The following is a 144179-nucleotide window of genomic DNA, read 5'->3' on the forward strand; positions in this document are numbered from 1 at the left end:
ACAGATTAAAGCTGAATGATAGGACATTACTGCCATCATGAAGGAAATATTCTGCATGTCATTTAGAATATCATTAAATGAGGATTACTGTTGTCATAATAATAGTGTGTTTTTCTTCTATCACCACGCAAAACACTGGAAGAGCTCCAAGCAAAATAATACCTCCGTCTGTGGTCACACCATAAAAATGGAAAACAAAGCATTCCCCCAATACCACTCATTCTGATTGCGCTATACACATCAGTATGCATACTGATTACACCCATATATTAACTGTTTTCTGCTGATGGGGGCAGATTTTTCTCATATGAGTATCAGCACTGAGGAGCAGCGGTTTATTGTCGTGGTTAAAGTGTAGCCTGGTGTGTGAATTTGAATAGGACTCCCCCTGTGTGTGACCGTGGCTCAAAAACAGGCAGAGCTTTGTTTTTCAGCCTTGGTTAGTGTGTGTGAAACAAGGACACACAACACACAGGTAGCAGTGTCCATGCTATGGCCCTGGACTAAAGGTTTCTTTATCAACCTGAATTGAAGCTTCTGCATGGAAATATCTGACATAATGCCTCTTAGACCAGGTTGCACCAACAAAGATTAATTTAATCTAAGGTTCGTTCTGGTCAGTGTTTTCTGGTTCAGTTAATCCAGATTTAAAATTAAGTAGTGCTCTGTTGCACAATTGAAAGCTAATCTCTGTTCAGTAAATACAAATGAACTTAAACTGAAATTAAATAGAGTTTAATCAATATGGAGATGCTTTCTTGCCAAAATGAAAATAAATGAAAAATAAATTTGCATGTTGTTGGGACCTAGCAAGTAGCATATAAAAGAAGGGGGAAAGCCACTAACTTATGGCTGCTCTGTATTCCTTAACCAAACATTAGCATAAACTATTTGCTAGCTAACTAAATAGTTAAGAAATTATATACTATACTCTATTATATAGTTTGCTAGCTAGCTAAAAAGTTTAAATGTTGCATTATATGCTAGCTAGCTAAACAGTTAACAAAACACTGCATTGTTTGGTAGGAATCAAACAACAGCACAGTACGAGAATATGTAGCAATTGTATGCCAATAATGCAGTCCAAAGTGTGTGCAGTGTATATTTAATAGGTTGAATCCCTATTAAACATACAATCTACGGTTATAGTGAGTTGTTTCCCCGTCCTCTCCAGCTGTTAAGAAACTCAGTCATGCTGCAAGTTTGCTGCAGGAACACAAGATGAGTACAACACTGTAAACTGTAACATGCAACGACGAGTCCTGAGTTGATCTTGAACTATCATTTGTCTGTCAATGTAAAGTTAAGCCTGTTATCCTGAAAACAAAAGCCCACTGCTATGAAAACACAAACTCTTAACTCTCTTAATATATTGCTTGATTTAATCATTCTACTCTTTCTAAAAGATTATTACTGATACAGCAGACACTTACTCATTCAGCACACATTCTGCATCAAATGAACTCTAATCAATGTGAAATAGGCAAAGGAAAACAGTTATTCATTCATTCAAAAGAAGGATGATTCCTTAATCTCTGATAATGTATCATGGTCACTTTATGATAAGCTACAGTGAATAGCCTGTTTTACAGATTTCTCCTTTAATCTAGGTTGAGAGTTAAAACTAAACTGAGGTTTCAATGCGGGTTTAAATTTAATCTTTTTTCATTTTAAGATACTTTAAAGTTTGGTGCAACATAATTTATAGTTAAACCATGATTTAATCAGGTTTAAAAATTAATCCTCATCAGTGCAGCCCAGCCTTAAACTTAACTTTATAGGCTCTGTATCTGAAGTTAAAGACTTCACTGGAGCCATTAAGAGATCATCTTTTTCTCTACCGAGTTACAATAACATCTATTGAAACAAGGGTGTTCGGTATTAAGGATTTAAGCAGTAAAGGACAGTTCACCCGCTGCTTTTTCTCATATAACCCTCCAGCTCCAGCTCCCATCCAGATCTAACAGTGCTTTCATGTTTGACCCACTTTTACAAGACAGAGACAATGGCAAAGAGAAGCAGAGGCAGAAGGAAAATGATGAAAAAGACACCAGTGGCAGAGAGTGGTTGAGTTGAGGAGGAGAGACAGATTAACAGGGAAGATGCAGAAAGTGCAAAGAGGCAGGGAGAGTGAGTGAAAGAGGGACAGCAGCAAAGAGAATGACAAAGGTATAGAGAGAAAGAAAGGAATAGAAAGGGGTAAACAGAAGGCGCCTGGGAAGGAGGGGAGTGGGCTGAGCAGGAGGGAGGAGGGACGCTCTTGCTTCTCCTAATAAAGCGAGTGTATGTGAAAGGAGGTGCTGAAATACGTTAGACTTAGCAGAGAGAGCTGTGTTACCAGAGAGGAAGAGAGAGAGAGAGGGCTAGAGAGAAAGAGAAAGGGAGAGGGGCAAAGAATAGAAAGAGCATTGTGTTGCTGCTGAGAGAGAACCCATGTCTGCACAAAGAGGTAGGTGTACTGCTATGACTGGCACACAAACACAAATACACACACATGCACACACACACACACACACACACACACACACACAGGAGTAGGAAATCCTCATGACCCAGTGTTTCCAGCAGTAGGATGGACCAGAAGTATGTACAGTAAATGTTAAGTATCAGGTGAGTGTGTGTTCCTGTCCAACTGTGTGATCTGTTTCACCGCATGTAGCAGCTGTCTAGCAGTGTGGGGCAGGTGTGTGACTTTTCCATATCATGTGTGGAACGTGCATACGGGCGGCATAAGCAGGTGCCTCTGTGCGTGCTTGTGTGAGGGAGTGTGTTTGCATGTGGGATTCAGTAGGGGGTTTACAGTCTGTGTGATTGAGCTGCTGTGGATAAAAACACTGGCACACTTACACAGAAGCACGCTTAAGATCATGTGATGTTTATGGCAGTTTAAAGTGCATGTGACTGAGGGTAATTATGCAGCCATATCTGACTAACTGAACGCATTTGATAGGGGTTGGTTAAAGTTTCGTTCAATATATCTTACGTATGATCCAATATTTTTTATTGATGTACAGATGAGTCAACAGAGCAGTAAGCTAATTACTCTTTCAGCAATCATGTTTCATCCTCAATGTGAACCTGAAAGGGCATTAAAGTATTTGTTGAGTAAAATGTAGAACTGAGGCAAATATTACTGGCATCAGTATGGTTTGTTTTATGCTACCAAGTCATTAATAATTCAAAAATGTTTAAACAATCTCAAAATTGTATACAAAAGTCACATTTGCTTATGTTTGGTGACTGATTTTCTGATGTTTCACAATGAGACACTTGGCTCCTTCATGTGGATTAAAGTCAGTTCAGCCAAATTACAGATTTATCATATGCCATGCTTGTACTTTTGAGGTTATATACTGAATAATGAGTTGGTTTGCAACTTCTGATCATTTTTATTATTGTCTAGTCTATAAAATATAAGAAAAAAAGTGAAAAATGCTCATCACAATTTCCCAGAGCCCAAACTGATGTCTTCAGATTGCTCATGTTGTCCAACCAACAGTCTAAAACCCAAAGACTCTTCACTTACCATCATAAATGACAAATAAAACAGGAAATCCTGACATTTAAGAAGCAGGAACCAGCGACTGTTTGACATTTTTGCTTGACAGATGACTGAAACTATTAATCCATTATCAAAATAGTTTGCAATTAATTTTCTATTGATTGATCACTTAATGAACTAATCACTGCAGATCTAACCCTAACCCTCTAGCCCATCTCAACCAGTACAATGCATTTCATTTGTGGTGCTTACTTTAAACTATATCTCAAAAAGTCAAAAACAATGTGTACTTCCAGAAACAATTTCCCAGATACTCTGAATATCTCTTTTACTCATCAACATAATTGAAATTCCAGTCACCTCCATAAATTGTTGTGGAAGCAGAAATCTCAGAGAAACCATGAGTAAAACAATGTTTTAGTTTGTAATTTGGGTGACTTGAACCTGTAACATCAACAGAGCCCAATATAGTTCGTACCAAAACGGATTGTTTAATGCTGTTTAGGTATTCATGATAGGTAATTCATGAGTGAATGCATACAAGTTACTTAAAGTGGGTGACACCTTATCTAAACTGTAAAGTTAATGCACATGGCTCTTATATGTGGATCATGTAGGTTAAAGGGACAGTTCAGCCAAATAACAAAAAGAACGTTTGCTATGTAAATGGTTTTAGATGGTCTTATTTCAAGGTTTTAAGATATATACTGTAGTATATCTAATTTGGGTGACTTGACCCTTCAGTATTACAAAGGGTTTGTTTTAAGCGAACTAGGTATCAAGAATGTTTGGAAAATCCCAAAAACGTGTACAAAAGCCAATTTTTCTTATGTCCAGTGACTGATACCTTTTCTGGAGGGTCAAGTGAAAGTTCACACCAAATCACCACTGTGTGCATAATATTAGCTTAGCAGCTATTATTTCGCTGAAATGAGGGATGTTTTGCAAGACCTTTTAGAATGAAACCGCAATGGCCATATTTTTCTCTGCTGAAGGTTGGGGTAGACAGCCCAGCCCAGGGTTAGTGTCAGCCCGTCCTATCGGCGAGGTCAGACTAGACACCATAGAGGACAGATCACTTCCCTGTAGCAAGCAGAGATGCTTGCTCTCATTTCCCATCATATGACGCTGCCAGAGGTTCCCTTTTTACAGGATATAGGGGTTTCACAATAGCTCGAGTGAGAATATTTATAGAGCTGCTTAGTGACTGCTGTGTCTTTCAAACATTTAAGGCAAACAAAAGTTTGGCTGATTAATTGGAAAAAGCTGAAGCGAGAAGCCCAGTGACAAGTCAAGGGCAGCGACACAATGGTGTGTGTGACGTGTGTGGAACGATGGATGTGTTTATCCACCAGCAGGAGAGGCCCTATGTTGATTTTTGTGGGTGTATGTGTATGGGTGTTAAACTAAGGACTAAAATAACATGGTCTATTTGCTATGATCTACATAATTATGTTACACTTCATATCCATCATAAATGCCTTCTATTCAAATTATTGTTACTATTTCTCCAGCTTTTTCAAAGAATAGCTCTTGTGCATTAGAGCATCTCTCCAGGTGTGCTCAGAAATGTCTAAGTTGTTCAATTCTGAGCTGCTGGTTCTCTGATAAAGTATTTTGTATTGAGACTACTGACATTTCATTGCACTGACAGCTGTAGTTCGTATTAATTTGCTGTTTCAGGAACCACATTTGAAATAGTGGCTCACAAAATATCACCATCTCTGCTCACTAAGCTTCCTTTTACCCATTACTTTCTTGCCTAATTTTTCATCAATTACTTCTTTCTTAAAATCTGCTTTTAAAAAAATCCACTTTTTACCCAGCTGGCGGAGCTGGGGGGCAGGGGAAATACCATAAACTGAATCCTGCACGTACTCCATGTACTGGGCTCCATCCAGCTTCAGCTCTTGAACTAAACAATGGCACTCACTGGGATGTTTCCTTACCCACTATATCTCATGAACACACACTGAGCAGAGGGTTCATGGGCCAGAGGAAGCAGTCCACCTTGTGCCACCATTTTTCTATTCAGAATTTGTTGATTACACAAAATGTCTGTGACATCTGGTACTTGTAACATATAAATTAACCACTACCTCCATGGATATTCTGTATCATAGCAACCAAACCATCTCAGCTGAAAAAACGCTGCACTTCTAAAGCACTCCCAGCGGAGCGTTTTCAGAATAGTGTCTTTGTTTCAGCTGGGAAAAATGCTTTGATGGACGCAGCCTCTAACTTTGGAGACTTCGGCTGATACTTGTTTACATGTATTTACTAAAAACGTAATGCATGACTTTACCTTGTAATTCAGTAATTTTCCAATGTGGTGCTGCTAATTGAAGGATTGAAACACATGTTTAACCACTGTTTTCAGGTGAGTTGCGGTGACTGCGGCTATGTAACACATGAATTACCTCTACAATGGTCATGTGCATGCGTCCATGCACAGACCTATGACTCGCTAGAGCCTAACCACCAGAGCTGCACAACAAATTTAAGACCTGCCTTAGAAGGACATTGCTGTCTTGTCTTCCCGTCATTAGGAAATCACACAGTTGATCTCCAAATGTGTCACCTTTGACTCATCGCTGAGTGTATAGAAACAACTCTCTCAGTATCCGCCAATTCAAAAACCCTTCTTCCTCTTTCTCTTCCTCTCTTTTGCTTCATATCTCTTTGTCTCAAGAGAGGATAGTTTTAGATCAACAAGGGTGGAGACTCTGTTATGTCATATGTAATAAAAAATTTCAAACAAGGACCTGCCAATATAAACGCCATAGATGTGTACTTCTTTGTGTGAGGATGGCAAATTAGGCCAACCTATGAACTGTGTGTCTGGGCATTTATATATATGTGTGCAGGCCTATGTTTATTTGTATGAGTACTTATAAATGCTGTACTTTTAAACTTGTAAAAGCAGTTTGGACTTCAGACTCAATTTTGTCTGGACTTGTTAGCTTAGAATCAGGAATAGGGCTGCAACTAGGAATTATTTTCATGGCTGATTATTTTCTTGATTAACTGACTAGCTGTTTGGTCTATAACATGTCCGAAAATGGTGAAAAATGTTGAGCAGTGTTTCCCAATGCTCGAGATGACATCCTAAAATTTCTTGTTTTATCCACAACCCTAACATACACCATTTAATGTCACAGGAGTAAAGAAACCAGAAAATATTAGGGGTGTGAGGGAAAAAAAGGATTCTTTACGTATCATGATTTGTTTTTTCAGGGTTTGGAATTTATTTTTATGACCGTTTTTTAATTTTTAATTTATGTATAAATTACTAGCACTTAGTCCTTTAGCTTGATGCTAACATATAATGGGAATTCCCATTACCGAGACAGAACCGAACAGAAATTAGCATCCAACTGTAGTAATATTCTCTCAACAAACGGATCCATTTTACTTCACATGCTTAACATAAAACAGTATGTGAGCTCAAACTTTAAAGGCATAAATTCCCTCTGCTTTGCGCAAACTAATTGTTACTGACTTCACATTGCTAACTCAATCTATTACTCTGGCTTCAACACTCCACACTGACCTCAACAGGTCAAAACTCAAAATTCACAGTTTTGAAGTTCAATTTCATATGTGAGGGATGTTACTTGTAAGGCTCTTTGTGCTGTGTGCAGTTTTCAGGGGATCAATTTGGTGTAACATCTTTTATTTATTATTTTTTGACAGCTCTAGCCTGAGGAGCATAAATATTATTATTATTTCAAAATATGGAAATATGACTCATGATCAGGGGTGGAAAGTAACGAATTACATTTACTCACGTTACTGTAATTGAGTACTTTTTATGAGTAATTTGTAATTTTCTAAGTAGTTTTTGAAATATGTAATTTTTACTTTAACTCGAGTACATTTTGACCCAAGTATTTTACTTCGCTACATTTGAACCCCCTCACGTTACTGAGTACAATATTGATAGTGAAAAAATTAAATGCGGGCGGAAAACCCCTGTGTCCCGGAAGTGAAAGTCAATTGCGTGGCCTTGCCTTGCGCGCGCCCTGTCTCATAATTGGATCTACGCGTTGGAAGATGGCTGTTGCTGACCAAGATATGGAGATCATGGAGGAGGAAGGGCCCAACGAAGATATAAATTCTGAAGAGGAAAGCCACAAAAACCCTTGGCCAAACTTGGAAGACTTATTTGCGTTCAAACGCACAAAAGGCAACAACATTATCATGCAGTGTAAAATGTGCCTGCCCGGCAGAACGGAGCTTTCAGCATTCAAGACATCAACATCTAATTTACGAAAGCATGTGGTGGTAAGTTAGCGCATGTGTTTTTGTCTCTTACATCCCAAACAGTTTATTTGTTGTTTGGTTTAAAAATCCCAGATAACACAGTGCTGCCAACTTTCCCAGAAACGTAGAAGTGAGATTTTGCAGGGCCGGGGGGGCGGTGTAGTACGGATCGCGGACGTATGGGGACAGTGGGCGGGGGATTCTTAGTAGAATTTCTCTATTTAATTTAAGGATTTAATAATTTAATGAATTTAATGCCTAGCTAACTGCAGCAATCCTACAGTAGGCCTATTAAATTCTGCATTTTTTTAATATAACAGTGACAGTACAACACATTTTTTTCATAAGGATGAGATTGTTCTAGCTTAATAAATGTTCTAGTTCTTAAATAGTATTTTCTAAATATGAGTGTGCCTACAAATACATAACTACTCTGTACCCTCTTGTATTGTGTGTATTCACAGAGAAAGCATCCATCAAAGCTTGCTGCTTTTAGTGCATGTTCACAGAAGTCACCACAGGAACAAGAAGGCAAAAGTAAGCAGAGCAAGCTCCCAGACAACCAGGCCAAACTTGCGGTGGGTGGTGCCATCCGCGTGTCTCAAGGGACAGTTGACCGGTTCCTCATCAGGCTAATTTGCGAAGGTCACCACCCCTTCTCTTTAGTGGAACAGCCAGCATTCAAAGACTTTGCTGCTGCTCAATCCTCAATACAAAATGCTCTCCAGGCCCACAGTTAAGAGCAGAATCGCAGAAGCTGCTGCTGAAATGAAGACAAAGTTGATATCACACCTTAGTAACATCAATCATGTCGCTACTACCACAGATTGTTGGTCTGCACACCAAAAAAGCTACATAGGTGTCACGTGCCATTGGATTGATAGGGAGACTTTCGAGAGAAGATCTGTCGTGTTGGCATGCAAGAGGTTAAAAGGGTCACACACCTTTGATGTGCTTGCAGGTGTCCTGGATGATATCAACTGCCAATACAGATGCAGACCAAGAAGGTTCAGAATCGGATGATGATGTTGAGTTCCAAGACACATTCAGCATCCTAGAGCAAGACAACGGCCTGGAGTACCAGCTCCCCAAACACCAGAGCATGCCACCTACCGAACTTAGTTGCCACAACAGATGCTGACCTTGCTGAAAAGAACGAAACCTACAAGAGGCTTTCACGTTCAGCCTTTGGCAAATGCCAAGCTCTGTGGAATAAGTCAGGTCGCTCGCACACTGCAGCAGAAGCTGTGGAAGACAAATGTGGTCTTCAATTCATTCGACCCAACAAAACAAGGTGGAATTCAACATACATGGCTGTGGAGAGAATCCTACGCATCATAAAAGAACAAGGGGAGGATGCCATCAGGCATGTCTGCGAAGAACTGAAACTGAAAATGTGAGTTTTTGTTTTTACATTTTAAAATATTTAATTAGCATATATAACTTTTATAAACATTTGTCCTAATTCATGATGAATAAACAGTGCTGATTCAAGAGTATAAAATACACAATATATAATACAATACAATATTATATGATGTAAATGTTATTTTGTTGTTTATGGTTACAAAGTCCAAATCCTTCTATGTTAACCCGTTTGTGCCCAATTTTTTTTCAGAGTTGTAAGGCATATCATTTTATCAGTTGAGTCCCTCTGAATCATGTTATGTATTTATTTTTTCCATTTTGTTCTTTGTTTTGGAGAAAATAGCATTTTTGTGACTGGCAACAATTGTTGTATGGGCATTGGTTATGGTAAGTACTTGTGTGTTAGCTAGGAAGAGTATTCTAAAAAGACTAAAATTAGCCATTGTACATCATTCTAAAATTTTAATTAAGTCAATTAGGAGCAATCCTGCAGACAGTGTTTTCCTTTAGTTAGCGACACCCTATGTGCCCAATGGCAACTTTTGTTGCCACTTGCAGAAATAAGCCCATGAACAAAAAAATATTTATCCTAGGTACAATTTTGGGGGGGAGGGTTACTAAATAATTATAAATATGTTTGGGGGGAAAATCAGAAGAAATTTATGAAAATGGCTTCTTTTCAGGAAGATTTGCATCCACCATGTCCTCAGCCAGAAGGAGCAGGAAGCAGATGATGTCATGCAATAGGACACACTTGGAAATTATTTTTTAAAAATCAAAACCTTTTTGTTTAAGTTGTCTACTAGCATATAAGTGGAAAAAGTTGCATTAGTACCCTTAAGATTTTTCATTGTGAGTCGAAAATGACAGTGATACACTTTGGCAACAATTGTTGCCAATGGGGCTAAATGGGTTAATAAACAAAACTTAATTATTGTTTTTTTATTTATTTATCTTGTGCAGGTTGAGTCAGGCAGAAATTGCCTTTCTGGATGAGTTCTGCTGTGTGATGAGACCAGTGGTAAAGGCCTTGAATATTCTTCAGTCAGAGAGCAACACACACCTTGGGTGGCTGCTCCCAGTGATCTCCGAATTACAGTCCAAACTGAGAAGGCAGGAAGCGTCGGTCAAGATGTGCCTCCCACTCATCTCGGCACTACAGCAAGGGGTCCAGAGGCGCTTCAGAGTCATGATGGAGGACCGAGAGCTTATCTCAGCAGCAATCCTCCTACCCAAATTTAAGACGGGCTGGACTGACAAAGCTGAAGTCATTGAAGCAGGTATGACTCCATTGTTCAATATCTCAGCAATCAGTAATTTATTTTAGTCTTGTTCATTTGTTTTCTATCAACAAATACATATTAACAACATTTCAATACAGAATACAAGGAGTTTTATTTGCCACATGCATAGAAATGCTAAAAAAGCATAACATGAGGTGAAATTACAGTTAACCATCTGTACTGTGCAGGCGTGTTTGTTAGTGGGAGCTGGGGTATTAAAGTGCAATAGTGCCAAAGTGCATACTGCAATATGTCATCTGACTTAAATATAATAGCTCAGTACTTAATTTCCCTACGCTGTCTGTCATTAAACAGGACTACTGTATGTGAGGCATCACCTTGACCAGATGGCTGAGGCTGAGGTGGAGCAAGGCGCGCTCAAGCAGCATTCGTCGGGTTGCTCTTCACAGCAAAGAGAGCAAGACTTGCAGCAAAAAACTTTGAAAATCAGCTGCTGCTGAAATTAAACAAGAGCTTTTCCAGTCTAAAGTTGTAGATTGTGGGCAGAATTGTGGGATCCTGTGGGCATTTTATTTTGTGTGCATTTTGTGTTTTGAATACTTCGATTCTGGTTTAATTTTCTTTATTCTTATTGTAGTGTTGTCGGTTGGACAATATGCCTGAAAATAGTTTGCACTTTACAGTACAGGTTGTGACTGTCCTTGTTGTCCTTGTAATGTGAGGAAGTAAGAGGATCATGTTACTGAGCTCAGCTGAGCTTTTACAAGTGTGGATGTGTACTTTAATATGCCTCGAAGTTGATTAAAACAACTTGTGCTGGATTTGATTCATGACTCATCCTTTTTTTTGTATTAAATAACTGAAAGTAACTAAGTAACTTTTACTCAAATTACATTTTAAATGAAGTACTTTTGTACTTTTACTCGAGTAAATTTTTAGATGGGTACTTTTACTTTTACTTTGAGTAGGATTTAAGCAAAGTAAAGATACTTTTACTCAATTACAATTTTTCAGTACTTTTTCCACCTCTGCTCATGATATACAGTCTCTAGAAGTGTATGATTCAACTTTTTCCCATAGTCTAGTGTTAAAAAAGGACAAAAATTGCAATAAATTGTAATATCGAATCACAATACTTATGCTTTTATTAACAGGTCAGGTTGAGATTTAAGTTAAGTACATAAAGTAAAACTTAAGCACTGGGTATCAGCATTACTTTAAAGGTGCTGGTATCAGAATTTTTTAAAACAATACCCAGCCCTGGTGAGGATTAAATCAAAATTTAGGGATTAGGGAATGAATATAGACACAAGAAGAATGTGTTTGTGTTGTGAATGTTATTTTATGTATCACAGTTGTTGAACATTGTTTTTAATAAGTGAAAGATCTGATTGCCGTTTCTCTAAACACCATTTCTGCTGCATGTAACAGAAGTTGTTAAATCTCAAGTCTCCCTACACATTTTTTTTTTAATTTCCTGCCTACTGACAAGACAGTTAGTTCAAAAATACTTTTTATTTACTCAACTTGCTAGAAAATCTCTTAAAATTCTTAAAGTATTTGTATTAAAGTCATAAAAAGTACTCAGGCACACTGTGTTTTCCAGTTGTATCTCCCCATGTACTCCCCCTTTCGTCATGTCGAAGTCTGAACCATCCTGGCCTCACCTTAACAATACAGTTGTGTTTACAGAGGGTTTGGAAGTAGAAACACTGCGTTGTCTGCGATCATGGCCATGTCTGTGTGTCTATCTGCAAATTTGTATCACTGTAGATCAGAGACTGTGTGTGTGCGCGCCTAAAGTTACAACATTTTGGTAACCCTCAAACAACTATGTAAAGTAGTGAGGGTCTAAGACTTCAGATTGAAGACTGGCTTAGGTTTGGTATAGTTCAAGGGTTGGGGTTAGGCATGCTGTAGTGATCAAATCAGGAATGTATGATGTCAATAAAATTCCTGAAAGGAAGTAAGAATGTCCAAACCTGTGTGTGTTTGTGTGGCCTAAAGCCTGTGTTTCATCTGTTTTGATGTCCCAAGAGAATTCCCTTCCCTTTATGATCTCATGCTCTTAAATTGCTTCTCAGGTAAGCCCCGTTCCTGTCTCAACATGTGTTTGTGACTCTGATTAGTCTGCTGCCAACAGCATCATCATCACGAACGGATTACACATAGAGTTGCATTCTTTCTCGACTTTGATCTAACAGTAAATTCAAGGATTTTTACTGGAAACATGCTCGATTTCTTGCTAAACATTTTTTAAACTCACAGTAACTGAAAGGAAGGGTGAGGTTCAGGTCAGTCCAGGACACCAGTACAGCTATACTGTAACCACTTCCCTCTTTGTCCTATAACAATGCAAGAGTTTTGTAATTGGTGCCAGCTGTCATTAATGGAGACATTCATTAATGTCAGGGCTGGTTGTTAACTTCACTAGCAGACAAACCACAGATGTTCTCATACATTTTAAATGTGCTAAACAAACAGCCACAGTAATGACAGTATAAATCAAGGCATGTGAAGACACTGTAAAACAAGTAAACATGTGGAAATCACATGTGGTTTTATTCTTGCTTCATTTTGGCTGAACGCCGTCGGGGAAAGACTAAATGAAACCCATAATCCCACTGTGACAAGATGCTGGTCTTGTATGAAGCAACTCAGACAGTAATCAGGGTCAGGGTTAGCGGTTAGACCCCCAACAAGACTGGCATTGTATGAGCCTTTGATGGCTGACACCAATGAGGCTGCTGCGATGTAGATGCTGTCTGCATCTTGTAATTTGTGTTGACTGTTAATATCTTTTGAATTTTCATTTACATGTTGCAAATGTTTTCATTACACACTTAAGACAACTTCATTTGATGAATTTTAGCTAAATGTTAAATGATTTGAGCTCAGTTTGGAGCAAAAGTTTAAAAGGAAAAGGTTGAGCAAACTAATAGCCTATTGTTTTGTTTAAGCTTTTTTATAGGGCAGTATTAGAAATGCCTCTGATACTATCTAAAATACTTGATAGGATAGTTTAAAGTCTGAGCTACACCAACAGTTCAGTACTGTACATTGCCAAAAGATGAACAATTCTACGTTCCTTTCATGAGTTTACTCACTGAGCATAAAGGTAAATAAATTGTTTTTGCAACTCAGTATTTTGCAAAGAAGAAAAAAGTGAATTATCGGAACAAAGGATTTTTAGGTAGCAAAATGTTTCTGTTCGACAAAATAATTTCAATTAAAGGTCCACTTTTTTGGCTCTTTCAGTCACATCTCACAGTCTTCATTCAGCCAATGAAACCCTTCCAGTGATACGTAAAACTTGAGGGTTTAAATTATTAAAGTATGGGGCAGGATTTTTATTAGTAAAGAAGTTTTTGAAACATTTATATGATCTGATACAATGTGCCCCATCTACACAGTAAACAAACAACTTAGTTAAACTTCTCTTTATTTCAAGTTTTGCCTTTTTTATAGCTGATATTTTCTGTAAAGAGGTAACAAAATCTGGAGCCAACGTGGACATGTCTTAACAAGCCATTGAGACAACAATGTTTTGGAGCATTTCTGATTGCTTTTCAGGTGTCTCAGCCTAACAGTAAACCCTTGTAGTCTTGTTCTTATCTTAGCAGAGCTCCACCCAATTTTCCTTGGCTTTGCCCAGATTTGGTTTCATTAGCTGGCAAAGTTAATGACAAAGCTGTAAACCAGAATCCATAAAAGATATTCGGAAACCTAAGGGTGACATCACAACTTTTTGTTTTTTTTCTACATCCATCTATCCAAGTTTTTAGGTGGAAGCTTGAAATAAACTTTGTGGTTAACACAAGCAAGAGATTTTCACATTTTCTTCTATGACTAAAATTCATCAGTAAAAATCCCTTCCATGAATCTTGAAGCTTTTGTGTGTCTTAAAAAACAAAGATAACAAGTGGCTAAGAGGGACTGAAGAAGTTGTTGAGGACAAGACTAGTCACTTAGTGGAGGTGACAAAGTTATGCAACTGTAGTGTAGTTTGCTTATAGCCTAACATTATCTTTTAACTTGTCTTGAACTAAACATGTAATTACCATTATCTTTCCTTTGCCACAGAGCTTTTTTCCAGCAGTAGTCTAAAACCCAGTGTAATAATCCCATTGGCTTTTTGTGGAGGGAACCAGAACAGTGCTAATTTCTGGGTTGGGCTGCAAAAATATGTAATTTCTATAGCACTCTATTTATGCATTTTAACTCTGGTGATATTCAAAATATTTTATTATTGCTTTAATTAGCACAAAACAGCATTGGGATGCAAAGTCCAACTGTAATTTATGCTTTTCCACTTCAGCTGTGAGACAAAATTAATGATTAATTTCTAGAAAACAATACACAGTGAATAAATAAACTACTGCCAGACCATATCTGGTTTAGACAGCCAGTGTCACGTTTTTAAAAGAGGAAAAGTGGACATGAACTTTGGCTGTTTGCTCAGAGCTGACATGGTCAAACAATTACAGGATACTTTATCTCAGCTTTGTGTGTGCATAAGAGTGTTTCTTTAATGATAAGAGACATTTAGTCATACAGCTCTCTCCAGGGAGAGAGGATAGTTAGGGAATGAGTAGTGACATAAATAAGTTGATAGTAATTATATTCTGTATGTTGGTTGTGTATCTGCATGTGTGGTAGCAGGAGAGTGTGAAATAGCAGAATGGATAAACAGATTTGCAGGCAAGTCAGGTTTTGGGCCTGCACACACACAGACACACAAGCTCTGCAGCAACCCCTATTCTTCTAACATTCACACATACGGACGCACACACTGCCTTGGAGAAAAGCAGGGGATTCCAATCCGTCACACAGATGACATCACAGCCTGCCAGTAAGAAGAAAAAAAAAAAAAAAAAAAAGGCAGCTAAACAAGGGAGTCCCCACTTCCCCTCCGTTCGACACATCCCACAGAATGAAGTGGAAGTCAGAGAGGAGTGAGAGGAGGAGAAAGAGAGTCCCTTTTAAGGGGTTCACATGCACACAAGAGCGCACTCACACACGCACAAACACGCTTTAGCTGTGTCTCCATAGTGACCAGCTTCGCTGCCCCGGCTTGGGGAGGAAATGCCAAACTCAGTGCTTCAGAGAACTACACAAACACACACACACACACACACACACACACACACACACACACATACAGCTCTATTCTAATCCCCTGTCCGGCTACGACAGAACGGAAAAAAACCTCTCCTCATCTTATCACCCTGCTACCTCCCTCTGTCCATTCTCTCTTCTTCCTCTCCACCCCATATTTTCCTCTCCCGTCCACTTGCGCTCTCTTTTTTCCTCTCCCTCCTCCCCCTCTCACTATCTCTGTCTGTCCCTCTCCCTCCCTGCCCCGTCAGTGGTAAGTTCATTGAAGTAGACAACAGAGGTAAGTACTCTCTTCCGCTCTCCGTTCGCCGTTGGCTCACTGCTTTAATGTGCTGTAAGTTGCACGTTTTTGTGTGTTTTCCCACAGCAGACAAAGGTCAGGTTTACTATCACTGCTCCAGGTCCTGCTGATGCAAAAGCAGTTGTGTGTGTATGCGTGTGTGTGGGTGCCTTTGTACTATATGTCCTTATGAAATGTGTGCTGTACAGTCAGACCTGTTTTGATAATGTGTGTGCACTTTGTCAGCTGTTATGTCTACCTAGATAGAGCCTGCCAGTTTACTTAACTCAGTAATAATCAAACAACCGTGTGTGCATGTGTGTGTCTGTGCCTTCGTGTGTGTAGACTTAACAATTCAGGCTAGTATATTGTTCATCACTCTTCTCTATGACAATAGTCTTGTGAATACAGCCAGCCTGGTTTTGTCCTCGTATAAACTGTGAATATATTAGCTCATATTATTGACAATAGAATTAATGTATGCGTGTGGGTGTTTGTGTGTATGTGTGTGTGTGTCCCATTGGTAAACAGTGGAAACTCAATGAGTTCTTTGGAAGGAATATGGGAGCCAAACAAAGCAGCACCAGACCATATACACTCAAGATAAAATAATACTTTATAATAAGTAATACAAAAATACAAAAATAAAAAATACATTTGATTGCTGCAATATTATCTTTAGTGACACTATCAAGTCTCAAAAACACGGTATCGTGCAACATGCAAAGATGTGTGGCAGTGGTTCATTTTGTGTTGTTTAAACCCCTAGTCACTAGATGGCAGTGCTCTTATATGTATTCACTGTTCTAACTCCATAAAAAACTTTAAAAAATTAAATAAGATTGCATACGATTTTATGCATATGGTGGAGTGTTCTTTACACTATGGCAGATTTCATGAAATTCAATTTAAAACTTAGCATTATATTACCTCTCTTGCAGTAGCGCAGTATATCACAATATACTGTAGCACCTGTATTGCAATACATCATCATATTCATATTGCCAGACACTTGCTGATATATTGCAGATTGTTTTTATTTGTAGGTTATATATATATATATATATATATATATATATATATACATATATATATATGTATGTGTGTATATGTATGTATAATGTTAATGCAAAGTTGACACTGTTTAAAATGACTTTGTTATGACAATCTGACATTATCAAACTTAAAGAAACTGTTTAGCTTCATGTTTTAACTTTACATTAAACTGTCACAGGAGGTGGTTTTGACACTGGTCTTCATGAGACCATTATAAGTGTGTCATCAATATTGCCCTTGACCTCAAGTAAAGTACTACATTTTGGACTTGTTATCAAGTTTTATTACACTGATAACCGTCATGAATAATTTCCTAGTTTTCAACTTACGTGGTACAATTTGGACATGTCATAAAGATGTCATTAAATTTTACAAAGTTTGCCAGAGAACATAAGGTGATTTAGCTGACAGAGCTGGCTGATGGACAAATAGCGATTAGCTAGCTATTACTCATTGCCAAAGTAAGCTAACGCTGTTTGCTGTTATCTAGAGATGATGTTGACTAGCTCGGTCAGCTGTAAAGCTAGCCGCCTTATGAGCCAATTCTTACCTAGGGTGCCAGGAGCCAAACACAGCAAGAAAATCACATTAATACTAGATTCCCTGGGGCTACTGTCTCGGACACTGAAACATTCATAAGACTTCTTCATGTTTATTACAGTCTTACGCACACCCCATTAAATAAAGTGTTACCAAGTGTGTGTTTATATTTTGTCTATTATAATCTGTACAAAGAATATTGGCCGATATATCGATATAGGAATTTCTTTACCTTTTTTTTTTTAAGATTATTTATTAGGGCTTTTACCTTTATTTGGACAGCTGAAGATATGACAGGAAGGGGGGTAGAGAGAGGGGGAATGACACGCAGCAAATGGGTCACAGGCGGGAAGCGAACCAGTGACCGCTGCACAGCCTCGGTACATGGGGCGATCGCTCTACCAGCTGAGCTATGGGAGCACCCCTCTCTTTATAATATCGGTATCCATAGAAACAAACAAAAAAACAAAGCCAAAATCCAGTATCAGTCAGGTCATTGTTGAAATTAAATAATAATTGTTTGCCACCACTGACTCACTGTTATAACTTTAATCATCAACATTCCCATAATATACGGGTTATCTTTGTCTGTTGTCTTGTTTCACGCAAAACATTTCAGCCATTTCCACAATAATGAGTGTGAAACTGGTTTCCCTTTAATCATTACCAATGGAGGAAATCTTGTTGATCTTACAGCATTAGCTAAGTACTTTGGTGGAATACCCTTTCAAACGTGCTGTGGCTGAAATAACAATCCCCCCCAGAATCAATGAACAGCCTGGCGTGAGTTCAGACACAACAAATCAGAAATCCATCTGTAGTCCTTGGTTACAAAACAACACAATTAAACACTCTCCGCCAACCCCCGGACAGACAGGCTCATTCTCACACATACAAACACACACATGCTGTGACATCACCACTCACATCTGGATGCAAGACTGGCTAACACACCCCTCTTCCTCTTTCCAATGCGTCCCCATCTTCCCCCTCTCTACCTCCGGCAACCCCTCTCGTTTCTCCTTCCTGTCTGTCTGTCTCTCCGCCCCCGCTCTCAGAGATGAAAGAGAAGAACCCCTGGCACACGCCTGTGACCATCATCATCACTGTGATTGGTGTCATAGCGATTGTTGCCTTGGTGACGGTAGCAGTTTTGCAGAACAGACCCCTCCCCCAAAAGTACAAGGTATGGAAGAGGAAAATACTAAAATGTTGTAGCCTGTTCCCTGTGTGGGAGTCCTCTGTGTTACAGGAGGATCTCTGTCCAAAGTCAACAAGCCAAATATGGTCTCTTGTCAATATGACCTCAACCTGCACTACTGGCTCTAGAAATCCATGTCCAAATAAGGCCAGTGGATGTTGATAAGAATATAAAGTCAACACTTCCTTTTGTCACAAATGCAGGCCCATTTAGAGCCTCACAGGTATTACTCGTTACAGTGTCAAGGACTTTAACTCAAAAGTTTCAGCACTAAGCTAGTATTATCTTTGTATGATAAAAGTGCTGCTGATATAGTTCTGGGAAGTTTGTTTGTGGGCTATTCAACAGAATCATTGCACTGAATGTTTAAACAGTACATGTGGATGGAACTCATCCAGAGTTAATGTCACTGAGCTCTGAAGTGGAATTCCTCCTTCTGTCTCCACTCCAGTATGGGATTGTGCTGGATGCTGGTTCCTCCCACACAGCTCTGTATATCTATGAGTGGCCGGCAGAGAAGGATAACAACACTGGAAGAGTTGAACAGACGCACTCCTGCAAAGTCAAAGGTATGCTGCGCAAACTCACGGCCACGGCTCACATTCACGTGTCTCATATTCAACGCATGTTGGTGCAAATATTTAGCAAAGCACAATCACAAGCCTATATAAATGTGCATATCATAGACACCTAATTTAGTACACTTAAATACACTCATTTTGCAATACTAGAACATTATATTTATACATATTTTCTAAGAAGACATACTTCATGATGGGCTAATAAATTGTAAATAATGGATTAAGTAGAGGTCAAAACCTCATTCATACTTCATAGATCATTAATTTGTACAATTTAGAAAGGCCCTGAGGATGGAGCTGTGACAGTATTTTTTTTATGTGACAGCTGTGAAAATCCTACACATTCCCCCAACTTGGGTTGAGTCTTTCGACCAATCAGAGGTTATGTTGATGACTTATCAACCAATCAGAGGCTGTATTCCTGACTTCTTGTGTGTGGCAGCGCTGATCCTTAGGTGTATTAATATATCCATGCGCTGATCTAAAACCCGTTGTGAGACTGGCCCCTCAAAATTAAATTTGCAGTAATGACAGTAATTGGCTCAACCCTGTGGTAGGAATCATGTGACCACAGAAGGGCTGCACCAATTATATTTTAAATGATTAATCTATTAATTATTTTTTCGACTAATCTATCCATTAATTTATCGATTAATCTGACAATTCTTTTAATATTCAATTAAATAACAATTAATTTACGTAAAATTCATATGAAAAACGTGTCTCATCAATATTTCAATATTTTATTCAATCATAATCCTGAAAAACAGACACATAAAGCACCTTAAAAGAATGATTACAGTGGCATATTTTAAAGCTAATCTAATTTCCACCCTACTTAATAGACTCCATGTAAAATGCCTGATCAGAAAATACAGGACCTCAAATCAAACGGAGCTGTGATGCATATTAATTTAATAACTAATTAATGTCAACCCTTCACTGAACTGAAAAATCAGTATTTTGACTCAAAACTTAATATTGGTTATAACATGGACTTATTTCATCACTTTTTCTGTCAGTTTTTCTGCCAACTGAAATAAATTACAAACACTCTAACATTATTTTTGGCCATTTCTGTCTCATATGTGGCTGATAAATTGAACAGAAAGTACAAAAAGGCTGAATAACACCATCAGATGACACCTGGTGTAAAGATAACATCTGCGGTGCAGACATCACTTTTGATCAAGATGAAGAAATTTCCAGAAAATCTATTTAAAGTGATTTCTGCTAACAGAAACGTGTTCCACGTGTTGATAATCCTCATATATCATGCTTGGGTGCTGACACAAAGTAAAGGCCGATACTGCTGCTGCTGCTGCTGCATGTCCAGTTTGTGGAGCTTAGGAGAGCCAAACTATTGTGTTTCTGTCTAAAATACTCCCACACATAAGCTGATCGTGGCGAGGCTCTCTGCAGCTAATTCTCCATGTGAAACAATGCTCCGACCAGGCACAGCAGTTCACAGTGACGCATCAACGCATAATATGCAAATCGATATATTTTCGTAATCGATGACATTGATAATGTCAAAGAACCGCCCCAGCCCTAGACCACAGTATTGCAGTAATTCTCCTACCTGATGACACCAGAAACTGTTGCCAGGTGACTTTAAAAAGTCATGAACATGCCCATACAGGGCTGGGACACGCTTGTTGACCCAGTGCAAAAATGTCAGTTTTTTCCAACACACTTGTAGACAACTGATTGCATTAACTTCATGAGTCTCAAATCATGGCAACAGGCAAGACCAGGCATGACCCAGCTAGGTTCATCATGACTTACTGTCCCCTGGAAACTGTCTGCTGTCATCTGTGCTACATGCAGGATTTCTATATTTGGTTGTGTTTTGTTACTTTGCAGCATTTTTTCTAAATGTTGCACATGTGTTTTGAAAATGGTATTAACTCAATTTGCTTGTGGTTTGTCTGCATGTGTTTTGTTAAGCTGCAGTCTGTGAGTTCCCAGGGTTAACATAAATTAGCAATTAAGCCTAATACTGTATGAACAACTTTTGGGTCACTACAGATTGTGAAAAATCCCTTTAGTTGGTGTTTATTTGCCTCCAGCATTATTTGCTTTGTATTGCAATCAAGCCCTTTCATTAATCAAGAGGCCCATTTTAATCTAACAGTTCGAATGAATATTTTCTGGACTGTAAAATGCAAGAAAACTGCCAGTAACATCTTTAAATATCTTTGTTTAGGCAGAAACAGTCCTAAACCCAAAGAGATTAAATTTATGATCATATAAAACAAAGAAAAACAAGAAATACCCACACTGCAGAAGTCAGGACCAAATAATGACTTGTATTTTAACTTGAAAAAAACATGACAATTAAAAAATTCAATTCAGAACATTTAATCAGCTAACCCTTTCAGCTCTAAAATGCTAACCTTCCGCAAAGAGGTTTTTGGCAAAGGGCCAAAATGATTAAAAACTCATTACCATTTACAACTTACTCCACACTTGATGGATTACTGTATCAGAACAACCTTTTATTAATGATTTACTTTCATTTATGGCCTGCAAGTCTTGATGCCTCATTAGACTCGGTCACTGTGTGATAAGCCTGACAAAATGACACTGGGTTTTGCTTTCTAATCACTGAGTCTGTGTCAGGTTGTAAATGTTAATAAGTTCTTAGTGCATGGATCATAGTCCATACAGTGTATGTTCCAAAATGCCTAACTATTCCTTCAACAAATTATATATTAATTATTAATAAACCCATAAGTTACAACATACCCATTCATAGAAAGTGGCACTTACTGTGCCCGTGCTGTGTGTATAGGTGAATAACGTAAAGTCAAGTTACATTTTGTCCTGAAACTATTATTGAAAACCTGATGTCTCTGTCCAGAGTGTCTCAGCCTCAGGGCAACTTTCTTATGCAATGTATTGTTCTTGCTGGACTATGAAAGCCCTTTTGAATACACACCATACTGTATAACAGACACAGGTCTGTCAAACTGACTCCTGCTGCTAGCTCATCTTCTGTAGGTTGATTTAACAACTGCTTTTATCTATCAAAGCACCGCTGGTGTGTGCTGGCCTCCCTCGTCTTGTAATTTACATTGGTTATCAAAGCTTTAAGTAGAGGGCTTTCATAGGCACCAGACCGCGGATTCCTGCAGACAATAGGATCAACACACTTCTCAGAGTGAGGTTTGCTTAAAACTACAACGCTTTTTTTTTTAAGGAGAAATCTGTAATATATTTACTGTAATTTATCATAAAACTATTGTAATATGTCATAAAGGAAAAATGCTAAATTGAAATACTTGCCTGCTTCATAACAAACAATACAGCCGCAGTGCTCTCCTCTTTCAATTTCAGGCTGGAATAGCTAAATGTTATTGTTTGCCGTATCACATTAATTAGAGTTCAAAATAATGGAGAATGTTTGCTGAATGAGTAAGTGTCTGTTTAGGTATCATAGAAGATCATTTATAATTTTTTAGAAGGAGTAGATGTTTATAATGGTTAACTTGAGCAATATGTTAATGGAGGCAGTCACTGAACAAAGTGAGTGTTTTCAGAGCAGTGGGTTTTTGTTTTCAGAGCAACAGGCTGAGCTTTACATTGACAAGCCTAAACAGCTGATCAACTTACAGTTTATGACTATTCATCACTTGTTATTGTTAGATTATGATGTTGCACTTGTCTTGTGCTCTTGTGCAAACACTTGAACCTAGTCTCAAGGAAGGATGTGCAGATTCATGCTGGATATCTAATCAGGGACACTCCTGGCTGTAATTGTGCCCTGTGGGAAACTTAAGGGTTGAATACTTCCTTAAGGGAGAGTATGTCAGGCATCTTTACAGGAAGCAAACATCTTGGTAATGTCTTCTCCAAGCTTTGTTTTCCAGGACAAATTTCCTTCCCAGTTCATGAACTTGTAAAGATGACCTTTAATCCCGAAGCAGTATAGCATCTCTAACCTCAAGCCTCTTATTATGTTTTATGGCCACTAAATTTAGACTGAATGACGTCACGCTCCTCTTGACATTTTGCTAAATTTGCAGGTCCAGGTATCTCAAGCTATGCGTCCACTCCATGGAAGGCAGCGGAGTCTCTGAGGGCGTGCATGCAGGACGCAGAGCAGAAGGTCCCCTCGAGTAGACACCATGAGACTCCTCTTTATCTGGGGGCTACGGCAGGAATGAGACTGCTGAAGTATGGCACCCCTACACACATGCATCCCCATAGTCAAACATAAAACACACATCTATAACAGCATGCCTTTTCATACTGACACCGAGGTGACTGTATCCCGAGCCTTAACTCTGTAATTGTGTTCACAATGGCAGCTGAAGTGCTGCTAACCGTAGCCTTTTTCCCTCCGCCTGTTGTGTGATTTATCGCCACTTGAACTTTACTGCTAGAGAAGCGAATATGTTACTGTCAAATCCATTATATACGACACAGTCTATTTATTATTTATGGGCTGCTGTATTGATTTGAATTATGGATGTGAGTCATTCTAATGAATTTGTGTTGCATGTGCGTGCAGTATGGAGAACAGCTCAGCATCAGACGAGGTCTTTCGTGCTGTGGAGAAAGCCCTGCAAAAGTTCCCCTTCTCCTTCCAGGGGGCAAGAATACTCAGCGGCCAGGAAGAGGGCGCCTTCGGCTGGGTCACCGTCAACTACTTGGATGACCGCCTCAAACAGGTCAGTAAGTATATGTATGCACACATATCCATGCATGTTTGTCCCCTTTTAGATGTGTTTTTGATGTGTCAGTCAGGAATGTGTATCAGCCAATTGCTACGTTTCCATTAACATATTTTAAAGTGTCACATTGGAAAAAGGTCATGGTAACATAGCGAACATCTGACCACTTTCTGTCTAGTATAAACAAAGTAATTTTGGTAGATTCTGTCAGAAAGAAAGTAGTTCCTACATGAAAGTGATCGCAACAAGATCTGTGGATTGCCATGATTACTGGAAAAAGACATTGCTGTTGAGTTTTTCAATTTTTTTATTTATTTATTTATTTATTTATTTTTGATGCTTTGTGCACTACAAGTCAAGTGCCATCTAGTTCCATCATATTCAAGAGAAGGCAGACATCTCTACAGCTAATATCTTCAAAAGTCTACAACTCAAACCAAAACAATATACATAAAATACAATAAAATACAAAAATAATGATGATGTGATTTTGCTAGTGACTGCACCAAACATGCTCCCTTGCATCTGGGACTACAGATTAAAGTTATTTTATAGCTTACTCTGGTACAGCTAAGTAACTGTGCACTGCCCCTGTTAAATAAACAAATGAATAAACATCTGGAGAATACTATTTGCAGGCCAGGATACCTCTGTAGCACCACAGTGCTTCATCTATAATAGTATGTATAATATAACTGCAGCTACTGTGATTTGAATATTGCACTGCTAAATAGCAATTTTGATCATACTTTGATTAATTTTCAGCCTTTACACACCCTCTTCTTCTGCAATGGTATAATGGTTTACTGACTGGAGAACTTCCACCACCTACTGCCATCTCAATGAACCAACTAATAATTGCATAGGCTAACAGTCATTGATGGAAACAAGCACACTCTTCCCTTGTCTTTTGCCAATTCACTCAATATTTTGTCAGAATTTCCAATATATTTGGATTGAAACATGGCTAACATGGTTCTGCTGCAGACTATATAGACTTCAGTGCCTTTTTATCTGTGCTGCAGGGCTTGGAAACCACTGGCGCTCTTGACCTTGGTGGGGCCTCCACTCAGATCAGCTTTGTATCCGATAATTATGATGGCTCAGAGTCGCCAAGCAACTCTGTGACCTTCCGACTCTATGGAAACGATTACAACCTGTACACTCACAGCTTCCTGTGTTACGGGAAAGACCAAGCATTACGTTTGACGCTGGCACAGCAGACTCAGGTAGATGTCTGATTTTTGTTCTCTGTTAAGATTGATGAACTGTTCAAAACAAATCTACTGTAATTTGAGATATTTTGAGACCGAATAATCTTTGAGAGTTGTGATATGCTGAAATTTGCAATGATGCTGACTTTGAATTTAATTAGTTTCCTGTCTCTGTCTCTTACACCTCTCTCTCTCGCTCTCTCTCCTAGTCAGGTCCTGCAGAAATATTAGATCCTTGTTTCAACCCGGGCTACTCTGCAACAAAAAACTACTCAGTCCTCTTTGACAGCCCCTGCGTGTCGGACAGAAAACCCCAGAAAGCTCCTGCAACTTTCAATCTCAAAGGGACAGGGAACTTCCAGCAATGCCAGGAAGCTGTCAAAAGTGTCTTCAACTTCACTTCCTGCAAATACAGCCAGTGTTCTTTCAATGGGGTCTTCCAGCCACTTTTGCAGGGACCATTTGGGGTAATGTATCACAATGTTTGTTTACCAGCTCATTTATCAGTGGCCAATGAGATGTGATGTGTTGCTTGGAGGGTTGAACAAACAGGGGTTACATAACATCAGTTATCTATTAGTTGTAAACTTTATTTGTCACAGTTCACTGAGCAACCTCTGCTTTTGGCACGACTTATCTTTCTAATAAACAATGATTGGAGCTTCAAGTGCTGCTTGTCAATTCAAATGTTCCTGTGCTCCCTAACAATTCACATAATGTCAATGAACTCACCCTTTAAAGGACCAGTGTGTAGGATTTAGTGGCATCTAGCGGTGAATTTGCAGATGCAGCAAAACTCACACAAGACATTGTAGAAGAAAACGTTTAGTTTCTTTCTAGTTTCATTCTTTTCTTTGTAAGGTTTTTGTATATTCTTATTTGACTGTCTCTGCTGACAGTCAACCATTTTACATTGATTAACATACTGTGAATGAGACCTTTGTTGTATTGTGAGGGGAGCCCAGTTATCCCCAGAAATCACACTAAATCCAGCAGCTCTTCCTTTTAATCTCATGTAATTACAATGGCGATCAACTGCTGTTGATCAAGGAGAAATCCAATTTGTATTGTAAAGTCACTCAGACAGACTTGTAGATTGAGTTTCCCCAGATAACCTCCATCTGGGCTCCCCTAGTACATATCTTTGGGTTCCTGTAAAAACCGTATATACAGTAAACCTGGCAGAAACTCACCCTAGTCAGACAGAACCATGCCACTGTTTTGTGAGGTTGTATCTGCCACACAGTGGATAAAACTAATCTTGAACCAGCCAAAGCTTTTGGACTTGAGATAATCTTTCTGATTTTTTTAACATATCGTGCAGCCCTAGCTAGGAGCAACAAAAGCTTGTCTTATTCAATTACAGCCACAAAGCATCTGTCATTTGATCTCAACAAGCTGCAAATGTGTGTTTATGGTTGTAACACACATTTGCACCAAGTGGGAAAAATAACTCCAAACTATATTATTGATGTGGCTGCTGAAGAACAGACACTGTTTCTGAAATGCTGATGTCACAAAGAGCCTTGACATTAGAGTAAAATACAGACTTCACTTATCCCATGAGAGTATGCCTCATAAAACATAGACATGAGAGGGTAATTTTCAAATTCTACACAACATCCCATGGCAATACTAGTCCCACACTAATAGGGCTCAGTAAGTCAAGAAGAGAACCTTGTGTAAAATAAATACAATTAAGTATTTATAAAATTATTACTTCATTTCCTAAGATACCAAGTTCTTTTTGCCTCATCTCTTCCTCTCCCTCTCTGAAGGCTTTCTCTGCATACTACTTTGTGATGAACTTCCTCAATCTGACTGATACATCCATCCCTCTGGAGGTTGTCAAAGAAAAGCTAACAAGCTACTGCGCTACCCCATGGAATCAGGTCAGGGGCAAATTTAGAACACACGCACGGAAAAATATGCTGCCATTTTTATCTACTTTCCTGTCTTATCTGTGTCCTCCAACCTGCCTATACCGTACATTGATGATATCATTTCTCGAACAGATAAAGCAGCAGCACTCAGGCATACCAATAAAGTATCTGGCTGAGTACTGTTTTTCTGGTACATACATCCTCACCCTGCTAACAGAAGGATACAACTTCACCTCAGAGAGCTACTCCAACATAAAATTCATCAAAAAGGTCAGTAGATCACAGTCCACTCCTTTCCTGTCTTACAAAACCATGCCCCCCACTGATTTAAGCCATATCCTACTGTACTGGCCATCGCCCTGTATATCTGTGCAAGTGTGCCACTGTACTTATATATTTGTGAGGACATTTCTGAAAAATTGAGGACTTTGGCTGGTCTTCTCTTCTTTAAAATAGTTGATTCAGGGGACTTATGTTTAGATTTGGCTGTCCCCGATTCCTGTGACTCCTTGTCTAACCACCTCTCTCCTGGGCACTTAATATCCCACTTTTACACATTGCTTTTAATAGCATTAGAGGGTAAAAAGATTTTACTCGATTGCTCAATGGTGGAGAACAAACTAAGTTAGAACTAGCTCAGAAACCTCAGTGACACCTGATATGCATTTCCTTTCCAGTTTAGTAAAGAGATACTTAAAGCATGTCAAGCCTTTGACCAGTAGTCAGAGTAAATGGTTATAGCATTACATTTGCAGTTTGAGGGAGCTCTCAAGGAATCCAAACAGCAATGAGGGTAACAGTAGGAGAGCTAAAAAAAAGAAAGAAAAAAAAAGAAAAGATTGTTCTCTGCTAAAAAAAAACAAAAATAACAACAGAAGTGAACAGAGACAATGCCATCCTCCATCATAAATTGATCCAACCAGCATACAGCAATTTAGTTTTAGTGTCAGCTATTGAAATGATCACCAACTATTTTGTTAACTGCTCAGTTGTTTGAGTCATTTTTTAACAATAAATGTCCAAATTCTCTGAATGCATCTTGTTGTTGTTTGTTATGGACAAAACAAGACACTACAACAAGATGTTACCTTGGGCTTTGGGAAACAGTGGTCTAAATTTTTCACCATTTTCTGACATTTTATAAACCAACTAATCAATTAATCCAGAAAATTATTTTTGTCTTACAACAGATGAAGTAAACATAATTTAAAGACAAAAAATATATAAGTAGTGATTGAAAATGTTCAGGTATCTTACCAGAATTAATGCCATTTGAAACTGAAAAACTCATTTCATTAGTTTGTTTTTCCTGGACATTAGCAGGTAACATTGTACCTTTGTGGAACAGCTTATAGGAATGAATGTTACTTTAATTAATTACCTAATTATCAAATAAAGAACATTAAAAATTAAACTTAATCATCTATTAATGGGAACTGTCCAGATTGTAAAATGACAGAAAAATACATTTTCAGACCATTTTTGTGGTGACAGATGATAGACCTGAATCATGTAAGGAATGCTGCAATAAGGGGATTCAACATGACCTCCAGGGAGTCATTTTAATAGTCACTATTTTAAACTACTGCAACATAATGCGGTGAGGGTAAAACCCTTCTTCATCTGAATTAAAGCACACAGACAACCTTGTGGCTAGCCTTGGATGAGCAAGATATTCAGATTATCTACTAACAGAGCATACAAACAAAATATTACACACTGAATGTACCTAACCTATGTGAAGCAACAAGCATGTTGCAATTCCTTTGAAGGCTGACAAAGCCTCTCTCACATGAAATGTAGCTCAGACTATATGCCTTAGATGAGCATTTGGCAAGTTACTAACAGTATTTTATTCTGAGGGTTATTGTATTATGAATGTAGCTAACCTATGTGGAGCAAAGGTCATATTTCACTCTCCTTTCAATGGAAGCAAAGCCCTTCTCGCCTGAGATGTAACTCAATAAGTTTACTGAATAAAATGGACTCACTGACTGTATACTGGGCTTTTTTACCTTGGTAGACAAAGTGCTTTGCAATTTGCCCCTTATTCACCCATTCACACACAGAGACTCGCATTCAGTGTTGCAGAATGAGGATCCAGGAACTAAACAGCTACCAATGCTATTAAATGGACAGCCTGTACTATGGTATAAACTACAGCTAACCTTGATAGTACCTTTACAATCGTGAAATGTATGAATAAGGAAAACAATGCAAAGCAAGCCGAGCCATTTCCCTTCCCTTAAAGCTAGCCAAATTAGCAGTGAGCTGGGGAAATGGGATTTAAATATAGTATAAAGATAAGTAAAGCCTTAACATAAACTGTTTAAACATTTTAAGTAGCGAGATACCATATAATAAGAAATTATGAATGTGACTACGTTTCCTTCCATGAGGCAATATTACATGGAAATAATAAATGCAAAACAACCAGTATACAGTATCACCCTCTATAGGACCCTGTAAGATATCGATATTATATCATGATATGAGACATAAAATGTTATCTTAAATCATCATAACGTGATATAGCATAGGTGTTGTCTTTTTCTGGTCTTAAGGCAAAAGTACTAATAGTCATCCCTAAAATACTGTCACAACATCATAAGTATTAACGTATATGGTCAAAAATATGATATTTGACTTCGTCCATATCGCCCAGCCCTACATCTGCTAGAGACTTAATTGTAGTGAGCCAGTAGGAAACACTCAACAATATCAAAACTATTAGGAGAAAAATATCACCAAAACCAGTTCAGCCAGACCAGAAGAGGAGTAGTAGCGTTCACTACCTGGTCATCAAAGCAAGTAATGTAGCTTAACCCACATGCCAAATTACAACTGAACAGCAGGGAATTAGCTCATTTGCTATATAAGGTTTCACATCAGTCCAAATAACGCCACGTTATTAGCAGCATATAGTGTAACAAGACTGCAGCACAACACCAGCAAGGAACAGGCAGAGGCAATAAATGCTCATGTCAAGCTAAAACAAGCTAAAACAGCAGCACAGCTACCTAACCGCTAGCTAGCTTGCAGGCATTAAGGAGCAAAGCAGCCCGCTGAGCCAGAAAACATAAAGTAAAAACACATGCGGCACTTCAAGAGGTACTTACCTCTGGCTCAGGCGTAATGGCGACTGGAAAACAGGTGAGTAGCCCCGTGGCTACCCCCAGGTGGCAGGAGCCAGACGGCAAACACTGAGAAACTTTACTTTACGGTCTCGGTTGTTATGGCAACCAGTCAACCCACAGAGTCATTAGACCAAACAGCCACCAGCAACGTGATAAACGATGTCAGCTGCGTCAAAAGATGGTTGTAGTGGCCGCGCTGTACACCTGCATGAATATGATTGGTCAGCTGGTTGCTAAGCAGCAGAGAATGGGCCAATGATGGTGACTCCATGGAGGATCACGAGTGTCATGCAAATGGTTGTAGGGAATAAAAAAATAGAATCATAAATAAGCTAAATTGCTAAACGTTTGTTTAAAGTGACAATAAAAACAACTATAAAAATAATTTTCAAAATAAGATTTTAATCCTTTACTATAAAATGCAGGTTAAAAAAGGGTTTTATTGTAGAAAAAACAATATATATGACTTTAAAATGGAGTAATTGATAGGCTAATATATGGCAAATAATTATTAATGACTTAATAACATGACTTAACAACCTAATATGGTCATGCTTCTTTTTATTTATCTATTTTAGATATAATGTATGTACTGGTGTTCCTTTTTATTATTGTCATCAGTAGTTTTATTGGTGTTGCTTCAATGTCTTTTGTTGTTTTTGTTGTTGTTTGTCCTGGATTTTTAATTGCTGTATATTACCATAATGTAATGTTTGTTTGTGTGGACCTGCTGCAGACTCCTTTGTTTTGTGTATGTAAATTTATATACATTTCCTGCAGCTATAGTACATAAATCATTCAGTCAAATGAATTTGACATATTCCAGGGAGAAATAAATTAAATTCTCTATTCAAAATTCCACTTCAACAAAAGTATCAATATTTATAGTGTGTACGCAGAAATGTGTCTCACATTAAATCTGCATAAGTCAGTGCTATTTGCTCAAATATTATGTCAGATTATAGCTAAAAAAGAGTGTGACATTTCTGAAATACTGTTCAAGTGAAAACGTCTTTACATTACTCCAACAGCGTTTCATAAATGTCAAATTAATAAGGAAAAAACAATGTAAAGCATGTTAGTAAGCCTTCGCCACGGCTTCATCACTTCTTGACATAGATCCACCAAGTCTCTTAAGTCTAAATGAGGGATGACCACTATTCTTCCAAAATATGTTCCCTTATTTGATGTTTTAATGGTGATGGAGAGCGCTGTCTGACATGTTGGTCCAAAATCTCCCGTAGTTTTTATTTGGGTTGAGATCTGATGATTGTGATTGATGATTCACATGATTTTCTACTCACTGTACTCAACATTCAGTGACCTATTGTGCACATGGAAACATCTGAAATCTTTATTTTACTTTGTCTTTTTCATTTAAATATGTATTTAAGTACAGTATGAATACTTCCAAACTGTACTGGTCTATGAGTGACAATGTTCCTGTGTTTGTGTCCAGATAAAAGGCAGCGACGCAGGTTGGACACTGGGCTACATGTTGAATCTGACCAACATGATTCCTGCCGAGGCTCCTGACTCTCCCCCTCTGCCCCACGCCGGCTACGTCTCCATAGTCACTGTCATGGCAATACTGCTTTTCATCCTCCTCATCCTCAGCCTGCGCCCTCTTTGGCCCCGCTGCACCAAACAGCCTCAGATTATATAAACACACACAGAAGGATGTATGTATGAGTGACAGTGATGGAGGGAATATATGTCAGGGCTCGTAAGTGTGGGCTATTCTACCAATATGTAGAAAACTTTACACTTTCCAGCCTTTGTGGGGAGGTCATAGGTCAACAGTCCTGCAGCTCACGTGTATTCGAAGACATTTCAGAAGGACAAATACTTTCTCTCACTGGAGAGTGAGTTCTGAAGGACAGTTTCTGTGTTTGTGTGTGTGGTTGAGTCTGAATGTGTGAATCTGAATGCGTGCACCCACATCAGTCTGCATGTATGCGTCTTGAATTATGATGTGACTATAATAATGTATAAATAAAATAACCCAAGTTTATATAAGATTTTTTTATTTGCTTGTCATTTGTGGATTTGTAAAGATATAGCCAGTTATAAAATGTTTAATGTTGCTTGATTTATTTAAATGCACTTTATCCAGAAAGCTTATTGAATTTTATAAAAACTACCATTACAAAGTTCTGCTCATAATTAAAACCAATAAACCAGCAAAACTACAATGAAAATAGCAGCAAAATTATTTATAGAGGACATTTTTATGATTTGAAGCCATTTTTCAGCTATTGCACTAGCTAATAATGAATTTAAAAAAAAAAAACTTTCAGACATAAAGCATCCACCATATACTGCACATTTAGTTTAGCACTCCTGTAAACTGGAACAGCTGTGACAAATTATATATATGGATGTTTCCTCACCCTCAGTTGTAACAATGACATCTTCTTGCAGCAGTTACATTTTGTAAGAAACCCTCTCTAAGCAGCATGAAAGATAAATGCCCAGCAACACTGAACCTCATGTAGAGCTAGCTTTTGTATATAAAATGAAAGTGCTGCCCCCTAGTGGTAAAAGGGCCCACATTACAGTATGATTACTTCAATGCAATACATTCAACTGAATGGTCATTAAACAGGCTTTTAGGTCTATGTACTTGTATTGTATTGTAATGACAGGTTTCTATCAATTGATGAGGGTATGTTAAATGAACACAAACACCTCTCTGTATGATGCAATACAGTTAGGGTGTCTACATGCATCAGCAAGTTAATAAATTAATTTTAATACCAACATTTAATTAAATTTAAGACCAATTTTGAAATAACACTCAACATCAAATGTGAAGGCACACTCTTCTGAGTAAATACAAATATCAGCAGTTCAAATTATAGAGGATAGATGGCAATAACTGGTTGAGTTAGGGAACATTTGTCCAAATGCGATCATGTTTTTTTTGTTTTTTTTTAAGTATGTATAGATAGATGCTATCGGTCTGGTGTCATGATTAATCTGGCAAACTTCCTCGTGTGGGTTTTACTGATGACTGCCCTGCCTTTTACTGCTCATCTTCTGCTGATTTCACCAAAGATGAAATGTGCAGATATTTTTGGCTTGGAGTGAATTTTAGACCATTCTTGCAGCAATCAATAAATAAATATTTCAAATCTTCCCAAACACAATTGAAAACTTTTTAAGGACCTGTAACCACCCTGTACAGATCAGCAGCGCCACAAACTGCAGCCTCCAAAATGATCATACAGTTGAATCAACACCTCTTTAAAGCATTTTAACAAAAACTGAACATTCTGATAGTCAGGAATAGTTCGGATTATTTGAAGTGGGGTTGTATGAGGTACTTATCAATAGTCTGTAGAAAGCAGTTGACATACCCCCAGTTTGAAAAAGCAAACAGACTCATCAGCAAAATTCTGGTCACTTAAAAACAGACCAACCCAAAAAGAAAACAAAAAAACAAAAAACAGTATCAGTTTAAATTTTTGGTATATTTAGAATATTTTCTCCACTTTATCTTGCTGTCAAACAGCCATTTCTAACAGAAGGCAGCATTAAATAAGCCAAATATAACTCTCTCTCTCTCGCTCAACAAGACTCCATTGGCAAAATCGGTCATTTAACCTCCTAGAACACAGGGGTTGCTGGTCTACCGCTGCTTTGATCGGTCAGTTTGTTTGTGTTATTGTGTGACTTTAGTGAATCCAAACTAACCTTTAAAAACACTAAAATCAAACAATAACACAAGCAAACAAACAGATTGGGTTAGCGGTGGACCAGCAACTCAAGTGTTATGTGAGGTAAAATTACTGATTTTTGCCTGTGGAGTTTGGTTGGTTTGGAGAGAACAATATTTGGATTATTATCAGGCAGGCTTTTTTTAAATGTATAAAATACCTTTTGCTGCTGACCCTGTCCACAGCAGTACATTGCGTAACTTCAGTGCTAGTATTCCTCTCTGTTTCTCCACACTGAGGGTGTGCTGCACACCATCTACTCTAGGCAACATACTATGTGTAAGTACCTCATAAAAGCCCACTTCAAATAATCCAAACTATCCCTTTACCCTTAATAAAGGGAGGATTTATAGCTGGATTTCTGTTTTAACTACAGAAGATGTACCTAATAAACTGAGTGTATTTCAACATGCCATCAGGACCTGGCAACCTTAAATTACCTTTAAGGAACCAGGAAGAAACATTTGTTTATTTGTTACCATCACTTGATCTTCTTCTTTAAATTCTTGCACACAGTGTACAAAAGGTCAACAGATGGTTTGCATGATTGTCCTGGTACAACTTTACTGCCTCCAAGAAGGCAAATTTCCTATGCAAATACCATCATAGATTATATGAAGAGCCCAAGAGAGCAGGAATGAAATCATCTAGAGTAAACTGTGCTGCTTTGGAATGACTGTACAGCCTTGAGACCTTGGCAGGAAGTGGAACTTAGTGGGGTTTCCCTCTGTTTGGGGACCCAGCCCTTCCTCTGTGTCAGAGATCTAGTTCTTATCTGCAGGAGATGGCGTAACCAGGGAAAACAAGGAAACAATACCATCCTGATAGTCTGTGGGTGGTTCCTGCTTTTACGCCACAAATGTCTGTTGGTGTTGGCAGTGGCAGAAAGTAATCCCTTTTATAAGTGATTAAGTGTTTGATACGTGTTGCTACGGCCCCTTTTAAACTCATACATACACATTTAGGTTAAAGAGGTCAAAGTGTTCTGAGCAGTCATGGAGCAAAGTTTATAGACCAGTCCCTTAAAAACTACACGTCTAGAATTAAAAGTGCTAAGTGAAAGTTTCCACCCAGAACCCCTATGGGTGTACTACAGAGAAGCCCTCTATGGTGTAATGGGCCCACCCAGAACCCTCTCTGGGGGTTCCATCCAGAACCTTCCCACCTTCTGAGTGTGCTAACAAGAACCCACTCAGCCCTTTTCCACCAAATTAGATCTGGTTCCATTCTAGGCCCTGTTCCGGTTCAAGCACCAAATTTTGAACCATTCTACCAAATCCATTCCTACCAAAAATAAACTGGTTCAGAAAAGTTGGCTCCCTGCTGGAAGCAACCAAGACTCCAAGGATCTTGAACGGAAGAACTGAATCTTACTTGGCGGAAAGGGGCCCATCTGGGATTCTTTGAACCTTGTAGGCCTTTTCATCCAACACAGAAATGGCCCCGTACTTAAGCACTCAATTTTGAACAGTTATGAGCTTTTCCACCAAAATAAACTGGCTCGTATCCTGAAAAGCTGGTTCCCAGCTAGAACCAAAAAAATATGCGGTTTTACCTGGGAACCAAAGTAAGTGTGCCATATTATACAGGTTGTTGTGCACTGTAGTGTGGATGACATCCTTGGTTACAATGAAGCCACTCAAACCTGATGAAAAAGTGGGCTGGTTCATGGTTCCAAGGAATAAGAAAAAGGGCTCGACCATGGTGGTATCTAGAGAACAAGCTTGTGTTTACACCAGTTTTGAGGAGAACCATTGTAATCAAGGATACCATCACCAGAGGGCGCTGCACAAAGCACAACAACCTGTATAATTTTACATGCCTACTTTGGTTTTTGGTTGCAGTTAGGAACTGATTTTTCCATTTATTTTTGGTGGGACTGTCCAGAATGGTTCAAAACTAGGTGCAGGAACCGGCACGGGACCATTTCACGTTGGTGAAAATGGCCTGTCACAGTGTTCTACGGCAAACCAAGAGTTTCATGTGAATATTTGATATTTTTTTAGATTAGCACCCATCATATCCAAAAGACACTCATGGCATGACATGGCAGGTTTTGTTTTTTTGTTTTTTTGTCTGTTTGTTTTTCATGTAGAACCCACCCAGAGGGTTCCGCTGAGAACCCTTTTATATTCCAAAGGTTTCACCCAGGGGATGTAAAAATATATTTAATATGACTTTTTCAGCTATAACCCTATTATCTTCCAATGGTTCCATAGATTGTCTATATTATTGTCATCCATCATTTTAACAAACCATGTTACAATTACTATTGTTTAAATCCAGTTAATATCCGTGCTTTCAACAATCCATGAAGGAATCTCTCTTCCAAGATGTAAATGTTTCTGGGTAGAACCTCAGCCCTTCCGGAAGAACTTTTTGGAACCCTTATTTTTAAGAGCATGTGTGTCTGTCATCTCAGCTTTCTATTGACTGCAGATTCTGATGCTGGTTTATAAGGCACTGACTTGCTGTCCCGCTGTAGGGACGCAGCCTGCTCTGACACAGAAGTGATGACCGGTGCATGGTTATCTGTCACGCGATCCGAGGAGTCGGTCAGCTGGTCGCTCATGTGATCCCGGTCGATGATGTTGGTGGTCTCAGAGTCCAGCTCCCGAACCTTTTCTCGGTAGAACCTATGTCTGAGGCGTGTCACCTGGGGCAGCTCCCAACATGTCTCTAGTGCAACCAGGACACACACCAAGCCCAGCAGCAAGTAGACTGGAAGAGCAAACACACACACATACACACATAATGGCAGCGTGAGGAAACAAAGACCAGAGCAGTATGACTAATAAGATTAAAAATCAGGGTTTGGTGAACAAATGAAGGGTGTAGCAGCTAACAGTCATGGCTTTGTTTAACCTTGTCAATTAGAAAAGATAATTATGTTCCAATAACAGTTAAGCAAACTTTGTAACTTGGACAACTTCCCTCTTTCCTATACTTAGATATGCTATGTGCTAGACTCATATATGTTGAAAATTTTGAAGATGGTTGAAAGATGTTACTGGTGGACCTGTAAAAAACCAACATATAATCACATCTCATGTTAGCTAATCTTAATTAGCTAACATTTTTATAACATAAATTGGCTAGTTAGCTAGTGTTTTCTAACATTCTGACTTTAGATGTGACCTATATGTCATGCACACGCGCTGCTTGGCTTGATTTGGTGTGACTCAGTGCATCAGCCCAACACAGCGGAAATAAAGCAGAGACCTGAAAAGTATAAACAGGTACTGCTGTCCTGCACAGACATGAGGCTTTGGGGTGCACATCACTAAAAAAGACAGAAAGGCTAGTGGTCTGCTGGCAATGTGGAAGGAGTCAAGTACCTATTTTTAGCCGCGTTTAAAAAACCTACATATGGTCACTAGTCTAATATTGGACTTTTGGGTTTGTTTCTTTTTCTCTGTGAAATACTGGATATGGTTGACATTCCAAGACCTCTACAATCCTTCAGTAGAAATATGACATGGGACAATCACTCTTCACTATGTTAACTGAGACAGTGAGGCGCAGGTAAACAATGCTTTGTTTTCACAAGGCTGGAAACCACTCCTCTACAGGATGATAGGGATGTAAAGATCCTTTGATGGATGTGTAATGATCCATGATCAAATGTCATCTATGCAAAGTGAAAACATCTATCCATATCATCATCACGTCTGTGCCACCACTTCCGTAAATTCAGAAATAAAATACTTGAAAAATACTTGAACCTGGATGGGCATCTCACTCTGAAGTCTGCTACATAGGTTAGTTTGTTTCTCTCACTGCGGTAATATTAGCTGCTCTGTTTAATCTATGTTAGGCTGAAAAAATGTGTATGCAGGCTGGACTTAACTATTGTTTTCTGTCAGGAGATACAGAGACTTAAACTAGTGAGCAAGAAAAAGAATAGATAATAAAGTATAAATAAACATGCACTGACCATGATGGCCCACTTCATGTTGGAACAGCTCATGTGATTTGGGGTTGCACAGCTCAAAAATTGTCAATAGACTACCTAAACTGTAAGGCAGGCGCAAGAACAGGTACCATCACCTCCTCCTCTACTTGAGGGGGATTCGTCAATCCATGTTAGTGGATAATAAGAAATAATCAATTAAATCAAGACAGAAAGAGCAGCGTGCTACTAAAAAATACAAATGAAATGGATTAAGAACCAAAAAAATAAAAAGGTACGGTGAAAGACGCAAAGAGTAGTGAGTTTAGTAGTGAGACAACAATTGTTTATTAAAAAATAAACTGAGGACTGATATGATGCGGAAACACCTGAATTACAGCACCTCTTCCAACAACAAAAAAATCCAGCATCCTTGAATAATTGTAATTTGTTAAGCTATAAGTAAAGGAAGCATCTGCTAGCCAGTAGGGTAATTTATGCAATGTAAAAATACTATAGGCTTTAGCTAAAACCAAACAGATGCGAATTTTGTACTTCAGTTAAATGTTCTTGCCATTAAGAAATGTTTTATGTCTGTTTGTGGAGGGACTTCATTGCACTTAATCGGTTTCAATTAATTAAAAATATTTATGTTATTGTTTTGTTTTATGGCCAAAAGCAGAAAAGAAATGGATGTGAGCTTCTTTTGTAACTGACTGTCAACATATCGTCTCATATGGATTACAGGCCCCCATTTGAATTAAAGTGAAATTGTATTGTGGCAGACTTTGTGATATCAGCAAATGCCACTTCATTGTCCAAAAAAATCAATACAATATTGTATCATGATGAAACTTGTGATTTATGCCCCTACAGGACGGGAAAATTCACTAATGCTTGAGTTCGTTAAACCCTTTCTAAGCCAATGACTGCAACAAAAGGTGCAACAAGTACCTTTCCAATCCAAGAGTTTTTTTTAGGGATAAAATGTTTCCACATGACAGCATTGGCAGTATGTTCAGCCAACTGCTCACCTGTAATACCCAGCCTGTACAGCTGTGGGTGAGGGTTGTCCTCTTGACTCTTCGACTCTCCAGGGACGTAATCCCCGAGGCCAATGGTTGTTAGAGAGATGAAACAGAAATACAAAGACTCCAGAAAGTCCCAGTCACTCTCCAGGCTGGTAAAGATCCACGCAGGGATGATGAGGAGGAGCAGGGCCATGATGACAGCCAGGCAGACGGCATGAACGGCAGCTAGCTTCGATTTAGGTATGGCCCATCGACGGTGGAAGTAGGAAATTGGACGTCGAGTCACCAGAAGCAGAATCCTCTGCACCACAACCGAGAAGAAGAAGAGGGTGACAGGGATGCCAAACAGGGCGTAGAAGATACAGAAGGCCTTCCCTTCATCTGAGAGAGGAACAGTGTGGCCATAACCTGAAAACACAACCAGACATGCAGCAGAGTCTTAATTACAGGGTCATAATTAGAGATGGGAGTCTTCTCCAGGAGTCACCTGGCTCCTGTGAAGCTCAACACACATAACAATTACATAGAAGGAAAGAAAAACAAAGGCTCATTCAGTCTTCTTATGAAAGACAAGTTTGATCCAAGAATGATTGAATTTTAAATCTATAAATAATAACCTAATCAAATAAATCAATTATTCATTTATACCTTTACCCTGTGATGGAGCTTTGGGGGCGTCAGTTCTCATTAAAACCCACAGTAAATCCCCACCAACACCTTTAAACCTGTTTCTGCTTACTAAAGGAACAGGTAAAGCCTGACAGGATGTTAGTACAGTCAATACAAAGGTTACCAGACCATATACATTTTGTCCTTGTGACGATTCCAGATAACCTTGACTGCTTTTCATGATGAAAAAATACATGTTCAGTAACATGATTTTACCATTTTTCAAAAACTCACTCAGTATAAAAGTATATGAATCATTTACTGTTTTTATATGTTTGAAGTGACATTTCTTTGCAAAAGTCAACCTACCACAAGGAGACAAAAGACAAGTACAAGGAGACAAAGAAGCACCACAAAGAAACACTAAACTACCACAAGGAGACAAAATAATTATGAGGAGACACAAATGTACCACAAGGAGACATAAACCCAGCACAAAGAGACACAAAATGACTACAGAGACACACAAGTACCTCAAAGAGACGCACAAGTATTACAAAGTGACACAAAACAAATACACAGAGACACTGTCCCCTTCAGTCTGTGTGGCCTTGTCATGATCTGTCCATGCCAATAACAGCTTATTAACATGTACAACTCTAGACTTGATGGTTTACTAGACAGTGTGAAACCTGCAAGTAGTTATTGAAGGATTGACGTTTATAACTGCATTATTACCAAATAGATGAGTAAAATGTGTTTTACAAATTGTTACTTCACTTTGCTGTTTGACCTCTACTGTGCAGAAAATGTATGTGAAGAGTTTGACCTCACGTTCCTATGCTGAAGTGGAAAAGTTTCGCTGTGCTCAACTTAAATCTCAGTTTCAGACGTGCATGTACAAGGATGATTTTATTTGGGTGTTAATTACACAAATGTGGTTTGGAAATTTGAAACTTCCAGCACACATAGGCCTGCACAGACTGAGACAGTCTTTTTAGCAGCCTCCATCTGAATGCACTTTATGTGTGTTACTGCACCATATTTGTGTGTTTTCTTTTTGTTTTTTTATGTGGCAGCCTTTATGTCCAAGGAAATTTCCTTCAGAACAAATAAAGTCATCTTAAATCTTGAGGGAGGAGACATTTTTTTGTCCAGTAGTTAGACCTGAAAAATGAAAAATATGCATATCAATGGATTATGGAGGACAGCTGCAACAAGTCTTAGCTAAGCAGCCATGACCAAACAAATCACAACAGCATTTTTTTACATAAACTTGTCATTGTTGCCGTTTTGGACAATAAACAGGCTACATATTTTATAAAAGTTTGTTACATTTAATGAATTCATAAAGCTGCTCTGTACTTAATTTCATTTGACTGTGGCTAAGATGTGCTGTTTTTTTGTTTGGGGTTTCGCTTTTTTCTTTGTTTTTTGTTTTGTCCTTTCTTCCTTCATTTGTTGTTAACATGTTTTTGCTAAGCAAGCTAATAAGAATGTCTCAAAAAATTGTAAAATTTGTACAATGATATATACAAAGATTGGTTAGTATCTTTAAGTTTGCACATGGATTCAAGGTAGGCCTACGTTCTTCATATGAACAATCAAAAGTAATTAAACAGTAATTATTATTTCAGAAATTTACAAAAATAAAACAAATCATACCAAAATATTGTAAAACAAAGCATATTTTCACAATGCTATGCTTATTGAGACAAATAACAAAAGTTAATTGGGGAAATTTACTGTATTTTTAACTTGTTGCAACCATTACTTGATTGTGTTGCAACTGTCCCCAGGGCTGGGGTCAGCTGCAACATCTAAATTCTTTCGTTCAAATAAAAATTGAGAAAGATACATCATCTGTAATCATCTCCAAGTTCAACATGTGATTGTATATTCCATTTGTACTGGAAACTTGGACATTCCAAGTTCCCAGTCAGAAATTTCAACTGGAACACCCCGTGAAACTGGATTTCTGACTCGAAAGTCGGACGAACCTCACCAACCCTGACCTCAAAATACAAGATGGCTGCCCTCAACAGTGAGTCAAAGTTGTACTATACTGTTTATTTGCATTTCTGTCTTTATTTGTTTATCATTAAATCAGTTGTACACACAGCACAGTGCAAGTTCCATCTGTGGACATATTGCAACACCGTTTGTATCTACAAAATACTGTGAATGCATTGTTGTCAAAAGGTATTGCTAACTATGGCTAATCTGGCTAGCTTGTTTACTTTTTTGGACTTTCTGACTTATTTACTGAGTGTGCTGTAATTCCCAGATCTGACTTCTGATTTAGGAGATTAATGGAGCACAGCATAAGTTCAATATATAAAGATTTGGTCGATCTTGTCCAAATAGTCTCTGGGTGACAGAGAAATGCAACAAGTGTTGCAACCGTCCCCAGTCTCCCCTACATGTAATTTTAAGAAAGCTATTGCATTTTTTTTGGTCATATTAGACGCAAATTATAATTCAGAGCGGAGTATTTCCTTGCAGTATCTTTTAAAACAAGTCTGGAGCCATAAAGCCATTTGTGACAACAACAAAAACTCTTAATAAAGTGTGACTTCTCACAAAGTGCCACTAAATGAAATGTACACCCACAGGAGTGACCACAGATTACTGCTCTCACTGTGATTATTAAACACCTGAGTCTCCAGCCGGGTCTCACCTGTGGTGGTCAGCACGGTGCTGGTGAAGAAAAGGGAGGACACAAAGTCCCAGTTCTGGCTGGTGTTGTTCCCCAGTACGGACACTCCGTAATTGCTGGCCTCCAGTGCCCGGGCCAGCAGCACCTCCAGGTGTGCGTCGGACACGCAGGTGTGGTTGCTCAGGAAGTCCCGCCGGGTCTCCAGCAGCTCCTGCCGGAGCTCCTGCTCGTACGGCAGCTCGATGGCGGAGAAGATCCCGGCTCCGATGACCAGGTAGAGGACGTAACAAACGACCAGCAGCGCGAAGTTCAGCGCCGACTGGTGTCGCTCCACAAACCGGGAGCACCAGCCTCCAGTACAGCCGCGCACCATCACTCCAGTTTACACAAGCTGATCACACTTTATTTATCACCAGTTACACTAAATACGCTTCACTTAACGAGACAGGAAACCATTTTTTTATAGTAATGATTTGTATCCTCTGCTGTTAGACGCGTCTTCCTCATTCTTCACATCTCCGGGTACTGATGACGTCGATCCCTCACCGCACCAGGTAGAGTGTGTGTGTGTGTGTGTGTGTGTGTGTGTGTGTGTGTGTGTGTGTGTGTGTGTGTGTGTGTGTAGTTTCGTTCCTGCACTCTCCTCTCCAACCGGTTTAACAGGTTTAGTGTTTTCAGTCATCGCAAAGGATTTGTTTTTTTAAACTCGATACTCCAGGTCATGTTTCTTTTCTTTGGAGACTCAGATTTATTACAGAGAAAACTTTTTGGTTTTAAAAGTAAAATGCGATGCGGTTCTGAAGGAATGTTGGCAACATATTACTCTCGAATATAAAGTGGTTATTCTTAGCCAATAATTTTGCAAGCAAAGGCACTGGTTGTTTTCTGTGTTGATGTGTTCTTGTTTGCCACTTTGGTTATATGGACACTGGTTGTCTTTTGTGTGCGTTGTTGTTTAATTTAAGAGGTTAACACTGTTATATTTAATTTGTTAACTTCATTTTGCACTTTATTTGATAATTTAAAAAAGAATCTTTGTTTACACCTTTGCCTCAGTTTACCCTAAATCCTTTTTCACCCAGTTAAATTTATTGTTACACCCCTCACCCCCTAACCCAACTTAGGGGTTGTAACATCCAAGAAAAGAAAGCTGAATAAGAAAATGTATATAATTCATAGAAATTTCATTAACTCGTTAAATGAAAACAAATAAAACATCAGAATATTTTTTCAAAGCTGCTATCGGATATATCTGAATTTCTTAATAATTTTATATATTTTTAATTCGATTATTTTATTCTCCTTTATTTCTTCATTTGTTTATCATTCTAATTTATTCTTTTTCACTTGTAAATCTTTTCTTTTCATATTTTAGCTGACTAATAACTCGAACATCTTCACGATTAACAACTGCAAAATAATAGCTAATTATTTCCATCTTTTCCCAATTGCTTTGGCTCTTTTTTTTTTTTTTTTTTTTTTTTTTTTTTGAAATAGTCTTAATATCCTGTAAACCAGGGATTCGAGCTGCTCCAGGACTTCAAACAGGCAGGTTTAACTTGTGCTCACTGCTGTTTGAAATATGTAAGTCAGGGGTGGATAAACTTTTTCCCTTCAAGAGCCAAAACTGAAACTTAATGTTGGGTCATGAGCCAAAAGCACAAACCTAATGTACTGTATAGTTAAGATGTAAAATGATATTAAAATCCAAAGTTCTTTTAATTTCCTAGGCAAAGAGTCGCACTACCCATCTGCTCAGATTATGGAAAAATAATTAATAATTAGGGATCCTATTTAAAGACTTTTTCAGATTATTTATAATACATACAATGTATAGACAAAATTCATGTTTACAAACATTACAGGGTGCACACACACTCAGGGGGCAACACAGTACTGATAAATTATTGACTGATATTGGCCTATCACAGCATATAAGTCTACATCAGTATTGGCAAATATTAGCCGATAAAATACTGGCTCTGATAATGTCTGATTTGACAGATGATGTCAAAGGTTTCATTTGAATTCTTCAGCAAAAAGTTCTATAAAAGTAAAGGTGTGTTTGTTAAGTTTTTGGGTGAAAAAGTAACTGAACATTTGAAGAGTCAGAGTTTTTTTTTTTTTTTGTTGAAATAGCGATATCAGTCACATTTTGTCTGATCAGAACTGTGGAGTACTACATTTTAAGTTTTTAAATAAAATAAACTAAAATAAATTATATAAAAGTAAACAGTACAGGTTATATGAACTTTTAATGATACAAACATGTAAAATCATCTGTTATCTTATTGGTATCAGCCATGTGAAGCAGGTAATTATGGCATCGGCTGAAAAAAATTTAACATGAGTATTTCCATTATCCAGCCAACATTATTTGATCTTTACACTTTTTACTCCACTCTATTTATCTGGATGCCACTTTTAAGCCTGTGATTTCACAAAGAAAATAGTCTTGATGATGTACTTAAATTACAGATTCATTGATAATGCTGTACTTTAACCTATCAGATTTTTAATGCATGACCTTTTTGTGTAATTCACTTTTTATTTTCTTTCAAATATGTAACATCCCACAGAACAAGAACCTCAGGTGAGGCAAAAACACCAAACAAACAGGTAAAACAGCAGGAAAAAAAGAAAGAAAAGAAAAAGTAAAGTCATACAAAAAATATTTTCGGGGTAAACACTGGCATTAGTATAATTATCACTCTTATATCAAAATGGTCGGAACAACCAGGACAAGTATCAGTGAACATACAGCTGCTATTCACGTATGAAACTATAATTGCACATATGGAAAACACCACAATATATAATTACCACCCACATCTGAGAACCTCCATCCCTCACATATACTGATAACACCAAAACATAATCATATGGTTATCATTCATGTCATAGTGTAATGCATATCTTTTAAATTTAATGGAGTACTTTACTGCTGTCACTGTGTTTACTTAATTAAATGATTTACTCCCTATAATTCCTTGACTTTTTCAACCTCAACTAACCTTTGCCAGCTTTTTTTTTCCACTCCCACACATCATTTGTAATAATGGTGTTCACCACTAAAAGGTGCTAGAGACCACATTTCCACAATTGTAGGCCATGTGTACTGTACTGGCGTCATAAGAAATGAAAAGGAAAAAAAGAAACAATTGGAAAAAAAAAAAGAAACAAGTATTTTATTGATAAGTTACCAGCAGACATCTGCACAGTGCTCTCCTGACTCCATTATGAATTTATCCTCCCGTCTCTCCCCTTCATATCTGACATCTGGCAATAAATAATTATTTACAACCATTAGCAAAAAGCAAATGAGAAGCAACAAGAGGCTACTGTCGCTAAAAAAAAAAATGCTGTGTGAGTGTTACAGTAATATACAGCGAATGAGACAGCCTGAAATCAATACCGCCGCATTAAAAAGCTGATAGATAGATGATGGTCACTAATTGATAGTCTTGGCAGGATAAAGGTCTGGTGCATCCTCTCTCTGTCTCTCCCAGTTGTATTCAGATTTTCTGAAATGAACGTGGATCTCTGGTGGGTTGTTCAGTTATCTGAGGAGGGAAACAGTTCACAGATAATAAACGGTCATTGGAGACATTTGTAAATGCTGGACGTGATGAGTAACAGTGGTGGAAAGTAACTATTTACTCAAGTATTGTGCTTGTACTTGAGTATGTCCATCCTATGCTACTCTGTACTTCCCCTACAAGATTTGATTTGATATAATTTATATTACTGTGTCATGCACAAACAATGTGCCAGCCCACACAGACTTACAAGACACCATTATGTAGAGGAACAGACCAGAAACCAGAGTAGCAGCATAAATTACATGTAATACTAAACGAATGAGCCATCCCGATGTTTTTTCCAAGCTTTAGAAAGAAAGGCAGCCAACTTATAAACATTAAAATGAAACAGCGATTCCATTCTGTCATCATCGGTGCTGCAGAACATTTCTGGACTTTGAACAGACATTTCATTGATTATAACAAGGACAACACAGAAGAAAATGAGATTTATTCTCAACGTCTCCTAGTTGACATAACTTGTCGTCCTCTTCAAGGTCCAGATGAAGTATTCCTGTTCTCAGCTGTGCAACTAAAGACCTCTGACTCCTTGATAAATTCGCTGTAACATAAGATTCAGGGCCATAATTGTGCTTGACTTGAATATATGTTCATAATTTTGGTTTTAACAAAACATTTTGCCATTTTGCCCCAAATCTAGCAACTCACTGTGTCTGTGCTGCATGATAAATTAGTGCTATACATATATTGTAAATCAGCGTCTTCAGCAATATAATAAATCTTTTTTGTCCATGGAGAATTGTGCAATTTACTCCAAAGAAAAATCTTCGCATTCTGACATATTAAGCATGGTCTTATTATTTCACATTTTTGCCTTACTGAACCAGGAATCCTACCAATATCACCCTGCACACCCAAAACAGGAGCAAACTTATGAACACCTGAAGCATAATTTAATGTGGGGAGACACATGCATCATAAAGTTGTGAATAAGTAGAATTATCTGAGATTTACGTATTTTAAAGTTGTTGGCTGCAGACCCTACAATTCATACAGAAATAAAACACTTTTTACTCCACTACATGAATTTGAAAGGTTTAGTTTTAGCTACAGATTAAGATTTTAGAATGAAAAATGGGATTGAAAAAAATTTGTTGTACAGTAGTTATCAAAAGATGACACAGAATGACCTAAATGTGTGTGGCTTGGTTGTGAATTTCACTGTTTTTCCCCTCTTTCCCACAATCAGAAACAAATAAAAGTATTAAGACAGACCCTTTTTATGTATTTGGTGTTGTCAGAAGTTATGTAAGGCGCCAAGAATTGAGAATCAGATTGTTTGTCTAAGCTTTGTCCTCAGTCTTAGACTTTGAAACTCCGTGGGATAGAAGTTTATAAAATACAAATGCTGTCAAAGATTAAAAGTGTGGTTCCCAACCTTTCTGGCTGGTGGTTGTTTTCATTTAAATAACTTTTTGAGGCCCAAAGAGGTCAAGTCCAAGAATCCAATATTTCACAAAAAGGTACAGATTAAAGAAAAGTCCAAAACTTAACTATAAATCTGTGTAGCAATATTTTTTTTTTTCCTTTCCCATGAATCATCTCACGTCCACTCGGACTTAGCTTGTGACCCTTTGAAAGGGTCTGACCCTGAGATTGAGAACCACTGGATTTAAACACTTAAATGTATATACAGTAGTTAAAAATAGCTCCACCATCACAAGCTACAGCAGTAATACACTGCACACACACTGATGCATCAACATTAACTATCTAAAGATGCTATATATGACTAGAGGGGCACTTGGAGGGCAGAGACGTCCACCAAGGCCAATAAACCAGTCTTCTATGATGTGCAAATCTGCAAGTCCTGCAACCGCTATATATGTATGGATATATTTCTAGAACTATTAGAATTATGTCAAAATAGATTGTGCCAAGCTGAAGCCTCACCATCTCTGCTGTGCATTGATTGTAAGGTGTTATAAACTGGAAATATTTCACGGAAATACAAGAAAACACTTTATTGTCATGTGCATATACAAATAGCACATGCTCAGACTGAAATAATGTCATGAACATGGCAGCTTGTTATCAAAAAGAGCTGTTAGTAAAATCTCAGGCCTGCTTTAATCATGACGGGTTCAGTCCATTTTTGTCAAAGACACTGGTGTTACGATTGATCCACCTCACAATGTTAATGAAAGTGAAAAGTGATTTGTGGCATCGATCATGACAATGTCAGCTCTACAGGCTGTGGTGACAAATGTCCTCTATCAGAGGACAATTTTTTTTTTTTATCTATCTGGCCCTGTGATTTGGATCTACTACAACTTGCCCAAAATTTAATGTTTTCTTCTTTGGCTACATGTTATGTTCTTCTGTCAGGTTCCTGCACACAAACCAACAAACAAACCAAACTGAAAACATAGCCTCCTTTACAAAGGTAATAATAATAATAGTACAGAGTATTATAGCAGTCACAGGGGGCATTTTTCTGTGGATCAAGTGCTTTTACTTTTGATGCTTTACATAGATTTAAGTAGCTTAAGCACTTTTACCTTGAATGCACGACTTTTACTTGTAACAAAGTATGTTTTTATTGTTGTATTGGTGTTTCTACTTCAGTTAAGTATCTGTGTACTTTTTCCTCCATTGATGAATAGTCAGGACAAAATATCTTACCTCTGCACTCATATCTGAGGTCTGAGAAAAGGACGTGTTCCTGAGAGAAGACAAACAGTCCCAGTCTGCCTCCAGCCAGGGTGTGGTCGTACACCGCCCCCGAGTCGGATAAAATCTCCCTGCCCTCATACACCACCACCCTGCAACGGGAACATAAATCATCATACAGAGCATTTATCATGTGTTTTTCCAAAGAAAAAAACTTTTTAAATCAATATTCTTAGTTTAAATTCATGATAAAATCAGTGGTGTAATGTAACAAAGTACATTTACTCAAATACCAAGTACAGTCCTGAGGTACTTTGTAGTTTTATTCCACATTTCGGAGGAAAATATTGTAATTTTTACTTCATCACATTTATCTGATAGATAGAATTTTACTGCAGGTTAAGATTTGAGAACTCTACATAGTTTAATGTAATCTTATAAAATATGGTGCATTGTTGTACAGTAAATTAAACCACCCAACAGTACATAAAATAGCTGAAATCAGCTCAACCTCAGCCAACTACAACATTAAAATTCTGCTTACACATTCATTTATTACTACAATAATAATCCAGTAACTCTGGCAGAGGCCATTTTGCCTGCATTGTTGGACCTTATTCTTTAAAGGCAAAAACGTTGTTGTTTTTTCATGCACTCATTAAATTTGAGATTTTGGTCTCTTTTGCTTCCATACCATGTCTTCTTTCAGATTACTGGAAAGAAAACATCCAAAACAGACATTTGGGTGTTTATTTTACTGCACTTTGTCTATTTGCACTGGTAGAGTTTTCATAAATTCACCAACAGTTAGCGTTAGATAACCTCCTAATAATATCCTCATCTGGATATTTAAACAGAAATTTTCAGAAAACTTGCAATACAAACAATAATTGTCTTAATTTAAGTGATCAATTGAGGAAGTTTAATTATTTTATTTCATTTTTTTACCCTATTCATCTGTAGTGTCTGGAAAAAAGTGTAACTTTCCAACATATATATTTAAAGGCTGTTCTCCCAAAAAAAGTTTTTTTTTTTTGGTCATACTCTGAGACAGAAATATCCACTTCAGTGCACTTAAATACACCAAACTCTCTAATTTTATTCCTCTTCTGAAAGTTTTTACAAAGGGGTTTGTTCATATGTTATCCATAGCCTATTTTATATAAAAAATTATTATTGAAAACTGTTCACTATAGCTATTCACTTACTTAAACACAAAGTGTTTAAGTTCTGCTGCTAGAGGTCTCTATCATATTAAAACAATAACAAAGACGTAGTTTGATGTTGTGAAGTCATGTGGGATCATGGGAACTGTTGTTTTCATTATTAAACATCCACCACAGCTGACGAAAATCTACCTGACATGAAAATGAATCATGTTTCTGGACGAGGTTATGAATTAAAGTTTTATTCACGTTACATTTAGTCACATTCACCAACTTCCTTCCTCACTCTCTGATGTATCTGACGTACACAACCTCTTATCTACACCACAGAGGTGTCCGTTCACATATCATTCATAGCCTGATTTATACCACATTTTATTCCTAAAACATTGTAAAATGGATTGATCTCAAGGCTGCTGAAATCTTCTGATTTATGGAGTCATAAAAAAAGATATCCAAAATTCCTTCTGTAAAAACCTTTCATTCTGATGTTCCAACAAAATGAAAGAAGAATTCTGAATTTGGCTCTATTCAGTGTTCAGATTTTTGTTCTGGAAATTAATTGTTCTGCAAATTAGCATGTATTTAATTAAACAATGATTTATTTGCATATTTAAATTTTAATTTCAGAAAACTTGCAATCTAAAAAATCATTTTACTCTAAGTAATGAACTGGGGAAGTTTCATCGTGATATTTATTAGTGAAATTTGTTTATTCTGTTCACCTGTAATGTATGAAAAATGGCTGATTTTAAAGGCTATATTGTCAGAATGAGTTTTTTTTTCATGTCCCTTGCAGTAGCACTTATATTTGAAGGATTATTTACAGAGGGGTGTGTCCAGATATCATTCATAGCCTGATTTATATAACATTTTATTCCTGAAAACATGGCAAAAATGGATTTTTTTAAATGGCTGTTGACAGCATTTTCTGATTTATGGAGTAATAAAATGAGATATCCAAAAACCCCTCTATAAAAACCGTTCGCTCTGATGTGCCAACAAAACGGAACAAGAATTTCAACTTGGCTTTACTGAATGATAAGATTTCTGTTCTTCAAATCTGTGCAAATCAGTGTGTGTTTTATTTGATAATGCATCGTTTACATATTTAACTGAACATAAAATTTAAGAAAGTGGTAATACAGAAAATAATTGTCTTAATGTTAGTAATGAACTGGGAAAGTTTCATGGTCATAATCTATTTTCTTGCTTTAGTAAAAGTTTCAATGCAGGACTTTTATGTAGTATATTTTACACTTTTTTTTGGTACTTTTACTCAGGGTTCTCAAGTTTGTTGTTAATTCGTGTACTTTCATTTCTGCTCCCTATTTTACTATGAATAAATAAACAGTGAGGACATGACGTCAAACAGGGTTATATTTGAAACCGTTACAGTGTCGCTTCATAGCAACTATCCAAAATATCAATGTGTCTGTCCTTCATAATCAAAGAGCAGGAGCTTCTTTTCAGTCTCACATTCAATAAGCATGCAGTCATCCCACAATCATTCAGTACCCAGAATGCAACACCACTTGCATCTTCAAAAGACAGCTTTCTTTAAGAGTATTTTAATAATTCGAACAGCTTGGCACATTGCAGTTTTGTTCTCTTTCCCGTCACTTTTTTCTCAGCTTGAAAAACCCTCGCTGTAGTACTGATGTTGTTCTCTCCATCTGCACATAAACAGCGCAAAGCACACAGAGCTCAGTGCCCGGGGGGTGTTTTTATAAAGTCCATTAGAGAGAAGTACAACTAAGTAGAAGTAGATGTGGCAGGTTGAGGAGAACCGGGTACAACAAAGAAAGTGAGTTACACTGTTATAAAATAACTCCTGGAGATTGATGATATCCTCCAGTGTAAGAACATCTGAGGGTGAGTTTCCTTTTTCAGAGGTGGTTCTGGATGTGATTTTTGTGTGATTTAAGAAGTTTTTCAGCAGATTGTTGCTCTACTAAAACCTACAGCACCCAAACTGGTACTGAAGGAGCCCCGAAAGTTTGATTTAAAGGACCACGACAGTGTTTTCTGCTTGTTTTATCCTATTTATAGTCACTAAAGCCACTAAAACCTGCTTTAAAATAGTGATCTCCAAGTGACCATCATGTCTGTTTTTATGGTAAAAGCAGACTGATTAGAAAAGTCTGCACTGAATTTGTACAAATCAGGGATGTTAGTTTCACAAAAATAAACACAGACGTGATGCTCATCAATCTTAAAGGTCCAGAAAACGATTCTGGGGAAAGATGGGTGACTGTTGAGTCTCATTCCCAGGCTGTCAAATTACCGACACAGATTGGTGGCCGGAAGATGGCTGACTGTTGCATCTTATTCCCAGGTTTGAGAAAGCAGCAGCTACTTGAAGATGAGGGGGAAAACAGATTCATATCTTTAAAACCATATGGGAAAATGAGGTTTATGTGATGTTTAGAAAATGGAACACAACACTGGTATGGCCATTTAAAAGCCAAGCCAATAATAACAAATGTTTTAACCGTAAATTAAAACGTAAAGGTTATTTCTGATGTCCAGGTATTTTCCCTTGTGAGGAGCTGTTGTGTTCTTCAAGGAAGTGGATGATTTCCATGATCACAATCCAGCTGTTTCATCACATAAAGTATAAATTTAGGGTCCAAAGAGAAAAACTTACAGAAGCCCCCATGAGGCAAAAAATATGGTGATTCATTTTGATCTTAATTGTTTTCTGTCTTACAGGTGCAGGCATCTAGAGAAAGATGGTTGACTGTTGATTCTCACTCCCAGGACGTCAAATAATCAATTATCTTACTGACCTGTGATTGGCCAAAGTCTCCCAACAGGAGCTGGATTTTCTAAAGCCTGAAAACCAAGAGTGGGAGTAGAAGTCTGGTTTGCTCTAAGACCACTTGAATTACATTATGGTTAAACTTTATTATAGAACTTTTTCCTAATGCTGCCAAAAATAAATGCCTGCCGCTGCTTCTAAAGTCTCTGCAACTTGATTATCATACTGTACAGACATAAAGAGAAAACAGGGACTGCTTGAAAAATCTTTAAAACCGTACAGGAAAATTCTGAGCTGTAAATGAAAATGTAAATATTACTGCAAATGTAAAGGTGTTTTCACTTGGGAGGTGCTTTTGTTTCTTTAGGGAAGTCCAAAAAAACCTTGATAATTTTCCACAATCGTAATCCAGCTGTCGTTCATGATATGAAACTATAAATTTAGGCTCCAAAGAGGAAAACTTACAGAAGTCCCAAGAGGCAAGTGAGGAAAAATATTCTGGTGATCCATTTTCTAAGTCTGATCTAAATTGTTTTCTCTCCTGTGAGAGAACTTGAGGGTAGAATCAGAAGGATTCCTCTTGTCATCCCGAGCACAGCGAAATAATGAGAAACAGGCAGTGGGCAGCGTCTCTGCAGATCCAGACACCACCACACACTTCTAGTGGGTTATAAGTGATGATTGGAAGGGGTTATGTTTATGAGAGTCAATACATTGTTTTTTAAGAAAACGTGGCAAATTATGCCTTTAAGAACAGGTGAAAAAGGTCAGGTTATGTTAATTCCTTGATTTTTTTTTTCCATCTGTGAAACGGGTGGAGAAAAGTTTTGCCAAATAAAAAAGTTCAGCAGGTAAAGAAAAAACTTTTAGTTGTTGTAATACTCATTTCGGCCACAAGAGTGTGAAATGCACTACAAAGTTTCTGATGTAAATTATGCTAAAAAAAATTCATGTTTTCTTACAGATGAGTTTTAATTTCTCCATGCACTCTAAACTAATATCATTCCCAAAGAAAGACATGACAGTAATGTAACATAACTTGCTAAAAAATATGTATACCTTGTGTTTAGGGTTCATGGTAAATGAAAACTGACCAACATGAGTTAGTGGCACAGTTCAAAATCCCAAGAAGCAATTTAGAAAAATTCTCCTGACAAAACTGTGTTTATTAACTGGCAACCCTTTCCCCCCCACCTGATTCACAGATGGAAAAAAATCAAGGAACTTAGTTTTTTTTTTTTTTTTTTCCTCACACACCTCTCAGGGCTTCTGTAAGTTACTGCTAATGTCAAGGTGTTTTCACTTGGGAGGAGCTGCTGTTCCTCTGAGGAAGTCCAAAAATCTTTGTTTTTGTAATTTTAAAACTTGGGTGTTTTCCATGACTATAACCCAGCTGCAGCACGACGTGAAAATATAAATTCAAGCTCCAAAGGGGAAAACCAGCCAAGCGACGAAAGCTTTAGTACATACAGGTTCATATATCAGTTGTCTTGTTTGCGACTACTTGCCTATAGAAATAGCAAATTAATGTTTTCCAGATGATGATGTGAAAACAGAAGGGGAAAAAAGTAATTTCCTCACATATGCTGGATATTCTGGGGTCAGACTCATTCAAGAATCTCACTTGAATAAATCAAACCACTGTGGGATCATCCAGCGATAAAACTCAAGGTGAGAAACTGGCACTTTGAAAGTTATACTGACAGTCTTTGTACAGTACCTGATGAACCCAGTCTTGGGCCTGTGGATGAGGTGCATGCGGTAAGCGGTGAAGTCCTTCCAGCCAATTTTATTGGGGTCATGCCACAATGTTCTGACCTGAAACACACACAGACACAGATGTCAAGGTGGACCAGAACATTGTACTTGACTATCTGAGCTTTACTGCACCAATCTAATACAGGATGGTCTGTCCAAGGTTGTTTTAGGGAACGGTTATCTGTTCGAATAAGAAGTTTAGTATGATTTATGACAGTCAGAATATAAATAGACAAAGATATTCGTGCCTGGTGTCTGGTGTTTCCGGTGTGCCACAGGGCATTGCGCAGATACTCCCCCGGTCCTGTGGTGGAGTTGACCAGTTTGATCGAGACTCCCGCTGTGCCAAAAGCTTTGGACGGCTTTTTCTCCCAGTATGCCTGTGACACCTGCTCTCATAGAAAAGACGAATGTGAAAGATAAAAGAAAGTGAAGGCTGAATTAAAGTTTGTACAGTGGTACAAAAAGACGTCTTTGAAAAGTCAGTTCTTTTATGTACTTATGCACAGAGTTATTGTAAATGTTCGTCAGCGTCCAGACCTCACCTGTTTCCACATGACAACATAGAAGCGTCGACTGGACTGGTAGGCGAACACGATGCCTGCGTAGTCGTCATCTCGGTTGGTGTTCACGTAAAATGTCACACTGAAGTCTACAGAGCTGAACTTGTCATATCCTGTTTAAACAAAGGGATATTTGTTTTGTAGACTAAGAATTTTTAATATACATTTTATGGGTTATTAGTTCTGTATTTTTTAACCTGAGCCCTATTTTCCCATATTTTTGTGTCTAAATGACTAATGGGGACAACAATTTTTGAAATTAGTCTATTATTAAGGGAGAGTGCAATTTCTGAAAAGTGTATATTTGACAGATATTTGATGAATCTAATGAGGCCAGCTGGAAACTAATCAAGGACCAGCGTCAGTCCTCTTGATGCCCTCTCAGACAGCATCATCTTGTCTAAATACTGGCTGCCACGTGCAGAGATCCCGCTCGAAATTGTGTCCCCGCACATTTCAAGAGCCACCAGATGCTGAGATGCGTATTCAATCAATCAGTTGATGTACAAGTCACCCCATTACCTCCTCCCACTCTTACACTCCCACACATACAGAGCAATGAAACATGGATATGCTGCTACAGGTGTCTGTTGTGTGACGACCTTTGTTTGTATGAGAACAAAATCATTCACCCATTTAGCTATATAATTTCCCTGGCCTTTCAACAAGTCCAAGACTATGGCTTATATTCATACTCTTAGCAGTTTCTAGTTAAACAAAACATATCTTACTCTTTAAAAACAAGGTTTCTCTCTGTAGTAATCATTTCCATAATGTTGGCAGACATTGAGAATAACAATCTGAGCCTGTCAGTGGCAAAAACAAGCACTTGTAATGGATGCAGTTGCCCATACGGATTCCTTTGTAAATTAGTTTCACTTCTGCTGGCTGGAGAACTCTCTCTTTTAGTACTGGACCAATTTCAGAAATTTTTGTTCCCATTAATGACTTGGAAAATAAAAATCCAGGTTGAAAAATACCAAAGCTACCCTTTAATCTTACCTAAAGCGATGCCAGGGTCCGAGTTAGCGGTCTGCAGCAGTTCAGTGCCTTGGCTGCGGATCACCCACAGAGGGTCAGACTGCGTGGTGCCTTTAGGGTCCAACAAAACAACCTGAAACTTCCTGAAGTCTGTAGACCCGATATCCTGGTTCATGGGACATGGATCCAGAGCATCTGGAATACTGTCGTTGTCAAAGTCGTCAAAGCATGCATCTCCGCTACCATCACCTGGACGAGAGCGAGAATAAGTTCAGAGAATAAAATCATGTGATTTCCTGGATTCATTTCTGCCAAGACGGGGAAAAGAGAAAGAGAAAAAAAATAAAGTGCAAATATAGTGCGATTGTCTTGTATGATGGTGGATAGATTAAAGAATCTTTTATGTATGATTGAACACACCACTGAGAGCCATAAACTGTTTATGCTGATGTCCAACATTAACATGACCTGGATCACTGATGATGACCTGGACAAATAGTCACAAGATTTTACTGCGTGACTGCAAAATCCATTCATCATAAATTGTACAAAATATCTTCCCCATGTGACAGCAAATTAATCAGCACATGTTCACATCTGTATCATGATATCACAGATATTCTCAGTTAGACTGTGATTGATTATAGCTGACATCTTTCTTCGTATCTGTCAGAGAAACTGTAGCAACACTGACCATCAGAGTCCAGCTGGTCCCTGTTGGGCACCAGTCTGCAGTTGTCCCGGTCGTCGGGGATGCCGTCATTGTCATCGTCATGGTCGCAGGCGTCTCCCTTCCCGTCGTTGTCATGGTCGGCCTGGTTGCTGTTGGCGATGTAGGGACAGTTGTCTAGAGAGTTTTGGTGGCCGTCTTCATCGATGTCCTCGTTGTCGTCGCACATGTCCCCAACCAGGTCACTGTCAGAGTCAAACTGCAGACACACACACGTGCGCGCACACACACACACACACATTATTTTATTTCAATTTGGATTTAAATTTTTTTGCATTTTTTCTGTCGTTTGTGATTTTTAACTTAATTCTACTGACTTCTATTTATCGATTTTTAAAATGTGTATTGTTTTCTTGTTGTAATTGTTATTCTTGTAAAATTACTTTTATTTGTTCGTATCTGTATTGTTTTAATTTTGCTATTTGAAGCACTTTAGGCTGCATGTGTAAAGCTGAGCTGAGTCTCCATGTTTAGTTTCACCGTAATCTGCACACCCACTCCCTGCATAAACTTTCAAGATTTTCTTTTCATGTATTAAAAAAAAACATCCATCCATCCTGGCCACTAATAAATTGCTACCCCAAACCAGATGTTCTGAGGCAACAACACCATAAGTGTCCTTCTTTCAAAATATTTTTCAGCTGTAGATACACGTGTGCTTTCAAGTGCTTTTTGTTTTGTGTTTTTCAGGACCTGCAGTGGGTTGTGTAGAAGGGGGCAGTTGTCACACTGGTCTCCAACACCATCCAGGTCTGTGTCCCTCTGGTCAGTGTTGTAGACTAAGGGACAGTTGTCACGATCATTCAAAACCTCTGGAGAAAGACACAAACACAGAAAAGTTGAAGTTCTTTGGGCTTTTTTTCTATTTCTATTTCTACAACACTCCAACCAATATAAATCGAGACTTTCTTTGGTTAAGTGTAATTTGATCCACATCATAAGATGCAATATACATCATTCAGCCTCACTAGATGTCAAGTATTTGCTGTGTAAAGATATACTGGAGTTATGGCAACCTGAGCAGAGAATGATATCACTCTCTCTGTGTATTATGCAGACTTTATCTGGGACAGCAGTGCATGCATGTGCATGTTCATGCATGTGCATGTTCATGCATGTGCATGTTCATGCATGTGCACATGCATGAATATTTATGCATGCAAGTCTTCCCCATCTCTGTTTTAAACATTGTGACCTGGTGAGTAACTCTCATATGACAGCAACACAGTGCACTAAAATATGTTTCTGAAAATATTTTAGGCAAGTGGTAAGTGATGCAAAACATAATCTTGATCCATGTTTATCAGCACTGTGTAGTTTGACCTGAGTTTTGTGAGCAGTGTGAGCTCAGATGACTCTTTTTTTCCCCAAAAATCTTATTGACTAAACACTCAACACTCAAGCAGATCTGAAAATGATTAGCTGAGCTATTTGTTAATGCATAATCATGGAACTCTCTCAGAAGTCTGAAATAACTGGTAAAGTAACTGCATATTTCAGGCCTGTTTTAGCGAGCTACTCCTACCGTCTCCATCTATGTCGATGCTGCAGGCGTCTCCTTCTCCGTTATCATCAGTGTCAGTCTGCAGCGGGTTGCTCTCAAACGGACAGTTATCACAGCGGTCTCCGACCCCATCTCTGTCAGAGTCAAACTGCCGAGGGTTGTACACCAGCGGGCAGTTGTCCTATACCAGACACACATTGGTGCATTTCATACACACACACACACACACACGTGCACACACACAGAGGATGTGAACATTCGCCTGTTTTTTGGTTTCCTCAAAGCTACTCAGTGTCTCACCCTCTCATCTATGATGTCATCATTGTCATCATCGGGATCGCAGGCATCTCCTTGTCCATCATTGTCCAGGTCTTCCTGTCCAGAGTTTGGTATCCTGGGGCAATTATCCTGCAGCCAGTCACAACTCGGTTTAGTGAAATCACATCAAACCAGAACACAGCCAGCCAATCAGATTACATTTTTCATTCTTTTACTTTTTGACAGTGATAGGTTGCGTTCTGCTTGCAGGGTAATCTGCTGTTGGGCCAGCCGTCCAGATCAGAGTCTTCACCACACAGGAAGCCGTCACCCGCGAACCCCACTGCGCACTGACACTTGAACAAAACCTCAGATGCCAGGCCCAGGTACAAACACTCAGCATACTTGTGGCAGGTGTGTGTGTTGTCTTTGCAAGGGTTGTAGGGCTCACACACCTACAACCAAAGGAAGCATTTGAAAATTCTCAAACAATTCATGATTGTAGCTCAAAGCGAGGAAAGCAGTTAATATTCAAAGAGTAGAGCACATGCCTGCTTGTTTGTCTGTGCTTCCTGCAGTCCGAGACCGTACGGCTGGGTGCCTTTATAGCGTGGAGGACAGGGCAGACAGTAGTACCCAGGATCTGTGTTTACACACTCTGTGACACACACACCTTCCACTTCACACTGCAGAGATACAGGGATTAAACATGTTCAGCATATCAACCCCTAAATACAAAGCTTTGCCCTGAGGGGCCCTCTGCCAAAATCAGACTACACAATATTTATTTCTTTCGAGTGGGTCATTACATCAGAAAAGGCCATCACAGTGTCTTCAGTTACAAACACAACCTGCGTAAAGTGCAAAGGAAATCAACATCAATGAGAAATGTTTGGGATCTATAAAGTGTAAAACCCTTTTGTCCCAATGCATGTCGCAGACATTGTTAAACAAGGCCAAAGAAGGTAAAATCAGCCATTCTAACAGCTCTGTGTCATTGTACTTCTTAAAATGCTGTTTGAAGGGACTTAAGGGAGCACATTTTCTCACAGCACAAAAGGAATCTTGTGTGATGTAAGCGTTCAGTGATCGATCAAGACATAAGTGCACATTGATTGGTTGAACAGCCAGCAGCACAGGCAGCCACCTCCAACCATGGTGTCCTTCATGTTGTTGCTGTATATTGTGATGTTACTGCACCTACTGCCAGCACTTTTACATCACTTAAGAGTTGCAGTTCTTGTCAGCGAGTCCAGTTTTCTCCAGGGGGGGACATAGCGAAAATCCGGCAAACATTGTAAGGTATCGCACCAGTTTATTTTAATATATGAAAAGGGCTTTTATTTGAACTTGCAGAACTAAATTAACGTGTTTTATAACCTAATAGAAATTACTTAGTTAAGGTAAGTTAAGGTACTTCAATTTGTGCAAATCCTTTATAATAATTATATTTTATTTTACAATTTATGCCGAAAGACTAAAGTAAGCAAAAAGTACCTCAATAAGTATGAAAGAAATCTGATACCACAAACCTTCAGACAATGAAAGAAAAATAATGAACACACTAAAAATTATCAGAAAATAACAAGATTTAAGGAATCATCCTCCGGGGGCTGCACATATCTGTACAAGATTTGTCGACAATCCATCCAATAGTTGCCAAGACAATTCACTAGAAACCAAAAATGTACTTTGGGGTGGCATTAGAAAAAAGGTCAAGATGTCACCCACGTCATTAAGATTCATCTTGTGGGAACCATGAAAGTCAAAATTTAATTTTAATCCACTCGACCAAACTGGTGGACAGAGACTGACAGAATATGTTTGTCCGTACGTCAGGGTCTAGATGTAGGATTTGTTGACATTGTGCCTTCATCTGTCTGATGTCACGTAATCTGATCCTTAACCTGGTCGTATTACCTCATTCTCATCTTCACAGTGAGTTCCATTGCCATGTAAACCCAACGGACAGCCTCCACATTCCCATGATCCATCGATATATGACGTGCAAACCACTCCAGGAAAACATGGATTTGAGAGCAAACATACATCTGAAAACACAAAGAGTTTTTAGTACAATCCAAATAATCCAAGAGTGGGTTAAGATTGGGAAGTTTACATTTGAAACATTTGTCTGTTTTGTCCTAAGCCTCAATAATTGAATAAATGCAGAACAAACACTGTCGGATAGTATTTTGTAATCCTCTATTGTTTGGAAATATGTTTCATCCACTAACAATGGAATAAGGTTTATCCATTGATGTGAGGCTTAGCCTACTTATAGAGTTATATCTGCTTACACAGTTAAGATGTACTGTACTGTATAGCCTGAGGTTTATGGACGGGGTTAAGGTTTACCTATAGGACATGATTGTTTGTTGCATCCTTCATAGTCCACAGCGTCTCCAGCACAAGGCTTCCCACCGTTCTGAGGGGGAGGGTTCAAACAGTCCCGCTGACGACTTATAAGACCTCCACCACACGTCGCCGAACATAGTGACCATTCACTCCAGCTTGTCCAGCTTCCAGCAACTACACACAAGCACATTATTTACCTGTAGACCGGTTAAAGGGATAGTTTGGATGTTTTGAAGTGGGGTTGTATGAGGTTCTTGTCCATAGTCAGTGTATTACCTACAGTAGATGGTGGTCGACACGCCCCCAGTTGAAGCAGTAAGCAGTAAGCAATGTACTGCTGTACTGCAGCAGCAAAACATTTTAGCCACATAAAAAAATGAATATCAGTGCAGATGATATATTTAGAATATTCTCACTGCTTTACCTTCAGACAGCCTTTTCCAACAGGAAACCACCATTACATAAGCCAAATATCACTCCCAAGGTGTCAGTTACAGCAATCGTTCGTTTGTGTTAGGGTGTGACTTTTGTGTTTTCAAGAGTTTGTTTGGATTCACTGACACACAATAACACTAACTGACTGACTGATCAAGGCACTACTTACATCAATTTTTTGGAGGATTTGGAGAGAGTAATACTTGGCTAATATAACATGAGTTTCCTCTTGGAAAAGGCTTTCTGACTGCAAGATAAAGCAGTGAAAATATTCTAAATATAGCATACACTTAAAATGATATTGCTTTTTTTGGTGGCTAAAACACATTTTGCTTCTGATTCTGTACACAGCCCTACATTGCTTAGCTTCCTACAGTCATCAACTGTTGGTAATACACTTACTATGGATGAGTACCTCATACAATCCCTCTTCAAAAATTTGAACTATTCCTTTAAGTACTACAGTGCACGCTGTGTGTACATTTGCACTTGTATACTCACCAGGGCAGAGTGTATTGTTGCAAGGTTGTGTGTCCCTGTCGCCGCCTTTGCACCCTCTGCCCCCCTTCTGTGGTGGGGGGTTGTTGCAGAGACGAACCCGTGTGATGTTTCCTTCGCCGCATGTGGTCGTACACGCAGACCACGGAGACCAAAGGCCCCAGTTCCCATCAGCGCGCACTACACATGAAACAAGCACAAGGAGATTGTAAAAAGTCCAGTTTATTTTTTGTACAGTAGCCTGGAAGAGTCAAGTTCAGTAGAATTCAACACAGACCACCACGGCAGCTCCACGCTGTGTATACATTTACAAAACCACAACATGTTTCCAATTATGATTACAATCTCTAAAATCCATTCGTCTGAAGTTCTATAATTTTGCTCTTCGAGGAGTATTCATTTCATTCTTTTGGACAGGCCGTGCTCAATCAATCAACAAATAAATTAAATGAAGACATGTGACAGATCAGACATGCAGATTGATGTCTTACCCTTGCGGTCACACTTCATCAGCATGCAGCTGCGGGTTTGGACTGATGGGCCGGCACAGGACGGCATGATGCCATTGCAGGATCGGCCCCTTTGCTGCCCTCCACGTCCACAGGTCACTGAACAGTGGGTCCACTCAGACCACGGGGACCAGCCATCTTCTTTATCTTTATACACACAAACACTGTTGGTGTACCTTCATCAAATTTTGTGATCTTAGCATACATTTCCCACACTTATAAGGCTGGGTTGCACCAACAAGGATTAATTTTATACTCAAGTGAATCATGGCTTCACTTAAAATAATGTTGCACCAAACTTTAAAACTATCTTAAAAATAAAAGAGATTAATTTTAAATCTCTCTTTAAATTTCTACTGTAAACTGAGATTAAATCTAATTCGTCAAACACCAATTTAAAATGTGATCCAGTATTAATTTAATCACACTTGAGGAGGTTAACTTTTAAAATGGCTGTCTTTCTGAGAGCAAAATAATCAAGTTCCACATTGAAAGACTCAACCTAATTAAGTTTTCTGGTGTGTCTCTTCTTTATTTTACTGAAGTTGATCCATAAAACAATCTGCCACTTGTTTCCAGGCAGTCTATTTTTGTTTTTTAATCTTCTATTATTTGGCCTTATTTTCTCCATTAATTCAGCCAAGAATTATTTTCTCATAGCTTCTCTGCTGAGCCATCATGAGTTGGCTAACCAGTCTAACTGAATTTCAGCTAGTTAGCAAACAAGGTAACATACAATGTTGCCTAATGTTTTTTTTTTTTTTGCTAGATAGCAAACAATGAAACATTTTGTTATTTTTTTTAGTTAGCTGGCAAACTGCGTTGCCTAAGGTTTTCTTAACTTTTTGGCAAACCAGCAAACATTGTAACCTGAAGTTTTTGTTGTTGTTGTTATTTAGCTAGCTACAAACCGTGTTATCTAAAGTTTTGTTAACTTTTTAGCTAGCTAGCAAACAATATAATATTTTGTTAAGGAATACAGAGCAGTCAAAACGGTTTTCTACCGCTTTTATACTTACTAGGTCCTGTAATAGTTTATTTTAATTTGGGAAAGCAAGCATTTCCATATTAATTAACCTTAATTCAATTTCGGTTTACAACAGTAAACTTGGATTTACTAAACAGATATTAGTTTTTAATTGTGCAACTGCTGTGCTTAATTTTAAATCTACTACTACTACACTGATTAGAACTAATCTTATTAAATTAATCTTTGTTAGTGCAACTCAGTCTGAATCATAGTTACAAACAGATAAAACTCACTGAGACAGACAGGACAGCACTCTCCATCAATGAAGGATGGATTGATGCAGGATACAGGAGGGCAGGCCACCTGGTGACACACCACCTTTCCATCCTACACAAGGTGAGGGAGATATAGACCAGAATTTGTGTATTAGTCAAACCATGCAAGTTTGAGCCAGATGTTTTGTTAAACGTCAGACCTTGCAGAGAAATGGTATGCTGTCATGACTCATAATACATCTGGCTACTCCCTCCATCCATCCTTTACAAAACTAATGATGTTTTATAAAGAAAAACAGACCCAGAGAAGAGGATGAAGCAAGCATAAAATATAGAGACTTAACAAAGAGAGCTCTGGAAATAAATGAAACCACATTGGACAGAAGGGAAACTTAAGTATCTCCCCAACTGGTTAATACACTTTAGAGGAATAGTTTGGCATTTTGGAAAATATGCCTATTTATTTTCTTGCCAAGACTTAGACGAGAAGATCAATACCATGCTCATATCTGATGCTACAGCCAGGAGAAGGTTAGATTAGAGTATAACCATCTGTAAAACCACAACTTGTCCTTTCTACATTAAGGTTTTCATGCAGATCAAACAAACCAAACATAACATGAGCTTGACGGGTTGACAGGCTGATTTTTTAACCCTTGAACAGAGCCAATTTTTATGTTAACCTGAGCTAATAGTCTCCTGGATGTAGCTTTATTCAACAGAGATGAGCTATGTGGTATTAATGTTCTCATACATATATTATTAGAACAATTCTAGATTAATATGCAAAGATCTCATCCAGACATGTTTTAACATGCATATAAAATGCTTTACTTTAAATAATAATATGTGTCTGATCTGATTCACACACGAAAAAGTTGTTAGAATCTTTGAAATGACATCCACTTCTTCTCCTTCAGTAAAAATCCAGAATCTGTAAATATGTAATGTATGTATGTAATAATACACACTTCTACAAGTTGAATATTGGACCAGGATTGGCTCTCAAACTATTTATGATGTCACAAATCATGCTTCGAGGCCAGCCCTTAAAGTAGGATTTTCAGTGTGCACAAAGAAACTTTCCACTTTAAGCAGATGAATGTGAAACATGCTTCCAGTGTCAATCTCGTATACATCATCATGCGTATACATCATTCTGTACAGTGAAGCTCAAACATTCAACTGTAGGAAGAGAAAGAAAAACATATGTTTGTGTGGAGGGGAACTTTAACGTGATGGTTCTCAAATCCCAAATCAAGTTAAGCTGTTTTTAGGGTGAAATCTTAAGTAATCCAAGTCCAAAGCCAGAGATGTCATGTATTTAAACAAATAAAACAAAATAAAACAGAGCCTTGGACTCTGACTTAAGTTACACTGAGGACACGAGACTTGGTTTGGACCTCCCCAAAGAAAACTACTGAGGGCTACAGTTCACACAAAATAGAGCTGCAGTTAGAGATGGAAGTGATTGCAGTGTAGAAGATTTACCATCTAATCTAGATGATGCAGGTGTATCTATGACAGATCTTCCATTCATTCAGAGACTTGCATGGTGCTCTACAGGGAAACACTGATAATATTTTAGACTGCAGTAGACACATAAGATTTGTTCAGTACTGACCTGGCAAGTACAGGAAGTGCAGCTGTCAACCTCCCAGTCATCCCCCTGCTCGTATATCCGTCCATCCTGCATGCACCAGATCTCCCCGTCTCTGTCTCTGTCAATATCGTCCAAATCACTGCCATCACCATGGCCATAGCCATCGCCTCGGCCGTAGCCATCGCCACGGCCGTAGCCATGGCCTTGGCCGTAGCCATCGCCTCGGCCGTAGCCATCGCCACGGCCGTAGCCATCGCCACGGCCATAGCCATCGCCTCGGCCATAGCCATCGCCAGGGCCATAGCCATCGCCTCGGCCATAGCCATCGCCTCGGCCATAGCCATCGCCTCGGCCATAGCCATCGCCTCGGCCATAGCTCCAGGTATCTCCATCACTCCAGCTATCGCCATCACTCCGGCCATTGCCAAGGCTGCTGCCATCACCGCCACCACGGCCATAGCCATGGCCTTCGCCCCAGCCATCTCCATCGCCCCAGCTCCAGCTATCACCATCACCCCAGCCATCGCCATGACCACCACCACGGCCAAAGCCACGGCCATCGCCCCAGGCATCTCCATCGACCCAGATATCGCCATGGCCATGGCCATCACCATGGCCGCCACCACGGCCATAGCCATGGCCTTCACCCCAGCCATCACCATCGCCCCATCCATCACCATTATCCCGGCTATCACCATCCAGCCAGCTGTCACCATGACTGCCATCATGACCATCACCGCGGTTATTGCCATGGCTGCCACCACGTCCATCAGCATAGCCGCCACCACGGCCATAGCCATGGCTGCCACCATGGCTGCCATCACGTCCACTGCTGCTGTTGCTCAGCTCAGCCAAAGATATGCGCATCTCTTCATTTTCTTTTGACTGAGAATACAAAAACATACATGTTACATTTTTAAAACATTAAAATCATCACATGTTTTTCTCTGTTTATGTCTTTGGCCTGTATAAGACCACAGAGACCTGCAGAATTAGGCCAGAATGGTGGTTTAGTTGATTAGTCGCCAACATTTTAACACTGATGGTATTCTTTCTGCTTGTTTTTTTTCCTCAAAAAAAATTACCAAGACATTTACCACAGACCACAGAGCTTCCTGCCAGAAAAAAGGATGTCGCAGCTTGTTCCATTTGCACTGAAAGAAGAGCTACTCTCCGTTGGTTTGGTCACACAGATTTCCCACAAAGCTCTACCCCATCAAATACAACATTAAGTGTACTGCAGAGGCTGGTAAACTTAGACAGCTTTCAGTATAATTGTTTTGATTTGGTTATTATAACCACAAAATTAATAAAAACAAATAAATAAATAAATTTTTACAATGTTTTCGTTGTTTTATTAATGTTTAAACACCTTTAAATTGACATATTTAATATGTTCAGAATTAGTCTTTTTTCTAGAAAAGCAGATGTACGCTGGGCTGAATAATAATGATTTCCCACTTGACAAAGGCAAATAACTTGCATGTCAGGCAAGAAATTCTGGCAAATCACTTGCCTGACTGGACAAGTGGTAAAGAAGAATCAAACTATTAAACTATTTTGATAATCAATTAATCATTTAATCAAATCAAATAATTTTTCATGCAAAAATTACAGAAAATGTTGTTTTCAGACTCTGAAATATGTAGATTTCCCACTTGTCTTCATTTATTATCAAATGAAACTGAATATGTGTGGATTTTAGACAAAACAAGACATTTAAAAACATCTCCTTGGACTTTTATTACATTTTTCAATATAAAGTTATCTGAAACATAGAAGTTGCTGTCTTCTTATTCATGGAAAATAAAAATATAAAATGAAGTTAATTTATTGCAATAGGGAATTTAGCCAACAGAAGAGTTATTTGGAGGTTGAAAATAAATAATTGGCTTTTCATGCCTGCTCTACAGTCTAGGTCTCCCATGTTGCCACATATAACTTTATTTTGACATGACTTCTTCCAATTAGTTCTTCCAACAGTCAATTAGCCACATGAGACATCTGTTAATCATCTCTGTTCAGCCAAATAATGTGTCGGTATCTGCGGCAACAAGTCTCATCAGGTCCTTTAACAAGAATCCATGGAATAAGGGTGCTTATTTGCAATGTAGTCATTAATTTACAAGTATTTTAACCCAGCAACACTTGTCTAAGAAGGTTAATTGTATATTAGACACAAAGCATTGCAAGCTAGACAATGTCATACATGCTACAATGACTTCTATCACCAGTAACAATTTGTTTTTTCACATAAATACTGTCACATTTCATCTGTCAACTGCTTAGATTTAATTCCTAAAACCTTTTTTCTTTTTCATCTAAAATCCTATTTCTTGCGCATGTCATATAAATGTAGCAAAGAGTTAAAGACGACAAACAAACAGCATGCAGATGATTCATGTGCATGTATCTGTGTGTCTTACGACTCTCTCCAGGTCTTCGAGCAGGTTGCTGGTGACAAGCCGCAGGCCTTGGATCTCAGTGAGCAAACCCACCAGCTCCTCACAGGGATGACGACAGATTTCTGACGACACATTGTCGACCTTTGCACCACCCACACCTGTAGAGGAGGCACAAGTATGTGCGGTCTGCGCTACATTTTATACTTCCGATGGAGAAGAAAAAGAGGCAAAGAAACTGAATTTGTGCATTTATTTAGAATGCAGGTTTACTATTTGTGTCTGCAGCCGTGAGAACGTGTGTGGTACCTGCACAAACAGCTGCTGCATAGAGGAATATCAGAAGCCAGGGGAAACCTCTCAGCGGACTCATTCCTGTTCACACATAAATCACATATGCAGTCACCATGAAATATAGCAAGTATACAGCTACACCACCACCACAATATAAGCTGGACTGCTGCAGAGGAGATAAAAGAAGAAGAAGAGGATGAAGAGGGAATTAACCTTGCATACCTGTGTACTCCTCGCTGCTCTGCCTTTCTCCACGATAAGAAATCACGGCTGGTAGGCTCGTCCCTGCTGCAGCTCCACGGGAGCCTTGATGGAATGTCTGCCTCCTTTTCCCCTTCCTTATTTCCTTGCCCCCTTGTTTCCTTCTCACCTTGGCATCCGGACCGGCACGGCTTCCTCTCAGTAATTTCTTGTTGAAGCATCCAAAAGAAATAAAAGAGGCTAGTGCGAGTGAAATCTGAGTGAAGAACATGCAGACAGCTCTGTAGAAAGTTCTAATGTGGTTATGTATTTGTTTGAGAAAGTGTGTCTGTGTGTGTGTGTGCATGTGTGTGTGTTTGTGTGTGTATGTGTGTGTGTGAAGCAGGAGCGGGGGCCATATATTACCCGTCTGTCTGGCGATGAACTGGGCTGCATATCTCCCAGCGAGAAACCCAGCTGGATGGAAGGAACTCTGTGTGTGTGTGTGTTGACGTCTCGATGCAGGTTTCCCAGACACATCATTTACACTCTTCACTCTCCAAACTCACACACACACGAAAACATGCACTCACACACTGAAACACACACACACACACTTACTGGCTCACTTGAGTTTTCCAATATTTTAGGAGCGAGAAAACTGGCATCACTATAAATCCCTGGTGAAAATGAGAGGCTTGATGTGTGTGGACTGTTTGTGTGTGGGGACACATTTCAGGCTCAGGACCAGTTAATTAGGGACGAGAGGTGCAAATGAGGACAAAAGCCGTGTCCCAACACAGATTTTTGGTTCAGTGGTTAATGCTGGGGTTAGGGTTAGTGATTATGGGTAGGGTTAGGGTAAGTCTTCAGGAAATTAATGTGTGTGTTTGAGAGTGTGTGTGTGTGTGTGTATGTATGTGCCTGTGTATTTCTTATGATTTTTCTTGATGTCTGCAGAAGATCGTGAAGTAAAGATGAGCAAGCTGGTGGAATACAAAAACATCTACTTCCATCGGGACCATCATCGCTGTTTCCTTTCTCTCTCTCCCACTGTAAAAAAATCATGCAGGAATTTAGTGGAGTCAACTAATCATTTCTCATTAAGTTGACGTAAACATACAAGTTTTATTTATTCAAGTTAATTAAGCTTAAAATATCTACCATTAAGAACTCATAAACATGAGTTCTAACTTTAAGTGTTTTGACTTAAAATGATGAACTGAATGAATATACTGTACAGAGTTCAATTTACTTATTAAATTAATCTCCTAAAGAAGTATGATCAGCATATTAGCAGACAAACATGCATCGATTGTTCGAGAGTTAAAACTCTCCTGAGACTCTTCTTTTTTATAGTTTGAAGATGGTTTAGAAAGACTGTTTAAAACAAGGACACCTGGATTCAAGACTAAGCAAAGCTCTGTTGTACAATTAAAAACCTAATCTCTCTTTAATAAATCTAAGTTTATTGATGTAACCTGAAATTAGATATAGTTTAATCAATACTGAGAGGTGTGCCTCATCAAATTTAAATTAAATACATTTCTGTGCTGCAGGGTCGGGACATAATAAGTATAAAAGGTTATGCAACTCACTGCTCTGTATTCCTAAACACAACATTATTTTTTGCTAGCTAGCTAAAAAGTTAATAAAATGTTACACTGTTTGCCTAGCTACTCATGATAGTAGTTTTGATGTAACAAAAATAAATCTAATCAATCCTAAGAGTTAAAATTAAACTTAAGTTTAAAGGGAAGTTAAAATTTAATCTTTTAACCTTTTTTTTTTAAGCATTTTAAGTTTGGTGAACATGATTTACAGTTAAACCATTATTTAATTATGGTTAAAAAAATGAATCTTGTTGAAAAAAATAAATAAATAAATAAACATATATATATATATATATATATATATATATATATAGACATATATATATGTCACATATGTGTGTATATTATATTGTGTGTGTAAATATTAAAAACAAACAAGGAAAAGTGATGGCTTGAAAAACTGTCCTTTGTTAAAATAATCTGATGTATACAGTATTTTTGTTTGTATAATATTCCTTTTTCCTTCTAACTTAAAGTGCTTCTGCTTGTCTTCTTTTCCCTTTTTTTCTTAAAATTTTCAGACAGCCTGAACACTAACTTTTTTCAGTTAAAATGAATAGTTTATTTTTACAGTGCTCTTTTCCTCCATCACTTTCCTCCTTCTCTCTCTCTCTGTTTCTCTGTTTGGTCTTCTCCCTGCTGAGTCAAAGAGGCATCATCATCCTGAATCACATTTTCCATCTGTGGACTCCACTTGTGGAATAATGAATCTCACAGATGTGTGCACACACACACGCAAGCGCATGTGCCCATACAAAAACACTTTGCGCACAAACACACAATTCCAACAAACTTTCTCCTTCCAGATACCTGGAAACATCACAACAGAAGAACAAATGGAACGAGGACAGAGGAGACACCATGTTTCTTACTGGAAGTGGTTCAACGGTGGAGACAGTGAAAGCAGGTGCTGTCGCTGCTCTGGGAGGCAGAAAAAAGCCCCGAAGTAATAAGATCTGAGGGGATATAAAAGGTAAAGACTTGGGTGAGATTACTTGGCAAAGTCCAGCGTGACACTCTGGGGCTGATATGCCGAATGGAAGGCACATTCTGTTCTGGGATCTCTCTGAAAGTCTCAATGTGTGACTCTGTCTGTCTTCAGCTCTGTTTATAGAGAGAAAACAGTTTTAAAGAGGGCACTCCGCTTGTGTCTCAGAGAGGTGAAAGTGACTGAAGGTTGCAGGACCATCATGGGCTGTAGACAGGCCTGCAAAAAGACTGCTGGTGAGATCGAAGCAGGGTTGAGAAACAGGTCACTTCATGCAACCAGGCAGCTTAAGAAAGAGTATGAGGTGGAACTGCAGCAATTGCCCCATTTCTCTAAAGGTGGCCAGACCATAGAACTCAATGAGCTTTTGCATTCTGCTCTAAGCCCTCGCCGTGAGCAGAAACCTTACCACTAGGCAGGCCAGCCAATATCCTGCAATTGCCGGCATCAGTCTAAGCATGTAGTGGTCAGAGAATTACATGGGCTTAAAGTAACAGGATTTACATGGAAGGGCGCACAGTAACGCAATACGGAGAAGGTCGAGGATAAAGGTGTCATAAGACAGCAAAGCAATAGGCAATACATCCTGAAGAAAATCCAGGACTTATTGTTAGGAAGTAGAGTTTGTTTCAGTGCACTCATAAATAAATGCCTCTGTGGCATGCAGCCAAAGCGTGCAGGCATAATAAATAGACTCATTCTGAATTTGATGCCTGCAGCATGTACCAAAAAATAGGGATAGAGGCGTGTGTACCACTGTGTTACTTCAGCTTTTCTTTAAACAATACTCAGTAAGTGTTTGGGAACTGAGGACACTAATAGTTTAAGTTTTGAGAGTGAAATTCTTCCCCATTCTTTCTTGATATACTACTTTAGGTGCTCAACAGTTCGGGGTCTCTATTGTCATATTTTGCACTTCATAATGCACCACACATTTTCAATGGGAGACAGGTCTGAACGTAGGTCAGTCCAGTACATGAAGCCACACTGTTGTAACATGTGCAGAATGTGTCTTGGCATTGTCTTGATGAAATAAGTGGGGACATTTCTGAAAAAGACATTTGAATGGCAGTATATGTTGCTCCAGACCTTCTCTGTACTTCTCAGCATTAATGGGGCCTTCACAGGTGTGACAGTTACCCATGATGCCACGGGCACTAGCACACCCCTGTACCATCACAGAAGCTGGCTTTTGAATTTAGCGCTGGTAACAATCTACTCGGTTCTTCTCCTCTTTAGCCGGGTGGTCAGGATGTCCACGATTTCCAACAACAAACTGAAATGGTGACTCATCAGACCCCAGCGCACTTTCAACTTTCCAACAACCACAACATTCCACAACTTTCCCAGTCTATCGTTTCCCTTGTCCCAAATTTTTTGAAACATATTGCAGGCATCAAATTAAGAATGTGTGTATATTTACAATAAAACAATAAAGTTCATCTGTTTGAACATTAAATGTCTTGTCTTTGTACTATCTTCAACTGACAACAAGTTAGATAGATAGATAGATAGATAGATAGATAGATAGATAGATAGATAGATGCAAATTCACTAAATGCACCAGACTCACACCACTTTGTTTATCCCAGTAACAGCCACTGTGGGTCAGTAGAACAGGGGAAAGGGTCGTTAATCCAGTTATCAGATTATCCTATTATTCTGCAGATTAGCTTGCATCACGCACTGATACAGCGCCTCTGGGACTTGTAGTCCACAATGATGTTTCTTCCTAGTCCACCACATGAAAGCCTTCATATATCAAAGCCTTCCCTTATTGGGCTCAGAGGTGCATAAATCAAAGCCTGCCCGCACAGTAATGCACCCTCCGCTGCAACCTGTGGGCAAGCCATTTTGTTCGCCCTCCTGTTGTGCGTCACGGCGGGTGCATGAACCCCGTCACCCCCCACCTGCGAGCAGGCAGGCCGCCGTGAAGTGAGAGGTGACGCAGCGCAGGTGACACTGCAGGTCAGAGCGGAACCGGCCCTCAAATGCACGCTGCTCAGGGCTTTGCACAGCTCAATTAGCGTGACACACTTTCCCCCTGTGATCGCCTGCCTTCCGCCCGAATGCTGGACACAGCGGATTATGCCCACTAACTTCTTTCTGCAGAGCACTCCTCAGAAAGCGCCACATTCATTACATAAAGAGGAACCGTTTTTCTTTACCTTTTTTTTTACATACAGCAGGAAAAGTAACCCGAGTACCAGTGGGACATGACCGTGGATGAGGATATGGCTGGATTTGTCCCTCAGAAGGAGATCGTGTACAACAGGCTGCTGCCTTACTCAGACCGGTTGGACCGGGAGGCCACGGAGCTGCTGGCGGAGATCAAAGCGAACCTGTCCAGAGCTGTCCTCCTCAGAGAGCTGTGGCCCGGGGTCGCTTTCTGGTCCAAAAAACTCTTCTCGTAAGTGTAGAAGCAAGGCTGTCCACAAGATAAACCCATAATCAGTCATCTAGGCGCTAAATATTAACTAGAGTTTTAGCAAAACTGTTTAAAATGATTAGCTAAATCCAGTTTTAAAATGGAGTAGAGCTCTGTTACACAATTAAAAATAAATCTCAGTTCAGTAAATACAAGTTCAGTGGTGTAAACCGACATTACGTTAAGTCAATATGAAGATGGTTATGTATCCAAATGAAAAACGATGAGAGTTGTTGGGACCTAGCTAGCTAGTTTAATAGAGGTCATAACCGTTTCCGTCAGCTTCCGGCTGCTCGGTATTTCTAAAAACGTTAACCTACATCGGTTGCTAGCTAAAAATTGAACAATACGTTGCATTGTTTTCAAGTTAACTAAAAAGTAAAAAAAATAAATAAAATAAAATAAAAAAGCCATGTCTATTAGATAGCTTCGAAGTTAACTAAACGTTTCTAGCTAGCTATAAATTTTTAAACAGTTAGCTGACGGTATATTGTTTGCTAGCTAGCTAAAAAGTTAACAAGTGTTGCATTGTTTACTAGCAAGATATATAAATAGTTAAATCAACGTTATGTGTTGTGCTGTCTATCTTAAAAAGTTAAAAAACAAAACAAAAATGTTATTTTGTTTTCTAGTGAGTTAAAAAGTCAACTGAACTTTACATTGTTTGCCTGCTAGCCAAAAAGTAAAAAAACAAAAAAGTTGTATTGTTTCCTAGCTAGCTACAAAGTTAGCACAACGTTACACTGTCTGTTAGCTAATGCTATTGCTTATCCAAATTAAAGTATATAAAGAAAATATAGAAAAAGGGAAAAGTGTTAGCTTAAGGTTGCACTGCATTTCTTTCTATCTAAAAAGCTGATTATCATAGGGTTGCATAAATATTTCTCTGAGATCATATCAACAAAAACTAAAAGAATTAGCTTCATAAATGTGGAATAATATTTGTCACAGGCTACTATATTGAATTACATTCTGCAGTGTGTCAGTATGTCTTTACAGCTGGCCGATTGTTAACTTTAAAACTTAAATATTCAATATTAGGTCTTCAGTAGTCTTTTTGCATTTAAGAAAATGAGGAATAAGAAACCAAATATCAGTGTCATAGGAGTATTTAAAGGCATACTTTTAAGTATTTTCTTGTTTCCTTATTATTTGCTGTGTTTGGGACATTTTACCTAAGTGTTTGATGGCCTGGGAATGAGACTTAACGATCAGCTATCTCTCTGGTATGTTTGGTTACAGCAACTGACAAGTCCTGCATACCTACCTTTAAAGAGGAGACCATGTGGTGTTACTGACCTTCCCTGAACTACTGAGTCTGTCTGCCTCCAGAGTGCATCAGGGCCTCATGTTCTGCTCTTTAACTTTAAATAAAGCCTGGACTTTTAATTTACTTTGTCCGCTTGGCATCAGCTCAGATTCAATGGGGTTAGAAAGTGGGCCGCTGAAGCTGTGTATTTACAGTGTCTGTGTGAGGATATGGGTCAAATACAGGAAGCGGGAAGTGATCAGCTGCTCACTGATGGTCTCACCTCTCACCTGCCCCACCCCCACCCTCAGGTTTCTGAAGCTGTATGGCCGGCGGTTCAGTAAAGAGGACCACATTCTCTTCATCAAGCTGCTCTATGAGTTGGTCACGCTGCCAAACCTGGAGCCTCACATGATGCAGAGCTACGCCAGGCTGCTCATTCAGCTTCTCAAGTGGGTGTTAAACAAATACACAGGTATACACACACGACATGCATGAAGGATGTCTGAGCTCATCCTCACCCTCAGGGACAGGGTGAGGAGCTCCGACATCTGGATGGAGCTTGGAGAACTGCAGCTCCATCATATTAATAAAAGAAGTCAGTTGAGGTCCCTTTCTGTGGCAGACCCAGAACATGAGGGATTACATATCCCATCTGGTCTGGGAATACCTCAGGATCCCCTAGGAGGAGCTGGGGGACGTGGCTAGGGAGAAACATGTCAGGGTAGCCTGCTGCTGGAGGGATGGATGGGTTACTCTATGAAGCACAGCACAGCACTGTATGACTGATAAATCAGTGAAAGCTGAGTGATCAATGAAACCTCAGAAATGCATTAGTCCCTCCAGTGCAATGGTGCAATGTAACTAAGTATGTTTGATCACAGTACTTAAAGGTCCACTGTGTAAGATTTAGGGGGGGTTTAATTGGTAGAATATAGCAGAAAGGAATACAGTATTTAGAAGTGTGTTTTCATTAATGCATAATTACCTCAAAATAAGAAGTGCTGTGTTTTCGTTGACTTAGAACAAGCCTTTTATATCTACAGAGGGCACCATGTTGCATCGCCATATTTCTACTAGGCTTGTCACAATACCAGAATTTAAAACTTAGATACAATAGTAGTATAAAAAAAACGATATTTGATACCTCTTTCAATGTTTTGATCATACAAACAGATTTGGTCTTAATTGTATGTGCGAACAATTAAAGAACTTTTGTGGCATTCTGCAATATTTCCATACTTCCTGTTTGTTCTTGGGTAAGATCAAAATTTAAGAATGCTCTCAACCAAACTGAAGTCAACTTGTTTCGTGCTTTGACATATTAAAAACGATGAAGAAAAGGGAAAATTGGTTTATTGGGTTTACTGAGACAGATTCTTCAAAACCTTCTGGAGCCTCAACTTAGATCAGCAACAAAACAACTGAATGCACCTCATGTGCAAGTACACAACACTATCAATTGTGGGTCTGACATGTCTCATTCCATTGTTTAACCAGTGCTAAGGCTGGATTACTCAGAAACAGATGCATACAGAGACAGCTGTGGACACCACAGACATGCTGTGCGCTCCACAAACTTTTCGAGTTATCACCACAGTTCATCCTGTTTATATATCATCCATCACCACTTCCATTGTTATTTCGGAAAAGGTAAAAATCCATTCAATAGATGTCCAAATAATAGGTGATGCACAAAATCTTAATTGCGCCAGGGCTTGCTGGCCAGAGGGGTGGGGAGTGGGGGAGCACACGACCAGCTGCACCCCGACATAGAAACTTCTGGAAACCTCTCCAATGATGCTTCAGTGTGCTCCTCCATGTCTGTTAAAAGAGTTTCTTTTTTTTGCAGTCCTTTGATGGCAGTTTTTCCTGTTTAGTTTCTTTTTTTTTTTTCCCTGAGTTTAACGTCACCTGTCAAATGTCAGAGGCTTGTTGCTTTGTGGTTTGCACACAGCATTTGAGTCTGCTGCCCTTCTATGGCTTTATTAGGGCATTTCCATATGCTAATTGCAAACTTCCTGGCACACACTCCCAATTTATGATCAGACACGATTCATCAGCATACTCAGGTGGGTAAGAACAGACTTGGCTGTCAGCACACGATTCATGAATCCCATGTAGGATTTTTGTATTTTCATCCTCGTGCTTTGTTTAAGAAGAAATACAGAGAAAAGTAAGAAAACTTCATGCATGAGGCCTATTGTCTAGTTCTCTTTTTATTTCTGAAGTAGCCCAGAAAGAACAAAAAATATGGCCTTTTGTTTCATGGCCACTGTAGGTACTACTACATACTTAGAAGGGGAGTGTGAGTCAAAAGTGTTCGCTATCTGCAGGGTCACAGCTAGATGCCACAAAATGCTACACACTGGTCCTTTAAGCACAAATTCAAAGTTCTTTTACTTTGGATACTTAAAGTTAATTTTGCTGACAATACTACATTACTACAGGACTTCAACAGCAGTGAAGTAGTGAAGTATTTTCACAGTGTAAATTGGTACTTTTACTGAAGTAATGAATCTGAACTTCTTAATTGTCCACTGCTTTAGTTTAATGAGATCAGTCAGCAGTCCGGTTGGTAAACATGACTGTGCTGCCACTGGTATACTGACGTCAAGGCGTGATGTCTTAAAGAGGATTTTTCACTTACCTCTTTGATACTTGGAACGCTCCCATCATGGAGCTTTGAACTACCTGCAGACTTGAGAAAGTAATTTAGGAAGCACTCAGAGAGCAGATACCTAGGTGAATGCTGCACAATCCTATGGATTCGATATTCATTATAGAAAATGTTGCAAAGTAAACATAATGATAGATATAAATAAAAGTGCATTGCAGTGATGCACAAGTAAATAGCAAAAATAGAAAAGATCAATCTTAAAATCTAACCCAAGGTTTATGGTGATTTTCCTTTCATGCTGCATGAATTGTTTCCAACAAAAGTACAAAACACATCTGGTAACACTGAAGTTTTGATAGATCTTTTAATGTTTTGAAGTTTTTTTTGTAGTGGTTATAAAAAGCAAATGGCAATCGTATGAAATAGTCTACAGAGTCGTAGTTAGTTTGTCAGAGCTTGACACTTGCACACACCACTGGCAGAAATGTAGCAGCAAATGTACTTAAAAGTACTTCAAAAGTAAAAGTAGTTAATCTGCACTGTGAGCAATATAAGAAATGTTAATGCTTTGAGTTTGTTCACAAAATAAATCTGGGGGGTGGGGGCAGGGATCATTAGATGATTAATGTGCTGCAGGAAAGAATATTATATTATTCTTTTTGTCATTTTTTTCCAATCTTTGCTTTTATTGACAAATATTGTGTAATTGAACTTCAACAGTTATTTAAATGAAACCATCTTACAAGTTTTGAAGGACAGTTTGTCTTGTTTTTTTTTTTTTTTCATTATTCATTTCATTTCGGGTTGTCTGTCTGTCTGTCCCTTCCATTCTTGTGGACACGAGATCTCAGGAATGCCTTGAGGGAATTTATGAACATCTGGCACAACTAGATGAACTGATCAGAAAGTCACTGTGGCCTCAGAGACCACATTTTTGGCCATAACTTAGGAGTTCATGCAATAATTATGACAAAATTTCACAAAAATGTCTAATAGCATAAAATAAACTTATGATATTTTATATCCAAAAGCTCAAAGGTCAACATCACTGCAACATCATTATGCCTGTGGCCATATTTCACATTTGATTGGATATTGAATTTATGGCACTAATCTTGTATATCCACCTTGAAACTGTGCTGATTGTAGAGAACTTCTGTGCTGCAGCTGAGTTGAAGATGTGTATGACGCTTACACATTTTAGAATTTGTTGCAGCAACACCATATTTTACTTATTCTATGTTCTTTACTCTGTTTTTTGTTTCTTGCAATGGACTTAGAGACTAATAGACATACAGGAGAATAAGAGCTTAACAGCTTAACAAAGGGAAGTTAAATTAAATGTATTTATTTATCCCTATAAAACAAATCAAAAAATTGCCTCAATAGGCTTCATAATCTGCACAGCAAATGACTTCCTCTATTCTTAAACCCTTGACTTGGATGAGGAATTGCTCCCATTAATGGTAATGGAAGAAAACTCAGGAAGAGCAACAGATGTTAAGCTTTAGTCCACCAGAAGCTCATTGGTTTAGCTGATACTGAGCTTCAGATGATTGTTGTTGCACAATGCGACTAAGCTCTTTATCAGTCCTCTGTCCTCCTCTGTAAAAATAGTGAAGTGAATTAGTGAAGACAGCATGTTTCTCACTGGAAATTATTCACTGGAATCATACGTGTCAATATAGAGATAACTTCTAGCTTAGGAACCAGACAAATCTGCGAGCTCATGTTTCATTTTCTCTGGCAGATTCATCTGGCCAGATTCCCACCTGTCCTGGATCTGGTCAGGCCAGTCACAGCTGTTTATTTTTAATGTGTCAAGTTTGATATAATGGCTTTACAGAGGAGGGTCATCGGTCCAGCTTTGAAAACTCACATGTTAGTGACAGCACGTTTCAAACGCAACACATCAGGCTCAGACATTTCAGCTCAAGCTGCCAGATTAGGCAGTGCTGATCAAATCAAGATTTTGTTATCTGCATTTCCAATTTCCTACCTCAAATGTTTTCAGAAACAAGTTTCTATAGTTTTAGATGTAAAATATCAATCTGAAATGAAACTAGTAACTAAAACTGTCAAATAAATGTAGCAGGGTAAAAAGTACTTCTTTCTTAAATATAGTGGAATCAAATTATAAAATAGCAGAAAAGGAAAATACCTGAGTAGTACCTTAAAATTGGACAGTACAGTAAGTAGTTGCACACCCACACGTGTGATCAAGCAGACACACTCTCAGTAAGTGAAAAGGATAGTAAAGTATGTTGGCATAACAGTGTTTTTATGACTTTTTAAGCCCTGACCCACATTGAAACTCCCTGCTTTTGTCTCTCAGATCAGATCTGTCACTTCTCAAACGACTGCAGAATATTCTCCAAGACGGTCACATTCATCACTTCCCATTTGTCTGCAGTTGTTTCCATGATTTTCACATCCATCACAAAACAACACCCTAATGTAGATGTCATTTGTTTGAGTGTTTTCCATTAGATGAAAAGAGAAAGATCTGGGCTAACCATATATTAAGTGCCAGGTCTCACAGCTGAGAGATGAATTTGATACTCAACATCACGCATCAGGTCTCAATAGGGCTTTTCCTTTTTTTTTCCCTTCCCTCGCATTTCACCGTCATTTCCCCGATTGTCTCTTCTTTTCCCTCATTTTTCAAATCTCCCCAATGAGACTCTGTTCCATAGCTGTTAGATGAATGAGAGAGAAGAAGACAAGGGGAATCTGAGGCTTTGGAAATTGTGCATATTCTTCACTCACACGTTTTCTGTGGGGTTTGTTCCTATAAATTGTGATTTTTACAAAGACATAAGTAATAGGGTACAAAGAATGCAATGTGAAAGCTTCTCAGGAGGATTAAAAAAACCCTGCTGTGCTCTAAAGCTTATAAAGTGGCACACCGGTTACCATGCAATTTAAAAGCTTAACAGGGTGTTTGAAAAATCAAGAATCACAGTAAAAGGTAGCTTCACAGCTTGCAGATAGCCAGTTTCAGATCTTAAACCGTGTTCATTTCTCTCCATGGAGCCCCTTATAGAGAGGCTATATTGTGAGCGGCGTCTACACCTGCAAATTACTCATGTCTGCAGCTGTCAGTCCAGTTATATGCCTTCTTGAATACAAAGAATCGCGGTGCTGTGTTTGCAGACATGTCTGGAAGTTGTCATCATCGTGTTCAGATCAGCCTGTGAGGTAGTGACTCATTTTCCCACAATTACAGACTCTTTCAGGCACCCTGTGGTTTCTCACTTCAGTATAACATTATTACCGTCATTTTATCTTGATTATAGAGGTTTTTTTTATTCCTCAAAGGTTTGAATATTGAAGAACCTGACTAAAGTCTGGCAAAATGCTCATGAATAGGACATACAGTTGATCACTGACTTTATTTTTCAAACAGGAAGAAGGAACTGCTGTCAAGGGATGACCTTCAGTTGCCATGGCGACCACTCTATGACCTGTATGAGAGGGTCATCTACTCCAAAACCGAGCACCTTGGACTCATCTGGTTCCCCAAGTATGAAGTTTTACCTTTATATTGACCTGTTGTGAGAAGCTGGAGCTCTGTATATGTACTTACTATGAATTTACCTGGCTTTACACCCTGTTATTTTAAGGTTGCTGCCTCGCCAACCTTATCTTGAATACACACAGATGGGTGACAGATTCAAAGAAAAACAATTAAAAAAGTGTCTTAGTGAGGTGTTTTTCCACCACCAGCCACTAGAACCGATTTAATGCTCCTTGGCATTGACTCCCAAGGTCTCTGGAACTTTACTGGAGGTATGAACACTATTCTGCCAAAAGATGCAAAACCACCCGAGAATTGCACTGAATATCAGCACGGCTGGTATTTGGTTGCAGGCATGAGGCCACAGGCATGACCTCGAGTGTGATATTGCTTTTATACAACAGTTCAACAGTGATAGTCAATAACAGTTTATGATTTGTTTATTTCTTTAATCATTTATTTGACTCAGCCAGCAGGAATAGAGTGGGGCTAGACATTTTCCTCACATTAATATTAGCTTGCTAGCTTTTGTCAGTTTTCAAGTGGTTTGTTTGTGGTCTGAAAGCAAATTTGTAATTTTTGTAATTTTAGCTAATTTCAAAAGCTAATAAATCCATCTGAAATTTTATGAAATCTGTTCAGGAAGCGATTGTGTAATTGACCTGTTTAAGACTTATATATTTAAGCAAATTATTTCTTAACTACAACACATATGTTTTCTCTGATTAATAGTTCAAAAGCTGTTAAAACTGGTGTTCTTGTATCCCGCTCTGTGTATTTTGTCAGATTATAACATGTGTGACAGCAATCCCACCGTAATAAGCTCTGAATAATTACTGGACAAGATGCATCATCATGCATGTTACTGTAACGGCTATAAGAACACCTATAGAGCTGAATGTAATTTAAAGTTCCTCTGCTGTCGTACTCTAAATTAGCACACACTGAATGCCTCTTGTTCAATCAAATTACATGGTCAGAACTAACTGTTGCATCATACCTCATTTGATGTTTTGATGGTGGTGGAGAGAACTGCACAACACAGCAAACCAGAGATCTGCAGAATGTAAAGGCCAGAGTCTATGATTCAGTTTATGTTCACACCCTTTTTTGTTTTAAAAAAGAAGCCAAGGTTTCATTGTTCAACTTAAGATATTTTACCAGTTTAGTTCACTCTTTTCTCTTGCTGTTCATTTTATTTCATTTAATTTTTTTATGTACCTTGGAAAAACTCACTTCAACCATATACTGTATATTAAATACACCCTATTATATATGCCATCTATGGCTCCATCGGTGGAGTCTTACATATTGCTCCTTTAATTGTATTGCTTAATTGTTTTATATAGGTTAATTATACAAATTTATCATTGTCATAATTTTTAATTGCATTTTGTTAATTCACCACTCATTTATTCAGGTTTTTCCTCATATTTGTCATCTGTCTGTATCTGCTTCAAAGAAAAAGTTTGACATTCTGGGAAATAGATGAAAAGATTGATACCACTCTCAGGTCTGTTCCTTTATCATGAAGCTACCACTAGCTGGCAGCTAACTTAGCTTAGCATTAAGACTGGAAACAGTCTGGCTCTGTCCAAAGGTAATAAAATTAACTTACTGGTCCCTCTACAAATAGGCAAAATGCGGTTTTATGGTGGGTCATATGCCAGACTATTACTTAGTCGGGATCAGTAACTTTCTGGAGTCTTTGTTGGTTGACAGGGAAACAGACTTTGACATAACACAGAGCAACTGGTCTTGTCAGATTTTGTTACCTTTGACAGAACCAGGCTAGCCAGTTCCCGTTAATTCAGCCAGCTACTGGCTGTATCTTCATGTTTACCTTTTTTCCCCTCATATCTAACTTGCAGCAAGAAATCAAACAGACATAGGAATAGGATTGGAATAAAGGTCTTCAGGAAAGAGGCCAGTCAAAAGTTAAACTCTTTCCTTATCATTTACAGTTTTCATTTTTTTCCTTCAAACATCCTGCACTATTACAGTGTCACATACACTTTAAGATGATTGTCTACAGGTAACAAAGAACACAAGCCCAGACAAAGAACAAAAACTGAGAGCAAACCCCACAGAATGACATGATAGGTCACAGCATCACCCTCTCACAACACACAACGCTCCTCATGATATTCATTAAGGTACAGTACATTGCTAATAATACCCACAACCACATTTGATAAATTTGAGGAATAAACACTGCATTTCAGTAAGTTTTGACACAGAATCTTTCCATTTTGTCAGCATTAACTCACATGAGACTGCAGTAGTCATGAGCTCGATCCAGTCCTTATAGTAAGGTGTACTTGTATTTTTCTACTCATGTACTATAATCCTGGCTGTATTAATGAAGACTGCGAGAGCTAACCCAAGCTGTGCCTTTATAAGTCTGGCTGGCAGAACAGATTTGTCTCCAGTGAGACAAAAAGTAAACCTCTTTCCTGAAGAATTTATTGAGTGAAATAAATAATCATTTAGAATGATAGATTATCAGGTAAAGATGCCAGTATCTGGTTTCTGAAATATATGATTTAAACATTTTATTTTTGTTTTTTTTTACTGTTGGTCAGACATAATGAGCAATTTTAAGATGTCATTTTCTGTGATGTTTTTCTGGCCTTTTTTTTAAAACTAAAATATTCACTTTAAATATAGCCAGTATATGTTTTTTTTTATTTATCTAGAAGAGTTCCATTGAGATTGCACATGCTCCACCAATCAACCAACCAAAATATTTTCAGAGTCTGAGTCCTCGGCAGCGGCCATGGGTTCGGTTTCAGCCTGCGGCACTTGGCTGCAAGTCTCCCCCCCACTTTTTTCTCTGTTTCCTGTGTATGTTTGCCTGTCCTGTTTCAATAGAGGCAAAAAGGCCAAAAAAATAATCTTAAAAAAAAAAAATCTGTCTGTCAAAGGAGACCTGGCCAAGACCCTGTGCAGCATGAATAAAAAACACAATTACAAACCGAAAACACAACAAAAGGTGACAAAATACAATAAACAAGCATAGATGACAAACATCTCAAAATTTCCAGAAGTCGGCTGCATATCCAGGTAAATTAAAAACATTGATATGCAAAGGAATCTGGCTCTTTAATCCTGGATTTAAACATTTAACAAGATTAATTCTTTGAGTTTCAAGTCATTTATTGATGGTGATGGTGATTTAATAATGGTGACCATAATTGTTAGTGACAACCTGACTGCTGATGTTTTTTTTTTCCTTTTTTTTTTTTTTTTTTACCTTGGTGATGACATGTGGACGCACAAGATAATAAAAGCAGAATCCCTTGACAAACACACTCACACACCTCCTCTCTTTGCTTACTTGCAGCTCAGTGGACCACATTTTGAAGGCTTTGATCAAAAGCTGCCGACTGTAAGTCTCATCTGCTGTGATCATGTAATTTGTTCTCGGGATAATGTATTGCTTTGATCTTCGGTTGAGCTGTGTACTGTAGATCTGTGTGTGTTTGTATCTACACTCTGTCTGCTTGTCTGCATCTATTTGCACTCATGTCTACCCTGTCTGTGTGTGTGTGTGTGTGTGTGTGTGTGTGTGTGTGTGTGTGTGTGTGTGTGTGTGTGTGTGTGTGTGTGTGTGTGTGTGTGTGTGTTCTTGTGAATTTCCCAGGTATTTCCCCGCGTCTTCCACCCAGGAGATGCTGGATGAGTGGCGCCCCCTGCTGTGCGTGTTTGACGTGGTCATGCAGAAGGCCATCAGCAACATGGAGCTGTTCCTGCCCACCATCATGCCCCCGGAGGAACACTGCCAGGCCTTCCAGTAAGTGGGCCAACTTGAATGGCTCCGTTTAGAAATGGGATTAGACGCCAAGTGCAGCTTGTCTCAGCCAGAGCTAACACAAAGGGTTTATAAAGTTTTAGGAAAAGCACCCTTTGTTTATTTATAGAACAATCTCAGCCAGCAGATCTGACATTCTTTTGATCATGTGATGGAAACCTTGCTTCATTAAGTCATTTGTTTGGATCTTGTGGTCTAAAGAGTGCCTGTCATGTATAACCACATTTCAGCCCCTGTAAGCGATAACACCTTTACACCCAGGAGTCTCAATAAATAATTCTTCTTGTGTTAACAGTGCTTCCCCCCTCTTTGTTTTGATAATATTTTGCTTCCTTGGAAAACCTTTGCACCTCTCTCTACGCACCCTTCATGACTGTGTTCCAGCTACCGAACCTCTTCACAGCGTTCGCTGCATTCTTCAATGTGTTCACTCTTTCGCAAGCTATTTGTCTGGATTTATTCTTGGATTCATCAGCAGTTTCCGCACAGTTTCCACAATACATCATCTTCAATACTCTATTTTTCCGCTTCAGTTTTTCTGTCTCTCCCCCAGAATCTACAAGGGAGGGAGTGGGGTTCATATTTTGGGGAACTGGAGATAGATGAGGGGAATTCTGTTGCAGGTGTGTATGTCAGTGGGTGTGAATATAATACTGTCTTTTTTTGTGTGTGTCTGTTTTCAGTTTGTGGTTTGAAGAGTTGATGAATCTTTGGACGTCAGTGCAAAATCAGCCAAGCTGGGAGGGGGTGAGGCGCGCACGCACACACACACAGACACACACACACACACACACAGACACACACACACAGACACAAAATTTCAGGTATTTTCTGCACATTTTTGAATGATTTGACATAAAGTTTTACAATCTATTCACTGGCTAGAAAGTTAAAGTGATAGTTTGGCTTTTTGAAGTGGGGTTATATGAGGTACTTCTCCATAGTCAGTGTATCACCTACAGCAGATAGCGATCAACATGCCCCAGTTTGGAGAAGCTGCGGCAGTCTGGGTGTAGGGAGTTAATCAATGTACTGCTCTCTTAAAAAATTTGAATCAGTTTAAGTGTACACCATATTTATATTTATATTGCTTACCCTGGCTTTCAGACAGCCTTTTCTGAAGGGAAACCGCTGTTACACAAGCCAAATATCACTCTTTCGAAACTCCATAGCCAAAAAAAGTAATTTTACCTCACAGAACGCAAGAGTTGCTGGTCTACTGCTTCGTCGATCTGTTAGTTTGTTTTTGTTATTTTGTGACTTCAGTGTTTCAAAGGGTTAGTTTGGATTCAAAGAAATAACACACTGACAAGGTGAAATTACCATTTTTGCCAATGGAGTCCGGTGGCTTTGAAGAGAGCAATATTTTGCTTAAGGTTAAGTAGTGAAAATATTCTAAATATAGCAGATATTGATTTTTTTAAGTGTCCACAGCAGTGCATTCCTTAGTTTCCTACACCAGTACTCCAGCATTTGCAGGCCGTGCCCCCCTACACGCACCCACAAGCAGGGCAAACCTTTGGTGTCAAATTTTGTGTTTTACAAACTCATTTATATTAATTATATTGAACATGAAAACCTTAACATTTGGAGCTACCACAGCAATGTGTGAGAACTCATTTTCTCTCCTGAGAAGCACATTTTTCAGACCACAGACAAAAGAAAGGCCCAGTTGGTTTAGCTGGTGTTTGAGAGACATTTCAGCCAAAAATGCACAATTGAGTGGACAACACTGTTCTTATGAGGTTCAGCACTAACACTTGCTGCCTGCACCTCTTCTAAATGTAAGACATGCTTTCAGGCTTTATTATGCAGAATGCTGAATGATCTTTGGGTTTGTCTGAATTAATTTGGTGAGAGTGGAGTAGTCTATTTCAAATGATATTGTAATGATGTGCATGGTGCACAATGTATGTGCATTTTGGAATTGGAGCTGGGTTTGTATGCTGGTTATTACTGGCAGACACATATTAGGAAGCATTTACATCATATATTGAGTTCTTGAACAGCAGTTTGTGACCCCCCGTGGTTACCCTATGCCCCCCAATTAGAGCTGTTCTGCAGCTGATTCAGCAGCATGCCGACCTCCATCAACTCTAGATAATACACTCGCTATGGAGTGTAAGTACCTCATATAACCCCACTTCAAAAAGATCCAAACTATCTCTTTAAAATCTTAATGCCAAAGCAAAATCATATGAAGTTGAAATTAATGAAATTTCCACCTCATAAGTTTCCATATAAATCTGCAACACCAAGTGGTGGATTTTTTAAAATACTTTTAAATGATTGAGGAATAAATCACGTAGCTCTCCAGTTTCCTAAAAATGGATTGAGTAATTTGGATTGACACACTTTCCTACATTTCCCTATGATGATGATTGAAATGTTGAAATGTTGTTAAAGTATTGGCACTTTCCACTCGGCATGCAGATAAGATTTTCCATTTGTGCCTCCGCTCTGCTTTCATCCAGCCTCCTGGCCCCAAAGCGGCCTGGCTGTGCACTCTTCCTCTCTTCTTGAACATCTCCTCTTTTTTTTTTTCAAAGTGGCTATATTTAATTCTTGGAATGACAGCCTTCACTTCTGGGAATGTTCTTTGTACTTGCAGTGATTGTTTGTCTGATGTTTTCTCGCAGCACCTAGTGAACCTGTTTGCTCGCCTCGCCAACGATAACATCGGCTACGTGGACTGGACCCCTTATATTCCCACAGTGAGTCATTAGCAGAATTATGTGGATATCAGACAACTGTATCTGTTAAGGTATTTTATCGGGGACTGCTGGACCATGTGTGTTAGTTGAAACTCTACACTGTACACTGTGTGTGTGTGTGTGTGTGTGTGTGTGTGTGTGTGTGTGTGTGTGTGTGTGTGTGTGTGTGTGTGTGTGTGTGTGTGTGTGTGTGTGTGCGCAGATCTTCACCAGGATCCTGCGCAGTCTGAACCTTCCAGTCGGGGTCAGTCAGATGGTGGCGCCGCGGTATCTCACCAACTCTTACGACATTGGACACTTGGTGTTGTGGATCACAGCGCTTCTGGTACTATACACACTCTGCAGGCTTTCTCTTATAAAAATACATTAAGAACATATATTACATACTTTTATTGCAGTTGCTTGTAACACTTTTTATGACACCCTTGTCATACATTATATACATACTGTGCTTATAGCGATGTATAATTATAGTTATAAGCGGTCATAAGTATTCATACTGCTGTATTGCAATATTCGTAACACATGCACCAACCAATACATAAAAAACATTATAATGCATTTTAACAGTGATTATAACACATTTTAAAATGGTTAAATGTAGTATAACTAGAGAATATAATAGGGTGTCATAATTATTGTTACAAAGCATTATGAATATTTATACATGCTTATAATTAGAGTTAAACATTGCTATTAGCACAGTATGACCAATCACACAAATGTTTATAGTGCATTCTAATGCATTATAGACATGGCCATTATAATGTGTTTAATGTGTTATAATGTGATCATTGCTATAACACATTAGGAATTGTTATGAGTGCTTGTAAGTATAGTCATACATTGCTATAAGAACAGTATAATGCATTATTAGTATTATTATGTCTATAGTACATTACAAAGGATTATAGACATAGGCTTCATAGAAAATGTGCTTAATCACCTCACTGATTACATTCCTGCAGGGTGGACCAGGAAACCCGGCACAGAAGGAGCTGACCTGCCTCTTCAACAGCATCGCCTCCTTTTACCATCCCTCCAATCATGGTCGCTGGCAGGTAAGTTTCTCACTCTCACTCTCACTCACACGCACACACACACACACACAAACACAGGCACACACTCTGGGCGAGTTGTGAACACATTTTCAGCTGCTTCCTGTCACCCTCCTTTGATTTATAACCTGTCATTCAGGACTTGGCTTGTGCTCGTCGCACTAACAACGCAATAATGAAATGCACAAGTGCCAGAGAAAAGAGCGATATCACAGATCTGTTTACTGCAGAGTGTGTGAATGTGTCTCTGGATGATAACGCTAATGTTGAGTGTGTGTTTGTGTTTGTGTGTGTGTGTGCGCGTGCGTGTGCGTGCCTGCAGTCTCGACTCATGCGGCTGCTCCAGCGTCTCCCTGCGAGCGTTGTTCGCCGCGTGCACCGGGAACGTCACGCTGACCCGAGCTGGATCACGCTGGTTCCTGAGAGTCAGAGGCTGACTGATGAGGACTTGCAGGAGTTCACCCGCAGCCTCATCGGTGCTGCCCTGCTGGCCATGTTCAGGTACTGCACGTTGGTAGACATTAGCCATAATAATAACCACAACCTGTCTTTCTGCAGTCTTGCATGTATATACTATAAATACTCAGAGTCTTCTTTCAAACACTGTTGTCACTTTAACATGAAGTTATAAAGCATTATGAATGCTGAACTTATAATACATCATGTCCACCTCTTATAATACTTTATAAACCTTATCATAAGTTGTCATGCACCTTATAAGCCCATTATAATGTCTTACGAATGTTCTTATAATGCAGTATAAACATGGCCTTGATACAAAGTGTTCCAGATAATGTGACATGACATTTTGAACTGACTCTCCTAATAGATAGATCACTACAAATGCAATACAGTGAGTCAGCATTATTCAGCGAGTGATTTATTTATAGAGCACTTTTAAAGCAAGCTGCACGAAGTCGGAAGAGGATGAAATAGAATAAAAGGACATAAGTGTCCTTGAAAGCAAGAGTGTAAAACAATTTAAGCAACAAATGTTCATACAACATGGCAGAAAATATGAGTAAAAAAAGTACAATTACAATAATAGAATCAAACAACAGAGAAAGATATAAGAGAAGCCCAAAAATAAGAAAATAATATTAGACTTTAAGAGGAAGCCAGTCAGTAAAAATAGTTTGTAAGATGACATTTAAAACAAAGAGTGTGTGTGGGAATGCCGGTAGAAACTATTTCTACTCAGGCAGAAATAGAAGCCATATAGGTGTCATTGTGGGAGTAGGTGCGAGCATTCTGTTGCACAGTCAGAGCCAATCAGTGGTCTAGTTAACCCACGTTTAATGACCACAATTTCCTCAGACCTCCATCTTTTGAGCCAGAACTGTTCACAAATAGATATTGACTGCAAATTTATCTTCACACCTCCCAGTTATTAGTTTTAACTCAAGAATAATGTTCTTTTTCTGCTAAATATCACAGCTAGCAAAATTCTCCTGGAAATTTGTTGATCTTCAAAGCCAAATTTGGCTGAAAAGTGGAGTTTTGAAGACATTTATTTTAAATATAACCAAATTTTTTAACAGCATTTTAGTGATTCTGTTTTAACATTGTTAGGAGGTGCTTCATATTAAAATGCATACATTGAGGTAACCTAAATTTCCAAAACACCTTCACTTTTCTGCCAAATGTAACCAATTTTTTTTGCACTTTTGACCTACATGTCATCATATCAGTGTTAACTGGGTTGTTGCCATGCCAACACACCATTTGACTTGGTGCCAGTCAGTTATCTAACAAGTCCAAGCCCTGCTGCGTCTCACCGGTTAGTGCCGTCACTGACCTCGAGACAGAGGCCTCAGCAGCAAGAAGCCTAATCAGGACAAAGACAGGTCATCCGTTGATAATCTGCCTGGGTGTGTTGTTGTTGTTGTTGTTGATGACGATGACGCTGTACTGTCTGTTGTTCATCTGCCCTCTCCTGGTGGTGTGCAGCAAAACTGGCAGCACCGATGCAGCCTACGCTCTACAGAACCTGGCTCTCCTCACACCAGAACTCACCATACCACCTGTACTAGAGAAGTAAGTGTGAGATGCATTCACTGATCGATGTTGGTGTAATTCTGTTATTATTCTTTGTCTCATTTTGAGTTGGGGGATAATGATGATCTAATTTTTTGACTATAGTTCCCATAATTTGGCTAAAATTAAACTATACCTCCTGTTTACATCACCAAAAAAACCCAAAGAGTCTGTTAGATAGCTGTTGGGTACAATTTGAGCCCTGCTAAAAGCCTGTAATTGTTTTCATTTTGGCAAGTTGGCTCCATTAAATGTACTCTGAATTAGCTATTAGCAGTTCCTGTTTCACTGGATTGCTTTGATCCTAAGGATTCTCAGGAATCTCAAGTTCTGCAGTTATGAGAAACATTTTTCTGTGATTTGGAAGCAAATTTATGGATGTTTATTCAAAACGGACATAAAAGATAATTGTACTGTTGGTAAGTGTAAATCACACTGAATCTACAAGTATGTGTATCATGTCTTTTAAAATATCCTAATTGCCTCCTTTAGTTGTGTGTTACACAACTCCTGCATCCAAATCAGTGACCAAGCTATAATAATTACCTTCAGGTTCAAACCTTGTGATGTTTTCCAATGCAGAATCAAAGCCAAATCTTCCATCTATCACCACTTTGCAGGGCTCCAAGGTTTAGTCCGTCTCGATGCAGCTGCCTTGGAATCATAATTGATGATTCTTTCACATTTAAGACAAATTCAGCCACTGGTGAAAAAACTAAAACTGAAATTTGTTTTTTTTTTACTTTGGAGAAGTCCTGCTTTTCCTTAGAGGGCAAAAAGAGATTTGTTGCTGCCAACTTTATGTCTGCACTGGACTGTAGGAATGTTTTATGCATGCATGCATCTTTACAATGTTTACACGAGCTGGATAAAGTCTACCATGAGCACTGAGATTTATCTTAACTTATCATCACTCTGTATGATCAGGGTAGATGGTCCGCCTTGTCCACCTGCAGACTTATTTATTGGCATATTCTTATTTGTAAAGCTGTTCTTGGACTGCTTGCTTCTTACTTTATGATCTACATCTAATGAAAGGACTTACTCCTGCTAACTGTCCCCAAAGTCTGTCCTGAACTGGGAAAAACAGCCTTTAATATGCTGTTCCTTCAGCTTGGAATCAGTTGCAAAATAACCTAAATCATAGGGAGCTGGTTTCATTTCACTTTTAAAGTGATTCTAAATGTCTTGGAAATAGACGCACCTGTCTGTTGATGTTTTGAATGTTTTGAATGTTTTGATATCTTTTAATTCTGTAGTTAGTTCTTTATTTTCTTTTTACTTCGTTTTATGTCTGCAACCATGTTATCTCTACTGCTGCCTGCTTGGCCAGGACAGGAAAAATCTCAACACATCTTTTCCTTCTGGTTAAATAAAGGTTAAAATAAAAATGAAAGTAAATAAGTTGTTTTCAGAAAACTGACATGCACCTGAACTTCACCTCCCGCAGTACCTTTGGCCCCCTCAGCTCTCTAACCATCGCATTTTGTTATAACCTCCTCGTATCTTGTGTATAACAGGACCTATGCAGCGATGGAGACCCTGACGGAGCCGCACACCCTCACCGCCACTCTCAGCTGCATGATCGGCATGGCTCGCAGCCTGGTTTCCCCTAACAACCATTACCCAGAGGGCCGTGCACACGTGCTCCCACTGCTCATAGGCTCTCTGCCAGGAGTGGACCCCAACGACTTCAGCAAGTGCATGGTGAGTAATGGATGTGTTGATTAGTAATGAAGAAGAATTGTTAGACAAGTAGACAATAGAGCTCTCCCTGATTAAATTCCCTTCTAGCGTACTCTGGTCTATCCTATTAATAATTCCTGAAAGTGGAATGAATATCTCAGTTTGAAGAACTCGCAATTACTGAGGTTCACTCCTCAGTTTCTGCTTGGATTGTAAAATGGATTGCTGTTCTTTCTCGCTTTGCTCATTGTCTCCAGACTACATTAATCCATCACACCAGAATAAATTAACACATTTGAAAAAGTTATTCTACCACCGACATCTGGTAAGTTATTTAACGAAGGCCTTGATCACATCAGATGATGTAAATTGATCTGTTTCCCGCTGTGTCTCCCTGTCCAGATAACGTTCCAGTTCATCGCTACCTTCACCACTCTGGTGCCTTTAGTGGATTGTTCGTCTGCTCCTTCTCGCCACAGTGATCTCACAGAGGTACACATTAACCTAGTTACTAAAGAGATTAAAGAAACATAATATCTACATCATTTTTAACAGACGTCATGATGTACATTGCATAAATCATTTAACAAACTCCTTTCTTCTTGAAGGAGTAGTTTAATGTTTTTTGAGAGTTGGATGAAAAAGTTTGATACCACTCATGTCTGTACAGTAAATAATGTTGTTACAAATGAACAAGACAAGTGACAGGAAGAAGGCAGCATTGTAAGTGAGTGAAAAGCAGCAGGGCTGTGTATTGAAACAGTTTCAGATTTCAGAATCGATACATATTGAAAAATCTGTGACTCTGATAACTCTAACACTAGATATTCAGCTGGTTAGCTTAGCTTAGTACAAAGACTGGAAACAGGTAAGCAGCTACCCTCTGTCTGCAATTAACAAAATCCACCAATCAGCACCTTTAAAGCAAGCTGATTGATAGCATCTTCGTTATATCCATGCAAAAACAAAAAATTAAGTGTCCCTAACCTACTACCCTGAGGTTAAATGAGGCCTAACATTCGCACAGTTTCTCTTAATTGCCTCTCAGTATTACAGCATTAGTCCAAAATTGCCCCAGCCTGCTAGCCACATCAGCTGTCCAGCATGCTAACACCAGGTACAACAGGCTAACCTTCAAAATAAACAATTTAAAAAAACACAAAACATGGCAAATCTTACAACTTCCAAGTTTGAAGTTGGGTCACGTATGGCCAGTATCGATCCATCCAGGACCGTAAACCCATACCAGCCCTTATGTTGCTTGATGATATTTTTGCATTGATTCATTTACCACCTTCTGAAGTGTAAAACAAGAAGGGTTGCTTACTATGTCAATAGTGCAGTATTTCAGTATTGTGCTTATTGCAATAGCCCTAATGCTAAGCTAGGCTAATCACCACCTGAGCCCTGCCTCACATTTAGTGTACAAACATGAGAGTGATGTTGATCTTCTCAGCTAACTCTCAGCAAGGGATTAAGGCAATAAATCCAGCTTACATACAGTACAGAGTCATGATTTTCAGCACAGTCATGTGATACAAATGCACTAACCAATCATTTCTATTCCCCCCACTCAGATTGAGAAAGATCTGTGCTTTGCTTCAGCTGAGTTTGAAGACTTCGTTCTCCAGTTTCTGGACAGGTAGAGACAAATTAACAAGTCAAACTGTCACTTTGTGAAGCCTCGTTGTCAACATTTGAGTATGAGCGGATCTCTTTCTGTTTGAAATTCAACGGTGTGCATCACCGGCTCTGCTGGCCACGTAAAACAGCCTTTTTCACCATAACGCTGTTGACATTTTCGTAGCTGACAAGTGTATAAGTGTGCGTGTCTGTGTTCGTGCAGGTGTTTTGCTCTGATAGACAGCAGCACCCTGGAACAGACGCGAGATGAGATGGAGACGGATACTCAGACTCATCTGGAGAGCCTGGTGGAGCTGGGATTGTCCTCTACTGTTAGCACCATCCTAACGCAGTGCTCCACTGAAATATACAAGGTAACACACACACTCACACACACTCACAGGTGTATCCTTGACTTAAAGGTAGCGTCACTCTCTTTTAAGTCTATTAATTCTCTAATCCCAAATCCGACTTAAACAATTTAAATACAGACCATTAACCTCAAAGGCCCTGTAAACTGATTCCTTCAATTAGCTTCTTACTATGAGCAGTTCACGAATACAAAATATCTTCCCAAAGTTAGAAGAGTTTGACTCATTTTACTTCTGTATCTGTATGTGGGTTTTTATTTATGTCTTTCTCACCGGTTTTAGGTGGGTGGGACTCACTTGGAAAAAGACAGTGTCATTTGCACTGTGCACCAATCAGGATTTAGCAACATTTGATGAAAATGTGATGACGAGTTCAGTATAAAATAATTAATGATTTAAGATGCAATTAAAGGTTTGTTTACATCAGTACATGAGGGTAACCATTAATTACTTAAGGCGATACTCCAGCAAGTTGGTATTTGCACCTCCATACAGATGGAACTGACAAAAGGCAGATTCCTCCTAAATGCCTCATAAATGCCCACTTCATTCAAACCCCACCACTCTAGTTTCTCATGTAGCCTTTATTTAAATAAAACAACAACCTGATGATATAATGATATGTTTCAGCACATTACCCATCAGTTTACAAAGTATGTCAAACTGGTTCCTCTTTAATGAACTTACATGCTCATGTTTTCATTTGTGATAAAACCAGAATAATACACATAATATTGTACAAAGACATATTACTCATCAAAGGAACCATTCTGCATAATGGGTATATTTACTTTTCATACTTTAAGTACATTTTGCTAATACATTTTCACCAAATTTCTCCAAACATTTTAAATTTAGGGCTTTTATTTTTACTAAGTAAATGATCTGAGCTCCTTCCACCACTGCTGCAGCAGGCGTCACAGCCTGTTTAGTAGTTCTCATGACAACCAAGGTTATCTAACCTTCATGTGTCAAATGAATGTCTCTTTAATAATGACAGGCAATTACAGAGTAGAGTAAAATTAATGTAATAAGAAAATGTAGAGCTAGGATTCCACAGTGAATATGAAAAAAGTAATAACGGGAGTGAGCTACTGCAGATGTAATGGCAAGTTGTAACTACATAGTATTGACATATGTATGACATTTGGTCATATCCACGTAAAACAGTGGTGATTACTCTGTAAGTGTTAATAAAGTGTTGTTACTAGGTTATATAGAGTAAATTGTCCAAATAGATGCGAAAGGGAAGACAGGAAGGGCACTTACTGTGGATAAACTATAGAGACTGGATGAACTGCATGTAATAAATTTCTATCATATCTTACCTTAACAGCTGGTTGTTAAAGAATAATATACATTTGTAGAAGTGATTGTATCATAAAGATATAATATCATTACGGTAACTAATGCAGTAAAATTTAGCAGCCACATCTCCCATGATATAGCTCAGTACTTTGAATATGATGAATACTAAAATTTTCTATAATTTCTGCATTATTACCCTCATATAACCCCTGATGTATGGTAGCAGCTGTTTCTGTGGAACTGTTGAGTTTCCCAAATTATGTTTGTACACATCAAAGTCAAACTGCTGTGTTATATATATGAAAAAATCAAATTTGGACACATTTACATAAAGTAGTACATATTCACTATCTAATCTGTCCAAACTTTGCCTTTGTGGTAGGTTGCGTTGCAGAAGGTTTATAACTTTGCCACTTCCAACATCTTCGAGACGTGTGTGTCGGGCAGGATGGTGGCTGACATGTGCAGAGCTGCAGCAAAGGTATGTGTGCGTGTGTTTATCAGATAGTGCTTTTTCTTCTTCGTCTGCTTCTTTCTTCTTTATCTCTCTGCCCCACAAAGAAAGATTCGTGGGCTGTCATCTTTCATATTTTGATGTGTTGAAGATATTGATGTAGTTGCAGGGAAATACAACCGTAGAAGGTCATGTATGATACAAAATTTGTTTATCTCCATCTGTTTCTCTCATTGATCACCTCCACTTGCAAGTCATACTGTTGTAACATCCTCATATTTCCTCATTTTCTTTAATTTTTATGGATATTTTTACTGTACTTTGCTTAATTTTTTGAGAAATCAGTCCTTACTGCTCTCATTTTCTGCATGCTTGTGTTTCTACTTGGGCATCTAAATGCGTGTGTGTGTGTCTGTTTGCAGTGTCATCCCGCTGAGTCCCTCCGTCTGTTCGTCCCTCACTGCTGCAGCGTCATTTTCCACATTACTGACAGTCAGTACCACACTGTGTGTGTGTGTGTGTGTGTGTGTGTGTGTGTGTGTGTGTAGAACAGTCTAGTGTATGTGTGTAGAGATTAGAAACAAGTGCAGTGTGTGTTTACATGAAGAGTGTACAAGGCTTCTGGAATTTAATGAGCTTTTTATTCACAAGTCTGTTCCCTGCAAACTGAAAGCTGCAGTTTGCACAGTTAAGATAAATCTGCAGGTTTTTAACAGGTTATCAGATCAATGCTATCTCAGAACATTTCATTGATCTAATTAGATTCAATGACAAGTCATTAGAGTATTCAAAATCAAAATTATTTGTTGATTAAATAACTTTATGCCTAGCCAAAGGAGCCTTTTAGTTGGTTATTAAAGCAGTGGCTCAAATGAACAAATTAACATTTATTTAATTTTAAGAACATAACATTTGAGTTAATTATGTGATAACTTAAGATGAGTTTAGACTACAAGAGATTTGGGCTTATTTATCTCAGATTCACCCCTCCGGACAAATCTGGTCCAAGACTTTTGTTGGTACTGATGTTCAGCCCAGATTATCTGGCAGTGTGAAAGGTTTGCAGACTGATTGGGGCTGCCTGATAAATTACGAACATTTTTGATATTTAGAAGTTAAAATCTGGATGATTACATGAGTGCTTTCCAAGTGGGACCATGACAGCGTATGAGAGAGACAAGTCTACAGGGAGACCAAAATGACAGCGTTTCCAACAACAGTAAACATAACTATTGAGGCTAATGTTAGTTAGCATGCTAGTGATGATTAAAACTGAGTTAAAATCTCACCTCCAGTTCCTGCTGAATAATAAACAACCCATTTTGACCACATCTCCCCAAACATTTTCTCATCCAGACTTGTTTAGCCTTCTGCTTTTGTTTTTTTTTTCCTCACTGCAGAGCATTTCTACAGTGAGCTGTTGCACCATGTCAGCTTCCATTTAGTGCTTTTTGCATGATCACCTGCTCCCTCTTGCGAGCTAATCGTATTAATATCCTGTAGTGTGTGATGCAACATTATTGTCAATTTTTTTAGTGTGTGCATGTTAGAAATAATGTGTGTAACATGACATGATTTTAAAACGTCTTTAATCTGAGCCTGGATTTAGCTAGCAAGAAATATGTATATGTGAAGATGTGTAGCCATATAATAATTTGTTTTTATTTTATTTTAATAAAAACAGTCAAATTTGTAGAATTATAAAAGATTAACAGCATCAAAGTACAGCCATGCAAGCAACTCTGTGAGACTACACAGTACATGGGGACAGCCAGCCAGGGTGTAGTGGTAAATACAGAGGTGGGTAAACTCTGAGTAAACTTAGTTTTATTACCTTGTTTCCTCTCATTGATTCACTGCCTCATTTGAAAGAGGTGGATAAAGTGAGTTTACTTGAGTTCATCTGCCCCATTCCACCCCTGAAGACGGCTGTGTTTAGCTAACTTTTGCATGCGAACATACTCGCATTTACATGGCTAACATGTTGATATATATATATATTTTTTTATCAGGCATAATATTTACCATGTTTGCTTTCTCAGTTTAGTGTGTTAGCATGCTAACATTTCCTAACTAGTATTACAGAAAGTACAGCTGAGGCTGAGGCTAATTTTGCGGGTATTTGATCATAAACAACAAATTACATTGCTGACATGATGGTGGCTTGAAAGGAAAAGTCAATGCATCACCAAAGTTATTTCAGTTCATTCTGATGGGGGGACGTTTGTGTGTACGAAATTTCTGTGCATTCCATTTAATAGTTGTTAAGACATTTTAATCCTAACCACATATGTTAACCTCATGGTGGCGCTAGTGGAAACGTCTGTAGGCCTTATCCTCCGGGGGACAACAATGTCTGTACAAGATTTCATTTCAATCCATCCAGTAGATGTTGAGATATATTTTAGTCTGGAAGTAGTTACTGACTGACAGACCCACACCGCCGTCCACAGCATGACTGAGAACTGAGATGACCCCGAAATTCAGCAAAATGAGCTCAGTCTGTCTGGGGAGCAATACAGTACATTATTCAGCTCCTTTGTGTATGTGTGTGTGTGTGTGTGAGTGTGTGTATGGTGTGTGTGTGTGTGTGTGTGTGTGTGTGTGTATGGTGTGTGTGTGTGTGTGTGTGTGTGTATAGATCAGGAGCTGCTGGGAGAAGACGAGCTGGATAAGGAGCTGCTGTGGAATCTCCAGCTGCTCTCCGAGGTGAGACGAGGATCTATCACCTCCCAAGGGCTTCAACACTATAAAAAATATGAATCCTACATTTATTTCAGCTGCTTTGTGTCTTAAAATGTTATTTAATCTTAAAAAGATTTAAAAAAAAAAAAAAAAAAAAAGCCTGCCTGTTGGGTCGGCATGTTTCTTTACAGATCAGTTTTTTTTGTTGGAGTCATGCTTTATTTCCTTAACTACTGCAGAAGTGATTTGTCTTTTCTACTTTGAATCGAGGCTTCAGTATGTGTTTCTACAAAACAAAACACTTGAAATGTGTGGAAAAAGGATACAATTGTGCTTGTTTTTAAAGAAGAACAATATAATTGTGACATTGTATGAGGAAAAAATGATGACCAAATGACATTTTTTGCAGCGTGCACCCTGCTCGGTCATAAATATCAAAGAGCTTTGTCGTTAACCAGAACATATTGATACCCTTTCTGTTTTGTTTTATTACTCCTGGGAGCTTAATGCGAGTGGGAGCGAGCCAGATGCTGTGATTTACTGGAGAACCTCAATATTTAAGACACAACTCTCCACTGAATTGCCAGTGTCTGTGTGTGCGCATGTACTCTACTGTGTGTGTGTTTGTGTTGTTTTTAGGTAACCCGTGTGGATGGTGAACAGCTGTTAAAATACCAAGGGGACCTAGAGCGGATCCTGTGCGTGTGTGTGCGTCTGCGCTGTAAACGTGCATACACACTCGCCTGCAATCTGCTGGAACACACACTCCGGTCGCTTTCCCTCATCTACCCCACCGAGTACCGCAGCACCTCTGGAGGCTTTGATGCTGACCTCCCTATACGGGTAAATACACATCTACAAAGCTACACAGCACAGACGAAGATCCGTTTAAGTGACCAAATAACGTTTAATATTTAATTCAACAAGCGAATATTAAAGTTGAAGGGATAGTTAGGATTTTTGGAGGTGGGGTTGTACGGGTACATGCACACTGACATTTGGCCAGGAATTGAGTTTCCTGACATTTATATGAACCTGATTTTGGTGCCGAGGAAATACACAAAGCAAAAAGAAGGTGCAGAAAAGTGTTGATTTGGTTGTAACACCACTAGAAGATTTGTTCACAGAATTAAAGTGGCAAGGACACCAAAGGATATTGTGATTGTATGCGGATGGGTTTATACAGATATCTTAATTTTATTGCAATCTTAGAGAGACCTGTGTGCATGCAGCAGTGTTGAGGATGTGCAGTATAAATGAAAGATGCTAAGTAACATTAGTCAGTACAGTATGTAATTTAAGGCATGATTTTACCCTGAAATCCAACTTAGCTGACCCTAAGTCCATGTTTTCAGCAGTCTATAAAAAGATTGCTCTGATTTCTTGTTGCGTCTATTTGCACAGTCAATCAGACAACAACTCTTTCCCATTTTTGATTTGTTTTTTGTGTTGTGGTGGCATTCAAGTTGAATGCTAACACTGTCACTCAGTAGTCTTTTTGCAACTGCAGTGACTCCGTCTACTGTGACATTACGTGCATACCCTCTATTCAAAGTGCTTCTCTAAAGTGGGGGCGTGCCGACTGCCATTTACTGAAGGTTGTACTCTGACTATGTACCTCATACAACCCCACTTCAAAAATCCGAACTGTCCCTTTTAATCCAGTCTCTCCACACTAACTGTGTAGTTTCAACTATGGCTTATTTGCAAACTTCCTCCAGTGCAAATTGGCTGTTATCACAGCTATTACATGATCTAGTCAGAAACAGAAAATGCTAGAAGTACAACCTTTAAAACTCCACTTTCTGGCAGTTTAATTAAATGAGATGTTACAGGTTCAGTAATTGCAATTCAATTTCTGTTTCTATTAAGAGAATTAGAAAACATTTATCAAATTGAAATTAAATGATTACACCGCTGGACCAGACACTGCTGATACTGCTCTCTCTCTGTCACCGTCTGTCTTTATCTCTCAGCTTTGATTTCACATTTCCTTCTTTGTACAACAAATAGACTTAACGTAACTAAGTAATGCAGATAAATGTATGTTCTTCAAATGTGAAGAGAAGGAGTTTGATCATAAACTGTAAAGATGCCCTCATTCAGGAGGATAGAGAGGAGTCAAACTGGGAGTCAGGACCCCTAAAAGGGTCAGTAGATAAATCAGATAAATCAGAGGGGTTAAGAAGGTGATAAAAGAAAGGAAAAAAAAATCTTTCTGTTCTGTTGATTTTTACACTTGTTAGAGACAAGTGATGTTTTCTTGTGTAATGTGCAATACTTCTGCTCTTTTAAAAATCTTTCAACTGATAGGAAACAGTCCAGATGAGCTGCTCACAATTCATATCCACACATTTTTTTATGGATTAAGTATGGGGGGGCAAAAAATGTATGTAATGTTAGATGACATCATGTGGTGAGGAGATCCTGCGTGCTCCACTCGAGTTTGGGGTGTTTTGGGTAGTTATTGCTATAATAGTCTGCAGGTGCAGGGAAGGATTCCAGTGTTTCAAAGAAAAATTATACAATCAATCACCTGATCTACTTTCTCAATACTGAGGCCACAGGGTTGTTGTTGCTGTGCAACACATTTGTCACTCTACCAGTGAAGCCTGATTCAGTGATTGACATGATTGCATGTTACCATTCCAGATGCACGGCTCCAAATCATGGTTGGAAAAGCTTTTTTATGCTATTTAATTTGCTTCAGCCTGGCTTGTAGCTGTAACTAGCTCTCCAGTTGAGACCAACTCTGCTGTGAAGAATGCAGGAAGACTCCATAGTACCTTTGTTTGTCTTCTTTGGCAGCAAACACTACACACTTTAAGGTTTTGAAGTTACTATTATGCTGCAACCTGAGCTTATCTACACAATTTACAGCTGATTTAAGCAAGTTAACTACCCTCCATGAAGCACTTTTCTGTGGTTGTGAGCTGGTACTCTTCTATCACTTTTACAACAAACACATTAGACTACATCACATATGCAGGTTACCTACAAGGCCACCCCGTCAGGGGCAGTAACACACAGATTCAGAGCAGCAAAAACACACTACACCTCATATAGATTCAATATCAAGAATAATATAGCATATGCTATGACTTAATTTGTGGTTCTTTCAAATGCCAATGGAATTTATTAGTGAGTGGCAATTTTACAACTGCATTTTTCCTGCTTTGCAGCAGGATAAAGAAAGATTGTGCCAGTGTTGATTTTAATGAGTCAGAACAAGCTAAAAAGGTTTGGAACAACTGATTGCAGTAATGCAATGATACAGTGAGTCTGTGTAACATTTTGCTCAGAGTTAAGAGTTGTTCCTTCTCTAGCTGGACATTTTTCTGTCATTGTTTTTCTTGAATTAGCAAGATAGCTAGCTATCTATGGAGGAAGATGACATTCTTAATAGCACTGACAAAGCTCTGATTGGTAGACAAGATAAAGATGAATGCTAAAACAAAGTGTAAAAGCAGGACAAGCAGAGAATGTCACTTACACATTAACATTAGCTACCATAAGCTTTAGTCAAAGAAGCCCAGTGAGGCTGAGTGAGTACATTTTTGTGCTAAGGTTTCATTTTGTGCTCAGTTCTCCTTTTTAAAAGTTACATAATCTCGCTTTAATGCTACTCAATATAAGTTCAAAGGTGATTTCTCTTTTGTCTGTTTTACTTTGTGGCAGCAGCAGACAAACAGCAGCTGCTGGCCGTGCAGTATTTCTGTCATTCTCCAAGAGAAAATAGTTTGGTTTTTTTTAGACCTTGATCATATTTTGTCATGTTTTTGTACATGAGTTCAGGGGAAATTATGTCTGGTTTAATGTCTAAGTGGCAGTAATTACACCTACGTTCTTCTGCTGCTTCCACAATGTCAAGTACTGACCTTTTTTCATCTGCAGTTCATGATCACTGATTCTGTATTTTGTTTTGGTTTGAGTTTCTTTCATTTTGAGTTATTTTACTTGTTGTATTCCTCTGCTCATCTGTCATCTGATAGTAGATTAGTTTGTTGCATAATTTGTTTTCTTCTGTGCATTGATTAGTGTCCTTCCCTGCTACGTGTGTTTCAGATACTTAAATACTAGCAAATGACACAGGACTGTGGTTTTGAGGTGGACTGGTTGTGCTGGTTTGCTTGCCAGTTGTTCCAGTGGAAAAACTCTCTACAACTTTCTGAGAAAAAAATACTTTTTTCTCTCTCTTTCTGCAGGACTGGGGCAGAGCTGGAGATGTGGCAGCCTTGGGTGTGTGTTGGCACGTGCCTAGTAAGGAGGAGGAGGACTTTGTTTTCCAGCTGTTGTCCCGCCTCCTGCACCCTGAGCTGCAGCGAATCAAGGGCCACGTCTCTGGAGACCAGCCAATGAGCAGGTGTGCTGTCGTTTTTCTTTCCATTTTTAGATGTAATCAGGCACACGCACAAACAAAACAAAGAAACCCGCAGCCTTTCATTACCAATAAATTACATTTGTCTGTGTTTAAAAGTGAAACCTGAAGTTTAACATCTGTTTATAATATCTGTCTTCACGCTCTTGATGAAGCCTAATCAAGAGCACAGACAGGGAAAAAGTTGAATTTAGCTGCTCAAGAATAAATATAGACTCGCAAGTAGATTCACAAAACACACAGACACACTGGGCTTAAGGTTCTTGGGCACCGTGCCTGGAAAACATAAGTTTTAAATTCATATAATTCTTAGCTAATACATGGTACACATTTCCTCCTGGACGTTTTCACGATTATACACTTTTATTTAACTCAGGGTCCATGGCCAGAATACGACCTGACACCTTGTTTTATGTGGATCACGACAGCTTTCAAATAATATAATAGAGAGGCAAAGTTGGTGGACCGCCATTGGGCCTTAATTTAGATAAAATATGAACTGTAGTCAGTGGTGAGAGACAAATTATATTTTGATCCCGTTCAAATTGTGCCATAAATTATCCATATGATGCTAGTCAATATAAAATATAACTTTATAAGTCAAGAAGTGGCAGTTTGTCATTAAACTGTTGAAGTGTCAAGCTGTGAAGATGCGTAATTAGAAAGACTTCACACCCAGAAGCCGCTGAAGCTACAATGCCTGTGTCTTTTCGTACTGGAATGTAGTTTCATGTGCAGCGTCATACTCATCCTTTTCCTTCCCGGCTGATAAAAGGACCAGGAGGTGCTGATAAGACACATCAGGTAAGATAGCGTTACGACGGGCAGCAAGATTGGTGATAGCGGCGTATATTGTGAGAGACGAGAGATGTAGTTCACTTAGCGGTTTTGCACTAAACTACAACAAACTGTAACTTTCTTGTCTTGTAAAAATGTCTTTAAATTGACAATCATCACGTGTAATTCTTTGTGACACAATTCAAATGGGATCAAAAAATTATTTGTCGCTTCCCACAGACCACCATTCATATTTCTTCCAAACTAACAGCCGGAAAGAAATTTCATGCTGTTATCTATGCAGTGAAGACTATATTTCAGTTACTGTCAGATATCATCTCAATATCAGCTGTTTCCAGCAGTTACACTCTAGCCAAGTGATTGCAGTTAGTAACCTTAATAGCAGCAGCCTTGCAAAATATCCAAGAGAAGAAAACCTGAGAGATGGAAAAGCAAAGACATATATGTGTGTTTCATTTTTCAAATTAATGGTATATTAGTTAAATAACACTTTATTTGATGGGGTTGTGCATAAGACTGTAAATACAGTGTCATAACATGTCCTGACACTTGTCATGAACATGAAAGAGTCTTTATCAATGTTTATGACTGTTGTCATTAGGTGTTGTTTATTCAGTTATGTCACATTAACCAATAATATCTTTGTTATGACATGATGACATTAACTGAGACAAGGAGTACCCCAGAGCTCAGTCAGCTAATGAAGCTTGTAGTTCCATGGCCAACCAAGCTAACTAGCCAGCTACAGATAACAGCAGACAGCTGATAGCTAACTGTAGCAACAGGTTAACTAGCTAAACACGGTCTTTCCAACAGCTTAATGACCTTTTAATGGCGGCTATAGTAGGACTGCACGAAATGGTAAAAAAAAGTCGTATTGACTGAAATTGTGATTGTGATATGTGACATGATTAGTGGGAATTATCATTTTTGCATTATAATTTTCATTTTTTGCTGGAAAAAATTGATATTAAAATTCTGCATTTCTGCAGTGCAGTACCTCATTATAATACTGTTTTCTTGTACATTTTTCTTTTTTCCAAAAAACAGTGATTTGATTCTGGTTCAGCATTTTGGATGTTGTCCTTGGCCCAATTGCAGTTATGATAATATTGCAATTAATTGTGCATACCTAAACTATAGCCTTACATTTACAACCGTGCCTTTGAGGGCCATCATAATGTGGCCCGGGATGAAATAGAGTTTGACCCCCCCTTCTTTATCCCCTGCACACTACAATGGCAGGACTGTAACGTGTGGTCTGATTCACAGGGAGGAGCTGTTGCAGAGTCTTGCTATTGTGCAACACTGCCTTCTTGGAGCTGGAAGCATGCTGCCCCCTCTGGATGGACCACACGTATCTGACCTGTGAGTCCTGCAGTTACACACACACACACACACACATACACATATATATATATATATACTAAAAAACACAAATTTTTGTGCAGGCTTGTCACGTTTTTGCTCCTTATATTTTGTTTCCCCTCAGCGTGCCCTCCATGGTAAATCTGGGGGAGATCAGGCTGCATATAGGTGTTGACTATGGTAAGAAAACAGACGAACAAGCTGCCACATAGCACACGTGCACACAAGTAGTCGCTCCGTCGACAGTTTCAGTGGGTGATGATAAAGCCTCTCATCGTGCATTCTGTGTCCATACGGGACGTCTGTGTGTCTCCTCCCCTCCAGATGATTCACGGGAGAACTACAGAGAGTCCATCTGCCAAACCATGAGACTGCTGCTAAGTGAGTGAAGACTTTAACTCCACTACACGCCAGCCCTAAATCCTCACTTTGTTTGGACTGTGATTGTGATGCACAGTTAATCCTTATACACTTTGTTCAATCCAGATCACATCTTGGAGCACTCTGAGGATGACACAAAGTCACTCTTCGTCATCATTAAGGTGTCCAGCCCCTGTGATTCCTCTATTATTCATGTGTGGAATGTCATTATTCTATCCTGTGCTAGGCCCGCCAAGGTCTCACAGTGCCCTTTGTCTGTCTTTTTGACTACAGATCATCAGTGACCTCATGTTTTTCCGCGGCACTCACAAGAAGGAGTTTGACTCACGCTGGAAAAGCTTCACTCTTGTCAAGAAGTCCATGGAGAACAGGGTGAGTTGGAAAAGTGCAACAAGGGCGTCGATTGTTGTGAGTGTCAGTGACTCAATTACAGCATGATTTAAGTATGTTGTCGTTCTTTCTGCAGCTTCATGGGAAAAAGCAGCACATTAGAGCGCTGCTCATTGACCGGGTTCTGCTCCAGCATGAGGTTAGTACAACACACACACTTTGTTCAGGGTCGCAGATGTAGCTGTAATCACATCCATGTGAAATGCACATGCACGGTGCACATCACCTGCCGGTTTAAATAGGTGCCAATCACAGTTACATACTGTTGCCAAGCAAATGATTTCCTGCAGTTTGACCATTTAATTTTCATACATAGCTATAACATTAACTTAAGGACATGTCTTTCAAGTAAATTAGCATTGCATACAGCAGCAACAAAAATACACCCAGACACACAAGGTACAACAACAACAACGCAGCTGACAGCAGCAACAATTCAAAATCCTCCTCATGGTTTACAAAGCACTTGCTAGTCTGCCTCCACAGTACATTTCAGACATGCTGTTAGTTTACAATATCAGCAGATCTCTCCGTTCACAAAGGTGGGAATTTGTTGCATATGTCTAGGGCATTTTCAAAGTATGGTGAGATGGCATTTAGTATTTATACACCTAACAGCAGAAATACATGTCACACAGGTGAGACATAGCTGTGTTTTTTACCTTCTTCACTGAGCCAGCTGTGTTTTCTGAGGGGATTTAAAGTAGGATTCTTCATAGTAATGCAGTTGTTTATGCAGTGTGTGGAAGCATAGCCTATATTACCTGGTTCTGAATGAATGAATTAGATTATTTTAACTAGAGGGTCGTGGAAACACGTTGGTTTGATTGATTTATTTTAATGTGTAATGTAAATACACCCACAAGGCTTCTCTGCTACGTTGCATTGCCTTTGGTGCAATGAGGATTTTATTTTAATCGTTTTTAAACAGATAGTACTTGTCTTTGCACAGAAATATGTTGTTATGTGTCCCATTTATTTTGGCAGATTTGAACAGTGTGCCTGCTGATCTTAGAGTCGCTCCAACACTGTATTCTGTTAAAAAACCTTTTCAGTCGAGCTTTTTCTTGAATCAACACACTGTATTTTTAGAGCATATCTTTGTATGTATGTATTTTCATGCATGTATGCATGCATGTTTCTATTTACCTGCACTTTATTTGCCATTTTATTTAATTTTTATGAAAAGCACTTTGAACATATTTTGTATGACATGGTGCTATTCAAATAAAAAAATTATTTGATTTGAACTGAATAAAATTCTCAGCCAGAAGTTGATATTTTTATAATACTTGAAATGTGTGTTTCTGTGTGAGTAGATGAGGAAGCTGGTGGTTGAGGGCAGTGAATATAAAGTGGTTCATCAGGAGCTGCTCTGTAATCTGCTGCTGCTTTCTACCAGCACTTACAGCCAGGTAAAACCCGCACACTTCACACACACAAGACAAATTAACAAGAAAAATTCAATCAGAACATCTGTTGGTTCCCATTTACCTGATGGTATTAACATAAATATCTCTGGTGAAACAGAATCTAATTGAGAATGTATGCATGTACATCTGTTTGTGTGCGTGCGTGCGTGCGTGCGTGCGTGTGTGTGTGTGTGTGTGTGTGTGTGTGTCCTTGCAGGTACGTAGCAGGGCCCAGGCAGTGCTGATGGCTGCACTGGGAACCTTCAGCTTCTCCTACAGAGACCTGATTCCCCGAATTGTGCAACTGCTCTCACCTCAACAGACCAATGGCACACAGCAGCAGTTTAAGGTACCACACACACACACACACATGCGCGCTGTAGCACATGGTGACACACACAGTTGTCACTCTGGTCTTGCTCATTATGGTCACTGTCCGTGGTGCTGAAACTTGAAGTCAGTCCAGAACTGTCTTCAGTATGTATTTGATGGCTCCACTGGCCTCCCTGTGCTGTTACCTGTGGCCTTCAGCATTGATTTTAAAGTTTTACTGCTTGTTGTTAAGACAGCTAGGCCTTTCCCCTTCCTACATTGTTGCCCTTTTCTCTCCTTTCACTCCTGAAGTCTGCTTACCAGTTTTTGCTGACTATCCCCAGAGCTAGAGTGGAGACTAAGGCTGTCAGGGCAAGAAAAATCCTGTGAAAGTCTTACATTAGATATCAGGCGAGCAGCATCAGTGTCCTCATTTAATAGTTTTACATTTCTATATTTCTACATATTTTAATATTGAATAATTGAATATTTATCTTTCTTATTTTTGTGATCTTGTGAGTTTATTCATTATTCTATCCTTTTTTTGTTTATGAAGCACTTTGTAAACTTGTTTTGAAACATTTTTGAAAAGTGCAGTGTAAATAAAGATTATCTTTGTTTTTGATGCAAAAATGCCATGGCTAAAGCTTAAGGCTCTCACTGTACTGATAGCTCTCAGTAATTTTAATTGAGCAACATTTTGATGGAACAGAGATCTTCCTCAGGCACTGTCAAATCACCATCACAAAGCAGAACAGGCAAGATGTAGGCATAAACACATTCATCACTCTGACTCTGAATGAGAAGATCACAAGTATCAATCAGGTCAGGTGGACCAATCAGAGCAGAGCTGGGAAGCAGTGTCTGATGCTGACACATGGGTGACAGAGCATGCCTCTGTAAAAAGAACATAGACGCTAGTATAGGGTATGCGCATACAAAAAACTTTTCCAGATGCTGAATCAAAAAGGCAAATTGAAAGGATAAACTTGATACCATATTGATGCTTTAACAGAGCAAAAAGGCAGCATAATGTCATCATTTAGCCCACGTGTCATGAGGAAAAATGTGCCAGAGATTGCACAGAAATTTCTTCTTCTAATGTTGGTAGCAGGTATCCAGTGCAACCAAAATGTTCCCCGTTGTGTGTGTATTGTGAGAGAATTCGGACAAGAGCGAACTCAGTTTCATCGAAAGTAAGGCGAGAAGTACGGCGTGCAACTGAACAGACTCTCCTACGTCTGTATGTGACAGCCTGCAGCACAGCTCTGCTCCTGTTGAACCAAATCCAGACATTCATGACGAAACTGATTTGATTGAAAATGCAGCAATATGTTTGATATTTGCACATATACATAGCATCGCAAATAATCACATATTAAGCTTGTATAAACATTTATGAGTTATGTAGTGATGTAGTTATCAGAAAAGTAAACAGTCTATCTTTTCTGCATGAAAATTTATGGCTGCGTTCATCGTCGTTTCCATGGATACAATGAATAAACAAGTCTGCAGAGACTCCATGGAAATTAAATTATTTAACTTCTGCTTATTTTCAGTACTACTAAAAATATGGTGGTAACAGGAATATTATTTATTGAATATGTTTAGGGAAAATAACAGATGTTTGAAAGCGGATCATCATCCAACTTTCGGCGTCTCTGTATGAGCTACAGTACTTAGCTACTATCTTCTGGTAATTATTTGGCAACGTAATATCATCCATAGTCATAATGTAACATACATCCTAACAGTTGAATTTTAAAATCAATCATTTACATAATCTGGTAAACATCTAGATATTTGTAGATGTCAGGTATGGTTGTGTCCTTCAAATCCTGACATAAGGTCACACGTCTCTGATTCAGACTGTGAAGAATCCAGCTCTTTGCTTGTGCTTTAGATGTTTGTGCTACCGTCTACAGTTTAATTTAAATCATGTGTCCTTGTCTTGTGTGTGTCTCAGGGTGCTCTGTACTGCCTGCTGGGTGTGCACAGCAGTGTTTCTCTGGCCAATATGAGGGACTGGGACTGTGTCGGGGAGGTGTGGCCCGCTCTGGTCCGCTGTGGCCTGTCGCCCACCATGACCCTGGAAGAGCCTTCTATTGGCCGACTGCTCGACGACATCACCGACAGGATCCATCGCCAGCATGACACCATCGGGATCTACTTTACTGTGAGCAACATTTTCATTGACAGTCAACATGCTACCCTAATCTGATCTTTTTTTTAAATTATTGCTCCCCTTCTTCACTTGTAGGTGACTGAAAGCTGTGTAGAGGTCGCCAATTGTATCGTGGAGTCTGAAAATCCCACGCCTTGTTTCAAGGCACCATCTGTAGAGGAGCTGAAAGAGGGGCTTCAACGCCAGCGAATCAGAAATGTGGTTGCCGCAAGGTAGGAATATAAACTGGAGTTGGTATTATTTGTTCATTCATTTAGCTTTAATGCTGTCTTAGTTTTTCTCAAGGTTACAGAAGAGCCAGAGCACCATCATGTTTTATTTACTGTTATTACCATTAGTAAACGTAGTGGTACTGAAGGAGTAGTATGACTGTCTAACAGTTTCTTTCTCTTTTGCACAGAAAATATGAGAAGCTGGTCAATGATCTCTTGGATTGCCTTGAAGACAGTAATCTGTAAGCTTCCTTTCCAGTTGTTTATGTGTGTAAATGTTATGATGGCAGAATACACTATACAAGCTATGTATTCTGTTTGGAAAATCTAAATGTACTCTTCCTGTAGCCTCTAGACAGTGATCTTGGCCTGTAAATAAAAAAATAATGGTTGAAAAGAGAGGATATATGGTTTTTAGAGCAGAGAATTAACTCAACATTTTAGTGAAAAGATCCTATGTTGTGATACAGAATTGCTTGTTTTTTAAAATTACCAACAAGTCTTATGTTTGCATGTGCGTCTGCTTGTCTTTCAGGCCCTGGAAATTTGAGCACATGGCCACAGACTTGTTGTCACTCCAGCTGAGAGAAGATCACCCACTGCCCCCTGATGCTGTCCTCTTCTTCACGCAGAGCCTCATACATGACTCCATCAGCATACGCAAGGTTTTACGCTTCATGGACAAGTATCTGATATTTCAAAGTTCCTGATGCATGTGGATTACAAAATATATGTTAAAAATGTGGATCCAGGAAGCTATTTAGGAACCTCAGGTGTTGCCAAGTGAGACCTGAGCCATTTGACCTCCTCTCCCCCAGGGAGACCTGGAAGAGGACAGGGCACACAAAGTAGGAAAGAAAGACAGAGAGAGGAGATCTAGAAGGAGAGGGGAAGAGAAACTCACAGAGCTTGGTGGCATGTGGGAACACAAACATAAATAGAGAGATAGAAAAATGCAGTGTTATTAGGAACTTTATTCTTGTTGGCAGGGCAAATATGGACTATACGTATTAGGGTTAAAAGATTCATTAAGACAAAGACCGACCCAGCTAAAAGATAATGTTAACAGGTGCCAGCCCTGAACTCATCAAACAATTAGCACTAATTGAAAGTTAAGGCAAACAAATGTGTTTTAAGTAGTCAACATACTTGACTGTTCACAAGGTGTGCCCCTAGATGTCAGTCAAACTGTCAAACAGACTTTAGATTGTCCCTTCCAATTAAGTTTCCCAAAGAGAAAGCAAAGTGTCTTTCAGAAGATTTAGTTCTTTTTCTTTTTCTCTTACTTGAGCTGTCCCAACCAGCTGCATTTATTTACTTTCTTTTCAGCCCGTCCATTTATTTTGTTCATTGCATTTTGGGACAATAGTATCCATCGACAGCTCGGTCAACAATCAAGTGTTTTTCATTTTCACATTGGCTTTTTTAGATGAAAGATTAAAGAACTTAATTGTCATTGTGCAAGCAAAACAAAATAGTAATTTGATCAACCTCCAACGGTGCATTTGTATTAAGGGTTTCACATATTTATGAGTAATAAATAACACAGGAATGAGATAAAATATAAGCAATAAAATACAACTAAAAAGGATGTAAAAGCATTCGGTAGCAAATATATAATATAAAAACTAGAGTATATAGGGTGGTGTGACAAATACAGACCCATATCATATAGAATATACTTGGAATATACTATATACACTGTCAAAACCTGCTCAGGACTAGTGTGTAGTGTTGATTTGGGACACAGTTAAAATAGCATTTTTCTCTGGGGCCAGTGTGCAAAATAAAAGCATAACATGGGTGCAACAGTACAAACAATAGTTGACAGTAACAAATAGGCAAGTCCCAAAAAGGCCTCTGGAAAAAGTGCAAGTGTGTGTGGCTAAAAAATATGAACAGTACAACTAAAAGTAGCAGAAATATATTAAAAAATAAGCAGCAGCGCCATAGAATAATGTAAAGCTGAGGCTGACCATTGCATGCTCCAGCCCTCTATCATGTCTTGCATGACTCTACCTTACCTTTGTGTAATCTGTCTCTCCCAAAGGTGGCGATCTCAGCAATGGCTGGCATCCTCAAACAGCTGAAACGACCAAGAAAGAAAGTGGCTGTGAAGCCATCAGAAATCAGTGAGTGTGAGCACACAAGCACAAAATAACATTCATATTCAGTAAACAACTCTAACATTTAGTTCTTGTGGGTAGAATGCAGCAATTCTAGTGAGAATCCCTTCTCTCAATTCAGCTATTATCAGATGCAATCTCAGCGTCTAATTTTGATTAAATAATACATCATGGTGTTAAGACTAATTGTGTGGTAATTTCCCATTGAGTAAGCAATAAGACTGGAATATAAATCTACATTTGCTTGCTATTAGAAGATAAATTGCTTGAAATTAGAAAATCTTTTTCTTTCTTTCTTTTATGTTGAAAACCAAGACAACTTTTCATCAACGGCCAACACACACCCACCTGCAAGTGTAACTCAAAACATACTTATATCAGAATAAGGAATATTTTATTGACTTTATTAATATGGAGACACTGGATTATCCTACAGGTCCTCCCATTCAAGAATTGAAATAGATATAAGCATAGAAGAATTATAGGAAAATAGAAATAAGAGGTATGCAAGTATGTAAAAACATAAATGTTATACTACAATATATATAAATGTGTACACAAACAAACAATAATGCTGAATAATGGGGTCTATGAATAAGTGTATAAAACGGGAGAATATTTATAATAAGAGTATTGGTTGGTTTAAATCTACAGTATAAATAAATGAATGCAGTGTTAATACCAGTGTAAACCAGAGTACTGCAGTGTTAATACCAGTGTAAACCAGAGTACTGCAATGTTGAATTATTATTATATAGAACGGTGAATCCCAAAGTGTGGACTGTGGCCCCCTGGTGGTCTCTGACAGTACTGCAGGAGTGCCGTGAGAGGTCATTAAAATAAATCAATTAAGTGTTTTTAAATTTTAGTTTTGTAAGTTTGAAATTTCCAGAAAATATTCATGAATAATTTAAAAAAAACTAATCACAACTGATAAAACCAAACCATGGGAATTATGTTTAATTCTTCATTTTTCTGACCTAGTTTTATTATTTGGTGACCCATAATACTGGATTTCGTCATTGGTAGGATTAGTCTGTGTCTTGGTCAGTTGTGATTAAAGGTTTGGGTGAGCCACACAGGATTTTCAGATTTCAAATTGGGTTGTGACGTTCTTAAATTTGGGAATGGCTGGTATACAGTACTGCACACTTGAATTACTACAAAAAAAAAAAAAAACGAATGTACTGGAATGGGTGAAATAAATCCAAAACTTAACATGTATTTGTGTTTTGTTTGCATGTGTGTTCAGGCGGCGTAGACGATCCAGTGGGTGTGTGTGTCGGGGATCGTGAATCGAATCGCTGGATGCAGTACGACAGCAACAACCTACCTCTGAGTCAGGAACAGTGGGACTCTCTGCAGTGTGTGGAGAAGACACACTGGGGCTACTACTCATGGCCGAGGTAAAGAGAGTGACGGAGTGTTTAGGTGGTGGATTTAGAAACTGGAAGGCTGATTAACTGCTTGGTTGGACGGAGCTAAATCACTGATTGACTTAAGTGCCTCGTTGATTTGATGCTCGGCTTTGTGGCTAACTTTATGTCCGACTAACTGCTGGATGACTGATCTGGGCGGCTGGATAACTAGCAGGCTGTTGAAGTGACTCCCTGTCATGGCCTGGCCTAGATAAGGCTGACTGAACGACTTCCTGCCTGGCCTAGATAGAGGAATTGATGTATAGGTGGAGGGCTGGTGGGCTGTCTTCGTGCGCGGACGGCTTGCTGACTAACTGACTTTTTAATCATTCATTTATCCTCACTGCTTATGTGAAGACAGTATGTGTCTATCCATATTTTTCCTGTTTGTTGTTATCTATAAATCACAGCAGCAGCCTCTTCTTTGTCTCCTGCTCCTCTCAGAGAATTGATGATCCATGCAGCTTCTGAAAAGCCAAAAGATGACCTGCTGTATGAAGAGATGAGTGAGGTGTGTGCTCACACTGTACCACACATGAAGTCGCTCACTTGATACCTCCATGTGTACGAGAGATGGGAAGTAACAAAGTAGAAATATGTTGTTACTGTACCTAAGTGGAGTTCTCTGGAATCTGTACTTGAGTATTTATTTTACTGACATTTTTTTTACTTTTACTCCATATATTTCAACACAAATATCTATGCTTTCTACTACATACATTTCAAAATAGGTTAGTATTTAAGGGGAATTATTGATTGTTTTTATTTTGCATCATTACTTGCCACCTTTCTTATATCAGGACTGATTTCAGCCTATATGGATAGGATAATTCTTTTGTTTATCCATCAGTACATATCATGCATGACAGACCTAACAAGACAAAAATGGCATGAAAGACATAACATAGACATAATTTTGTCAAAGATGTAACAAGACAAAAACAATGTAATGCAACAAAATGTAAATGTCTGAAAAGACGTGATAAGACATAAAAGATGTAACAAAACAAAAAGATGTAAAAGATATGACAAGAAAAAAAATTTACATTAAAGATGAAAAAAGACGAGATGTAACAAGATGCAAATGACTTAAAAGATGTAATGTCAAAAACAATTAAAAGATGTAACAAGATGATGGAGAGAAGGTGAGGTTCAGTTTGCTTGGCACAGAAACAACTGATAGAAATGTCTGACAGAGGGTGACTTTTTACTATTTTTTACTATACTACTATATATTACTATATTTTTACTATATTTTTTAGTATATTTCAGAGCCTGTACTTTCTTTTACTTGAGTAATGAAGTTAAATCAGTTCTTCTACTTTTACATGTATCTGTATCTACTTGAATTCAAATGTGTGTACTCTTGTCACCTCTTAATATTCCTGCTATTACATGTGGCATTTGTCTTTTGTGTCACTCAGGGTGAGAAGATCGTCTTTGAATATTTCTCCGATGCGGAATTTATTGATCAGCTGATAGAGTTTCTCTCTCTGGAGGATCGGAAAGGAAAAGACAGCTTCAACCCCCGACGCTTCTGTCTGTTCAAGGTGCAATTTAAACTCTCAGTCTCAATCGATCTGGCAAACCTTTTACAAAGAAGTGACACAGCATACCACCGTGAGCCAAGGCTGAATTGAACTACGTAGAGCTGGAATTTGTGTCATCAACTGCTGTGATTCATTGTTGTCCGTCAGGCAGCTGACAGCTCACTTGCGTCAAGCGAATGACTGTAATCTGTCTTTCTTTTGGTTGAAAAAAAAAAAAAAAAAAAAAAAAAGAGCTCTTGGTTGGAACAAACCTTCATGCTCACGTTTGATCGACAGGGGCTGTTTGGTAACTATGGTGACGTGTTCCTGCCGTTACTATGGCCTCACCTGGAGCAGCTTGCCAGCGACCCCCATGAGAGCTCACAGCGCTGTGTGTGTGAGATTACTGCAGGACTAATCAGAGGCAGCAAACTCTGGAGTTTCAGCAAGGTGCTGGAGACACACACACACACACAGCAACAAATACACACACTGCACTACTTTTTGATAAGAAAAGTCAATATTAATAAAAACTTTCATTATTGTGTGTGTGTGCACTCAGGTGGACAGGCTATGGAAGGTTTTGTGCCCTTTGATCAGGACGGCGTTAACCAACATCACAGTGGAAACCTACACAGACTGGGGCACCTGCATCGCTACTGCCTGTGTGAGTTGCTCACATGCATACAAATAGCCTACAACACAACACAACACATCACAGCTCAGGGCTCAATACAGAAAATCGGGAATTTGTCTGAATACAATTCCAGATAAAAAATGTTGAATAGCAGATTTAAAAAAAGAAAAATCAATAAAACAAACGTTTGGGTGAAAATTGGATTTTGAAAACACCATTTGCAGCACAAGCAGTCCTTACTTTAAATTTTCTTGTCATTGTTATGTCGTTACTGTGGCTCTCGTTACCATCTCAACTATTCAGCATGATTGCTATGACATGTTGTGCAGCTATTCATAGTGCCCAGATGATTAATCCTAATCCAGTTGACTTTTCCTCTAGCACCACTGTGAGGCTGACACTTGTAGTTTTCAGTGAAACGTTTAATTCCAGTAACAATAATAATGATAAACTTTATTTAAATAGCAGTTCTTATAACATAGAACACAGCTCAGAGTGCTTAGTGCTTAATGGATAAAAATTTGATGATGCTAGTAATCAAAGCAAATAAATATCCCAAGATATGAAACTGTAAAATAATTTCAAAAAGGTAAAGTTTATTAAAAGCAAGCTCATAAAAGTAAATTTTGAGCTGTTTTTTTTTAAATTTTCAATAGAAGTTGCTCATCTGGTGAGAGTTTGTTCCAAATCTTTGGTCCATAACAGCAGAGAGCTGCTTCACTGCATATATCGTGAGTCATTTAGATGACTGTTAGATGAAATTTGGTACAGACATTCAAGTCCCCCTCAAGATGAATTGCAATAAAGTTGGCGATCCCATTTTAATTTGTCCAGTATCTTGCTTTGCCAAGTTTTTTTGCCATTTTTTTTCTACTAAAAAGATGTTAAAAAGAACGACCGTGACCACCAATGAAAAGATGTTCAAGAATGTTCAAAAGGAAAAGTTTTTTCACAGACTAGTTGAAGACATTGATTAAACATTCACATTTAGACCGTATTTTAAAGAAATTTTTTATCGTCCACCATGTGAAAATAAAAGCTTTTCATCACTTTAAAAACTACAACTCAACAGTTCTCAATTCGAAGCCAGAAAAAAAAAAGTTAAATCTCACACAGGACTCAGATCACAGTCTCCTGGACAAAAGTCCTGTGTTTAACCTGTTTATCCACCGTGTCTTCCTGCCTGGACTTTTCTGCCCCTTTTAGAAGAAAGCTTTTTGGAAAAGAGGCCAGAAGACTAATTTCTCCCTCTACCACAAGTCCATGCACATATATCTCTGGAGTAGTCAAAGCTGCAAGCAATACACCAAATATTCATGCACATTAAGCTAATTCTTATGATGTACTGGAAGCTCGTTGGCAGCACAAAGCCTTTATTGTCATTTTTTATTGTCTCCTTTTCATCCTACAACCATAGTTGCAGTCTGAACTTTGAGGTTGGGGGTTCTCAACAAAAAGGAAAAAAAATCTAGAGGAAATGTACTGTCTACAGTAGAGGTTTTATATAGATGAAAATTAATAGGATACCACCAGGAGCATTTTCATATCCCTATTATGCCTGAGGAGTGATGGAACATTTCGAGAATTATCATAAAATCTGAACTCACACAAACCGCAAAACTTGGCAGTAAATCAGATACAGAGCCCAGCTATTCTCCACAGACTAGTGGATTATGGACTATTGCACGCAGTGTTTTTTTTTTCAGTTATGATAATTTACAAAAAACATGGCCCGTCCACATAAACCTGTAGTATTATCTAGTAAGTCGACCCACATCCTGCGGGTTCATTGGTCCGTGCATCACTTCAGGCTACCATACCGCCTAATAAGATGAGAATTAATGTTCCACTAGGTGGCTCAGTGATCCCCCTTTACCAGTGCGAACTGAGCCCATCCCTACAACTGAACAAATTTGTTTTGTGACGTGTTGTAACTGCATTTTAGCTGGTTGAAAAGACAGCGAGAATAGGTCTTAGACTTTCAGACCAAATATCATTCAGTTGTAGACTAGAAATCAACAAATAGATCTCAGTTGGTGCTCACTGTGTAAACAAATACCTGCAGAACTAACAACATTTCCATCAGCTTCAGTTCTATTTCGTGTTTAGTGCTAATTAGTAAATGTTAATATGCTAACATGCTAACCTTAGATGGTAAAATTACACCTGCTAAACCTCAGCAAACCTTAGTCACGATTAGGTTGCCATGCTAGTGTTAGCATTTAGCCTAAAGCACCACTTTGCCAAAGTACAGCCTCACAGAGCTGCCCTCATTTATCTCTTCATTATAACCAGAAGATTTTTTTTATTATTATTTTGAAACTGTGGTCTTCACTGATAGACAGCATTGAAACATCTTGTTTCAGCAGGAAACATAATTTTTGAATCAGTTAGGACTTAAAATTGAGTTGAAATCAGTTTAGACTGATTTGCTCCTCTCTTAAACGTACCATACATACTTAAACCATCTTCTTTTGGTAGTACTGTTGACTTACAGTCATCTGCTAGGAAATCAATGTGTATCTTTTATGTAGGGGTAAAATTTACACTAAGTTTGTTTATGTTGTATAATACAAAGAGCGCCTACTGTTATATATACTGTTACTGACACAGGGCCTAGTTCTCTGTTTGTATTGGAACTGACAGTATGGGAACATATGCATACAGTTGTGCAGTGGTTCTCAGATATGGGTCCAGGGGGCTGTGGCACTTTGACAGAGAATCGATATTTATTTACAAAAGGCTTCATAGTTCAGTTAATCATATGTCATTTATAAAATCTAAAGTAGTTCATAATTTGCATTCTACAATTCTACTACATTCAACAATCTATAATATAATAAATATAGTTATGTATATACATAAATGTTCCTCCTGCTAGTCAAGCACGTGTCACCCTTTAAGGTCCCTCTAATCCAACGTTCATAAGGGGGTCCCTGGTGTATTTTCAAATTTGTCATGGGTCCTTGGCTGAGAAAAAATGAGTACCTCTGCCTTTGTGGATGTATACATGCTGCCAACCTGAAATAATAGTTCCAAAAATAAGCCTGTGTTGTACCGGCCGCTGTCCAATAGGAGGGCCGGGACCCCAGGAAACTCCACTGGCTGTTTGAGCTGCTGATGGAGAGTCCGCTGAGTGGAGAGGGCGGCTCGTTCCGGGACGCCAGGTATGTGCACGTGTGTGTGTGTACGTATGTGCATGAATAACTATAGGCAGAGTATGTGTTTATGCCATCTACAGTATTTCAGAGGTTTCTGATTTCAGACTGCAGTAGTAACCTGAGCTGACGTACGCTGAGCTGACGTGCCGCAATAACACGACGACGACCCCCCCCCCCCCCATTCCTCGATCCCCCTGTCTCTTTTGTCTCTGTCAGTTTGCTGTATGTGCTTCAGGGAGGTCTGGCCCAGCAGCAGTGGAGAGTTTCTGAACTGCTGCACAGGCTGCTGGCGTACCTGGAGCCCAAACTCACCCAGGTGTATAAGAATGTCAGGGAGCGCATTGGAAGGTACTGAATTAACTCTGTGTTATCTCCTCTGCATTACATAATCACACTTAAATAGGTTAATCTAATTAGTTTGTGTGCGCCGTTTGGCCTGTTCGGTTCTAAGCCTCTTTATCTCCACACTCTCAGAAATACAGCTGCTAACTAGAACCAGGAAGGATTCTTGCCCTTGTCCCCAGAGGAGAACCCTTTTTGCTTCCTGGTATAACCTTTCATAAAGATTTCACTCGGAACTCCTTCTGAGAGTTCTACAGAGATCCCTTCTGAAGTGTAATGGTTTCACCCAGAACCCTGTGTGGAGGTTCTATTCAGAACTTTATCAGCCTCTGAGGGTGCTAACAAGAACCCACCCAGGCAGTACTACAGAGAACCCTTTTATATTCCCAGGGTTTTTATCTGGAACCCACCCAAGCAGTTTGATTGAGAACCCTTTTATATTCCAATAGGTTTATCTAGAGCACACACGGGGTTCTCCTGAGAACCCTTTTATATTCTCTGAGTGTTATCTACACACACTCCAGGGTTTTTATCTAAAGCCCACTCAGGGGGTTCTACCAGAACACTTTTATATTCCAAGAGTCTATATTACAAGGGGTCTTACTGAGAACCTTTTATATTCCAGTGGTTTTAACTAGAGCCCACTTGAGGTTATATTCTAAGGATTTTATTTAGAACCCATCCTGGGGGTTCTACCAAGAACCCATTTATTTTATGAGCTTTATCTAGAATTGTTTTATATTATGGTACAAAGAACCTTTGATGAAAGAGTTCTTGAAGACCAAAAGGGGTTCTTTGGATGGAAAGGGTTCTTAATGGAGCCCCTAGTCTTACAGGGACCCTTTGATGAACACTTCCTTCAAAATAGGGTTTTTCACAAGTGAGTAGAACCTCAGCACTTTAGGAAGAACCCTTATTTCTAAGAATCCACCTTTCTCTGTCTGAGCTGCATCTGTTTTTGTGACTCCTCTGTTTCTCCTTCATCCATCCCCTCCCTCCCTCTGTCCCCGTCTCTCTCCAGTGTCCTGACCTATATCTTCATGATAGACGTGGCGCTACCCAACACCCAGCCCACGTCCTCCCCCCACGTGGCAGAGTTCGTCACCCGGGTCCTAGAGCGGCTCAAGCCCCTCACGTCGGAGCCCGAGATCCACAACCACGTCCATGAGGAGAACACCCAGGAGACGGACGAGCGCACCCAGGCTGTCAAGCTGCTCAAGACTGGTCAGAATGTGGATGCATGTAAACTGTGTGGTGGATGGACATGGTGTAGGACAGGGATAGACAGTGGCTGTGGGAAAATACATATATAAATATATATATAAATATATACACACACCCGGACAGCTTGTTCTCTTGATGAAATAGACAGACACACTGAAGCCAGATGAAACAAGCTAAAAGCTGTGATCCCTTATTGATTTCACCTTTCAAATCCACTTTAAAAGGTAGCGAAGTGGAGATGAAGGGGAATTTCAAGGGTGCGTGTTTAAGCCTTTCAAAAAAAGTTATGGAAAGGAGTCTAACTCAATATTTCGGAGGGTGTATCTAATATTAACATTTGTACAGGCTGCACAGAGCAGTAATTTGTACTAGATTTTATTATTGATTTTGTTTTCCTCTCAGTTACAGGCTAGTCTCCAAAAACAGTAAATAACTGGTTTTCTCTCTGTTTTATTATACCCAGTTAAAGGGTCATTTCCCTCAAATTGCAAAACAGTTTTTTTTTAGATCACTTACCTTTAGCGTTGTTTAGCTGTGCATATAGTTTGGGTTTTGTTTGCCCAGGTTTCTGCCTCTGAGATTTCACCTAAATACAGTTTACGGATTGCAGCTTTCCAATCACTTCGCATTTCGCATATGTTGAAGTGGTGCTCGTGAGCTCTATGAAGAACAGCAGTCAGTGTTTGGAGTGTGGCGTCTTTTTTGTTGTCTTTAAAAAATCATCAGCTAGAAATGACAATCTGTTCTAGTTTTCTTCTCTGTGGAAGTGAAGACTCAGCGTTTCAACAATTGCTGCCACTTTCAATGTTTAGTGTGCTAGCTTTATCATCGTGAACCACATATGTGCAGCGCTAGAATCGAAGGCTTGACAGACATAGCAACAGTAACTAAGGAGTGCAGGGCTTAGCGAGGCGTCATTTGAAGAGAAAACATTTCCAAGTTCCTTACTGGTAATAAAAATAAAAAATAACTTGGCTCAAACCACTGTCCCCCACCCCACATAAATGACAAGACAAGTTAATGAAAGCTTACTTTATGGAAAAAAAATAACAGCATAACTCAACGTAAAGACAAACACTCCTATAATTGCTTATTTTGGGTTACCGTTGTGAAAAGATGCTGTAGTGACTTACAAAGTAGCTGTGAATTTGACCATCTGTTTCTTTTAAGGTATTTTTATCTTGTTTATTTATTTTGGAGACGTGGCTATGTAGATGCACACGGTGCCATTATTATTGGTTTTTATTTTTTTTATTTTTTTGGTTTGTTTGCCAAGCTGTGCATAGTTCTTTTTCTTTTTAAATATTTCCTGAGCAGCTGTGTTTTATTCAAATGTGCAAAGAAAATGATCAGTGACATCTCTTTCTGATAAGAGGTGGCAGCGGATGGAAGCACATTTCTGCCAGTATGAGGGGGAAAAACAGATCCTGTAAGTCATGATAGGTCTGGGCAATATATCAATATTATGGCGACAATGTGATATGATATAATATCGTCTTAGATTGTGGATGTTGTTAAATGGGGATATGTCAGAAGGGTTTTCTCCTGGTGTTAAAGGCTGCGTAATTTTTTGACTCTTCTACCTGTTCTGTTGGCTTTAATCACTTTATCATTATATCCACATTACTGATGATTGTTTATTAAAAATATGCACTAATGTTTTGTGAAATACGTTGATATTTGAGTATATCTAAACCGCCCAGACCTTATTTCCAGTCTGTTATTTTGGATAATGTGTATATCAGGATATATATTGTATATCATGGCATAGCCTAAAAATATTGTTACTTTTGTTTCTCAGCTCCAAGTCCTTATGAGACACTTTCTCAAGATCATGACTTATCTCAAAATATTGAGTTTGTGTCTCAAAACAATGTTTACAGGATCTTTTTTTCCCTTCACACTGGTAGAAATGTGCTCCATAGACAGAAATCTCACACGTGGATATTTTAAAATCTGGGCACATGAAATCAAAACTATCTGTGTGGCTGAAGTCCTGTAAGCAAGGCTGTAGCTACCATTGAGACTGAGACCCTATACAACCTTCTAAAAGATAAATGAAATATTAAATATTTTCCCATCAGATGTGTATTCATGGCAGCGGGGTAAAGGCTTTGAAATTGTGTTTGCACCTTCATGGAGGAAAATAGAGTAGTTTTTTGCTACTATACTTGAGGTCAAGCAGTAGGTGTGTTTCTTAAGTATAGAAAATTATTCGAAAAATAGTTATGTGGGAGATATTTCATTTTAGATAAAGATTTTATATTTTGTGTTTATTCAAACCTGCTTTCAGTTTTTGTGGTGGTCTAACTGTTTACTAAAGACTGAATTAAGAGTGGCTGCAATCCATGATTATTTTCATTACTGATTAATTTGTCAGTCATTTTCTTGTTTAATTAACTAGTTGTTTGCTCCATAAAATGGTGAAAAATGTTGATCACTGTTTCCCAAAGCCCAAAGTGTCATCCTCAGATGTTTCGTTTTTGCCCACCATCCAAAGATATTCAGTTTACTGTCATAGAGGAGCAGAGAAACCAGAAAATATTCACAGTTTAGAAGCTGAAATCAGAGAATTTTTGCATGTTTTCTTAAAAAAATGACTCAAAATGATAATTCCATTATCAGAATAGTTGGGGATTAATGTCTTTAGTCAGTCTGTCCAGGATGTTGTGGGATAGTTTTCGGATTGTGTCCTAAAATGCCTGATTTTAAGGCAGCTTTTCTGTGATGTGATGGATTGTTGCACTGTTTTTGGGCGGTTTTTTTTGCAATGAAACTGTGGGAGCAAATGAAAATTGAGCCAGTGAACAGATTGAGTAACCTTAACATGCTCAGGATTACAACAATTCTAACAAAATAGGCTTTATTTGTAAAAGAAGAAGTGCACCTGATGGGTATTCCACAAAGATGCTAAAAATTTTTGGAGCTCAAACGCATAACAGCAAGCACAAAATTATGAAATATAAAACTGCATACAACACTGATAAATATCAATAACAATGACAACAATTCTTTGCAGTACCTGTGACTAAATAAAAATACCAAAAAATTAAATAATGAAACACTGAGTCGGGTCATTGAGGCGTACATGTATGACGTTTGCATGATTGGTGGAACTCGAGGGAAGCTTTGCTGGTTCATCAAACTTTCAGAAAAGCTGCTGATTGTGTTGGACAGAATTGCAACGTCATGCAGAATTCACAGGGACTGGTGGAATTTGCATTAATTGTTGCAACCACAACGTTGCAACCTCCTGGAAGAACTGAATAGTTGACAGCTAATTGATTGATTAACTGACTAATTGTTGCAGCTCTAGAATTTGGATCTCATTTCTTGTGTTAACTTTGGCGCATTGTTGCTCTTTCAGTTTCTGTTACTACTGCTGTACACTGATCTCCATTATTCAGATAAATATCTGGTTATGAAATTATCCAAATCATTAGATACGAAATCATGATAGATTGTGTTTTATTAGCAGAGCAATGCAGTAAGGTCACAGCGACAAGTCTGTTGTTTTTATTATTTGGCAGTGACCCAAAATCTCCTCCCTGTGTGTGTGTGTGTTTTTGCAGTGTTGAAATGGTTGATGGCGAGCGCAGGGAGAACTTTCACCACTCCTGTTCAGCAGCAACTAGAGCTCCTGCCTCTACTCTTCAAGGTAACAACACACACACACACACATACACACACACACTCGGGTCCCAGCGCAGCATTATTACCCACTCAATCTTACTTGCCCATTAAACTCAATTTCTCTCTTCATTTACTCAAAATGGTGCGTAGCTTCGTGTCTTCCTACCTCTCTCCACCTCTCTCTCTGTTTCCCTCTCCCTGCAGATTGCCCCGGTGGAGATTGATGAGAGCTATGATGAGATGAAGCAGGATGCGCGCACGTGTCTCTCTCTCATGTCCCAGGGCCTGCTGTATCCCGAGCACATCCCTCTGGTTCTGGCAGCACTAGAAGAGGTAATATGCACACACACACACGCTGCCCCACCTGCCTGCTGTCAGTGTTGCGCGCGTAATGCTGCTCCAAGGTGTTGTTGGACTAAAAACAACCTGTGCTATTTTAATTTGCTTACTTTGTGATGCTTACTGTATTCCTGCCGTGGGTTGTGTACGTGCGAGGCACCCCTGTGGAGAAATGCCTCCAGTACTCTCAGAATATCTAACCATCACGTCTGCAGTTTCATATTTGATGGTAGACGAGATGAGAAAGCGTTGCAACAACATTTTCTGGTTGCACCTTGACACCCAAACCTAAATTTTTTATCTTGTGGGAACAAGCTCTCATGTTGTGCACAAACATTGTTTCAAGAAGTAAGTTGATATTTTGGGAAATACTAATCAATACCACTTGTAGACTGTATTTCTGTGCTAAATATTGAGCAAGAGCCAACAGATACTACTAGGACTGCTCAAAACAAAGCAACAAAGCGCATAAAATCAAACCAGGATCAAAACATTTCAGGATGCAAATAAAAATAAAGCAAATAAAGATCCAGTGTGTAGATTTACAGGGATTTATTGGCAGAATATGACAGAAATTGAATATAATATTTGTAGTGTATAACCACCTGAAAAGAAGAGTCAGTGTGTTTTCATTACCTTAGAACGAGCTGTTTATATCTATCTTCTGTATATTTGTTAATAAATCAGTGTTGAAAAGGCTGTTGCTATGGCTCTTCCTGACAAAACCTGTCAGCTAACAGTTAGCTATCATGCCGAAAAGACTGTCGATCTCTTCTAAAGAGCTCCAGGAAGCTTCCCTCTTCCTTCGTAAAGTACCAGGCAACAAAAATGCTGCGTTAGTTTTATCCCTGCTCTTGAACAGTATGCTCAGTAGGGATGCTAAGCACTGAAATAACTGCCACCCATCCTGATGAAAATGCCTGTGGGGTGTGCATAAGTGCATATGCGCAAATGCATGAATGACACTTAAGGGTCCCAGTTTGGGGATTTGAAAATATGGTCAGCCTACTCTAGACAGGGCCTTTTGTGTTTGTTGGTGAGTTTCACAGCCACTGTGGGTGCTCCTACACGCTGGAACAGAAGGGTGGGGGGAAGGATATTCACTTGTTTGCAATCTACAGTCTCACCGCTAGATGGCACCATTGCCTACACACTGGTGCTTTTAAAATAATACAAGAATAAAATGGAATCAAATTTCCAACAATTATATGAGATAAGTAAGTTTTGAGAAATGATTTAAAAGATGGTATTGATCTTACAAGCTTAGTTTAGCTGGTTAGCTTAGCTTAGCATGAAGAATGAAAGCAGTGGGAACCAGCTAGCCTGGGTAGAAAAGGTATTCTTTTTTGTAATTTGTCCAATATTTGCTTTATAGACTAATACAAGCAAAACTAATGACATCTACATCAGCCACAACAGTATTTATGTTTAGTCCTACTTGGGAAAATTTAGCATTCTAACAAGCTTAAAGGTATCATATATAACATTTCTGCATCATCCCATTTCTATATCATCCCAAAATGGGATGCCTGAGTCATGTCAGATAGATTTTCACAGCAATGGTGGTTGTTGATCAATGAAGACAACAACTCCCATGATCCTACACTACTTCATGAAGTCATCAAACTATATCTTGTGTTGCTGCAGAAATCACATACTGTGCGTTTAACTAACATGGTGGATATGGTAAAAGGTTGTGCCTGTTTAGCATTAGCATGTCACTGTGAGCATGTTAGCATGCTGGCGTTAGCATTTAGCTTAAAGCATTACTACACCTAAGTATAGCCTCACAGATTCCTGAGCATGGCTTTTAAGATTTTAATTATGTGGCAGCTGAAAATAAAACTTGATAAACTGTTAGAGAATAATTTGAACTGAAACAAAATTATCTTGGTCTCACAGGATAATGACTTGTGCACACAGCAGAATGACTCCTGTGTAAATAACATATTAATTTGTGTCTACAACCTAATATTTTGTTTGCACAAGACACATAAAAACATCATCTATGGGCCTCTGTGCAAACCCCAACCCACCTCTGTGTCTCTCTTTCTCTTCCTCTCCCCCACCTCTCTGTAGATGGCGGGCAGCAGGTCGTGGCACGCACGCTTCTCAGTACTGACCTACCTCCAGATCATGGTTTTCTACAACTTGTTTACCCTGCTCAGTGCGCCTGCCGAGGTGCTCCGCATCCAAACGCTGGTGATGCAGCTGCTGCTTGATGAACAGCTCGAGGTAATGTATGCACAAAAAAGCAGCAAACACTGGTTTAATACAGCCATCGCCCCTCTGTAAGGTATAATTGTCACAGGATTATAAATGGCCACTTATTGTCCCCTAGTCTCTCCTCACTAAATCTTAATCCTTCTTTTCTCTTCATAGTTATTGCTTAAAAATAACCCTCTACCGCACTCCTTGACGCTTAATTTATTTTCCTATTTTAGTGCCTTTTTTTCTTCTGTGGTTACAAGGATGTTGATAGAGCACTATGGCCATCTTGCACCTCTTTGTAGTTGGTTGTAATTTAAAGGGAGAGTTTAGATTATTTAAAGTGGGGTTGCATGAGGTTATTTATTACCTACAGTAGATGGGTGTTGAAACAACCCCAGTTTGGACACACGGAAGCTAAGTGATACACTGTACTGTGGACGGGGTCAGCAACAAAACATAATTTACAGAGTTAAACATTTAGTCGGTCAGGCAAGTGGGTCAGCAAACTATTGGCACAAAGTCAACTTTTGAGTGGATGAAAACAGTCTTTTTCTGCCATTTTGAATGAAAAATTACTTAAACAATCTATTACCAAAATCGTCAAATACTTGAATTCCTCTTTAGCACTTTCTCAATCAGGCGAGTTGCTAGACTTACTAGCCGGATGTGGCATTTTACTTGCAGCGGGACAGCAAGCAATCGTTGTTATTGAGCCATGTTTTAGTCAGTTAAAAAAGGCCCACCCAAAATGTTCAATATTAGTTTAAGAGTGTACTATATTTAAAATATTTTCACCACATTACTTTGTGGTGAGACAGTTTTTTCTGATGGGAATCCACCGTTTTACAAGTCAATATTGCTCTCTGCAAACCAACCAGACTCCATGGGTGAAATCGGTCATTTCACCTTGAAGAATACAGGAGTTGCAGGTGCAACGCTGCCTTAATCTGTTAGTTTGTTTGTGTTTGTGTGTGACTTCTGTCACACAATAACACAAACGAACAGATTGAGGCAGCAGTAGTCCAGAGACTCCTTTATTCTGCAAGATAAAATCACTGATTTCACCTATGGATTTTGGTTGGTCTGGAGAGAGCAATACTTGGTTTGTACAACAGCAGTTTCCCATCTGAAAAGGCTGTCTGACAGCAAGGTAATGCACTGAAAATATTCAAAATATAGCGTACACTTAAATTGATATTGATTTGGCTAAAATACATTTCGTTGCTGACCCCTGTAGCTAACACACTGACTATCAATTAATACCTTATACAACCCCACATTAAATAATCCAAACTATCCCCTTCAGAGACCTAAAAATAACATAATAATCTAATCAATCAAATTCTCAAATTATAATTTGGCAACACATATTTGCTTTGACAGTTAATATTGACTAACTGCTGTTATGTTAATTATTCATGTCTATTTATTGAATGCAATAAACTTTACTACTTGTGCACCGTCTCCTCTAATATTGAGCCCCGTCATCTTTTGTACAATCCATGTCTCACTTGTCTCCGTGGTTTTAAAACCTTCTCCAGCTTGTCTCTTTCCATTGATCTGGACGTGCAGGTGAAAATCAATAAGCACTGGGCTTCACCCGGATTGTCCAACTCAACAAAAACAGTTGCTCGTCTTAATATTTTGTAAACTGCGTGCGTGTACAGCTGTTGTCTTTGTATCATTGTCTATTTGAATGCGTCAACCATCACTCAGCGCTTATTCATAATTTATGCAAAGTGATGCAGGAAAGGCAGTGATGTTCTGCAAGTGAATTTCACCTCAGCTCAACTCAGCATCTATCTCTCCTCCTCCGTCTTCTCCTCCTCCTCCTCCTCCTCTGCTCGTCTCTGTCCTGTGTGCCTCGCTTTCCCCCCAATCTCCTTGCACTCGCCTCTTTTAATAAATTGTGTATGCGTTTCTCGCCCTAAAACTGCCTCGTGCTCTCCACCGCATCCTTTATTTGTCGGTTCTAATCTTCACGGGTCTCCTTTTTTTTCATATTCTAACTCTTTCTCTCTCCTTGCTGTCCCTCCCTCCCCCTCTGCTCCCCTCTTCTTCCTCCTTCTCCCTGTAGGTGAGGGACATGGCAGGCACCACCCTCAGTGGTTTACTGCAGTGCCAGTTCTTCCCTCTGGACTCCAGTCTGCAGACACAGCTCCAGACGCTGAGTCAGACTTGCCTCCCCAAGGCCAGAGGAGAACTGGCCTCCACAGGTACACACACACACACACACACACACACACTTATGTGCACGTCACAATCACACAGTGAGGCAATCACAGTAATACTTGCCCTATTACCCTTTCTTATCCCAGAGGAATTGTGAACCTTGAAATTCTACAGCCCATTTTAACTCTCCTTTTGTGTGTGTGTGTGTGTGTGTGTGTGTGTGTGTGTGTGTGTGTGTGTGTGTGTGTGTGTGTGTGTGTGCGTGCGTGCGTGCGTGCGTGCGTGCGTGCGTGCGTGCGTGCAGACTTGGTGCGGCGCCATGCTGGAGTGCTCGGCCTCAGTGCGTGCATCCTGTCGAGCCCCTACGACGTCCCAGACTGGATGCCTCAGATACTGATGGACCTGAGTGACCATCTCAACGACCCGCAGCCTATAGAGGTACGCACACACAGTACACACTCTGAGAAACAAAGGTGCTAACTAGAACTATAAAGTGTTCTTCAGCTTGTGCACATAAGTGAACCTTTTTGGTTCCTTGTAGAACCTTTTTATAATGTTCCTCTTGGAACACTTTTAAAGAGTTTTACCTAGAACCCAACATAAAGGTTTATACAAAGAACCATCTATCAAAGGTTGCTAACAAGAACCCATCCAGAGGGTTCTACAGAGAAGTTTTTGACAAGGATTTTGTCTAGAACTCACTCAGGCTTTTTTTTTTATCTAGAACCCTTTTATGTCTGAAGGGTTTTACCTAGAACTCACAGAGGGGGTTCTACTTAGAATAACTTTATATTTCAAGGGTTTTACCTAGAACCCACCCAGGGGGTCCGACTGAGAATCCTTTTATATTCCAAAGGTTTTATCTAGAAGTAAATGGGTAGAACCTTAGCCCTTGAGGAACAACCCTTTTTTTTTTAAGAGCGTACACACAGACACACACACACACACACACACACACACACACACACACACACACACACACAGCGTCACATACAAACATCGAGCTCGACACATTGTGAGCTCAAAGAATACAATTTCATTGTCCAATTGAGGAGAAAATTGTGTCTTTGGCCTCACGTCAGGCATGAAGAAGACATACAATGTAATCCGTAGTGCAGAGTTTGAATAATACATTACAGTGATGGGGAGCCAATGATGATGATAATTTAGCGCTTCTCCTGTTGCAAAGTGAAAGAGATGAGAAAGAAAATACAATGGAATACAGTTAAAATATATATTTGCAAGTAGATGAATTACAGTGTGTTACAAAAGCTGCAGAAAAGAATAGTTGTAGGCTACAAGTCTTATGCTGAATAATAAAGGGTACAATATCTTGGCTTCTTCAGGCAGACTAATCTGTGGTGAAAATCAGTTCTTGTTGCCAGGCTAGAGGCGCCTCCTTCCTTCCTTTAAAATCTAATCTAATCATTTTGTTTGAAGGCCATGATGTAAAATGAATGCACTTGGATGTTTAAGTCATGAATACATCCTTGGTTGTAGTGATCATCAGTTTAATTCCCTGTGTTTGTGTCCTTGTTGAACCACGCTAACTTTTCACTCTAAACTTGCTTCACTTTAAATAATTTCTACTGTGCGTATTTAAATTGTTATATCTGGCATTTTAACATCAATAAATCACTATTACCTCATTAGTTTTTAATTCGTATAAACAAATGAGGCCATTGGTGAAAGGATTGTCAGCCTCTGTTGAATCAGTGGCTTTGTTTCACCCGTTTGAAACGGCAACTATTTACTTTGCGAGTCATCTTGAGTCTTGTTCCACTTTCACTGTTAAACTTGAGGGTTGCTCTCATCATAAGAACAGATAGTGGCTGTTATCAAAAGGGCTGTTATCAGCTCTTTGCTCCTCAAAACAAATGAAGCAACAGAAAGAACTATCAACATCGTCTTTATTGCGGGAGTTTACTGCACAGTTTAATGGAGATGTCCTAATTCTGAGACACAAACACAATACTTTAAAATGTTTTACTCTTAATGATGGAACAATGAGTGAAAGAGCTCTGCTCAGTCTTATCAGAGGCTGACATGACGAACAGTTCAAGTTTCTGTAAGGAATTAAATATTGGGTTGAATGTGTGTTTGTTTTATTCATATATTATAAAAGAAAAGTACGGCCCTGAATCATATATTACAGCTCATCTAGAAGTCAATTCTGTTTAGCTCAAGGTATCAAGGTAATTTATTTATCATTATATCACACAGGGTTGCATAATGAAATGAAAATTATAGTCCATTCATGCTACATTAACAGATTCAGATTAGAATAGAATGAAATATAAAATAAAAGAGAATATGTGCAGTTCTTTACCTACATATACATATATACACCCAGGAAATACTTACAGTGCATTTTACACTGGTAACTTCACTGAATGTGATACTGTGATCATTTAAGACCTCAACATTGATTTATGACTCAACAAAACCCTGAAATATTCTGGTGTGCAGATGATTCAATTTTGCAAACTTTGTCTCAAAAGCCTGGAAAATAAAGCAGGATGGGCCTTTTTGATTAGTATTTACTCTGATGCCTCCAGTATCATAATGTAGATTCAAGGTTTGAGACGGTTTTTGTCACTGCGGTTCTACAAGTATCAGTAATTATGTGAAATACTTTGGCTTTTCTGGGGAGTTTTTCTGCATCTGAGTCGAGGCTCTAAGGACAGATGGTGTCATACACTGTACAGATTGTTAAACCCCCTGAGGCAAATTGTAATTTTGGGATATGTAAATAAAATTTGACATGACTCCATTACATTAGGCTCCATTACAAAAGAATAACAAGTAAGTAGTAAAGGACAGAAGAACAGAATGTGTAAAGCAAGATAAAATGAAAACAAATATATATAAAAGGCTACATACAGTTATTAGTTAGTATAGTGTGTATCTATATCAAAATCAGAGTCGTTCCTATGTTTGTGAGATTTACTCTTTATGGCACATAATGGGTTTTAAGTTCCCCGACTCTATATAACACATTATGGCTTAGAGTTAGAGGATTAATGTAGAACGTAGGACCCTGGGAACATGGATTTGCTTCCCTCAGTACTTGAGTAAATCTACTTTAATTACATTCCATCCCTGCTTTTTTGTAGTAATGTTTAAAGATGTGTGCGCTGCAGTCTGGATCTAGCTTTTATCAGTTAGTGTTGTCTTGTTCATTCATGATAATTTGTATTTTTCCATGTTGTCAGTAATAATGATTTTTTTTTTGTTCCTAGATGACGGTGAAGAAGACCCTGTCAGAGTTCAGGCGTACTCACCACGATAACTGGCAGGAGCACCGGCAGTGCTTCACTGAGGACCAGCTGCTCGTGCTCACAGACCTGCTGGTGTCACCCTGTTACTACGCCTAGACGGCCAGCTGCCTTGCCAGGTCCTCTGCAGACTGGCCGACCAGAACCATAGAGAATAATTAAACCGTCGCAGACTGTTGGGAACTCCGGTCCTCTGTGCGTAGCCTGGTAAAATAATGTCTGATGTCGCTGCAGCGGCTGAGAGCCCTGCCTCTGGAACCTCATGTGCCAATGTTGGCCTTCAGTAAACCCAGCAGAGAAGCAGTCCTGGGCAGAACGGTTTCAAATATTTAACTTACTTGGTGTGTTTATTTTGTCTCGCCAAGCAGCTCAACAGCCCCAAAGGTGGCCACTTTACTTTAGAGATAACAACCCTTTAGGTGGATTTTTTTTTCTGTTTCTGTTGTAGGATATGTTCAAACACTGATTTTATTCACGTCTGCCAGAAACACCTTTATCTATTTATTGTTTTTGTCTACTACTATCAGAAGAAACTATTGTCTATTCATTTACTAAATACAAAAAACACATATGATGAAAATAATATATAGAATAAATATTTAAAAAATAACATTAAAGGGAAAGTTCAGATTTTTGAAGTGGGGTTTTATGAGGTACTTATGAGTGTATTACCTACAGTAGATGGTGGTCGGCATGCAGTAGAAATACCTAAGCATAAACTATGTATATACTGCTGTGGATCACAGTTAAAGTGTGTTCTATATTTTCTCTGCTTTACCTTGCCATCAGACAGCCTTTTCTGACAGGAAACCACCGTTCTATAAGCCAAATATTGATCTATGCAAAACGACCAAACTCTTTTGGCCAAAACAGTAATTTTACCTTGCAGAGCGCAGGAGTTATCGATCTACTGCTGCCTCAATCAGTTAGTTTGTTTGTGTCTTTGTATGACTGTGTTTTAAATGGTTGGTTCAAATTTGCTTAAGTCACACACAAATAAACTAACCGATCGAGGCAGCAGTAGATCAACAACTTCTGTATTCTGCAAGGTAAAATTAATGTTTTTGCCAAAAGAGTTTGGTCCCTTTTGATAGAGCGATATTTTGGTCTGGTTTCCTGTTGTAAAATACTGTCTGATGTGAAGCAGTAAAAATATTCTAAATATAGCGTACACTTAACCAGGGGTGGAAGTAACTAATTGCAACTACTCACATTACTGTAATTAAGTCATTTTTGGTTACTTAGCCATTAGAGCTACATATGAAAAAAAAAACTGCTGAAGCAGGCTCAGGTCTGAGGAAGTGGCTGATCACTGATCATCTAGTTCCATGATATTTGAGAGAAGGCAGACAGTCACTGTTCATGAAGTTAGAAGTCATGTAGACTCAAGATTTGGAAAAACAGAAGCTTCCTGAAAATGCATTAAACATCAACAGTTAAACTGTGACTAAGACTCTGAGTAGTTTTTGAGGAGAATACTTTGTAAGTTTTAAAACACTAGTAGTTTTATTTGTAGTTGAGTAGTATTTTAGTAATGTAACAGTACTTGAGTACAGATGTTCAGTACTCTTTCCACCACTGCACTAACCCAAAAGCATCTACTGTAGGTAATACTATGGATAAGTATACAACCTCACTTAAAAAATATCTGAACTATGCCTTTAATAGTACTAAATACTACAAACTATTTCTACAGTTAAAATGTAATCCAACACTTATCATGTAATGTGATAAATTTCCTAATACTGTATAATATACAACTTAATACTCATAAATTATGTAATTAATATATATGTATATAACACATATAAGCATATATAAACCAATAATTAGTAATTACATGTATAATATACTGTAATATCATTATATCATGTTCTTATACAACCCACTGTGGTGTAGCTCAACACTGAGACTTTACTGTTGTTTCCTGTTAAATAAATTCATTGCATCATTCGTAAAGAGACGTGTATTTTATTTTGGAGAGGAAGAGAGAGTGTGGCGTGCTGTATGTTTGTCAGGGTTGACTGCGTGCATCCATATCACACCGCTGTCCACAGCGGATTACGATCTGCACCGAGACAGAGCACTAATATAAATCAGATGTTTCTCTCTGGACGGATAGTTTTTAGTTTTGCTGCCACAAAACAGCAGTGAATAAACAGCTCTCGCAATTGGGTGCAACCGTGTGTACGAGTGTGTGGTTGTGTTAAAAAAAAAAAAAAAGACAGGACCACAGATAGAGCTGTCACCATTTCTATTCTGCATTATTGTTCTGATGCAGTGCTGTTGACTTTGAGATGTTCAGTGTGCTGAGACGCGCTGGCTGAAAGAGGAGGAGCAGAGCTGCTGAGTCCAGTCCAACAAACCAGGTGTGTTTGTACACGGTGCGGTGGTGTGATGATTTACCAAAGCAGCTTTATCTGGTTAGACATTCAGCTTTGGAAAGATTTATGATACTGTCTTCAAAAAAAAAAAGTGCTTGGGCATAAGTGATGATGCCCCTAAACCTAATATTTAAGTTTTATTTTACAGATCAAAAACTGTATCATAAATTCTTTGGTAAACCTTGTTTTTCTTTTTAAAATAATTTGAATCATGTAAATGTGTCCAATATATCAAGAGGAAGACGTCTTTTTTGTTTTTTTAATCTTCTGCTACAGCTACAGGGGTGTTATCTGTGGTTACTGATTTGAGATTCAAACTAACTGTTTACATGTACGCTGGATAAAGTGAATCAGAAAAAAAAAGTGCCTTCAAATGTCCCAGTGGATTTAATCTTAATATAATTTTTTGACATGTGCAAACTGGTTCTACCTGCTCTGAAGTGTCTAACCTCCTGCAAATGTAACAGAAGAAGAAGAAGTGGTTCCCCGTGTTAAAAAAAAAAAACATGTTTTTTAATTTGTTTGTTGGTTCAGTGGATTCCATCTTTGTTCGTCTTTTTAAACACTTGTTTGAACAGCTTGTTTCAAGCCTTACAGCCACCGAGGCGCGCAGCAATCCTTAAATCTGTAAAGGTCGCCAACAGAAAAAAAAGTTCTGTCAGACACAAACCAATTTTGCTGTGCTTCTGTGTGCATGGTTATTAAGTGCTAATATTTTCCTACTGAAGAGATTAGCACAGGTCTAAACCACCCAGCTCAGCCTGACTGAAACTTCTGACCGGGCTGGATTGGGATCAGTCTCTTCCGACTGAGGTGTTTACCTGAGGCATTTTTATTCTGATTAGGCAATTATTAATTGGTGTCTGTGTAAACACAGCTAGTGATCCTTTATCTCACTGTTTGTGCAAGTTAGAGGCAATGGATGTGAAGAAATCCATGACGCAATCCGTGGAAGTAGCAGATGGATTTGTAATTGCTCCTTTTTGTGTCAGTCCCGCCCATCTGTCAGTTTTGCTCTGGATCTATAATATTCTCTTAACTATATTCCATTAATGTTAAAGTATATACTATATGTAGCCTGTAGCATAGTGTCACCATGATTTAAGAGAAGAGTGAGATGTTCATGGAGACAGAATAATGGTTGGTGGAGTGGCAGCACGACACATCTGAATGATGATCACACGGAGGGACAAAGTTCCTCTACCCAAGTCAAACTCAGTAGTTTTATAAATTACCAGTTACCTTTGTTTCCCAACAAGTAGACTACATTGTAGGAGAAAACACAAAAAATTACAGGAACAGAAACTTTGTTCAAAATTAACAGTAAATGAGTATGTATTTAACTTTAACTTGTATGAACTAAACTTTGAGCTAGATCTTGTGAATTATTAATTTGTCCAACATCACCATCCAGGAGTGACATTTCATTAGATACACAAACACTTTGAAATGCTGGTGGCACTTGATATGAAGATACAGACGAACACTAGCAGGATTCATCCTCTCAAATCCATCCAGCTGTGGAGATATCTCAGCCTGGACCAAGGTGGGGGACTGACTGACTATGAGAGAAAGATAAGTCCCGTCCAAATTAGATATTTTTGTTGTTTTTGAGACAAGATGAGTTGTGTTTTTTGCTATCCTAACATCACCATCATGAGTTGTACTCTGAAAGGCCTTGAAAACAATGTTTCTGTTGAGCAAAAATTTCCTACATGAACACACAACTTTCTCGCAACAGTTTTCTCCTGGGAGGTTTCTGTCCCGCAGCAAATCATGACATTTTAGAAGCTGGAGCCGCCAGATGTTTGACGCTGTTGCTTGAAAAATTACTGAAACTATCCTAAAAATAGTCGGCAGTTAATTTTCTTTTGATCAACTGTCTCCGTCTCTCGATTTGCTCTATTTAATCCAGCAGTGTTTGCTAATGTTGCAAGCAATCACACTGTTTATTTATCTGATCAACTACACCCACGCAGTCCAGGTGAGGCAGATTAGCGCTTAAGTTTTTGAATGGTAAATGTTTTTTTTATAAGCTTTCAACTGTTGCTTATTTAGTCATGAATATTTAATGTTGTCCAGAAATAATCAATATTTGAAACCAAGTTTTTAGAAGCTTTAAATGCGCCAAAGTGCCAAACTTTTTTAACAAAATGATCCTACAGGAAATGATGCGTGGGCCCTACAGTTCACCTCACACCTCACAACACATTTAAAAAGAATAAAAACACGACACATTTATTCATTCAAAACATTTATCAGCTGTGCTGTTGAATATTGCACAAGGAGTAAATCGACAAGTTTATCCAAAGCATATTTCACAGTCAATCAACATGAAGTTTAAATATCATTTGTTTCTGTTTTGAAGCAGCTTTCATTATTGTTGTGTTTCTTTTCATTTTGTTCCAGTGTGACACTAACGGATAAAAATCAACATATTTTCTGTACCAAATTAATTGGCCCCACGTGTTCCTTAAACCCTGAGATTATTTGACAGATCCAACATGGTGTATTTTATTGATCAAGTCTTATTAGTTACAATCAACCGGTTTGAGTGTGTGAGTGGGTCTGTGCGTTGCGCAGTCTTTCCCTCACTAATGTTTCAAGAGAAAACAGGTGCGTGTCTGAGTCCTCGGGCAGAAGGGTCCTCACGGCGTCCGCCAGCCGAAACAGGTACTCTGTATTTCGCCCGCTCGGACCGAAAGAGCTGACGATCTGGTTGGCTATCTCCTCCAGAGGGGCGGGGCCGAGGTAGTTCGGATTGTCCTGAGAGCCGATGTAGAGCAGCGTCTGGTTGGGCAGGGGAGTCAGTGGCGGACGGGGGTGAAAGGTCACCGTGATGACCTGATAACCACCTTTTTCTCGGTGGTCGAGGTAGCTCTTCACTTCCTGCTCGCGTCCTCTCGGCAGCTTGTAGGCGACGCCCCAAACGCACCCCTGAGGAGAGAGAGAGAGAGAGAGAGAGAGAGAGAGAGTGACAGAAGGAAAACAGGTGGTTTGACATTTGTAGGAAAAAAATTCAGAAGGACAAACTACACAGAAACAACAAAATTTGTGGAATCTTATGTAATTTTTAGCAGCAACCAGAGCTGAAATGATTGAGCTTGAATAATTTGAGCATGAATGCCAAAAGTTCACTGACTCCAGCCTCTCAAATGTGAATATTTTCTGGATTTCTTATTCTTCTATGAGAGTAAAGTGAATATCTTTGGGTACTGAACTGTCAGAAAATCATCAATAATTGATTTTTAATCATCAGTAATCATCAACTGGAACCCTACTTATAACTAACACTCACATTTGCGGACATCAGTTTGGATTTAAAGGGATAGTTTGGATGTTTTGAAATGGGGTTTTGTGTGGTTCTCTACTACCTACAGTAGATAGCGGCTGACACGCCCCCAGTTTGGAGAAGCAGCAATGTTCTTAAAGGAAAGGCCCACCAAAAAAATCAAGTTTAGGTGTTCTTTATATTTGGAATATTTTCACCACTTTACCTCGCCGTCAGACAGGTTTTTCTGATGAGAGGATGATATTATGTATGCTAAATATCATGGCTAAAATACATTTTGCTGCTGACCCTGCCCACAGCAGTACATTGCTTGGCTTCCTACACCTGTACTCCTGCTGCCTCCTTGCCAGCCACCATCTACTGTGGGTAATACAGTGATTATCAATTAGGGGTGTAAGAAAATATCAATACATTTGAGTATTGCAATATTATGTCTTGTCATACTGGTGTGATACATTCAAAAATGTGTGGCAGTGATAGACCTCATACTGTCCTTTTAAGGAAACATGATAAGCATTTTTCAGCATTTTTCCCTATTTTCCAACATTTTACAGACCAAGTAATTCATTGATAAAGCAAGAAAAGAATCAGCAGAACAATCATTGTACCATTGTTAGTATTGACACGCTGTTTGTGACGGCTGTAGAAAGATGATGAACGCTTTATTTTAACCTCAAGCAAATCAGTCACCTCTGAATGCATGTTTTCTAGATGCTTACCATGTTCTTGTCACGTTACGAGACAAGCTCTGCATCTCTGTCTTTTTCCCATCAACTGCGACAAATTATCCTCTAATCCAAGGTCAGAATACAATACAGCATCCTCTCCTTTGTCTCAGCTGTATAAGATGCCATCTTCTCTCCTAAGCAGTACACACTCTCATTCACCTTCTTCAGCATGTGTCTTTGTCTCACATCATTGTATGTATACCAATAAATAAAACATACAGTACATAACTCTCTGACAATCTAAATGAGTGTAGACTTGTTTCCAAACAGTTTGGAAAAACAGGCTGCAAGCGAATATAACCTGAAAACTCACTTGTGCTCTATTAAGTGGAATCTTATTTTCTAACTCTTGCTGTTCACTTCACGGCTTTGTTATTTTGTTGGCCTCTTAATTACGCCATAGAATACAGTTATAAGTAGAAAGGGGAGTGAATTATGACCCTCAGGTGCTGATAATCTGTTGTTACTGTGTAAATAAACTGTGATTTTGTTTGCTTTTTCACTGAACACAATCTATTCTGTAATAGAAGCATCACATTTACAGCCATTATGTCAAAATTAATTAATATTATAAAGATTTACATCATTGTTAATCGGACTCCCACCTATTATTAATGACAAATCGTTATGATAAGTTAGGTATTCAAATAAAAGAGCAGATTAAGTGCCTTATTTTAGACCTTATTTTAGCACAAAATAGTTGAAATCTGCCTTTTGTTGTTGCCAGGTGTGAACGTGTGAATGTGATCAGGGCGTTCCTGCTCTCAGTGTACCTACCCTGAATAAATAAAGGGTTAAAAGGATCAACAATTTATCTTTTAGGCCATTTATTGAGAAAAATGCAAAATATGTTCTAGTCCCAGTGTCTCAAATGTAAATATTTTCTGCAATCCACTGCTCCAGATCACTGTAAACTTGAGTTTTGTGGTGTTGGTCGAACAAAACAGGACATGTGAAATCATCACCTTGGCCTCTGGGAAAATAGGATAGAGATTTTTAACCATTGTGAGCATTTAAGCACCACGTGAGCACCATTTAATAGACAAAAAATTAATCAAGAGAGTAACTGGCACAGTTATAGACAATGAAATGAATCGTTAGTTGAAGCTCTATTATGAAGTAATATTTGGTATCATTAACTTTGGGAAGGGTACGTCTTACCTCAGGATCCTCCACCAGCGTCACGACTCGGCCAGGCTGCAAAGAACACAGACACATGAACAAACACTGAGAAACTGCAGCAAAAACACATACAATGATTTAACGATGCCTTTTCCTACAGTGATTATAATGTATGACAACTATGAAAATTATAATATTGTGATCCTTCCCAAAACATATTATGATACTTTACCTCATCAGTCATTATAAAATGCCTTATAATTTGTTCCGATTATTGTTTTAAAGAATTAGGAATATTTCTGAGAGTTTATAACTGTAATTATAAAGTGATATAAGCATATTACAACACATGATAAGTAAGTTTATAATGCTTTATAGACATGGGTGTCATAGAAAGTGTTAATAAGGTTTTAAGAAAAAGTTATGGGAAAAACACAACCTGCAGTATGTATAGTGTAATGAATAACCTGTAATGTAGGGCTAAGCAATATATCAATATTATTGATATTACTATATCAATATCATGACATGAGACTAGATATCTTCTTAGATTCTGGATATCGATATATTCTGATGTTTTTTGATGGACAGAATCCAAATATGATGTGTTTTTACAGTAAATTAACGATGTCAAACTTGTACTAAATAAATTAATAATGATAATTAAAATTAAGGCATTTAGCAATAATTTCTCGTAAACTTAAACCATTAAATTCGATATTTAACGTGAGAGGGGCTCTTTTATATTCTGCTTGCCCCGGCTTTCCCCCCACATGACAATGCTCCACAGACACACTAACTCAGTAGGGCAACATTGCATCAGTTATTATCAGGATTTAGCTAACAGTTAGACACTCACCTTACCCGGTACTCCCCGGTGGTCGGTGCTGCCCTGCCAGAACCGACGGCTGAAGCCTTTAATGTAGCCGATTCTTTTTTCCTCATAAGGAAAATCCACTTTCCATATCAGGGACCCGTAACCGAACACCCACATGATAATAAGACGCTAAGCTAGAGCTAACGGCTCCGTGACGACGACAAGGACGGTTAGAAGTGGACTAACACTAAATGGCAACGTTTTAGCCTGACTCCTAGCTTATAACGGTAGTCATAACATTATGATGACTGACATGTGCCCCTGTTAGTGTTACGATAGTAACACACGCTCATTTAGGTGCTGCCCCGGGGCAAAATGGTCGCGATTAGAAGGGAACCCTTGATTTGTGAACTCTCGCGAAATTTTCACGCGTTATTTATCTTTTGTCCACCTCGTGCAAATTCATTCTATTTAATAATGAGAAACAATGTTTTAAAGATCTGAGTCGGTTTAGGGACAGAAAACGCTAGATTAAAATTAAGAAAAGATCATTGTTTGGCCTAAAAATGATCACTCGCGAGATCTTTCGCGGTCTGGGGTTCTCTCCTGGTCACAACCAGACTAGATTGTCAAGTCATCATGATTACGTAAATACACCCACATCCGCTTGACAACTTTCAGAATAAACCGGAATATCCGAACATATTGCACATATTATGATATAATTAACGGTTTAAAGTGTCTCTCTGCAGCCAGTAACAAAACAATGTTGCTTTGTCATAGTATTTTATTTTCGTAGCCTTTTCCATATCATTCTAGGCAAACTTTTCTGCTTTTATTTTGAAACCAAACCGCCTTTCCGGGTGTTTCTGTTCTTTCAGTGCACTTTAAAGCACAAGTTCAGAGCAAAGTCGAACCCCGTCAAAACACCTGTCCATTCACAACTGATAAACATGTTCGGTTTAATGCCAAAGGACCCTGACATCCTGATAGCCAAATATGTTAACTTTGTTATTTGATCTGAAAACATTTAATAGTTCCTGTTCATGCACTTCACTATTTATTAAGTAGGGTACTAAATCTAACTAATGATTTTTTATTTTATTTATTTTATGTCACAACCCTTTTAAGCAGAAAAGCCTAACCAGGGACAGGGGTTATTATTAATTAACCTTGGCTGGAAACCTCACAGTACATGCAATACATCTGTTTTAGCTATAATTTAATTGGAGAGGGCTGGAGTCAAGTACTGGGAATGAGGCACCAGAATTAGAGAGAGCAGGCAGCAGATTCCCAAAAAAATATTTGGCATGAACTTCCCTTTCACTCAAGTGGTGGGTCTGTATTAATTACACAAACAGAAAAATATATAGCATACAGATCACGTTCATGTATTTATATTTATATTACATCTTAACAGTCTTAATCTTAATTGTCAAACAAACAAAGCATTTTTTAAATCAAATTATCATTAGCTGAACAAAGGAAGTAAATGTGCTAGTCAAACACAAACATAACTTATAAATCTAGAACATGTTTACTTCTTTAAGTGTCCCAGACAAGGCAGAAATATTCTTGCCCATCACTTATAGTTACTTTCCACTTTGAATTGCAGTATTTTTTTTTTTTTTTATTTGTAAAGCACTTTATAAGCAACCGCAGTGGACCAAAGTGCTGTACAGAAATAAAATACAAGAAGAGATTAAATGACATAAAACAACTATACAATTTAAAGCAATAGAAAAATAAAATTAAAACAAATATATATATATATACATATACATACACACATACATATGCACATACATACAATACATTCAACATCTCACATGATGTTAAAAGCCAGGGAGAAGAGATGGGTTTTAAGATGTGATTTAAAAACAGGCAGCGAGGAGGCCTGTCTGATGTGGAGAGGCAGATCATTCCACAGTTTAGGAGCTGCTACAGCAAAGGCACGGTCACCTCTGAGCTTTCGCTTAGTTTTAGGTACACTCAGGAGCAGCTGATCAGCTGACCTGAGAGAGCGGAGGGGTGTATAAGGCTGCAGCAGTTCGGAGAGGTAGGGCGGGGCGAGACCATTTAGGGATTTAAAAGTAAATAAAAGAATTTTAAAATTGATCCTAAAATGGATGGGCAACCAGTGAAGTGAGGCTAAAATGGGGGAAATGTGCTCGTGCTTATGTGTGCCAGTTAAAAGACGTGCCGCAGCATTTTGCACCATCTGAAGACGAGCGACAGAGGACCCACTAACCCCCACATAAAGTGCATTACAGTAATCCAGCCTAGTGGTCACAAAGGCGTGGATTACTGTTTCAAAGTGCTGTTTTGAAAGAATCGGTTTAATTTTGGCAAGTTGCCTCAATTGGAAAAAGCTTGACTTAACAACTGACCTGATTTGACAGTCGAGCTTGAGATCAGCATCTACTTTAACCCCAAGATTAGTGACAGTTGGCTTAATGAACTGGGCCAGGGAACCCAGATCTACAGGGGGAGCCCCAGAGGTGCCACCAAAAACCATCACCTCTGTCTTTTTCTCATTAAAATTTAAAAAGTTTAAAGCCATCCAGGCCTTTATGTCATCAAGACACCTGAGTAGCGGTTTGACAGAATAGGAGTCTTTCTTTTTGAGAGGGACATAAATCTGACTGTCATCTGCGTAACAGTGGAATGAGATACCATGATTTCTCAGTATGGAACCAAGTGGAAGCAAGTAGAGAGAGAAGAGAAGAGGCCCTAAAACTGAGCCCTGTGGGACCCCACATGAGAGATGAGCAGAGGAGGACACAGAGTCACCAAGGCTGACACAAAAAGTTCGATCAGCCAAGTATGACCTGAACCACTCCAGTGCTACACCCCTGATACCCACCCACTGTTCCAAACGAGAGATTAAAAGTTCATGGTCCACTGTGTCAAATGCAGCAGTTAAATCTAAAAGCACAAGAATAACACAGTCACCGGCATCAGTGGCTAAAAAGCTATCATTAAAAACTCTTAAAAGAGCTGATTCGGTGCTGTGCAAGGTTTTAAAACCAGATTGGAAGACCTCAAGAATGTTGTGCTCATCCAGAAAAACCATTAATTGGCTGCAAACTATCTTCTCAAGGATTTTTGAGATAAAAGGCAATTTAGAGATTGGTCTGTAATTTGAGAGAACAGTAGTATCTTGGCCTGGTTTTTTAATCAAAGGTTGTACTACTGCATGTTTGAGATTTTTAGGGACCACACCTGAGGACAAACTACTATTGATAAGTGTCAGAACAGAGGACCCTATAGTGGGGAGAACCTCTTTAAAAAGTCGAGGAGGGACCACATCATTCGGAGAACCTGAGGGCTTCAACTGACCAACAGTCTTCTGTAACAACAACAGAGTTACAGGCTCAAACCTGTTAAAGACAGCAGAGCAGGACACAGAGACTGAAGTGTCAGACGCAGAGGGTGAGATTAAAGCCCTAGTGGAGGAAACCTTATCAATAAAAAAGTGAAGGAAATTTTCACACACAGCAGGGGAGGACTCAATACAGACAGTCTGTGGGGCATTAAGAACAGAGTCAATGGTCTTAAACAAGACACGAGGCTTATGACAGTTGGACAGAATAATATCAGAAAAATGTTTTCTTTTAGCAGCTTTCACAGTTGTTTGATAATGACGCCAGCAGTCCCTTAAAATTTGAAATGACACCTGCAGTTTGTCCCTTTTCCACTTCCGCTCAGCTCTACGGCACTCGCGTCTGACAGCACGGGTTGTGTCATTCAGCCAGGGTTCAGATTTAATCCTAGACTGCCTGGTTTTTAACGGAGCCACGATGTCTAAAATGGATTGGCAGGTGGATTGCAGCCATGAGCTGAGCTCCTCCGTATCTTTGTCCAAACACTCAGTGACACAGTTATGAGTCTGACTGAAAACGGCTGAGAACTGAACAGCAGTGGAAGGGTTAATAATGCGACAAGGTCGGGCAGCAGCGCGAGGTTTGACTGTTTTACAAGCAAGGGCAACCTCAAAAACTACAGGCATATGATCAGAAAATACTGCGTCACAAACTTCCAAATTAAAAACAGGCAAACCAAAAGATAAAACAAGATCAAGTGTGTGTCCGCGTTCTTGTGTGGGACCAGACACAGACTGCACAAGATTAAAAGAGTCAATGAGGCTTAAAAAGTCCTTTGCCATTGGCTTATCAGGACAACACACATGAACATTAAAATCTCCAACAATAAGGACACGATCATATTTAGGCATGATTTCTGCCAGGAAATCAGAGAACTCATTTAAAAAGTCCTTATTGTAATTGGGAGGCCGATAGACCACTGCACACAACACTGTGTGAGAGCGACAAAGTTCAAATAGGCTCAGTTCAAAGCTGGTGAACGAGGATGGTAACGATAGCTGCTTACATTTATAGTGACTCTTAAAAACAGTGGCAGTTCCTCCACCTCGGCCCGATGTCCGCGGGGAGTTAAAATAGCAGCAGTTCAGTATATAAAAGACTAATAACACACTACAAAACTACAGTTGATTTCTGTTCCAGAATCTTTCACCTGAACATATTCTGCAAAATCTGACCCGCCTAGACGAGGACGCAGATGCATTTGTTCTTCTATTGTCCATATGTCACAAGTTTCTGGACCAACATCCAAAACTAACCAAAGCTATTTGACATGCTTTTCTTTGATCAACACTACTTGCAGATAATAAATACATTTATACTGTCAGTTA

At 38.8% G+C, this 144179-nt stretch overlaps 5 protein-coding genes and 1 pseudogene across 5 annotated transcripts; 3 read left to right on the forward strand and 3 right to left on the reverse strand.

The window, feature by feature from the left end:
- Window positions 1-7558: 7558 nt before the first annotated feature.
- On the forward strand, window positions 7559-15909 carry LOC146312172 (E3 SUMO-protein ligase ZBED1-like; annotated as a pseudogene).
- entpd1 (ectonucleoside triphosphate diphosphohydrolase 1) lies at window positions 15634-32093 on the forward strand. Its single transcript, XM_084740219.1, has 10 exons — window positions 15634-15778; window positions 18433-18560; window positions 19027-19144; window positions 23188-23338; window positions 23676-23835; window positions 24864-25067; window positions 25262-25519; window positions 26831-26944; window positions 27068-27205; window positions 31532-32093. Exons 2-10 carry the CDS (start codon window positions 18435-18437, stop codon window positions 31736-31738), a joined length of 1476 nt encoding a protein of 491 aa, XP_084596345.1. The 5' UTR covers window positions 15634-15778; window positions 18433-18434; the 3' UTR covers window positions 31739-32093.
- A 3903-nt stretch (window positions 32094-35996) lies between these two features.
- On the reverse strand, window positions 35997-42525 carry LOC146312174 (potassium channel subfamily K member 1-like). Its single transcript, XM_084740218.1, has 3 exons — window positions 42007-42525; window positions 38721-39125; window positions 35997-36515 (listed from the first exon to the last, which is right to left on the reverse strand). The coding sequence occupies exons 1-3, from the start codon at window positions 42356-42358 to the stop codon at window positions 36208-36210; spliced, it is 1065 nt and encodes a 354-aa protein (XP_084596344.1). The 5' UTR covers window positions 42359-42525; the 3' UTR covers window positions 35997-36207.
- Window positions 42526-44256: 1731 nt separating this feature from the next.
- On the reverse strand, window positions 44257-67668 carry LOC146312175 (thrombospondin-2-like). The gene is made up of 21 exons (XM_084741566.1): window positions 67491-67668; window positions 67284-67349; window positions 66999-67135; window positions 64594-65457; window positions 62988-63081; window positions 61707-61871; window positions 61219-61395; window positions 60283-60456; window positions 59845-59975; window positions 58476-58610; window positions 58161-58379; window positions 57967-58074; window positions 57688-57847; window positions 56856-56974; window positions 56127-56361; window positions 55454-55681; window positions 54434-54564; window positions 54137-54277; window positions 53851-53948; window positions 48213-48352; window positions 44257-45548 (listed from the first exon to the last, which is right to left on the reverse strand). The coding sequence occupies exons 2-21, from the start codon at window positions 67345-67347 to the stop codon at window positions 45541-45543; spliced, it is 3528 nt and encodes a 1175-aa protein (XP_084597692.1). The 5' UTR covers window positions 67348-67349; window positions 67491-67668; the 3' UTR covers window positions 44257-45540.
- A 4175-nt stretch (window positions 67669-71843) lies between these two features.
- Window positions 71844-131590, forward strand: LOC146312176 (proteasome activator complex subunit 4B-like). Its single transcript, XM_084741214.1, has 47 exons — window positions 71844-72459; window positions 74038-74178; window positions 79756-79872; window positions 83213-83257; window positions 83513-83662; window positions 84364-84427; window positions 86320-86394; window positions 86597-86719; window positions 87363-87455; window positions 87775-87953; window positions 89403-89489; window positions 91010-91196; window positions 91578-91667; window positions 92753-92817; window positions 93022-93172; window positions 94860-94958; window positions 95354-95423; window positions 97573-97640; window positions 98256-98459; window positions 101822-101979; window positions 104065-104160; window positions 104285-104340; window positions 104485-104541; window positions 104647-104702; window positions 104815-104913; window positions 105008-105070; window positions 106251-106346; window positions 106561-106692; window positions 108622-108831; window positions 108916-109052; window positions 109241-109294; window positions 109588-109717; window positions 111103-111184; window positions 112431-112584; window positions 113041-113107; window positions 114021-114146; window positions 114423-114575; window positions 114688-114792; window positions 117838-117929; window positions 118140-118271; window positions 119287-119489; window positions 123062-123147; window positions 123327-123455; window positions 125541-125696; window positions 127750-127888; window positions 128149-128282; window positions 131087-131590. Exons 1-47 carry the CDS (start codon window positions 72266-72268, stop codon window positions 131219-131221), a joined length of 5439 nt encoding a protein of 1812 aa, XP_084597340.1. The 5' UTR covers window positions 71844-72265; the 3' UTR covers window positions 131222-131590.
- Window positions 131591-135749: 4159 nt separating this feature from the next.
- chac2 (ChaC, cation transport regulator homolog 2 (E. coli)) lies at window positions 135750-140072 on the reverse strand. The gene is made up of 3 exons (XM_084741658.1): window positions 139508-140072; window positions 138688-138723; window positions 135750-136443 (listed from the first exon to the last, which is right to left on the reverse strand). The coding sequence occupies exons 1-3, from the start codon at window positions 139640-139642 to the stop codon at window positions 136048-136050; spliced, it is 567 nt and encodes a 188-aa protein (XP_084597784.1). The 5' UTR covers window positions 139643-140072; the 3' UTR covers window positions 135750-136047.
- Between the last annotated feature and the right edge of the window lie 4107 nt (window positions 140073-144179).

The sequence above is a fragment of the Lutjanus erythropterus genome, chromosome 17 (genome assembly GCF_056507025.1).
Source record: "Lutjanus erythropterus isolate fLutEry1 chromosome 17, fLutEry1.hap2, whole genome shotgun sequence".
Taxonomy (NCBI): Eukaryota; Metazoa; Chordata; class Actinopteri; order Lutjaniformes; family Lutjanidae; genus Lutjanus; species Lutjanus erythropterus.

Bases quoted from the DNA above. Each gene is read 5' to 3' on its own strand.
- chac2 (XM_084741658.1), bottom strand. From the start codon at position 139,642: ATGTGGGTGTTCGGTTACGGGTCCCTGATATGGAAAGTGGATTTTCCT. The intron at 138,724-139,507 runs GTGAGTGTCTAA...TGTTCTTTGCAG, and splicing joins ACCGGGGAGTACCGGGTAAG to CCTGGCCGAGTCGTGACGCT. The intron at 136,444-138,687 runs GTAAGACGTACC...CTCTCTCCTCAG, and splicing joins CGCTGGTGGAGGATCCTGAG to GGGTGCGTTTGGGGCGTCGC.
- LOC146312176 (XM_084741214.1), top strand. From the start codon at position 72,266: ATGACCGTGGATGAGGATATGGCTGGATTTGTCCCTCAGAAGGAGATC. The intron at 94,959-95,353 runs GTATGTGTGCGT...GTCTGTTTGCAG, and splicing joins TGTGCAGAGCTGCAGCAAAG to TGTCATCCCGCTGAGTCCCT. The intron at 127,889-128,148 runs GTACACACACAC...GCGTGCGTGCAG, and splicing joins AGGAGAACTGGCCTCCACAG to ACTTGGTGCGGCGCCATGCT.
- entpd1 (XM_084740219.1), top strand. From the start codon at position 18,435: ATGAAAGAGAAGAACCCCTGGCACACGCCTGTGACCATCATCATCACT. The intron at 23,339-23,675 runs GTATGGCACCCC...ATGTGCGTGCAG, and splicing joins GCAGGAATGAGACTGCTGAA to TATGGAGAACAGCTCAGCAT. The intron at 23,836-24,863 runs GTCAGTAAGTAT...TCTGTGCTGCAG, and splicing joins TGGATGACCGCCTCAAACAG to GGCTTGGAAACCACTGGCGC.
- LOC146312174 (XM_084740218.1), bottom strand. From the start codon at position 42,358: ATGGTGCGCGGCTGTACTGGAGGCTGGTGCTCCCGGTTTGTGGAGCGA. The intron at 39,126-42,006 runs GTGAGACCCGGC...TTGTGTTTTCAG, and splicing joins CACCGTGCTGACCACCACAG to GTTATGGCCACACTGTTCCT. The intron at 36,516-38,720 runs GTGAGCAGTTGG...TTGCTCTTCCAG, and splicing joins GTACAGGCTGGGTATTACAG to TCTACTTGCTGCTGGGCTTG.
- LOC146312175 (XM_084741566.1), bottom strand. From the start codon at position 67,347: ATGAGTCCGCTGAGAGGTTTCCCCTGGCTTCTGATATTCCTCTATGCA. The intron at 60,457-61,218 runs GTGAGTATACAA...GCTTGTGTGTAG, and splicing joins CAACAATACACTCTGCCCTG to TTGCTGGAAGCTGGACAAGC. The intron at 53,949-54,136 runs GCACGAATATCT...TGTGTGTTTCAG, and splicing joins CCGGAAACACCAGACACCAG to GTCAGAACATTGTGGCATGA.